The sequence below is a fragment of the Eulemur rufifrons genome, chromosome 7, assembly GCF_041146395.1.
Source record: "Eulemur rufifrons isolate Redbay chromosome 7, OSU_ERuf_1, whole genome shotgun sequence".
NCBI lineage: Eukaryota > Metazoa > Chordata > Mammalia > Primates > Lemuridae > Eulemur > Eulemur rufifrons.
Window position 1 is genome coordinate 111,492,106 of NC_090989.1, and position 144,179 is coordinate 111,636,284.

Genomic DNA, 144,179 nt, shown 5'->3' on the forward strand with positions numbered 1-144,179 from the left:
GTTCCCCATGCTGGGTCTAAGCTCACAGGATTAAATTGTTCTTTACCATAAGTTCTAGGAATAATTTCCTTGTCTGGAACTCAGGCAGCTTTAAAACAAGGTCACAAAATTATGTGACACTACTCCTATAGAGAAGTGGGGTCTTGTCCCCTACCCTTGAATACAGGCAGTCTTGTGACTGTGACTGTCTCAACCAGCTAAGTATGGTGGGAGTGACACTACGTGGCTTATGAAGCCAGGACATGAAGGGCAATGCGGTTTCCAGCTTGTTTCTGGAACACTCCTGCTTAAAGTCCTAAGTCATTTTGTGAAGTATGAATACTTTGAGGCTGCCATGTTGTGAATTCGCTGAAGTTCTATGCAGAGATTGTGTGTAGGCACTGAGCCCAAAAGTGAGAGTGACTGAAACTTCAGATGATTCTGGCTCTGTTGTGTTTCCCTCAGCCTTTGAATTTTCCCAGCTGAGACCCCAGATGTGGAGAAGCAGAGTCAAGCTGTTTGTACTGTGCCCTGTCTGAATTCCTGATGACAGAATCCACCGGATTAATAAAATATTTTTTGTAAGCTGTACTACCAAATTTTAGGGTAATTTGTTACACAGCGATAGCAACCAAAACAGGAAATTTGAACCTAACTTGAGCCAGACTTCTCACAAAGGGCTGGTCAGCTATATTTCTATGGCCCCGGAGCCAAATGCAACTATTCTGCCAGGCTGACATAATGCTTTTCTCAAATGTTCCATCAACTCAAGGAGCCTGAAGGAGAAACTCTTTCTCCTGTTACAGGGATGCTTAAGGAGGCCCTAGGAATAGAGACTTCTCTCAATAAGTCATAGCCTTCCCTTAATAAGTCATATGCTTCACCTACAAAACTTTTGGAATCTGGGATTAGAGGACTCATTTAATTTACTCTTCTAAATTCTAGACATTTTCCCACTTCCTAAAAAGCATGAATTAGCTTGTCTCCTGGTCCTCGAATTTAGATTTAGCTGAAGATTCTAACCTGAGAATTTTCTTTAGTCAGGACCTAAGGCCACATGTTCCTTGAATCTCAAATGCCAGAAGAGAAGACAAGGTGAAAGTAGAGAACATGAATATGAATTGAAAGCACAGGAGAAAATTAGAAGAACTAAAGGAAATGTAAAAAAGAATTATCACTCTTGGTCATTTCCTATGTGCCAGTATGTTACATGTATTATCTCATTTCAACATAACAGCAGTCCTGATCCTTTTGTAGTTCATAAGTGTGAGATTGGGTTTTCATGCGTATGTGTGAGATGTGGCTCCCCTCTCCCTCAAACCTGGTTATGACGTCAGCACATTACCCATCTGATGCGAAAAAAAAAGTCCTAATGATATAGGTATTTTTGTTATATCCATGGTAAATGAAGGCACATATTTTTCTCAAGGTGGGCAGAGCTCATAGTCATACAAACTAATCTGACACCATATTCTTCTCCCTTAATCTCTAGCCATATTGTCTAGAAATAATCAAAACTATTTTTATAACAATATTAAAGTATAATTTGCCTATTTTGCTCTCATTGTCTCACAAGTATGGGGTGGAATTTTCCACTGTATATTTGGAAGATCTGCACAACTCAGTAAGTCAATATATTCCAAACTTCCAATGTTACAAAATCATACATGGGTAAGAAAAAAGGTCCATTTAAAGTATAAGATATATTAATAGATTTGCATGTACCAAAGTACCAAACATTCATTGACATGGTTTCAGATTACACATCACAACTAAACTTTCAGAAACTACCCTTTTTCGAATTTTGGTGTGTCATCACAAAAGACTATCCACAATTATCTGAAAAAGCTATTAAAATAATCCTGTCCTGGCCGGGCGCGGTGGCTCACGCCTGTAATCCTAGCACTCTGGGAGGCCGAGGCGGGTGGATTGCTCGAGGTCAGGAGTTCGAGACCAGCCTGAGCAAGAGCGAGACCCCATCTCTACTAAAAATAGAAAGAAATTATATGGACAGCTAAAAAATATATATAGAAAAAATTAGCCGGGCATGGTGGCACATGCCTGTAGTCCCAGCTACTTGGGAGGCTGAGGCAGTAGGATCGCTTAAGCCCAGGAGTTTGAGGTTGCTGTGAGCTAGGCTGATGCCACGGCACTCACTCTAGCCCGGGCAACAAAGCGAGACTCTGTCTCAAAAAAAAAAAAAAAAAAAAAAAAAAATAATCCTGTCTTTTTCTGCTACATATTTTTATGAGGCTTGATATTTTTCATATACTTCAAAAACATCACAACAGATTAAATATAGAAGTATGAGTATAGCTGTGTTCTATTAAACCAAATATTAAGGGAATTTGTCATTCTTTTTACTAAAATTTTGTTATCAAAAATAGTTTTCATGTTATTTATGTTAACATGTTAACATTATCTTAAAATCAATGAATATTATTAAGTGTTTGTTTTAATTTTGAATATGGCAAATATCAATGACTATAATCTACACAAACAAAAGATCTTTGGGATCTTTAATAATTTTTAAGGATGTAAGGTGTTTGTAAAACCAAAAAGTTTGAGAATATCTGTCCTAGAAACTGGGTGGATGGATAGGTGGATATGTAAGGTCAAAGAAGTGGGACTTTTGCTTTTATTCTAACAGAAAATGTAATATTAAGTGATTAATATTCTTTTAATATTACATTAATATTACATTCTTAAGTGATTTTAAGAAAGCATAAGGAGGGAGAGGTGTGGAGGGTACGGCAGACAGAGCCACTGATAGGATAGGGATGTGTGAGGTTGCATGTGACTGGATCCAGAGCATGGGGTGGAGAGACCTTCCTGGAGAGTCACTGATGGCAACAAATGCAGGTGCATCTACGGTTGGACCAATGGGAATAGGGAGGGAAGTTAGCTCAAAGCTTTAATTTATATTGATGGCTTCCACTTTTTATATTAAGGACAAGAATTCTTTTGAGATTGAGATTATGGGTTGGATACTCAGGAAAGAGGTAAAGAAATGCACAAGCCATCACAGACACAAGAGAGAAAGCTTCCCAGGAGCATATAGGCCTATGTGGGCAAAGGTCAAAAATGAATTCTTGAATTCTTGAAATTTCCCATGAAAGAACTTAATAGTTTTTTGTTGTTATTGAATATTGTTCATTCAGATTGTACTTAGCTCATGTGAAGAGCAAAAAATGAGGAAAAGTTTGTCTTATAAAAATGATAATAATTACTTGGAGTTAGACATCTTAGGTAAATCTCATTAAACTGAACATAAAAATTAACGGGTACTTTTTTATTTAGGAAAAGTTACTATCTATATTCTTCTTCATGTCCATGGTTGATTAAAAGCAATGTGACTATCTCTAATGTAGGATATGGCTTAAAAGTATAGAGCAAGTTTTATGCTATTTGGAAGGTTGGAAACTCACACTTGATCAAAGATCTCTCTTTCAAACTAGCATCCAAAGTTCCCTAAAACAAAATTGCATTGATATATCTTTAAAAATAAGTGTTGGGGGCCGGGCGTGGTGGCTCACGCCTGTAATCCTAGCACTCTGGGAGGCCGAGGTGGGCGGATCGTTTGAGCTCAGGAGTTCGAGACCAGCCTGAGCAAGAGCGAGACCCCATCTCTACTAAAAATAGAAAGAAATTATATGGACAGCTAAAAATATATATAGAAAAAATTCGCCGGGCATGGTGGCTCATGCCTGTAGTCCCGGCTACTCGGGAGGCTGAGACAGGAGGATCGCTTGAGCCCAGGAGTTTGAGGTTGCTGTGAGCTAGGCTGACGCCACGGCACTCACTCTAGCCTGGGCAACAGAGTGAGACTCTGTCTCAAAAAAAAAAAAAAAAATAAGTGTTGGGCTCTATCTTGTTTCTGACTCAACCAAAGAAGTCATACTTCTCCCAAGAAATTCTATGAAAATATCAAATAATGCTATATAGACTTAATTCATAATTCAATTTGATTATAAACATTTTCATGGGGGCAGTTAGCTGGGAGTTGTTCCAACTATGAAGCAAGTGGAAGGCCTTGGTGTGGCTCTGGGCCTGCCACATGTCAGGGGCCCAGGAGGTGAGAAAAGGCACTTTCAGATGAGAACTCACTGGAGAAGCAGAAGATCTCCAGGAACAAAAGATGACCTGACACATCATTATGGAATCATCTTACTTTTCACATCAGCTACATCCCTCTAAAAGAGGCTAAATATTTTATTGCTGAAATGTGCAAAGCCATTATTGACACCATAAATGATCCCATATTGTATTAGCAGAGCCTTGTGATGACTCAGGGAAATGTTAAACCTCTGCCTCATGTTCCACAGCAACTTCTTCATGCTGTGAGAAGTGAGACTTCATTCGTGAGACCATACTCAAACTTTCTTCAAATGATGCAGCAAAAAGTCACATAATATTCCTTTTGTACATGGACATATGAAAGTCTCAGCAACCCCTGACAAGAAGTGTACACTATTGACTTAGACTGTCTTGATGGTGACTCTAGTGTACTGTGAGTACCTGGTTCTCAGTATCATGTTGCTCTGGTAGAACAGATCATCCACAGATTTATTTTACAATTGGAATATGTATGTTGGTTTCTTAATTAAATTTGGAAACTGGACATTTTAAATTTTTTGAAAGTATTTTCCCAAACTACTGCAAAGAGTAAATTAATGCAAATATTAAACAAAGGGGGGCACTTTGTGTGGACCTTTTCTCCTGCATAAGCATTTACAGTCTTCATAGAGAAAACACTGGATCGAGCTTAGACTAAGGAAAAACTGATTTCTGTTGGCTATAAAGATTATATGTTTTGAGAAATAGTTTTTGTTAAAACAGACACTGAATTTGAGCCACTATTGTCAAGGTTATGCCTTTCAGTTAAATTTCTTTGACTTAATACAAAACAAAATTTACACTTAGAATAATTTGAATACATTCCAAAGATTTCGGAATACACAGATGGAGTTACAAATCATGTGCTGCCTAGAAAAGCTGTTAGTCATATTATGTTTCATACTTGGATTTTAAGATATGGTGATGCCATTATATTAGCACTGCACATGTATATTTTATCATCCTACTCCATCTATCACAAGACTAACAAATGAACAGTGCCACTATGCACATTTCTATAGTTCTCACTGTCTGGAAATTCGTAATGCAAACTTACACATTCATAATAACCACATGGACTCCAATAGCCCTTAACATTAAACTGTGAGGATCGAAATAACCTGGGAGTTCCAGGCTTTTAATGAGAACTTTATGAGGAGTTTATAAAAGATTTAAATTATTTTATAATCAAGCTTTTAAATTTACACAAAATCTTAAATTTTAATCCTATTAGAAACACTCCTATCAAGGCTATCATCCAACTTAAAATCTTTCCCTTCCAGGTTTTTTGTGCATAAAATTTATTTGTACTGCAGCCACAAAATCTTCTGCTTCTAAATCTAAGAGAGTTTTCTGTAATGCATAGTGTTGCTTTATTGCTTACAAATCTTCTTGAAATTATGTGTGCAAACTATTTTAAATATAAATAGAAAATATTTTTATGCTATAAAACACTTTTTAGTACAGAAATTTTTGCACAATTAAATAAATAGAGGATGCTTTCCCATTTAAAAATTAAGAAATTGGTACCTCAACATTGAATGTAAACCTTACATTGGAAACAAATGCTACTTGGCAATGCTTTATTTGCTAAGTTGGATGCTTTACTGTATTATTCTTAATAGAATTAAGAATATTGCACATAAAATTTATTTACAATATTTATATCCATTTTAATTCTTGCTAATTATGATAACAGAAATCTCAGGAAAGTTATATAATTATACTTATGTAATTAAGTAGCTATTTCTGAATATATTTAGACAACATGTGTTGGATTACTGCCCACAATAGGGAGTCTAAAGCTGGTTCTGTTTCATTCTCTGTTCTAACTACGGGTCAAGCCTTTTTCCTGTGAGAGAGGGTTTTAGCAACTATTGAAAGAAAAATATCATTTCTTTAAAATATCTGCCATAATGAAAACAAACAGAATCTTATTTTAATTCCATTCACTTATGGAAAGAAAAAAAAAAAGAGATGAGTTTGTAGTGTCTTCAGATCATATTCAAAAGGTAGTGACCTCTCCAATCCATTCTCCACATGGCAATTGGGAAGATATTTTTCAACAGTAAATCTGATTATGTCTCTCTTGTATTTTAAACTCTTCAATGACTTCCAATTGACATTGGCATAAAGGCCAAATCTCCTCAGCCAACCACCCCTCCAACTCCACCCTGCTTCTTCAGTCCCATCTCCTCTCACATACCCCCTTGCTCACTACTGGTCAGGAATTTGTGTTTCCTCTCTGGTTTATGACCTTCAATTTCTGGAACACCCTCTCCCTAACTCTTCCTTTATCTACTGAATCTCATTCACATTTTGTTTAAACATTTTCTTATCACAGGACTGACTAGGCTGGCCCTCCAGCCACACCCACCCATATCCAAGTAGTTTGTGCTTCGTCCTTTCATCACATTTACCATGTTTGTTATTCCTTTTTTCATCATTGTATTCTGATAGATTGGAAGTTCCAGGAGGACTGGAAATGCTTCTGTTTAATCCAACACACTCAGTACTTAGGATATATGCAGTGTCCAGAGTTTTACAAATGAAGTAATACATTTAGTATTTAATGAAACATCAAAATGGTCTAATAAACGATATTCTTATCCAGTCCCTGAGAAAAACATCTATCAATTTAAAGTGCCCTTAACACATTTTATTTCTTCAAAAGGAAGCATGAAAAAAGCAGAGTAGTTTAGTTGGAACCATAAATATGTTTTTATTAACAGATAAAACAAACATAGGCTATCTACAAAGAACTCTTCTTTTTTCCCTAGATCACCTCATTTCCACAGATCAAGTTCAAATTTTGAGGTATAATTACATAGATACAGTAAAATAAACAGATCAGACATGTTATGGAATGTTGACACCACCAAACTCATTCTCTAGTGACTAAATTCATTTTGATGATACAGTTTTTAAAGAATATATGTTTAATATGTTGATTACTCAGATTGAGAATATACAGGTTTCAGAAACATGAATGCCTGCAGATGAGAATTCCAATGAGAAACAAAACATTTCTTGCTAGAAAAGGGCTAAGAATTTGGAGCTACCATATAACCTGGAATGTGAGGTTATTTGATAAGGCTATAAGCAAAAGAATTGGTTTAAAGTTTGTGTAGGAAGTCTTTAGGCCTCAGATCCCCTAGCCCACCTAGCATGACTGGAAAACTATCCCTCCTTTGACTCCACACCGCAGTAACATAGAGATTTATTTTCTGCAGAATATGAAACAGAAAGGTATAGACTCATGAACAGACATAAGATGCATATAATATAAGGTAACGTACTGAAAATATCACGGTTAAATGAACCTCTACATACTGAATAGTTAGAGCCACATGATTCTTCTGTTCCACCCTCTTCAGGAACCAGAATGTAACAGCCAGGCTTAAAAGTCATCTCTTTCCTACATTCAGGAGACTGGAGTTTTCTTCTGTAGAAAAGTTGCATCAAGAGAAAAGACAGATACTGACTGACATCTGGACCCCTCCCCAAACAAATCGGTCAGGTCTCCCCTCTTCCCATCACCTTAAAAAATGTCTACCAATTGACAAACCCCACCTTTGCACACAGAGCTCTCTGTCCTCTTTGGAGCACCTCACCCATATGTGAACAGAAAGCCAAGGACAATCAGGCCATTTGGGACAAACTTCCACACAAATAAAGTGGCCAAAACAAAGGAACTGGGAGAAAATGAGTGCAGGCATGAAATAGAAGAAAACTACAAGAAAAGAGAAAACACTATATTTGAAGAATTGAAAGAAAATGTATTCATAAGGAAAGAATGGAAAGATATTTAAAGATTAACATTCAGAAAATAAGAAAGTCTCCTAAAATTTAAATTATGACATCAAAAATTTGAAAGTGGTAGATAAATTTAAAGAATTTTCTAAGTAGAACAAAAAGGCAAAGAAATGAAAGATAAGAGAAGGTAAGAAAATTAGAGGATCAGTGGAGGAGAGAAAATAGAGAAAATTGAGGAGTAAATTTTTCAAAGACATTCTCCAATGAGTACACAGAGCAAGATTTACCTCAAGATGCGTCATTATATCACTGTGAATTTTAGAATACTAGGGACACAAAATATTTAAAAGGGGAAACAGGACAGGAGGAGGAAATAGGTAATAAACATAGGATTGATCAGAAGTCATTGTGACAACAGAGCAAATGATCCAAAATGCTGGAGAAAGGTAACATCCAATCTAACATTCTATATTCAATGAAATTAGCATTTAAAGTATGAGAATGCACTGAAAAGATTTTTAGGCATGCAAAGTTTCAAAACACTTACTTTTCATGAATCTTTTCTCAGGAAGTTACTGGAGGATGTGCTCTACCAAAACAATAGAAAAAACCAGGGAACTAGGTATTTCATAAAAGGGAAAAACCAATAAATTCCAAAGATTATGGTGAAAATAAATCCCACGGGAATAGGAGGCAACTCAGCCAGTTCAGGTAGGAGCAGGATAAAGGTTTGCTCTAGGAGAGTTATCTCTAAGAAAAAAGAAAAAATAAATTGCCTGTTGTGACAGATCACATTGGTTGAAGTTTTACAATTTATCTCAAAGAATAAAAATGTAGTGATGGCACAAAGAAAACTAAGCAACTGAATAAAGGATTTAACAATAGTTCATTACATACTAAAGGAATAAAAAAGGTAATTATTAATCCTAGGAAAAGCAGAAAGCATATAAGAAATAAAATTAAAACACACTAAATTACTTAGCTTAACAGAGAATATTATTTACACAACCATAATCATGCAAACATGAGATTTTAATCTAACTAAAATTGTAATGCACATTGGGAGAATTGGAGATGGAGTGTGCGTGTGTGTGTGTGTGTGTGTGTGTGATGTGTATGTGCATGGGAGATAAGAATACCGAATCTTCAACTTCCTTGATAGGTAGTCAACAAATAGGTAATGGACTATGTTGGTTATCTAATCATTTACACATTCTTCCTAATGGAACCTAAATTTTGTTTAAGTTTCCAAATCAAACTCTCTCACGTGTGATTCAGAGAAATCTGATCTCATATATAGCTCCAGTGATAGATCTTGACGTGGTGAACATGAGTGGCAACCACTTTCTCCTGGCCTGGTTGGTTTAGGAATGACCATATGACCTAATTCTGGCCAATGACACAGGGGAAGTTTTCTGGGTGGTTTCTGGGCAAAGACAGAAGTAAAGGCAGTTCCTTTTCTATTTCTGGATAACTTTCTGTCAACGTATGCCCAGAACTGTTGGAAATATGTCAAAGAACTGTAGCAGGGTAGAGCCAAGAGCATCAGAGAGAAATAGAGATAGAGATCTCTGCAATGTGCCTGGGGACTTCCCTACCTTTGGACAGACACTTCATTTATTCAATAATAAATTTTATTTAATTTCAGCCAAATCAAGAGGCTAAGAAACCAGCCCAGGGTTCACAGATATTAAATGGCAGAATCAGGACTGGAATCCAGGTTGGCCTGAGTCAAAGACCTGAGTTAAACATAATGTCATATTGTCATTGATGAGTAGTCTTTAGAGTATCCTTTGAAAAGGGAAATCAACTTTGTGATAGAGAAAGAAATTAGGGCATGCGAAAGTAAGGTCACATGCCCTATCAGTCAACAGTAAAGACGACCCAAAAAATCCTAATAACTTGCCTTTCATTGCTTTATTCTTGCACTAAAAAGTAGCATTTCTGGTAATTATTTTTTTAGGTAGTTGCAGTATCAAAATTATTTCCTTGATTATGGAGTAATTCCATAACTTTTATTATTTAATTATATACTAATGTCAAAAACACCTTATCATTGTGTACAACAAATGGCAACAAAACTCTATCTTGAAAAGATAATTCAAATTATTATTTTATCTTGGTCACTTAAATATATTCAAAATAATCTAGTATTAAAAATTCAGAGCTTTAATTTTCCTTAATACATTTTTATTTAGATATACTATAGACTAAAGGAACTCATAATATGATTTATTATTTAGCACAGTGATTTGCCTTTGCATGTAGGTATTCAAAAACAGAGCAGTGTCTAACTCATTTCAGAATCCTGAAGACAAAATAGTGTCTGGAATGTGGTGCCCGTACGATAACCATTTGTCAAATGAATGAATGAACTGCTGTTCATCTACTTTAAGGAAACCATTAGTAGAATAAAGAGAAAAGATTTTCCACTTTTGTGATTGATTTTGGGAAATCTTGCTGTGTGGCTATTAGATGTAACGTTTATTTGTTTTGATTTAGGCAATAAAATATTATTTAAAAAGTAAAAAATTCAAAGAAGGCATTAAAGTAAATTCAATAATATTTTACACTTTCAGATATTTAAAAATGTTTAAGGAAAAAACAATTTTTATTTAAAACTTGTTCTTTAAATAATTATTTGCCTTTTATAGTGTATACGTGAAAAAATTTGTTTTGGTAAATACTGATAATCCTTTTCACTTATATAGCATCTTCACTTTGTGATAAAACTGGTGTTAATCTCTAAATTGTAATTTTAAGGAAAATATTAACAGCTGAAAAAATAAGAGGGCCCACACACATTAACGAAATAACACTATAGCAGTAATTAAGAAAAACACTGTGATTGAAGTAAAAGATAAATTAGAGGGCAGTCATGAAATGGCTACCTTTCAATACCAAAGTGGTGTGATGTTAATGTCAAAGAACTTTACAAAATATGATGTCTGCAGAGAGTTCACTGAACATTTCACATATACCAGTAAACGGGCTACATGATCATTATGGCAAGCTTCAAAAAGGATGAAGGGGCTCCGAGCATTGTGATCTGTGCCTATAATACAGAAAATTATACCTGATGCAAACCATCCCTTTTGGAAACCTGTAATGAAAAATACACTAAAGAAGACAGCACTTAAAATTCTGAGGTGCTGTGTTCAGACTGGGCATGGCATGGCATGTTGGCCAATGCCATGCTTTTCTCTACTGGCACACCCTTTGAAGTAAATTCTCCTTCCTTTCATTTCTATTGAAAAAATATTTCCTTTAGTGTATGCCACAGAATACATTTCCCAGATTTTAGAAAAGACAGATTAAGAATAGTATTCACACTTCTTTGGCTTATTTCTGAATAATAACTACTTCCCTAAGACCAAAGATGCATAATTTTCTATTATTTTACCTTATCTTTTCTTTTTATAACATCTAGTATTAGTTATTTACATCTTTTTATAATATCTAATACAGTTATTGACATTTGTTTTTATTGCATAATAGACTTCTATATTTTCTCAGGCTATGTATCATTCAAGTCATCATCCTTAGAGATCTCACCAAGTGAGATCTCACTAAGTGAAAAGAAAAGCTAATAATTTACTAGATCTTTGGAGCTCAGGCTCTTTTTTCCTAAGATCTCCACAGGCAGTCTCTGAGAAATGCTTTCTTAGATTAAATAATTTTAATACAATTATTTAACTCAAAGTATTCTAGTTTAATCAAACACCAGAATCAATGTGCCATAACAAATTCTAAGGATGACCAGAGCCAGTAGACCATCAGCCACATGGCAGAGCACATACGGAAACACTCAAGAGCAAGTGGTAAGATAGCAGAGTCAAGAGGTCTTGAGGAAGTTCGGAGGTTTGGGGAAGCTACAAAACTCCATTCTCTGAAGGCTTATGAGAAGATAAGGAGAGAGGATGGAGAACCTGTGGCCTTAGAGCCATTATGTGGCCTTCTGGATCCTTGAGTGTGATCTTATGACTGAATCCAAATTTTACAGAACAATTGCCAAATGGCGTTGGTGGTATAGTGGTGAGCACAAGTGCCTTCCAAATTTTACAGAACAACTCCTTTGAATGAAGAGATTTGTTCTGTGAAGTTTGGATTTGGTTGAAGGGTCCACATGTGGCCTTGAGGCTGCAGTTTCCTCACCCACAATACCATTATTGAAAACTGAGGATAGCATACAACCAGAGCTGACTCAGGAAGGTCCAACTCCATACTCAGCTTATAGACTCCTTATATTCTCAATACTTATGGAAAAAAGTGGTTCTAGATTCCAGGGGTAGGACAAGAAACCAATCAAGATTTAATAGGGGTCTAAGGCATATACTAATTTAAAGATCTTTAAGAAAAAATTTGTAAGAGTTATAAACATAAGATAAGATAAAGAAGTATTTATTTATGATAAAAAAGAAAAGCTAATAATTTACTAGATCTTTGGAGCTCAGGCTCTTTTTTTCTAAGCTCTCCACAGGCAGTCTCTGAGAAATACTTTCTTAGTGATTGCTCCTGATTACAATCTGGCTTCTTTCCCAATCTAGTATATTGTACAACTCCCAGCCACTCCTAACCCCCACAGGGACTCTTGCAAGCGAGGGGCACTGACATTTAAACTTTATTAGTTCCAAGGCAAATCTATCTCCAGATTCCAGAACAGATTGGCAGAACAGATTCCAGAGAAAAGAGATGGTCTTGAGGATCATATTAACAGCATTCTCCTGAAGCAGAGAATGAGGGACTATAATAGCAGAGCTATAAAAAAAATTATTAAAAACTACTGTTGAACAAGAAAATGTTGTTGTATATTGTGGTTCATCATCATTAGTGTCATTCTGGCGTTACCTGTGCCAACAAATATGTCATAGCATGGAACTTTGGTCAAACACATTTGGAAGACTGAATGTGAATGCCACAAATGATCGCCGACCCTGTCGGGTGACTAATGGCCTAGACAGCTCTGTCCCAATCATTTCAACTAGTCACAAAACATCTGCCAGAATCATCCTCAAAATACTTGCGTATTCTCTGGCACTCTTTGCTATTCTTGCCTCCTCTTGTTACATTGAACTTGGCTGAATTTAGTTTTACATCTGACCTCATTTTGCTAAATACAAGGGTTTCACAACTCTTATCTACCCAGGGAAGATTCCATCTAAGCAGGCTAAGATGACTAAAACATATAATCAGGGTTAAAAAAAATGATACTTTGGCCGAAAGTATTGAATGAGAACTAGAATTTATAAATAAAGTGTCCTTATCCTTTCCTGAAGACAAATAAGAAACCAAAGGAGTAAAACACTTCAGAAGATAACTCATACTCATTTCCCCTGAGATAAATAACTGTTTTTGTTGGGTGAAGAAACCTATTTTACTTATCATGTGTTAAGCAGTTCACTCTATTTTCTCATGCTGGTTTTGTTTGAAAGAATGTCCAACCTTGAAAAAGTGACCTGCTAAATCATTCCCGTCAAATTGCAGCTTAAAGAATTTAAAAAGAAAACTGCTGAGGTACAGGGAGTATGCTATAAACCTCTCATATATGAAGCACAGTTTTAGTTTTATGGCAACTTAATTACCCTAAAATTAGAGAGGCCATCCCTGACATCTGTAGGAGGGACTCGATTTAGGCTGAAGCGTCACAGCATGATTGCTCTGCTGAATGGTGTCCTCTATGCACTCGGCTCCAGTTGATAGCTTATGTTCACTGTGGTTTCTGGTCTCATCTAAAGCTTTTATCTTAAACTTGTGTCCCCAGTGCTAAAATCAGTGACCTTCTCCCAGGTTTCCTCCTATTTCCCAAATCTCTTGCCTGTAGATATTTTCCCTGTTTGTGTGACTTTATCAGTCTCCTTTGCTGACTCCTTTTTCCTCCCTCCCCAAAAAGGTCTGCTTTCTCTGAGTTTCAGCTCTTGGTGGTTTTTCCTCCTCATCTTTTCATTAACTTCCCCTTCTGTCTCCACCCACAGTGTTATTACATGTGTTCTCAAACCTTTACTTCTTATTCACTCAACAAATATTCACTGAATAAATAGTCTCTGACTCCTTTTTCTCTCTTACACCCACATTCAAATGGTCAAATTTTGTTGACTTTACATTCAAAACCTATCTAGAAGTCAACTCTCATTTACTGCTACAAACTTGGTTAAAACCACCATCATCTCTCTCCTGGCCCACTGCATTAGCTGACAAATTGGTCCTCAGGCTTTGTGTTTCATTTTCTCCACCTCCTTCATTTAGTCTTCATCTAACCTGGCAGCCGGACTCTGGGATCCTTTTCAAACCCTACTTCAGATTGTGTCACTGCTCTGCTTATAATTATCCAAAGGACTTTTCAATTCATTCAGAGTCAAGGACAAAGTTGTTACCAGGCTTTACAATTATCACACTGTTTGCTTGCTGGCCTCTGCCGTACTTGTTACCTCTTAGGCTTCATCTCCTACTAGTATTACCCACAGTCACTGAATGCTTGTCACCCTCTTGCCTTCTTATGACACTCCAGATGTGTTACAGCCTTAGTCTTTGCACTTCCTGTTTCTTCTACCAAGACCACAATTCCCCCATACAGTATGGCCACCTCTTTCTCTCACCACTTTCACATCTTTGCTTAAACTATCTCTACTCAGTTAGGCTTTTCCAGGACCCCCTATTAAAGTTTTAGCATACCACCTCCTTTTTGGTCCTTCCTAGTTGCCATTCCTGATTTACTTTCTCTGTACCACTTATTACCATTATCTCTTTCTTCACCTGAAAGTAAAAGCTTCATAAAGATAGAGATTATTTTTTTTTTCTTCACTGATATATTTTTTTCTACCAACATCTGGAATAGCACCTGAGATATAGTAGCTTGGAATGTTTTTTGAATGAACAAATAAATGAATGAATACATGCTACTATGTTCTAGTTACTTAGTATCCAACAATGAAAAAGAATTGGATCCTGCACTCAATAAACAAATTGTCTAACAACAACAACAACAACAAAAACCTGTCACAAATGAGAAAGGTTTGCTTAAGGAGAGCATGGAACAGGGACACCTAACCCAGCCTGAGGTAGGGCAAGGTACTTCAGTACCTGTAGGAAGCGGCACCTGAGCAAGGTTGAAGTTAGCCCAATGAAGGAAGCAAGAGTTTTGTTATCCCTTTTTTTTTCAGATAGAGGGAAAACATGAACAAAGGCATTGTGGGTGAACCGATGCTGCTTCTCTTGTTTCTCCTCAGATTTCCTTACCATTTCTGAGCATGCTACCCTGACTTCTTATAGTCAAGATCTGTATCATCATTGGAGGATGCTATACCTTTGAACCTAGCAGGCTGGAATGCCTGGGAATTAATGAACATCCCTTAGCTCTTAAATCAATGACTGATGGGTGTTGGGGTTATATATTGCTCAGTTCTCATGCCACTTGGCCAGGATATTTCTTAGTGGTGTATTATACATCAATTCTGTGGGATTAAGCTCCAGTCACACGCTGTGGTAGCTTTTAAAATGCACCCATTACTGGCTGTCTTCCCTTTCCTTTGTCACTTTAGCCTCATCTACCTTGTTTTCTTAAAACTCCCAGCAAACTGCTGTTCATTGAATCTTGGCTCAGGGTTGGCCTCTGGAGAAACCCAAATGAAGATTGTGATTCCTACTTAAACTGTAGATAACAGAAGTGACAATGTATTTGATCTGCTTTGAGAGATAATAAAGCAAACCAGGTTGGTTTGGTATAAAGCACAGGGGAAGTGGTTTAGTGTGATACGAAGGAATTTGAATTATGGGTTAAGGAATTTGGATTTTTTCCAAGTTTGTTATAAAATCTGTAAGTTTAGGGATGAAATAATCAAAAGTATATCTGAGTATGATTAATCTATATCTGTGGTATATAGTGGCATTATATTGGGGGCAGGGAAATTCCACAGGAAGGGTGGCCAGTTAGGACATGGTTAAAACAGTACCATTAGGGTATATCCAGGAGTGCATTAGTTGGTGAGGTGGCAGTATGAATGCAAAGGGATTGATGGAGAGAAAATGTGAAGGGAAAAAATGACAGGATTTGGAGTCTAGCTCTGTGAGTTGGCAGGTAGGGGGGTGCAGGAAGAGGGAAGTAAAAAAATATCTGAGGCCATACGAGTTAGAGAGCAGTAGTAGTATCATTAACGGAGATGAGGAAGCTATGAGTGGGATCTGGATTTGCTGAGTTAAAGACATGTTGAGTTTGTGCCAGTGGAACATCCAAGTAGAAGTGTTTAGCAGACATCTGGAAATATAAGAAGCCAGGAAGGATTTGGTTTCAGAATTAGGGCTTTTTCAGACTGGCGATAGAAGTGTCTGGCTATTTTGAAGACCCTAAAGAAACACTTGCTTTATACAAGCCTTATAGTTCTGATGTCGTGACTCTAACAGAAAAGGAGGAATAACATAGTAATCTGCAATTATTGGCAGACCTTGCAGTTTAAACACACATCAAGGTGATGCGGAGAGGCCGTACCTGTGTATGGAGGCAAGAGAAGGCATGGGAGGGCAGAAAACCAGGTTCTAAACATGCCAGTTCTTGAAGATACTGGAGATCGAGGGATGCAAGTTCAAAAGTTTGGTAGAGACAGGTTTGGAAATTTGGAGTTTGATATTTAACCAAAAGACTAACCATTCCTAGCAGAGTCCTTGGGCTCTGTGGATTGATGCTGTTTGTTTTCTGCCTAGCGTTATGAAGCTGGGCTTGTCACACGTGGAAGGATGTTATTAAAGACTCCATCTCTTAGCTTTTTCTTCTTCAGACTAAATAAACCTTATTTCATTTTTCACACAGGTCATACTTTCCATTTAATTATTTGTTACTCTTCCCTGAACTTTCTCCAATTTTCCTCGTCTCTTAAAAAAACTGAGACAAAACCTTCAAAACACAGTAATAATTGGCTTAGTTTGGGACACAGGAAATGATTCTTTTTCTAAAATGTCACATCCTAGGCAATATTTCTTTGCAGGTTTTCCACCTGTTTTTAATGCTTCCATAGTACTCGTCTTATCTTAACATCATGGTAATTTTAGACAATATGTGATCATACTGGAACATATCTTTTCCAACAATTTTTTTTTTTTTTAATTTCAAAGGCTCAGAGTTAAAATGTGTGTTGGCTCGGATCTATTTCTTTTTTTCCATTTCATGAGGATGTTAGGTAAAAGATTCCAGAATGCTACCAGTCTGATTCTCTTTCTCCCATAAGACAGCTCATGGCATGAAATGTATGAGGTAAAATTGCCAAGTTTTCTACTCATTTGTGCTTCTGTCCCTGCTCATTCCAACAGATTAAATCCGGGGCCAGCTAAAATGTGAGAATATATTTTTTAAAAAAAGGAATTTGCTTAGACATTAGCAAAACTAGAAGCAGTGGGGGACCTGCCAAAGAACCAAGAGATTCCTCTGACTACATCTTCGGGAGTAATTTTCCATGTGGACTGGAGGAAGATCTTGTAAAGCACAGTCCCAGATTACACACTCTGGGCTCCGATTCCGCAGGATTTACAAGACTCATTACTGGAAAGAGTCTAAGGCTCTCCTGGCACAAGCGGTGGAGGAAGAAATGTTCACTGGACAATAAAAAACTTTCGATTTACAGAGTAAAACAAAAACATGTCCTTTCTTTTACAGGGTGATGAACCTGAATTAATGGAGGGCGATCCATTTCCACGGCTTAGAGGCTGGCGAGGTCCCTTCTAGCCAAGATTGCTGGGGAACTGCCGTCACTTCTGACTGGGGCGGGGGGGGGGTGTATCCAAGTCCGGAGAAGAACAAATTATCACCCTTCGAGGCTGCTGTGGAAGCTTCTGGTGCTGAAGCAGCAGAGAGGAACCGACAGGGCAGCACCGCCCTCCCGCCAGACTCCCGGCGGCTCCTCCTCCCTCTCCCAGGCCCACTCCCACACCTAAGTACACGCTTCCTTGTTCCAGCCAGAAGCGCTGCGTGAGTCTCTACACGTAGCCGCAGACAGCTCCTTAAATAGTGTCCGAGTTGAGCAAACAATCCAGACGTGGGGCCCGGGAGGCGAGCGGAGGCGACCGCACCGGCGCACGCAGCAGCGGCGGGTCAGACGGCGGCCAATAGCCAGGGCGCGGCCCGCCCCGTCGCCTCCCCCTCGGGAGCCTATAAGTTGCCCGCGGCGCCCGGGGCGTTTGCCGCTCCGCGCCTCCGCCGACTGCCTGACCCCGGCCGCTCTCCGCGCCTCCCGGGCTGCCGGCCACGGCGACCGCATCGCGCCCGTTCGCTCCAGCCGGTTATCGGCAGCCCCGGGCGGACCAGGGGATTCTGCGCTCTCGCGAGAAGTGCGCTGCTGCAGGGCAGTGGGGGCGCCGGAGCGGGCGCGGGCCCTCGACGGGCCGAAGATGGGGTGGTGCACGGTGATGCCTCTTTTGCTGCTCCTGGCGCTCGTCCTCCACCTCTGGAGTCCCTGCCTAGGAACGGACTCGGAGAAGCCCTCTAGCATCCCCACAGGTGAGCAGCCCCGCGGTCCGCCGCTGTTCCGCGAGGCTCGGCTGGGTGGGCAGTTCATTCATCCACCAGCCCTTCGCGCGGGGCTTGCCAGGTGAGTAGGTGGGGGCCGGTCCCTCCTCCCCAGAACGCCTGAGGTCTTCCCCAGAATTGCGGTCGGGTGGTGCTGGTCGGAGGGGAAGCGTGGGAGCACCCGCCCTCGTGGGCTCTTGGAGTTCTCCGTGTTCTGAGCGCCCCCGAAATTCCCTTCAGAACAAGTTGGGGTTTCCTTTTGGTCTTGTAGGTCATGGGGCACCTCCAACACCTTTCCTACAACTTTTCCTTTCTTTTTCTTTGTGGGAGTTGGCATGGATTTGTCCGTGATGGATGAGGCAGTACTCTGTCTGTGACCTAAACACGGGGCTCAGTGTACTTTTTGATTGATGGTGACACATTCCTTCCAGCACCCCAGGAAGCAGCCGGTAACACTTACCTCTTGCCAAAACCAACGCTCAAAAACCTTAGTTGTTTTCAGTAAGGCTGCCTGGCTACCTAATATCTCCAGGAGGCAGCTTTCCTCCTTTGAGATTTGGAGGGGAAGCTGTGGACACACACAGTTTCTCCCCTTAGTTACTCGTTTCTTAAGCCTGGTGCTGTTTCTTGTTTTCAGAAGCTGGAACTGCAGCAAATGGTCTAGTCAAATTCATGTAAAACAAAACTTTTTACATTTCGCCAGATTAAAGAGAGTCTCACCATGTTTGTCTAAGCATACTTTGCTACCATTTGACACACATGAGAAATCCTTGGAGTTTTCCACTTTTGTGCTCAACTCTGTGAAATTGGGTCTTGCATTTAAATAACCTTTCCTGATGTATCATTTTTTTTTTTTTTTTAAGATCATTTGGGTACCTTCCCCTCCCCCTTTGGTAAGTTAATAGGGTGGTTTTCTGCGTGAATTTAACTTAAGCCTAAAAACAGAAATTCCTATTTCAAGGTTATATTCAGAAGGTGACATTTGGTGTAGAGTCTAGATAATCCATGAAGCAATGGTTTTGTCTTCATTTTTAAGTGTGTCAGAAAACTTCAACTGTCTGCACTGCCCATCTTTCTACATTCTTGCCAAACAGAACAGTGCTTGCTTTGTTAGCTTGAGTAACTTTAGCATTCAGATGGATTTCTGTGTTACAGGATGCTTTTCTTTACGGCAGGTATTTGTGATGATTTAAAAGCAAATTTCTGAACCTGTGTGATTCCTCTAAATTTGAACTAAACTTTTTCGTAGTTTTAAAGTATTTCTTTTAGTGTAATATTTAGAAAATAGACAAGGAAACGCCTTCAGCAAACTTGAAAATGGAAACATAAAAAAAAAAACCAAACAACACAACAAACCTTCCCCAGAAAAATGTCTGTCTTTGTTGAAACACCCAAAGATACTTTTATTGGGAAATAAAATAACCTCTAAGGGGTTTGTTATATTTAGAGGGGCCTTTTTAGTCTTTGTATATTTTATTCAACTTCATTACCAACACCCCTTATTTTTCATGGAAGCCATCCCCTTTGTAGAGGCCTTCCTTTCTCACTCTGGCTTTTAAATTTCATAGAACTGGATGATAAACTTTTAATTGATTGTAACTTCAGAGAAAGGGAATTTCAGATATGAATGTTTTCATCAGGAAAAAAACACATAAAATTCACTGTTGAAAATGAGGACTGTCACTTTTGGTAAGTGGGCATGGAGAATTTAGTTGTGGCCCAAATGTGGGAAAATACTAATTTGTAGCAGGTGAAGCCAGCAGCAGCCAGTTTGATTACAAACTTCTGTATAGGTAGATGTTCTTATAGGTTATGCAATAAGCTAATAAATGTTGAAGGTACACTGCTTGATAATATGGCCAGAATTATGGACTGTGGTCTGTTTTATCCCTTAAATATTACTACTGAAAATTACTAAATGGAAATGTATTACTCTATATAAATATCAAACTCTTTTTAAGGAGTCTATGTTGTCTAGTTTAATATGAGGTCTTTAAGAAGAGTGCTTATCATCTCTAACCCTTTATATTTGCCATTATGTCTCAGCTAGCCAGGAAGAAGGGGATTAGATCAGAATTTTTTGGCCCTATTGACATTTTGAGCCAGACACTCTTTGCTGTTGGGGGCTATCCTGTGCATTGTAGGATGTTTAGCAGTATCCTTGGCCTGTGTGCACTAGACGCCAGTAATACTCCCTTCCTTATATAAGAACAAAAATGGCCAAATGTCCTCAGAGGGACAAAATTGCCCAGGGTTGAGAATCCACTGGATTAGACAAATCTATGTGTATCTGAGATAATGTGGCATTATGGTGTTACTGGAATGATAATAGCAAATCTTTCTTGAAAACAAATATTTATAGTGATTTTCCTTTTTTTCTCTGTAATAGAGAATGTGCTGTTTAAATCACATTCATTAAGTTTTGGAATATAGTTTTTCCTAGCTTTGGTGCTTTGTTGAACAGAGTTGAAAAAACTGCTTTTTGTTACATTTACTGAGAGTTCTGTGTTCTGTGTTGATTCCTTTTTGGTTTGCACTTTATTCTTAGCATGGAAAGAATCTAAATAAGATTTTGGTTAAAAATAACCGTTTTCTCATAGAATCGTTTATAGAAATGGTACCTGAAAATTATATCCTTATGGGACCTTTCACAGGTAAAATCCTCCTAATCAATGTCAAAAAATCATGTTCATACCCTGATTTATCTTTCCTGTACTTTCTGCATTCTAGATGGGAGAAGGAGGGGGATGTATTCCAGCCAACTCTTTGTAATTAAGTCTGCAGATCTGGACCAAAACTTGTGTGTTTTCTGAGGCACCTTGACTATTCTATGATCTAAATTGGGCAGAAACCAAGTTTTGGGCAAAAACAAAGGAAATGTTTCAGATGTTTCTGTCAAGACTGGTATTTTTCAACCATGTTCATTTATAAACTCTTTAATTTACTGTGGTACATTCAAGGAGGCAAGGAAAGGTTTGTTCCTATCTACTGATGCAAACTAGCAATTTACCGGGCAGAGAGGGAAAGAGCAAGGTCCTGGAGAAACCGCTGGAAGGAAGAGAGAGGGGCTTGTCTTCTGTGCACTTTCTGTGCTCTGGACTCCCACAGGGAACGATGTATCATCCTTAAACAGACTATGCCTTTTATATCATACTATGAAAAGAGACATGTGAAACAACTGAGAATGTGAGGTTAAGAAATGAAAATTACACTGAGCTACCCTATTCTGTCCATCACACAGGAGAAAGTAGTTTTAAAAATAAACTCTAATCATAGCAAATGTGAAGATGGGAACTCTCAAATTGTTTTTAGAAGCACAATGTGTTTAAAGAACAATTTAGTAATGTTTAGAAGAATTGAGAATTTATGTTATATTATACTATCCTAGATATGTATGTGAATAGTACTCTCAAATTTCTGTGTTTTCCTGTTTTTGTTTTTTTTTTAAATCCTATTCATTGTTTAAATCTAGCTCCTAGGAAATTCTTCCCTTTACTATCTTTTGTTTGGTTCTTTTTTCTTTTTAACTTCTTAATATAGTTTGTTTATATAAGTCATACCTGCTTTGTATTATAGGTATCTATGTTTAATAAATTATAAATTATTTAAAGTGAAAAACTGAGTTTTATTCATTTTTGTGCTTTTCATTGTCTACCCTGTTCTTTTGCCACAAAGAGATTCTCAGTTTTTGTTTGTTGCGTTTTTGGCTTACTCTGAGAATTATGAAAAATAGCATACAGTTAATGAGATTGTTTATTGCTCTGTTTCCCAAGATTTTAACTAAATCTGCTGAAGGTTCATTTCTCTAACTGGGGACTCATACACTACCTTGACCTAGCAACTTACGAGGAAACGTCAAGCAAGGCCTTGTTTATGAACTGCAGTTGGCAACTCAGGTTATACTTCCACCTCTACCTGCCTTACTCAATATAAAGTGGCACCTTCACTATTACTTTCAGGTCACTGGGTACCATAATCCTTATAAAAATATGTGGTGAAATGAAGTTTTGTACGTAACTTACAGAAGCTCACATAGCCGGAAAGCAGTAGAAGACAGGCTTATGCCCTTTCTTCAGGCTGTTTTCCTTGTCTTTCCTGACCTCATAATTATTCTTTTGGACTTTTGGGAACTATGGGAAGGAAACAGAGACCGGGTATAGTGACTTAGAGAAGCAAAAGAAATGCTTTGCTAAAGGGAGAAGCACATAATTTGTAGGTTTATGTAAATGGAGAGGAAAGGAATAGGCACAGGCTGAAGGAAAACTGGGTCCTAGGCCAGCGTGGCAAACTATGGCCCGTGGATGAAATACAGCAGGGCAGAAACAGTTACCTGTTTTTGTATGGTCTGTGAACTAGCAATGATTTTTACATTTTTAAATGGTTGAAAAATATCAAAAGAGATATATGTGATGTGAAAACTGTATGAAATTAAAGTTATATTGACTTATAGCCGCATTTTGTTTACATATTGTCTGTGGCTTGCTACAAGCAAGAGGTAAGTGGTTGCTACAGAGACTTATGTAAGGCCAGTGAAGTCTAAAATAGTTACTATTTGGCTCTGTACAGAAAATCTTTGCCTTAGGAGATGACACTCTCACTTAAGCTGTGGCTCATGCAGATCTGCTGCTCTGTTGGAAAGAGCTGGATTCTGGACAGTAGCAGCTGGCTCTGGGCATTTCAGAGACCTGTTTTTCATTTTAGACTTTGCCAGTGATTCCAATGGTGTTTTTAATACAAACATAGAGCTTCTCTGTTACATCTTTTTAAACATGGCATTTGAAGCTAACTAGACATGTTTTTTGGTGTAAATAGTGTTTTCATGTTTAAAAATGAATAAAGCACTCTGATGGCTAGTTGGAAAGGAGATACATATTTCATCTTTACAGCCTGAGTGTATTCTAGAAATTTGTTCTAAAAACTTGGTTATGAATATGTGGCTTAGTTACTGGGAGAAAATGATTAGCACATTTATCAATGAATATTTTTCTTTTTCTTTAATCATTGCTATAAATTAGACTAAACTGAGAAATGGGTAGCTTTTAAAGTGACAAATATTTTTTTTTTCATTTACTTTTTACTAGCTTGCATTCACTGTGGAGTTATTGCCTCACTAAACAAAACTGAACTAATTTTCAAAGCAATTGAGATTGTAGTTAGCCAAGAAATAATTATCCAGAGTGGTAGAATTATAGACATTCTGCTATTATTTTTTGTCATCATTTTGTTTACCACCTTAAGTCCTATATGTTGTAATCTAAAGATTGTGTAGCAATACAGAATTGATTACCACCCTACTAACTGTGTCACAAAGATGCTTCTTCAAAGATACTGTTTATAATTTAAAAATATAGTAACTTCAAATAAGTTTTTATGTTTCTCAGGATAACTTTACTTAAAAAAAGTTCAAAGAGCAGAGGTATGTTATTTTTATATACAAAGGAAAGATTTCCATTACATATTTCTTTTTTTATGTTAAAAGATGAAATCTAGTTATATAAATAATTTTAAGTTTTTTAAGATACAAATCTCCTTATTAAAAAAAGTAATTTAGGTTTATACATTTACATATTTAGTTACTGATTGTCTCTTGCATTTTTTTCAGGCCTAGATTGTTTCAGTAACACATTGTACATTTTTAGGAAAATAATAATTTTTTAAATTTCCATAGAAATATAGCTACATCCTTGCCTTAAATTTATTTCTTTAAGAAGATGCGATTACGTAAGAAAATGCTTAATTTCTTAGTGTGAAAATATACTTCATGTATACAATTTCCTTTTTGCTACAAGAAATTTGGTTTAAAGTTTAGTTTGTATAGGTTTATAATTAAATTCTATCATCTAACTTGAGAGAAATCCTTAAATAGCAAGTGGACGATCTTTGCTTTTCATTTCAAGAGCAATCAGCGCTTAAATGTTTTCTTTCACTGTTCTTTTTGAATGTTTCTCTTCTCAGGAGAGTATCAGGTTCTGTGCAAGTTTTGAGTAATGGGGACACTCCCCAGGCATTATCAGGACAGAGCGACAGGGTCTGCTACAATAGGGTATTTTTTTCTTCTTGGCTGAGGGTTCCTATTTCTGAAGAACAACTGTATTTATAATCAAACTCTTCACTCAAAATTAAAATATAACCCACATTTTAAATTTGAAATACAATTCAAAGAACATGATTATTACTGTAAATATACTCCAAAACATTTAATATAAATAAGAGTTTTGGTGAACATATTGCTTAAAATGAAGGCTAAATGAGGAGGATGGTCAAGAAAAATGTTTCTAACAAACATGGGTGAGTTTTTAAAATGGGCCATGGTTAAAATTAAATCTCATATGTTACACTGTTTATTGATTTTAGTATTGCCTGCATTATTTTGGATACATAAGACATCCTGGTGTTTATTACATTACAAATGGTTTGCTCATTTTCTTTAGGGTTATATTTTCAAAATTTTAAGAATTCCCGCATTTGTTTTCTAGTTACTTCTAACCTGTTTTAGGATGCCTTCCAAAGGGTAGGAGAGAGATAGAAAATTCCTTTGGTTTAAATGCTGTGGTTCTACCCTTGTGCTGTGGACAGGTAAAGATTCTGTATGGGACAAAGGAACTTTTAAGCACACACAATTTTATTGCTTGCAGCACTACCCCTGGTCAGTCTCAGACACTCCGGTGCACTAAGGAGATATTGAATATGCATGATGCTATACAGTTTGACCCTCTCACAGGCACAGCAGTAGGTAGAATGTGTAGTGGATCCTGGCAGTCTTAGATTGCTGATGCTGGGGCATTGTTCTGGCCTGGGAGAGGAAAAGCCCCAGAAGCTATACTTCTTTTTCCAGAGCCCCAACAGTGTCCCATTGGCAAGGCTCTGTTTATTTTAATTGGTCTATTTTAATTCGTTAATTAATAGACTATTTAATTAGTCTACTTTAATTGGTTGGTTTGAAGCCACATTTTTTATGAGGTCTTAGGGTGCTAATTATTCCTAGGTGCTGAGTACAGGGCTAAGAAGGGAGTAAGTAACTTTTAGATTTTTTTTTTTCTTTTTTCTTTTTTTTAGAGAAAGGGTCTCACTGTTGCCCAGACTGGAGTACAGTGGCGCTGTCATAGCTCACTGCACCCTCCAACTCCTGGGCTCAAGTGATCCTCCCACCTAAGCCTCTTGAGTCACTGGGATTACAGGCATGCACCACCATGTCCAGCTCTAAATGCATTTTCTAACAGTTTGTTTATACATTTAAACCTTTCCTTCCTGGTTCTAGCAGTGTACCAAACAGCAGTAGATATTTTATCTTTTTTAAAAAAAATCTGCAAATATAGAATTTAAGTTATTTTTTAAAAGAGAAGAAACTGGCTAACAGTTTGCAGGCAGACTAAAATGACCTCCCTAATTCAATCACCTGGGGAAGTCTTACAGAGCTGTTATGCTGAGGGCAAACTAGTTCATTGATGGTATTTTTCCAGTCTTGCCCAGGACAGTTCTAAGGCCCCTTGTCTTCAGAGGTCCTCTTCTCCTGCTCTGGCCATGCTGGTGCTTTTCTGGCCTCCAGCTGGCACCACAACCATGACCGGAATGCCCTGCTCGTCTAGGCCGTCTGAAATTCCTGTCGGCCACATCTAGAGAAGGACAATTCTCCTTTTCTTCTTAGTTTAGTTTAGATGAGGTTGGAATTTTATAAGCAGTGACTTTACTAGGTAACCAAGGGCAAAACAAAACCAAACCCCAAAGTGGAAAATCACCAAAGCAAAGAAATGAACAGACTTACAAAGTAGAAATTCAGAGTTTTTACTCTGTTCTGACTTTACTCATTTTGGAGATTCATCAGTTCTGTGTCCTTGCCCAGGTATTCTTTCTCCGCTCTGCTCTCACTCCTCGTGTCTTCCCACCACTTTTGTTTACACAGGACAGCTCTTCCCCACGGTTGGAGTCCATGAGGTCCATGGGTAGATAAGGGTTAATAGACAGACTGGGTATATTTGTAGTTTCATAGGGGCATATAAGCATGATCCTAGCCATTAGGCACTTTGTTTTCTTCAGTAAGTGGAAGTTTTTATGCATTTCACTTTTAGTTATTTTAACATATACGACTTACACCATAGTCATCCTGTTGTGCTGTCAAATATTAGATCTTGTTCCTTTTATATAACTATATTTTTGGACCCATTAACCATCCCCATTTTATCTCCCCCCCTCCTTCCCAGCCTCTGGTAACCACTATTCTTCTTTCTATCTCCATGAGATCAATTGTTTTAATTTTTAGCTTCCACGTATCAGTGAGAACATATGAAATTTATCTTTCTGCGTTTGGCTTATTTCATTTAATATAATGTCCATAACTATTTTTGTATTGCTTTAAACTTGGTTTTGAGTAGTAATTTGCATTTGCTTTTATGAACCTACATAATTTAATAAATCTACATTTATTTAATTAATTAAACTTTAAAAAATCTCCCATAATCCTTTTTTTTCTAAAGGTAACTAAAAGTATTGTCACCTCTTAAATGCAAAAATAATTCCCATTATATAATACTCTGAAATATAACAATTAATGTTTTAAAATTTAATTCCAATATTTATTTAATGGCTAGTCTGTATTCTATTGCCTTGTGTGGACGAAAAGTAGAAAAACAAAACAAGACAAACAAACAAAAAAATACCAGGCTCAGTTCCTGTTCCACATTGAAATTCTAAGATGCTTACAGGAAAAATAATGCATATGTAAAACTAAACAAATCAAGAAAGGACTTATGGTGAAGCAGCCTGGGCTGCAGGCAAGAGCACTGACATCTGGCATCAGGAAACCTGTCTCTAACTTTTAATCTTTCCTCTCACCAATCTTGAGCCAATACTGAGCCTCTCCAGACTTCATTTGTAATTCATTGTCTTTACAGCTCTGTTATTTGATGTTTGTTGAATTCTAAGTATCAGGAAGGTGGTAGAGACAGAGTGCTGCAGGAATCAGAAAAGAGGCCTCAAGGGAACTTACTATTAATATATTAGGCCAAAGGAGGCATAGAAACAAAGTTGTTTTGTCTTTTGAATTCTACTTTTGCTTCTAGTTATTATATCAGGAGTTGTACTTGGCCAAGACTTGATGTTGCTTTTTTCCTAATTAGCTTTTGATTTAGAGGTAAGGAAGTAAGGCCAGAAATAACTAGAATGAAATTTACATTTAAAAATATTCCAAGTGTTTTTATATGAGAGGAGAAAACAGTCTGGTGTTTATATGAAGCTGTTACTGTCTTCTGAGAGGAATCATGTATTCTTCAGTATATTTAAATATTGTAAGCTGTTAATAAATGAGTTTATATTCCTCTGTTTCAGTCCTGACTTTTCGAGTCAAACAGATTAGTAAAAATGATGCTGATAACTCTTGAGAAGTTAAAAAGAAACTTTTATGATATGTGCTATTTAAAAATTAGGGACCCTCCTCCAGATTGTTACAGAAATAATTATCAGATCACCTAGGTCCACCTTTTAGATTCATTAAATATCTTTTTGAATATGATTGCATTTAGTGAACTACAAACATGGTAAATCAAAAGGAAATCAGTTTATGGGACAAAAGTATTTGTGTGCATATGAGTGTGTGTTTGTACTTAACGTGTGTTCACTAGCCATGAAATTACTGTTAAGAATGGAATGGAAAGTATGAATGCCTTTTGATCTGGACTTTTCTTCTTTGATAGGTCGCTAGGTCATTGTCACAGTAGCATTTGTTCAGCATGTGTTTGTATATCTAGAATGGAACACATCTCATGAGTGGCACAATCTTAGACCTGATCCTTGGAAGAGATGCTGAAATCTCATGCTTTTTCTCCTTTTCTGGCTATTTTTCGTACTGTTTCCAGAATTATTTTATATAAATTAAAGGAAGCAGTTCAAATAGAACAATTGGAAGGAGAAAAAGGGTGGCTTACTTTTGAAAACATATACAGTTATTTTTCAAGTGTAAGACTACCAAAAATTACAGAAGCATTTAGCTTGGCTATTGTTTTTGGAAATTAACCATGATTTATTGAACAGGCAAATAAACATCAGCAGTTATTTCTCCTGTATAAAATAATAAGTTAAAGAAATATTTGTTTTTTTAAAATGATAATCTAACCTTTATATTACTCTGTAATATCATGTGCTTGATATTTTTATACTCCTTAAGCATAAGCATATTTTTTTCCATAGGGCATAACATCTTAAACATGCAAGCTTATTTTCTCCATGGCAAGTCATTGGATGCCTCTGTTATCATTACCAGCAGCTCCATGGTTAATGGCTGAGTGGATGAATGAGATTTTTCAGGTTGAGGTAAAAGATAAGCTAAGTCTACTTTAAACCATACACACAGACTTAAGAAATAACTATAATTTATAGTTCTATCTCCTTTTTATAACTAGATTTAAATTCTTTATAGATGTTAGGCATGCATTTTTCTTAATAATTCGCAGAATAGCCCACACTTGAATTAGTTTAAAAGTATATTTGGATTGTGGAAAATCCTTTTGGAAAAGTGTCCTGTTTAGTGAGGAGGTGATGGCAGATAGAGGATATGTGGAGGAGAGGAGGTGAAATTGCTTGCAAGTGTGGTAGAAAATTACAAAATATGTGATTTGAATGGGTTCAGACAATTAATTCAGAAAAATCTAAACTAAAAGCCACTGCTAAGTGAAGCGGAATTTTGCATATGTAAAATTGGACAACTGATTTGACGCTAAGCAGGAATATGGTTTGGGTAGTTTTGTCCCAGAGATTTATCTGTAGATGTAAGATGTAAGATGTAGATGTAAGATCTGTAAGATGAAGTGCTGAAACACAGTCCAAAACCGAATATTCATCAGAAAAAGCCAGTGGTATTTATGGTGATTATGCTAATTGATGTTGTAGCACTTCATAGTAACCATAACAAATGGAATACTCCAGCCATTCTTGCAATGCTCTGACTCCCAGCTTGTGGTCCAGTGTTCATGGACCCTGATGGGGCATATACAGTGAGGCAGTGTATAGTACTGTATTTGCTTTTTATGTGGTCACAGGAAGTCAGCTGGTTGCTTTGGTGATTAGCAGAGGTTCAGAAACATAGGTGCATGATTATGCTACAACCATGGATGTGTGTTCCATGTTGGATAAAGACTCTTCACATCCCCCTTGTATTTCTGTTAAATTGAGGTAGAAGTCTGTTGTGCTTTGAATTATTTGGAGAGCTGTGTTCTTTCCTCTTTCATTCTGATTAAGTATATTACAAAGAATTTGAGGGTGATGCTACTTTACTATTCAAATATTAGGGCAACTTCAGAAGCAATACAGAAGAAAGTGTTTGCTCTCTGGATATAGCCAGAGAGGGTTCATGATATAGGATGGGGACTAGAGACCTCTAATTGTGAATTAAAGGTATGCATGATCTTGCTTGACTTACTGGGATACATGATTTATTTTAGGCCAAATGCTTATAAACTGCTTGCATGCGCATTATGAAAGATGCCCTGTGGTCTTGAGAGAGTGCAGAGTAACAGTTAAGAGGGTATGGTTTTGAAATCAGACAACCTGAATTTAAATTGTAGTACTTATTTGCTGATTGCCCCTGGAACAAGTTACTTTCTCTCTATGAATTTTCATAGTTTCTTTATGTTAGCTTGTAAGTATAGAATGTTCGATTTCCTGAAGTGCAGAGTTTGACAGTTGGTGTCTCTGACATTTCACTTTGACATTTCTTGTGTTGTTTTTTTATTGTGAAGGTATATCCTCATTCTTTCAAATGCACATTTTGGCATGTGGTTATCTTTCAAATTTTTTTCTTTAGAGCAATTTTTGTGAAACCGTGGGTAAGTCAAAAATTTGTGTTATTTTTTAACATGAGTTCCGTCATGGAACCAATGCAGCACAGACAGCTCAAAATATCAACAAAATGTTTGGGAAGGATGTGGGTAATGAATGCATAGTATGTCTATGGGTTGAGAAGTTCCATTCTGGTGATTTTGATCTTGAAAATGAGCCTCAAGGGCGACCTGAGACCAAGGTGGATAATAATGAGCTGAAAGATGTAGTGGAAGCAAATGCATCTCAACCTATGCGTGAATTAGCAGCAAGGTTTGACGTTACTATTCCAACAATATTGGACCATTTGAAACAAATGGACAAGGTACAGAAGCTGGATAGATGAGTACCGTGTGAATTAAACGAGCATTAAAAGAGAAATTGTCTCGAAGTTTGCCTTTCTTTGCTGTCACAACATAAAGGTGAACCATTTCTATACCATATTGTTATGTGTGATGAAAATTGGATTCTTTTTGACAATCACAACCATTCAGCACAATGGTCAGATAAAGATGAAGTGCGAAACACAATCCAAAACTGAATATTCATCAGAAAAAGCCAGTGGTGTCTGTTTGGTGGTCCAGTGCTGGTATTATCCACTAAAGCTTCATGAAACTCAGTCAATAGATTATAGTGGATGTCTACTCCAAGCAATTGGATGAAATCATGAGGATGCTTGTGATTAAACAGCCAAAATTGGTCAATAGAGACAGCTCAATCCTCTTGCAAGAGCACATGTCTCAAAAAACAATGCTGCTCAAACTACAGAAGCTGTACTTGGAAGCTCACTGTCATCCACTGTATTCAGCAGCCCTTGTACCAACTGACTACCACTTCTTCCAGGCTTTGGACCACTTCTTGCAAGGAAAAATATTCCATTCTCAACAAGCTATGGAAAATGCTTTTTGAGATTTCATTGCCACTTGCTCTCCAGGCTTCTTTGCTACTGACATAAGCAAGCTACCATTAAGATGGCAAAACTGTGTCAATAGTTTCAGTGCATACTTTGATTAATTGTACTGCTTCTTGTGTGAGATATAATAAACTAAACTTTTGATTTGAAATTGGACATTTTGTATTTAATGACCTAATAATAATAATAATAATAATTGCCTCTTAGGCTTAATTTGAGGATTAAATGTGATAGTACCTGTAACAAGCCTGGCACAGTGTCTGTAAACAGAAATTGCTTAGTGAGTGCTACTACTATTGTTATTGTTTCAAAGGATATAATTTTAATTAGTATTATTCAAAGTGAAAACTAGAAGGTACAGAATTAATTCTTGTGCTCTGATAATGGAGAGAAAAATGTAGGCATTCAGTGACTTCTAGAAAGAAGTTTTAAGAACTTAAGATATAAAGACAACTTTTTTTCAGAGAAACCCAAAAGAAATAAAAAATTTAATGGTGTAGGTACTATCTCTTTAGTAATGCTACTGAATTACTCAAATTCAAAATTTTGAAGTCATTTTTTCTTATTCCTCTGATTTATTCTTGATATTCAGGGATATTGTTTCATCCATTATTTTCTCTTTCTCTGTTTTTTTTTTTTTTTTTTTTTTGGTTTCATCTATAAGGAAAAGTGTGTGTATATATAAATAAATCATTAAATATCTCAAACAGGTAAGGACTTTTTAAAAAACATGATCTTAATACTGTTATCACATTCAACAGTGATTCCTTAATGTCATACATATCCAAATTTACCTTTGCCCCCTTTTCTCAAAAATATCTTTTTACAGTTGGTTTGTTTGATTAGGATCCATTTATCTTCCTAAACACCTTTCCAAGCTGTCACAACCTATCTAGATGACAGGACTCTGGCAGCCTTAGGGTCAAATCCAACCTGCATATTGTTTTTCAGAATACTCAAATTAAGTTCTGTTTTTAAAATCAGGAAATTTTGCTTAAAAATCTAAAGTTTTCTTTTCTTGGAGGGAAAAAAAAGATTTGAAAACCCAGGATTTGCCTTCTTACATGGTAACAACAGCTGACTGACCCTAAGGAGTGCTCTCCATATAGGTGATGCTTGCACACTCCTGGCCTGTATTTAAATCTGTACTACTTTCTTGGCTTTTTGACTTTAGGTGAGGGCTACGCCCAGTCACTATCTCTTCTGCTTGGCCTCTTCCTTAATGTACGTTTGCAACTCTTGGTCTGGGCATACATCACCAAATGAGATAATTGCTTCTTAAATTATTTCCCTTGTCTCGTCTTTCTCTAGTCCAGTGACTCTTAAACAGGGGTGATTTTGCCCTCCAGGGAATATTTGGTAATATCTGGAGACATCTTGTCGTGAGTTGTGGGTACTACTGGCATCCTATGGGTAGAGGCCAGGGACACTGCTAAAACATCTTAAAATGCACAGCATATGCCCTCATCTCCCACTAGAAAGACTTATCTGGCCCCAATGTCAATAGTGCTGAGGTTGAGAAACTGCTCCAGTCTGATGGCACATTTCTAATATCACTGCCCTGCTTATAGTGCCTTCCCTATTTCCAAATGTATGTATCATTATTTGCCAGTTTGCACTCTGTATTCATACTGGACTCCTCACTGTCCAGCTGAGATGTCATGCGTTAATCCCCTTCCCCCTTTTTGGGTCCCTTGACTATGGAAAGCCTACTTTTCATTTTTAAGGCCTCTGTCTAGCCCATTCATGAAGCTATGTCTGGTGACACTTTATCACAATATTCTCCAAAAATAATCTTGTTTTAACTAGAAACTTTCTTAAAGATCTATTTTAATACTTTAATCCTTTATTATGATCCCTGCTTCTCTAATCCAAGGAACTGAATCTTAAGATATTAAGTCTTATATCCAAGGTTTTTCATAGTTCTTTGTTCTTCCCTCCATGGTGAAGGAGGGTTATTTGCTAATATATAAAATATGATTTAATTAGTATGTAGTATGTTATTCTCAGTCTTTTCACGTGAACTAAGTACTAAATATATTCTTGACTAGATTTTAATCTGTAAGAGGACAGAGATGGTATTTCATATTGTTGGGTACGTAGTCTTTGAATTTCTATGCCTCAGAACTCAACCTCTGGAAGCTTCTTTTTCTATAGGCCCTATGGGGCATAGTCAGATAATCCATGACTCATCCTAGTCACAACTAATGGGAGAAGTGGGCACCTATATTGGTCAGGGTTCCATTCAGGGAAAAGAAGCCATTGTAGATATCTTGAACAGAAGTAGATTCAACAAAAGTGATAATAAGCTTTTACAGTTATTGCAAAGGCTGGAAGAGTGGGCTTTAGGGTGGGCCTCCAGACGTAACTTGAAAGAGCTGACCAAACAAGGAAGCTCTGTCCCAGCTGGGGATGGGAAACCAGCAGGACGCCTTTAGAACTATGAAGTTCACAAAAGTGCCGCCATAAATGTAATCCAGGGATCAGGAAGCTGTCTCCACTGATGCCTTATGCCTGTGAGGCTGGTAACTAGCCTCTAGAATGCAGAATTCAGCCACTGCCTTTGTTGTTTATCTGTTTATTTATGTGTCTGTCTGCCTCTGTCTTACTTTCCCTCTTTCTCCCCATTCTCCTCCTCAACTCCCATAAACTGAGAGACTGATCCTGAGATACTGATGTAGGGTAACCCCTTATATTTCTGACCAAGCTTACCAATGGAAATGGCCAAAGTAGTAGGGTGAAGACCATCTGTCTTTCAAATCTCGTAGGAATACATCTGAGAGAAGCGATAAAACTTTCATCCAGATGCTTAGCTCCAAAAGAGCTGGGGCTGTGCACCTTAATATTTTATTTTTCTATGACTTTCTTGAGTAATTGTTCTTGAAATTTGGCAAATCATTCAATAATTTTAGAATTTCATGGATGTCTTTTTAACAGTAGAGATCCAAGTATGGGCTTAGAATTCCATGAAATACATGTTTTACTTATCAACATTGAGCTCTTTTATAAAGTTCTAAGAGTATTGAATGCTTTGCCAACTTTTAAGATGAATAATTACTGAAGAAAATCATGGGAAAAATTAAACTATGAAATAGAAACAACTAAGTAATAGGAATTTATGTCCCCTCATTCTCCTTTTTTTAGGCTAGTACATCATAACTTATGTGGAAGACAGCGTGGTGCAACTTATCCCTAATTATGATTTTATACTGTTTGTTTGACTTTCAGTGATTCATTCATTTTCTTATTTTCTAGTGCTTTCATCTTAGACAGCACCCTCTTATCTTTCAGTAAATACTTAGCTGACTAAGGTCACTTTTCTGATAGGAAACAAGTGGGGCTTACTCAAGGCTTCTTAGTTTTGAGAAGACCAAGAGATAACAGAAAAGTTCTGGTTCCTTTAGGAAGGAAGGATTTAATTTGACTCAGTATTTTAAGTATTTATGAAAGCAAAAGTACAAAAGAAACTTTGTGGACCACCATAACTGTACTTTGTAATTATAAGTTTATTTTTAATGATTTTTATTTGACAGTTTGGTTTTCATGTAACTGGTTTTTGCTTTTGTAGTTTCTTCACTCATAGCAGAAACTATAAATAAGCTTGGGGTGGAAACTCCTGCTGAACAAATCTACAGAGGAGTATGTTGCATTAAAATTATAATGTCTGTCTTTTTCACATTATTTGGAGTTGGGACATGCAAATGTATTTCATTTTACTTGACTTTTCTAGACTTCCTCTGTTGCACATGGTATTTATTTATTTTAAAATTTCATTTGTTTTGCTTATTGTTTGTGACAGTTTCAGGTGGTAGATAGATAGACTTCAGTGTTGAAATGAACAAACAAAACTAGACTGAGAATGGATGGGTTAGATTTATACATAGTTTAATATGCTGCCTTGGAAATTTTAGCTTTGTGGTTTTGTATGTGTATGTTTAAAATGATATATCTCAAAAATGTTTACTTTCATTTTTATGAAGATACAATAAATATTTGGGGGAATCTGGATTTATTTTGAGACATGCTCTCAGTACAATAACATATGCTTAGTATGCAATCAGTTTAGTCCTTTTTAATAATGTTTTTTATCTATAAATCATTCTGAAAGCTCTAGTAAGAAATGACAGACCTCTTTTAAGAAATGTTGAAGCACCAGTAGAAATCAGTAGGAACTAGGACATGACAGATTTAATGAAGATTAACTCCAGTGAGAATGGCCTTTATTAAAAAAACCCAAAACAACACATGTTGGCGTGGTTGTGGAGAGACAGGAACACTCATACACTGCTGGTGGGACTGCAAACTAGTGCAACCCCTGTGGAAAGCATTATGGAGGTATCTTAAACAGATTCAAGTAGACCTGCTATTCGATCCAGCAATCCCATTATTGGGCATATACCCAAAGGAAAAAAGGTCATTCTGTAACAAAGACACATGTACCCGAATGTTTATAGCAGCACAATTCACAATTGCAAAGATGTGGAAACAACCCAAATGCCCATCAATATATGATTGGATTAGTAAGCTGTGGTATATGTATACCATGGAATATTACTCAGCTATAAGAAATAATGAAAATACGACATCTCTATGGTTGTCCTAGAGAGAGCTGGAACCCATTATATTAAGTGAAGTATCCCAAGAATGGAAAAACATTTCCCTGATCATCACCTAAATACACATCTGGGAATGACACCAATCGGATATCAGACTGAGGTGGGGGGTGGGGGAGGGGATGGGTGTATGCCTACACAATGAGCGCATTGCGCACTGTTTGGGGAATGGTCACGCTTGAAGGTGCTGACTCGGGAAGGGCGGGGTGGGGAAGGGAAGGACATATACCTACATGATGGGTGCAACGCGCACTATCTGGGGAACAGACACGCCTGGAGCTCTGACTTGGGTGGACAGGCAGTACATGGGCAACGTATGTAACCTGAAATTCTGTATCCCCCATAACAATAAGATGAAATAAAAAATAAATAAATAAATAAAAATTATATTTTTGGTTAAAATGAAAATAAATGCTTATAGATGCACATAAAGATAGTTAAGAATAAATTAAATTTGTCAATGATTACACTGTCAACTCTCAAAACAATGTAAAACATGATAGTATTTTTTCATTCATATATCTTCATATGTTTTCTTTATAAAATTAAGATACATATATATATTGACATGCATAAACAGATAATTTTGTAGTCTGTCTTATTTGGAAAATACAATATTGTAAGCATTTCCCTTGGCATTGAATATTCTTCAAGTCTTGATTTTTAAGTAACATTTTGATATCTATGATGGGATTATTTTATAACTTTTATAACTATTACTTTATTATTGGAGATATAGTTTATTTGCTCTTTTACACTAACAAGTAATATTGTATGGATATTATTGAAAATAAGTTTTAGTTTCCATTTTTGCTTATTTTTATAGGAAAATTTCAAGAAATAAAATATTTAAATCAAAAGATGTGAACTCTTTCATGTCTCTTGTTACTTATCATTGAGTTGATTTCTAGAAGGTTGTATGGGTTGTCATCTCCACCAGCAATATACAAAATGGTGCGGGATTCTTGGCATTACTTTTTAAAAAATTTTCTTCTGTGCTTTATGGGTAAACAGTATCCTCCCTTTTTTTATTTCTTAAATTTATTATATAATTTTATATGTCTTTACTTACTAAAATAAAAACCTGTTGGTTTTTGCCACTGCTGTTCTGTGATTTTCATATTTATATCAATGGTGTGTACATTCTAGTAGAGTGAAAAGGACAATAAACAAATAGAAGGATATAAATTCTAAGAAGAAAAAATAAGATTCAGGGCAAGAGTGATGAAGTTGGGGAATGCCATTTTAGCTACTATTTTCAGGGGAGAATTTTAATATTTGGTTACATTTGAGTGGAGACTTGAAGGGAGGGGCTGCTTTGGGGACAGGAGGCTTATAGGCAGCGGGAACCACAGTGCAAAGCCTTGAGCCGAGGGTGTGTGTGTGCTTGATGTGTCTGCAAAGCAGCCAGGAGTCCAGTGTGCCTGCCGTGGGGGCAAGGAGGACATAGTGATCAAAGTGGAGACCAATTGACAGTCAGGACCAGATCTCTTAGGGACTTGGAGACTGTGGTAAGGAGTTTTATTTCATTGAGAACAAAAGGGAAACCACTGGAAAACTTTGAGGGGAAAAGAGATAAGATCTGTGTGTGAATTAGAATGTTACCTCCTGTGGACATATGGTTGGTGAGTGTAGGACAGGCTGGGATTCAGCCCCATTCTCCCCTTTGGTGCCTCTGCTGAATGGCTGTGTGCAGTACAGTTGCTAAGCTATATCCATTGTGGCCCTGAATTGATAAGAGTTGTAGCCATGTCTTCTTTACACTGGTGGTAGGCAGTGTGAAGAAGAGATTGACCAGGGCATGGGTAAATACAGGGAGAACCTTTAGGAGATGATTGGAGTAGTCCAGGGAGGAGATGATGGTGCCCAGATTTAGGCCAGTCACAGAAAAGGTGGTTAGTTGAGGCTAGATTCTGTAATGCTGATAGAATTTGTGGACAGTTCGTATGGGGAGTGTGAGGAAAAAGCAGGAGTTAAGGATTGTTGCTCATAAATTTTCGCATGTTAGAAGTTTAAATTTGCCTAAATCTACACCAATTAGGAATACAGTGTACCTGCCATTTTTTATATTCTGACTTATGTTTATGGAGATTGGAACTTCCTTGGGAAACTTTGGTGATTATTTTACTGTTGTTTTAATAATCACTGTTAGTAAATTTTACAGTCTTTTTTTGTGTCCATGATGTTATCTGAGTGTTTATTCAGTAGAGTGCCAGTGCTGAAAAACAGGCCCCTAACACAGAAATTTTGCAAAGGAAGTTGGAGTGTTAAACTCTAGGAAGAAGGCCAGAACAGCTGCTATGATTCACTGAGCGTGAGTTTGGGAGAGAGCAATCTGCAAAATGTTAGTTATAGTGTTGAAAAATTATGGAGCAGCTTGAAGCAGATTTTTAAGTTTACAGAAATTTTCATATAACCAAAGCAAGGAAATGGGGACAAATGGGTGGGGGGAGGAATCTGTGGATACATGACTCCAGGATCAGTGCTGCTGCAGAGAGTCCCTGAGTCAGCTGTGGTTTGTACCAAGGCATCAAGTGTATTTGGTTTGATAGGAGATTGGAATTTGCTGACAATGCCCCTCTCTTATAATCTGGTGCGGTACATTAACTGCAAAGCTTTGTTTTGAATTTAGCCTTTAGTATTTGTTATTTATTATACTTAAATTATGTTTAAAGGCAAACACTAAGATATTTGTGTGCTCATATTTTGTTTAAGGGAAAGCACTGGAGATTTATGTGCCTGAAAAATACCCTCTGACCCCTTGACTGCTTTCCATTTAGGTCAATGGGCAATTAATTCTGTAGTATGAGAGGGAGGTTTGGGTTTTGTGCTATTTGTACTCACCATCCTTTACATAAAAATGCAGCTACCATGTAGTTGGAAAAAGATCCCTGGTGATTTTACTATGTGCCACACTTAGTTTTCAGAAACAGACGAAGGAAGAAAAACTGGAAAAAGAGACTGAGAATGAATAGGTAGAGAGATGGAAAAAAATAGAAGACAGAAGCTCAGGAGAGGATAGATTAATACAGCTGAACAGTGAATTTGGCACAAAACTTTCTTGCTAACTGAATCAACAAAACTTGTTGGATTACATAATTTTCTATTTACTGAAAAAAAAAACTGTATTCATATTGATTTAGGCAATATTTTTCCTAATGACAAATATATAGAAAAAATTAGTTCCTTTTAACAAAGGACATTAAATATCAGCAGATAGTAGCTTCAGTTGTAGTTTATTTAAAGGTACTTTTAAAGGGATAAATATTTTCTTCATCTTTTGAAAGTAAGGAATTATATTCAACTATGACTTGGTAGTTGCTTTTCTAACAGGAACATTTAGTCAATAATATGGTAAAAGATGTTTTTACCAATCTTCTAACCCTCTAGGAACAGAAATGAAAAAATCTGGAATATATGGCAAAGACAGGAGCCCCTAAGATACCATTATTGCTGTTTTATATTGAATCCCATCTCCCTATAACACACACATTTCTTCACTTGAACTCATATTTTTCTTTAGATTTCAGTTTTAGTGTGAATTCTTCACAATTCTTTCAAAACCTTCCAATGTAAAACAGCTTCCTTTGTTAAAATCTCTCATCTCTTGTTTTTGAATTCTTTATTAGTATTTTCCGCAGTTTCCACTTGAACTTGTTTGTGCAATTATTTGCTTACTATCTGCCATCACCACTATATTATAAGATCCATGAAGATAAGGATTTATTGAATGCCTGCCTTCCTTCCAAAATATTTATGAAGTGCCTCTTATGTGTCAGCTAGGAGTTGGAGATATATTTAGGAGTTTGCATTCTCTTAAATTTTAGTATTTGCTTTGTCACCATTATATCTCCAACATGTAGCACAGCACCTGCTTGACAGTGAATGTCAATAACTATTTGTTGAAAGAATAAAGATGAAAGCCCAGTGAGGATTATTTGCAGGGCTCAGTTGTGGAGTGGAGTCGGGGTTAAATCTGTACTGGAGGAGCACAAACTTCTCCTGAGGCTGGGGACTTCTTTCCCTATCACACTCTGAAATTTCCAACTGTTTCCATTCCTGTGGTTTTCGTCTGACCACAGTGATCTTACTTTCTGAAAAGGGAAATAAGAATAGTCAGGAGATTCTGAATTATTAATTGATCTTGGGTAGGTCCAAAGCATCAGTATTTTTAAGAGCTCTTTAGTTGTCTGTATTATGCACAGAGTTTAAAATTACATCCTGAGGGAAGAAGAGTATGGATTTTATGTGTAGAGAGTTCTTTTCTCTTCAACTACTACTTGTTTTATTTTTGCAGAGGAATTTGTAGGTAGGGTTTGTACATATATGCATGTTTACATTTTTTTCCCCAGAAGGAGTTTTGAATTTTTTCCATGCCATTTGAATAATTATCAAAGCAACACAATTTTTGACCAAATGCGATGGAATCCTGAGATACTTTTCATTGCTTCAGCCTGGAAGTGTTTCATTTCAGCATACTTTTTCTTTCAATAAAAGCTAGAACCTCTTTAGTGTTCAGTCCATTTTATAAACTGCATCTGGGGAATGTATGCAGTTTAAGTAAGCTACAAGATAAATCTCCAAAGAGTTCATGTAGTAGTGATTATTTTTTTATTGGTACACATTTATGGGATATAGCAATTTTAATTTTAATATAGTTAACTTTGTACTTTCTTGGGCTATAATTACTCTAAACATCCAGCTATTTGTTTATGTTATTAACACTTATGATCAAAGATAGGAAAGCCATTTGCTGACTTAATTTAATACATGGTATGAACAACACATAATATACTATAAAACTTATTAGGGAGCAGTAAAAAAAGAAACATGCTGTGTTGTTGGTAGAAGCAGGTACGCTGACACTAAGACATTAACATGGAGACCAAGAAATTAAACATCAGAAGCAGCATGTGAAAAATATTCTGTCTGGGGCTACTTGTTATTGAGATACACAGCTCTGTAAAAAATCAGATGTGTTCTAGGGAGTTACAGTATTACTGGAAAGTACAGTAAGAAGTGATTATGAGACCTTAATAGGTTATGTTTGTTTGATATTCTTTGCTAATTATAGTATTTTACAGAACAATTTCTATTAAGAAGTATTTAGAGAAAGATCCAAGGCACCATGGTTTAATTGACTGGAATGCTTTATGGCCAATAATGTAGAGAGTAATTTGTGAATTTTCAGAAACTTTTCTATTCTTGCGTTAAAGCATATTGTATATTTCTGAAAATTATACATAACATAGTATAAGCCAGACTCTCTGAGCTATATACATTTTTAATTGTACGCTGGTTTATGAAATTACTGTGAATTTCCTTTTTCTTTGAGAAATTCTGGAATTAAGAACCAGTGATGAGCATTGGGAGGGGTCATAGATGCTGAGAAAACACCGAATGCTTATCCCTGCTTCTAGGTCGCAGTGAAATCAGACTTCACTGGAGAGCAATTATCTGATGAGTAAAGTCATGAACCCTTTCAGTAGTGGGAATGTCTCCTTGTTTGTCTCTGTAGTGTAGAGGCATCTTGAGGAGAGCTTGGACTTTTGAGGATTCCTCATAGGAACTGGCCCCGTGTGACACCAACTGAGCTTTCCAGCAAGAGGGTTCTCATTTCCTGCTACACAGGTTCCCTGAATGAAGTGCTGGCTCCTTCAGATACAACCTGATACAGTGCACTGGAGCATCTTGACTCTATATGCTTTTTACTGCTGAGATTAGATTGCATTCAAAAGAGAGCTATTTTATGAACATCTGTTTTAAATATGTGTCTTGTTTATGACTAATTAATGCCTTGCTATGCTTTTTGTGCAATATTCATAAGTCTTGAAGAACCAGTTTGTAAGCCATTCATTTCTAATGTGTTTCAGGTAGAAATTAATTGAATATGTTTATACAGGAGACAGGAAAGAGAAAGGGAGGAAAGCAGGGAGGGAGGCATAGACCGACTTTTTCACAGTGACCGTCTTCTAACAATGTTTTTTGCCGACAGTTTATACATTTTTTTCCCAGTTGTGTTTCAATATACACATTCTAAGCCTTGCAACAAATTTTTTGCTAATGACTTAAAGTGATGGCATTTATACAGGAATGTGTACTGTTGGCTTGCTTATTCTACAACTTCGTTAAAGGAGAAGAGAAAAACCTCTGCATATTGATTTCTTCTTAAATTCAGTGAAAATCTAAGTAAAATATTGTAAAGTGCAGAAAAACTTTACATTTTAGGATGAACTCAGTCATTATCCTGTTTTATGCATCAAAATAAAATTCTTAATACTGTATTTAGGTTGTCTGATAGTTGGTGTCCATAACTTTCCCAGGAGCAGGCAGCAACACAAGAGAAATTATAGGGACTGTGTCCCCTTCAGGATAGGGAATGTGGCATTTAGATTTCTTATTATCTAGAATGTCACAGTAAATACTTAAAATTTAAACATTTTCTTAGCATTTTATCTATGCAATAGATTCATCTTTTAAGATTAGCTTTCTTAAATAATTTGAAGTCCTTCCTCACTCTTGTTTCTCACAAATCTCATTTAACCTGTCAGCCAGTTTTTTAGTATACCTTTGAGATGTTTCCAAACTGATCACTTTTTATCTCCTTCACTGCTACTCCTTGGTCCATGTCACCATGGTCTCTAGCCTAGAATATTGTTATAAACACTCTTTTAACCAAGCTTCCTAACTTTGCCCTTAAAGTCTTTCAGTGATAGCAACCAGAGCAATCCTGTTAAACTTTAGTCAGATTATGAGATGTGGTATTGCATAGCAGTTAAAGGCACAGACTCTGGAGCCAGGCTCTCTGCATTCAAATCTGGGCCTTGCCACTCACAATATATTTAATTTTGAGCAACATATTTAAATGTAAAATTGGAAGAACAATAGTGCTTAGATTAATTGAGTTAATATGATAGTATCTATATGGTAGACATATTATTATTTTTGTTATTATTTTAGCAGCTATATGTCATACCTTTGCTTAGAATCCTCTAATAGCTTCCCATTGCTTGGAGTAAAAGCCAAAATCTTTACCATAACCTAGGAGGCCCTGCACAACATATTCACTCTGACTTCTGAACTGATCTCATCATGTTCTCTTATTCAATCCCTTCTGGCCATTTTGGTTATCTGTAGTGTCCTTGCCACCCTCTCCTGCCTGAACCAGGCTCAGTCAGACTCCTGGCTCAGTCAGATTCTTTGTACTTGTTGTTTCCTCTAACTGGAAAGCTTTCCCTCAGGTATGTGCATACCTCACTTCTTCTGCTTCAGGTCACTCTCTCAGTGAAATTTGGTTATAGGAACCAAGATTGCAACCCAGTCAAGACTCCCTGTGTCCCTTCTCTCTTTCTCATTAGCCCTGTAAGTTGGAGGAAAATATTTTGCTTGGTCATTATCTCCCCGTATTATAATATAAACTCCATGATGGCAGAGATTTATTTTTTGTCTCTTTCATTCACTCTTGAGCATTGTCAGGCACAAAGTAGGAACACAGTAAGTACTGAAGGAATGAGTGAAATTATGGCACCTTCAGAATGTTAATTCTCTGCTCAACCTTGGGTGGTAGCATCTTTCCTTTATTATGCCCAGTAGTTCTCTTAGCTGTGGCCTCCATGGTCGGCCCCATCTTGTCTTTCAACAGTTCTCTCTGAATTCTAAATGATTATTTGCAATAAACTGTTTCTGTCTTTTGTTTACTTGTTTGTTTCTTTTAATTTGAAAATAAGGGTGTACAAATGTTTTTGGTTAAATGTATTGATTTTGTTATGCTTTAGTCAGGTTTATAAGTGTACCCATCACCCAGCTAGTGTTCATTATACCTGTGAGGTAGGTTTTTGCCCATCCTGTCCCCGCTTCCTCCCCTGCTTGATTTCCACTGAGTTTTGCTTCCTTCTGTGCACATGTGTGGTGATCAGTTAGTTCCAATTTAAACATGAGTACGTGCAGTGTTTGTTTTTCTATTTTTTGGATACTTTACTGAGGATAATGGTCTCTAGTTCCACCCAAATTGTTGCAAAAGGCCTCAATTCATCCTTCTTCATGGCTGAGTAGTATTCCATAGTATACATATGTCACATTTTGTCAATCCACTCATGAATTGATAGGCACTTGGGTTGATTCCACATCTTGGAAATTATGAATTGTGATGCTGTAAACATTTGAGTGCATGTGTCTTTTTAATGAAATGACTTTCTCCTCTGGGTAAATACCCAGTAGTGGGATTGCTGGATCAAATAGTAGGTCTAACTTTAGTTCTTTGAGGTATCTCCGTACTGTTTTCCATATAGGTTGTACTAATTTGCACTCCCACCAACAGTGTATAAGCATTCCTTTTTCTTTGCAGCTATGCCAGCATCTATTGTTTTTGGATTTTTTAATAAAAGGTATTCTAACTGGGGTAAGGTGATACCTCATCGTGGCTTTAATTTGTATTTCTCTGATGATTAGTGATGTTGAGCATTTTTTCACACGTTCACTGGCCATTTGTCTATCTTTCTTGAAAAGCTTCTGTTCATGTCTTTTGCCCACTTTCGAATGGGGTAGTTTGTTTTTTTCTTGCTGATTTGCTCAAGATCTTTGTAGATTCTGGTTATTAGCTCTTTTCCAGATGTATAGTTTGCAAATATTTTCTCCCATTCTGTAGGTTGTCTGTTTGCTCTGTTGGTCATTTCCTTAGCTGTGCAAAAGCCCTTTAATCTAGTCCCATTTATTTATTTTTGTTGTTGCTATGATTGCCTTTGGGGTCTTCTTCATAAATTCTTTGCCTAGGCTGATATCTAGAAGAGATTTTCCAACATTTTCCTTTAGAATTCTTATGGTTTCATGCCTTACATTTAAGTCATTTATCCATCTTGAATTAATTTTTTGTGCATGGTGAGAGATATGGATCCTGTTTCATTCTTCTGCATGTAGCTATCCAGTTTTCCCAGCACCATTTATTGAATAGGACTTCTTTTCTCTAGTGTATATTATTGTCTGCTTTGTCAAAGATCAGTTGGCTGTATGTGCATGGTTTTATATCTGGGTTTTCTGTTTTGTTCTATTGGTCTATGTCTCTATTTTTGTGCCAATACCATGCTGTTCTAGTTACTGTAGCCTTGTGGTATAGTTTGAAGTCTGGTAACGTGATGCCTCAAGATTTTTTCCTTTTGATTAGGATTGCTTTGGCTATTCAGGCTTTTCTGGTTCGAAATGAAGTGTAAAATTCTTTTTTCTAGATTTGTGAAATGTGACATTGGGATTTTGATGGGGATTGCATTGAATCTGTAAATCACTTTGGGTAAAATGGACATTTTAACAATGTTTACTCTACTGATCCATGAGCATGATATGTTTTTCCATTTGTTTGTGTCATCTGTGATTTCTTTCCTCAGTGTTTCATAGTTCTCTTTGTAGAGATCTTTCACTGCCTTGGTTAAGTATATCCCTATGTATTTTATTTTCTTCGTAATTATTGTGAATGGTATTGAGTCTTTGATTTGATTCTCAGCTTGAATTTTATTGGTATATAGGAATGCTACTGATTTGTGTACATTGATTTTATAACCTGAGCTTTTACTGAATTTATTTGTCAATTCCAGGAGTCTCTTGGTGGAGTCTTTGGGATTTTCTAGATATAAGACCACATTGTCAGCAGAAAGTGATAGTTTGACCTCCTCTTTCCTGATTTGGATACCTTTTATTTCTTTCTCTTGCCTGATTTTTCTAGCTGGGACTTCCAGCACTATGTTGAATAGAAGCAGTGACAATGGGCACTCTTGTCCTATTCCAGTTCTAAGTGAGAGCGCTTTCAGCTTTTCTCCATTCAGTATGATGTTGGCCATGGGCTTCTCATATATGGCTTTTATAATCTTGAGTTATGTTCCTTCTATGCCTAGTTTTTTGAGGGTTTCTTATCATGAAAGGATGCTGAATTTTGTTCAATGCTTTTTCTGCATCTATGGAGATAATCACATGGTCTTTGTTTTTGCTTCTGTTTATATAGTGAATCACATTTGTTGATTTACCTATCTTGAACCATCCTTACATCCCTGGGATGAAGCCCACTTGGTCATGGTGGATTATTTTTTTGATGTTGGATTCAGTTTGCTAGTACTTTATTGAGTACTTTTGCATCTCTATTCATAAGGAATATTGGTCTGTAGTTTTCTTGTGTCCTTTCCTGGCTTTTGTATCAAGTTGATACTGGCTTTATAGAATGAGTTGGGATGGAGTCCTTTCTTCTTGGTGTTGTGGAATGGTTTCTGCAATATGGGTACCAGTTCTTTGTAGTTCTGATAAAATTTGGCTGTGAATCCATCTGATCTGGGCTTTTTTTTTGTTGGATTATTTTTAATTACTGCTTCAATCTCAGTGCTCATTCTTGGTCTGTTCAGGAGTTCTATTTTTTCCTGATTGAGTATTGAGAGGTCCTGTGTTTCCAGGAATTTGTCCATTTCCTCTACATTTTCTAGTTTATGTACATAGAAATTTTCAATAGTATTCACAGATGATATTATATTTTATATTTTTGTGGTATCAGTTGTAGTATCTCCTTTTTCATGTCTGATTGAGCTTATTTGGGTCCTTTGTCTTCTGTTCCTGATCAGTCTTGCATGAGGTCTATCAATTTTGTGTATCTTTTCAAAGATCCCAATTTTTGTTTCATTGATCCTTGGTATATTTTTTTTTCCATTTTGTTTAGTTCTACTCTGACCTTGGTTATTTATTTTCTTTTGATGACTTTAGGTTTGGTTTGCTCTTCCTTTGCTTGTTCCTGTCTTTTTGAATACTGAAAACACTATTATCCTCTTTCCATTTCTGACTGCTTAAGTCTTCTCTTATGTTTGAGACCTACCTAAAATGTTTTTTTGTGTGTGGCATTATCCCAACTACTCCTGATTTCTTGTTCCTTGAATTATTGGTGTACTTCATTGTTTAACCTCCTTATTAGGAGGCTATCTAGAATCAGAGATGATTAGTTATACATTCTCACTGGCATATGTTGGATAGTAGTTCTTAATGGGATCCCTGTTCAGGATCATCAGCATCTTCTGGTGCTGATGCCTAATGCTCAGAAACTTACCCCCTAGCACCTCCCATACATATTGAATCACAAACTCTGAGAGTGTGACCCAAAAATATATGTTTTAACAAGACTTTGAGTACTTCTAATGCATACTAATGTTTGAGAACCACTGGACAAGGACATTGGCAGAATGGAACAATGGAAATGTCTGATGTTAAGGGTCCAGTTAGATCTTTAGGGTTCAACAATCCCTAGGAATGGAAAGAAACTAAAATAGGAGTAGAAGGGCCAGAAGTACTATGTTTGAAGAATGAGGAAACAAAAACATTTCTCTGAAATGTATTAGAAACTGGAAAATATGTCTTCAAGATAAAGGACAGTCAGGGAAATGAAAATCTATTAGTTAATGCATAAGTCTATGATGCAGACTTTCTTCTTTTGAGTAAATTTTGGACATTAGGTGGTTAACAGAGATTTTGGAAACTGTAGGGTTAGGATTGGGCAAATCTTGAGAATGGTAAGCTGTTTAGAGATGAAGTCAGTGCATATGGTCTCTTCTGGGTGATGAGCATTTGGGGTACCAGCTCTAAGAGTGGAATTTGACAGCAGGAAATAAACATTGAAAAAGAGGGTACAAAACCCCAGAATCTGACCTCTGATGGGAGAAAGTAAGGGACAGGGAAACTTGTTATTAAGTTAAAAGCTATGTTTTTAAAAAATAGCTTGAAATTGGTAGAACCCAAGTGCTGAAATAGGGTTGGTGTGTGCTTCTTAACAAGGTTATGTGGCCTCAGGTGTGGTAATTCGAGGACTAGATGGGCAAGTTATCACATAAATCATTAAAGTCTACAAAGTGTCCTCTGTTTGCTACACACCAAATTATTAGGTCATTAAGCATGAAATGTCCAATTTCCTTGAGTACTAAGTTTGACAATTGCTTTCTCTGACATTTCACTCTGATATTTCTTGTTTTATTTTTATGGTGAGGGTACATCCTCATTTTTTCAAATGCATGGTTTGGCTTGTGATTGTCTTTCAAATATTTTTTTTAGAGCAATTTTTGTAAAGCCACGGATGAGTCAAAAATATTTTTGAATATGAGTTCTGTGGTGGAAACCATGCAACACAAACAGCTGGAAATATCAACAAAGTGTTTGGGAAGGATGTGGCTAATGAATGCACATTATGTCAATGGTTTGATAAGTTGCATTTTGGTGATTTTAATCTTGAAAATGAGCCTTGGAGGTGACCTGAGACCAGGGTTGATAATGATGAAGTGAAAGCTATGGTAGAAGCAATTCCTTCTTAATCTATGCATGAATTAGCAGCAAGGTTTGACATTACTATTTCAACAATATTGGACCATTTGAAACAAATGGGCAAATGCTGGATAGATGGGTTCTGCATAAATTAAACAAGCATCAGAAGAGAAATCGTCTCAAAGCTTGCTTTTCTTTGCTGTCACGACATAAAGACGAACCATTTCTACACCATATTGTTATGTGTGATGAAAAATGGAGTGTTTTTGACAATTACAAGTGTTTAGCACAATAGCTGGATAAAGATGAAATTCCAAAACACAATCCAAAACAGAATATTCATCCAAAAATCTAATGGTGTCTGTTTGGTGGTCCAGCGCTGGTATTATCCACTACAGCTTCATGAAACCTGGTCAGTTGATTACAGTGAATGTCTACTGCCTAGACTTCTTCATTAATGACTTGAGAGGTAGAATGGTCTATGTATGTCTTTTAATGTATGACCTAGTTCAGAATTCAAGGAAGTCACTATTGAAAATTGAGGGAAGAAATAAGAAGAGAGGAAAATCAGGCACTTAAACAATGGGGAACTAATTGAATCAGAGGTCATTACCTCTTAGGGAAGTTTTTGTGAGTATGGTAGATAGAATTTTTTCTTTAATCAAATCATACAAAAAACCCCAATTACTTAGAAAAAGCAAATTATGGAGCTATATTATCTTCCTGTTATATTTTGTGTTTTCAGAATTTGTATACTTTGATACATAAAAAATACCATTTGGTTAATTCTGTTTTTTAAAAAAATCACAGGTCATCTTGTAATCATGGTTGAATTAAATATTTCTCATTAAATTGTTAACAGGTCAATTCATCATATGTTTGGTAATTCAGAATGGAACCTAAGGACTTCATTTTTTGGCATACAGGTTGAGTATCCCTTGTCTAAAATGTGTGGAACCATAAGTGTTTCAGATTTCATATTTATATAGATTTTGGAGTAGTCATATGTTGCTTAATGGCAGAGATAGGTTCTGAGAAATGTATCGTTAGGTGAGTTTGCTGTTGCGCAAACATCATAGGGTATACTTACACAAACCTAGATGGAATAGCCTAAACATACCTCAGCTATATGGCATAGACTAATGTCCCTAAGCTACAAACCTATACAGCATATTACTGTACTGACACTGTAGGCAATTAACGCAGTGGTATTTGTGTATCTAAACCTATCTAAACCGAAAGAAAAGGTAATGTGTTACACTATGACCACTATGAAGTCACCAGGTGGTAGGAATTTTTCAGCTTCATAATAATATTATGAGACCACCGTCATAAACGTGAGTCATTTACTGAAACATCATGTGACGTATGGCTTTATTTACATATACGTAATAAGATTTCCTGGGTGAAACCCAAGTCTAAATACGAAATTCATTTTTGTTTCATATATACCTTATACACGTTCTTGAAGGCAATTTTATGCAGTATTTTTAATAATTTTATGCATAAAACAAAGTTTTGACTACATTTTGACTGCAGCCAATCACAGGTCAGGTGTAGAATTTTATTTTCCACTGTGACAATCATTCATCACTCAAAAAGTTTCAGATTTTGGAGTATTTCAGATCTCAGATTTTTGGATTAGGGATACTCAATCTGTAATATGAGTTAAACTGCTCAGCAGTTTCAGCATTTCATTTATTCAGCATTAATCATATGATAAAAGAGATCAGTGTAAAAAATGAAACTATAAAAGTACTAGAAGAAAATATGAAATAATTATTTTATAATTACAGCATATGGAAGGCCTTTGTAAAGTATGAGACACAAAACCCAGAAGATATAAGAATTAGTGGCTGATAAATAGAATTTCATAGAAAAAGAAAATTCTACCTGCCAAAAATCATATAGTCAAAACAAATTCAATAGACAAATGATAAATGGAAACAAAATGTTCAACCCAGAAATTCTATTTGGAATTAATATACAGATACAGTCTTACATGTAAGAAATTATTTATGAACATCATTATCAATCACAACTTTTATTTTTTTTTTTTTTTTTAGTACAGCAATGGATTAGAAATAGCTTGAATGTGTTACTAGCATGCCATTAATTAAATTATGGTTTATCCATTCAGTGAAATACTATGCAGCTATATTCCATTTGAAAATATTTCAGAGCTATATAAAATTAAAACAAGGATGCGGGGTATATAGTATGCTCGTGTATGGGATTATAATGTATTCACTTGTGTATGCATTGAAATAGGTCTTGGAGCATACATCAGAACCAGTATCACTGGTGTCCTCGTAAGGTGAAGTCAGCTAAATATCTGGTAAAGAATATCACTTTTTTACTTCACCTAATCCAAAAGTTAAATAACAAAGAAGGAAAATCAGCCACATATATACATATATTTTTAAAATGTCTAACTTGACACCATGAGTACTAGAATGTTTCTTATGTTTTCTGGGATATACTCCAAAAAATATAATACATCTCACATAAAGATGAGAGTTTATGACAGTTTGCAACACAAAGTGAATAATAAACTACTTTTTTGGAGTCTTGTAGTAATTCCATGGAAGATTATATCTATAGTTGATGTCATCAAGTTATCTACAATTAGTTTTATGTTCTGAAAATATCTAATTTGCTGATTCAGGGTTCTTATAACTTCTTATATGGCAACTTCAACTCATTGGACAACGTGGAGAGCTAGCAAGTTGTAGTGGGAAGATTCTGAGCTGCCAAAATAGATGCCATAAAACTTTAAAGACAATGTGAGGAAGGGTTGCTGCTCAGTTTAAATGTAGTCGTTTTATGTAAGATAGATGCAATGGAAAATGTCCTCTTTTAAAAAATATTATAATGTGTACTTGGCAATGTGGAGGGGAGGAAGCAAATGTTTCACTATCACTCAGAATGATAAATGGAAGTTTTTTCCTTTTGTTCCCATTTCAGCCACATCACACTTTATCAGGTCTGCTCTTCATTTTCCATCCCTGATTCATTTATTTTTATTCCTTTAGGTTACGCAGACTTGTACAAAAATATTTTTCTTTTTCCATTATAGAGAAGAGAATGTTCTCATGGTTCAGGCACCTCATGCTTACAACTTTCTTTTAGAGCATGACTTGCCTAAGCACAAGTCCAACTCAAAAGTTGTCTTTGCTCCAGGGAAACTTACTATTCACAGGCGAATTGGCAGGAATACATTATCTCAATCTCTGCTGGTTTGCCTTGGTTGATGCCATTTTCATATGAACATTGGAAATATTTTTAATGCTGGTGTAAAATACGGAATAAATGGTAACAGATCAAATGTGTTTCAACAGACTACATAAACTTGGTACCAGATTTTTGGCAGACAGTTTATAGTCTCTGATCAAGCATTTGGCCAGCAGATGGGTTGCTCCAGCCCACTCAAAGGAAGTTTTGGTACATCTTTCTTTTTTGGAGGTTGCTGAAACCTTGGAACCCTTGGAATTCAGGAGATTAAAGTTTACTCTGTCTTTAGGGAGTAGATTCTTTTCCCTTTGACATTAAAATTGTATCTAGTATATGAATTTCATAACATCAGAAGGGATCAAATGTGCTCTCCAAATCATAAATTCTGGAAAATGGTCCTATAATTTTTTATAATATATATAAAGATAGGAAACATGCTATTTTTCCAAGATAGTTTATTCATTTTGGATGCTTTTTATTGTACTTTGTATTGATATAAAATCTGGCCCCCGTTAATTCCCCTCCCCGCTATCACCCCAGCCAATTCCTTTGTCTAAAATAATATAGAGGAAATCTATTTTTTTTCTCTTCAAATATGATGAGTTGATAGGGTAGTGAATCTTTTTTTTTTTTTGATGTGGAGAAGTTCTCAATCCCTCAACTATTCAATATATGATATGATTGCCAGACCTCTCACCATGCTTGTCAAACTCAATGTGTGTCAAAATCCTCCTTAATGTAGCATTCCAGGTGTCTTGTAATTTTCCACACATGGGCTATACAGCTTACAGTGGAATTATGGCCTCTCTTGTTAAGATAGCTTTTGTTTTTGTTTGTTTGCATTGGGTAGCTGTCTCATGTATTGGCTCATTTTTGAGCTTGTATTCAAGTAAGACATATAGCACACTTTTTTTTCCTTCAGTTTTTAAAGTCAGGTTTTATGTACTTTGAATGAAGTCCCTCTTAGCATGGTAATTCTTCGGTGTTTGACTTTTACGTTTCCCTTCTGAACTCCGGAAAGAATTCTCTGGAACCTAAGTGTATAGATTTTGGCTACAAACCAGTCTTTGCATTTTATCCTCATGTTTCTGGGAGGGGATTGGCATGGATGTGGAGCAGTGGGTTTTCTTTATTTTTCTTCTTCTTGTTTCACATGTTTGGGTTGAGTTTGTAATGTTTAGGTCATGGATAATTGTTGAGAGGCAGAAGTAGGGATGTGTAGGGGTGGTCAGGGACAGTGGGATATTACTGAAGAGAGTTATTGCACAAGCAGATTCTGAATAGAGTGGTTTTTAAAAACAGATTGAATAAATTGTATGGTTCAGCTATATATATTAATGATTTTCTAAAGTATGTGAATACTGTTGAGATTAGGAGAATATAAATTTAGTTAAATGTGTTACTGTATTTACATCAAGGTTTTCTCATTATAATTTTCTTGATCAATGGTTGTGGTAATTAATATGGTTATAGAGCAGCCCACAATATTTTATATTAAAAATTATACTGCATACTAGGAAAAATTGTCTTTTAAAATTCCAATCTTTATATAATATTAATTCTAGTTTTGTTGACTACAAAAACACTAATTTTGATGTTTTTTGCAATATAATAATCAATTTGTATTTCTTAGAGGTTTTCCTTATCTAGCACTTGAGAGCAACTAGCTACTGGGATTCTTGAACACGATGTTAACATCCCTTTCAATTCTGTCTTGTAATTTGTCTTCCACTCAATATTACGTTACCCAAAAGACAAAACTAAACATGTGCATATATCACTGGAAAACATGGGTTCCAAAAGGAAAATAAGAAAACCTAAAAAAAATTTTAATTTTAGCATATGTACAATTTTTATTTGAAATTTTTATAAAAGTATATTATACATTGAAGTATTTATAAAAATGGAGATGGTTTCAGGGCACCTTGATATTTTAGATATCTATTACCTCTTGGAGTGTCAATCTGGATATCTATCTAGCGTTGACCATCTGGTTCTAGAAGAGTTTATTTTTAAATTAATGCCTCCTGCCCAGAACCATTTGTCATATAGCCTTCTATACATAACTGGCAATACTCGCCCCCTCCATCCCACTGCTTATCTGCTATGGTGACCAACACATCCCAGTTTGTCCAGGACTTTCCCAGGTTCAAAATTGAAAGCTCAATGTTCTGGGAACCTCCTCAGCCCTGGGAAGACTGGGATGGTGGGTCACCCTACATACTAACCCCCAACTCCCAGCATATCTCTTAGTTTGTTTGTCTGTGTATTGTCCAGAGTGAGCTGTGGGAGCCCAGGCATCCATCTGAAATGCTGACATGTGTGAAGATGCCCTGTGTGTTGCATTAGTGGTTGGAAGTTATTTTTTTTTTTAAGCATTCCATATTCTCCCCTTTTTCCTATGAAAGTGATAGGGAATCCTCTGATACCTCTTGACACATCGTTTTTTAGATTTTATTCCTTGTTCAAACTGTGATGTGAATTGCTCTTCAGGAATTTTTGCCTTGAATTTCTTTCAGCAATTCCACAAAACAGAATTTGTTCCCTTGCCACCTAGACTGTATGGCTTCAGTTTATTTGCCATAGTGTTTGGGTGACTCAGTACTTAACAAAGCAACAAAATTGTGCAGTAAGACTTAAGAAACCATATTTTTTAGTCATTACGTATCCTCAGTTCAGTCCTACATTGGTTACCACCTAGCTGTAAGATCCTGGACAAGTCTTGTTTTCTCTTTAGATTTTGATTTCCTCCTTTATAAAAGAAGTGGGTTTTGCTAGACTGACCCTGAAATTTCATAATTTGTATTAAAATGCAATGACTCTCAGTCAGTGGAAGATCAGGGCATGATTACCTTATGTATCAAATATTTCTTTTACAGATTTTTTTTTTGGAGTCATTTATGTATCTTTCTAGCCTGGCTCCTGATCTCAGAACCTATACCCAGCCCTATATCACAAACATAACCGATTAGCCCCATAGTGCCTCTTACCAATAAGACTTGCTGCCTATAGCTAGAAGCATAATATATCAGATATCCTCCAGACCACCCCCAAGTTCAGTTATTGACTAGGATCCAGCGTATGGTTGTACTCATGTCTATGATTTATTATAGTAAAAAGATACAAAGCAAAATCAGCAAAAGGAAAAGGCACTTGGATGAGATCTGAGGCAACCAGGCATGAGCTTTCAGCAGTCCTTTCTCATCAAGTCATAACGCAGGATGCACTTAATTCCCTCAGCAACTAACTAGTTGTGATAACTTGTGTGAAATGTTATCTGTCAGGAAAGCTTATTAGAGATTCAGTGCCCACAGTTTTTATTGGGGGCTGGTCTATATGAATATTTTAAACTCCCAGAAGGAAAGCAGGTATTCAGCATAAACCGCATTGTTTGTACAATTTAGGAGCAGTGAGCCAGTCTTATCTGGGAATTGTGGGGACCCTTCCCATTGGAAAACCATCTGGACACCATCAGGAATACAACTTTTCAGATGCCAATCAAGGACCAACCTTGCAAACAGGTCTTTCTAAGGATAGAAGTCACAAGTTGCTATCTCTTTTCTAAACACATAATACAACTCAAAATTTGTTTCTAGTCCCTTGACCTCTTGCCACCAAATGAGGTCACAGGAAATATTGGGGAAAAAATGAGCTTTGAAGAATAACTCTGAAGTTCCAGTCCTAGCTCTGCTAGTAACTTGTTAGATGACTTTGGCTAAGTTGTTTAACATATTTAAACCTTACTTTCTTCATCTGTGAATTTGAGATAGTAATGCTACGTACATAGGGTTTTTTTGAAAACAGAGTATTTTATACACACATACTAGACATATGGAATCACTAACATAGACTAACTCATTTAAGCCTCACAGAAATCCCATCAGGTAGGTGCTATTATTATATACACATTATAGATGAGAATCAGACAAGACACAGAGTTTAAGTAACTGACCAATTTGGAACTATTAAATGGTATAGCTGGGATTTGAATCCAAGTAGTTTATCTTCAGATCCATATGGCCAAACATAGTACCAAACTATGACCTTTAGGCCAAATCCAGTCCATATCTGTTTTCATATAGCCAACCAGAAAGACTAAAAAGAGTTGTTTTTTTAAAAAAAAAGGAAGAAAAGGAAAGGAAAAAAGGGAGAATTGTGACAAAGAGTGTATGTGGCCCACGAAGCCTGAAATATTTACTATTTGGCGTTTTACAGCAGAAGTTTGCCAACACCTCTACTATGTGAACCATTACTAAGAAAACATGTTTTTTCAATAGAAAATTAAGAACCACACTGATCCTTACTGATGAAGGACATGTCTGGTCATAAAACGGGTTAGTTGCAGAGTGAGAGCAGTAAACTCAGTGCTCCTTCTGTGGTAGAATAATTTTATTTTCCAAATTTAAAATAAGGACTATGTGTAAAATTACTTGGGAAGATAGAGATCAAAGACAGCTGGTCTAGTGCTGAGTTACTTAGTGTTATGCCCTCTGGACAATGGATTTCAGATGGACTTTATATGCTGTGATAGCATTTGGTGACAGGATGCATTGGCAAAAAAACTTCTGTAAAACCATGGATTTGTTTTAGAAAAGAAAAATTGGGCCACCACTTAATATTGATAAATTCTACTCAGATATCAAAAACTATGTGGAAAGAAAAATGGCTCTAACAATGCATTTTTTCCTCCAAGAACTTAAGTGCCTTAATAAGATAACACAGCATGTTTTGGCCTTTCTAAATAAACTAACATTTTTATTTCTGTACAGTTTCTGAAATTCATGTGAATTTACATAGAGAGCTAAATATTCAGCCATTTAACAAATATTTAATGAATCTTACTTGGGGGAGTATATAAAGATGATGGAGAAGATTTTTTTTTTCTTTTTTATTTTTTACTGTGAAGTATTTTTGTTTGGTAGGTGGTGGTTCAAATCTACTACGCTACATAGATGCATCACATGTTTATTATTCATGCAAACCATATTAATCTGTTTTCTAACAGAGTCAGAAGGTGGTAATAGAGGTTACATATGGTTATAGATGCACTTCCATTTGCCTGTTCTTCACCACCACAGTTCCACATTCTTGCTAAAACCCAGAAGATAGGAAAGCCTTCGCTATTATAGATTGGTGGTAATGGTTGGTGGGTGCCTATTATTGAAGCCTATCTCGTCATTCATCTCACTTTATCATTCATTCATTCTGCTTGCCAAGGGTGGGTTGGGTAAGGTATTAATTAGAGTTATTTAAATTATATTATTGTTTGATTAAAAAAACTTTCATTCCATATATTCATCTTTCCTTTAACTTAGATGATTCAGACTTTTAAAAGATTTTTTTCTATCTTTTTTATTGGTTTTGCATAAAGTTGATCTCTTTTTTTTTAACGATAGGAATTTTTAAACCTATATGAACATAATCCAGTTTCCACGGTCATCACATATGGCCCATCTTTTTTAGTCTTTAACTTCCTCCTTTGTTGCTTCCCATCTACCCCAAGTAACTTTCAAACAAATTGCAGACCCTATATCATTTCATTGGGTAAATACTTCATTATATTTCTATAAATTATAAGGACTTTTTAAAAAATGTAAATACTATTACCATGCTAAAAAATTAATAATTTCTCATTATCAACAAATATACAATTAGTGTTCAGATTTCCCTAATTTTCTCATAGATGCCTTTAGAGTTAGCTTTTTTCCCAAATCAGGACCCAACTAAGGTCTGTGATTTGCATTTGTTTGAAATGACTCTTAATTATGTCAATATATTATTGCCATTGATTGTATAGGATTTTTTTTTATCCCCTTTTGCCATTGATTGTGTAGGTCATTTGTCCTGTAGAAATTCTCATGTTCTGGATTTTATTGATATCTTTTTTCCATCACTTATAGTGTTCTTCTGTCTCTTTATTTCTGGTGAATTTATAGTATAAATTGTAGTGAAATATAAAATATGTATCAAATTTGGGTTAAAATTTCTGACAGTGATACTTCATAAATGGTGAGAACATTGGATTCTTGAATTGGGTGATAAAAGTGTGCAATACATGTCAGCACTTTCTTCTTGTACTTTGTCCAGTTGAGTAAGATGTATTTGTTATAGTAATGATACTGAATAGTAGGTTAGAGGAAACATTTATATGTAATATTATTAGACATACCTTCCTTTAACAAAATTTCATATTTATTTTTTGGTTTTGGTTTGTTATAATGAGAAGCAGTCCTGAAACAGTAGGAGTTCTAATTTGGCATAGGATTGCTAGACATGGTCAGACTACACATTTTTAAGCTTTGCTTTCTGAGTCATTGGATGTGGTAACATTTTTGTCTACCCAGAGGTCTGGCCAACTTTACTTTTCCTATTAAGGATGATGAAATCCTTGCTGTTAACTTTATACTGGAAATGTTAAGCATGAAAATTCATCCAGTCAAAATCTAAATTTGTGGTTAATTCTTATGACTTCTGTAGAACAACTTAAGAAAGTTATCTTTAAATAGACCAATTTTATTACAGAGAAAAGAGACTCTAAATAGTATATTTTTTACTCCTATAAAATAAAATCTGATACTCGCTATTTCAACCTTTATTATGAATGGTAATATGTGAAATTTTATTGGTCAGTCAAGCTCTGTTTGAAACTTTATAAATGAAATTTTATTTCTAAAAAATAATAGTTAATTTAAAAAGTATTCTTAAAATATATTTGCTAGAACCGTGACAACTTCAGTGAAAATGACCTTATATTTCCTGGAATATTTATTTCTTAGGTGAAAGTTACATAAGAAGTACCTCTTTCTTAAAAAAAATCTAAAAATGTTAATATTTATCTTTGTGGAAATGTTTTTCCTTTTTGGGGGGGGGTTGACTAATGAATGTGTGAATTTATTTATTTGTATTGTACTTATTTATATTGTTTTAATATTTTCAGAATTTGGTGGAGAATTACCTTGGTTCATATGATATTATTTTTAACTAATTCCTTTAATACATTAATGCTGTGTTCAATGATTGTTGTTTAAAGGACACTTAACAACTTCTGATTTTTTTCTTTTTAATAGAAGCCAGGTGAGGATCAAATGTTACTATTCAGTGACTAAAATGTTGAAAAGATGCTAGTCTTGCTTTTTTAGTCCATGGATCCTCTTAAATCTTCAAATTAAAAAAAAGTATATATCTTAGGCCCTTTAGCAATTGCTGATACACTTGTTTCTTTTGTACATTTTCCAATATGCCTTTTCCTGATAAGCATTATCCTCAGTAGCTTCTACAGGTATTTTGAAATAACTCCTTAAATCTACCTACTTCTGAGAAGTTGTGTTATCATTATAGAATGGGAGTTAAAAGCTGTATGTTTATTAGGGCAGTGGTGATTTTGATTCCACTTATTCTTTAAAGAAAAAATAAAACACTGCATAAATAAATAATGTAATTATTGTAGCTTTAAGGACTTTTCATATAAAAATCATGAATTGAAGGGAAAAAATAAGATTATGTTTCTAAATATTTTCTCCAATTTATCACAATTTATTTTAGAGAATTAGGATCAGACTTATGGTTGGCTCTTTTTTTTTTTTTTGCATACATCAAATGTTTAGAAAAATGTAATTTGCACACATTTTAACTATGTGTCATAAACCAGGGATGATTTATAGGTGACAGTGAAGCTGGTTGAGCAGATAATACCTAGGAGAGTCTTAATCTTTACAGATTTAACAAAATGTGCATTTTATGGAAGATTTTCTCTTAATGTTGAAATGAGAACATTCATTTCCTTAAGTGATAATGCACTTTTTTTTTAACCATTAAATTACTTTGTCATTTGATGGTTAATCATTTGGCAGTAATAAACCAATTTCAATTGCCTATTTTTTCAGCAGCATTTTTGTTTAGTCTTATGTAGATTAACAAACCAGAACATTTCCATGGGTTTAATGAGTTTTCTAATCACTATAGTGAGTTGTAAAGTGTTAGTATTTAACTTCTTGGTAAATCTTCTTATGTTATTTCCTTCTGTCTTTGCAGATAAATTATTAGTAATAACTGTAGCAACAAAAGAAACTGATGGATTCCAACGATTTATGCAGTCAGCCAAATACTTCAATTATACTGTGAAGGTATGGTATATCCTTTAATACATGTTAGAATGTGTGTCTAAAGTACATTTTTTATAATAGCAACACTACAATGAAGATAAAATTCAGTTACATAATTGCTATTAGTTTATATACAATTTTAAAGACACATTTAGATCTTAGTAATACTTTGTCAGGCAGACAATTATTTCTTAATTTCTGCTAATGCTTTATATAAACATGTTTTATCATATAATTCCACAGATAAATATATTAATATGTATTTGTATATGTGTATATATATATAATTTTTGGGGGGGTGGGTCATTGTACAAACACAATATAACTAAGATTTGACAGTAATTATTTTCACTGAATTTGAATAATTTTTTCTGTAATAGGTTTATCTGTCATTGTTTGTTTGTTTGTTCACAGAGAATTGGAAATGTGACTGTGAAGGGTTTGCCTTTCCTGTCCATTATTGAGAATTGCTTTTTTTGTTTTTTTGTTTGTTTTAGAGGAATTTTGGAGTATTATAAAAGTATAAAAGTATAAAAGGGTTTTAGAAAATTTATCTCCAGTGACCATCTTATTGATAAGTGATCAGAGGAAACTTGGGGAAGTTGATAGAACTATTAAACTGAGCTATGAGAGGCCTGCCTTTTTTTTTCATTTATTTGTTTTTTGCAATAATAGAAAGAAGGATCTGTTAGCAAGATCTCTTCTACAAATAAATTGAGAATGAGACAGTATCTATGTAGGAAATTAAAAAAAGAAACCTTAAGAAAAAGATGAAGATTATACTTGGGAAAAACTGAACTGTTTGAGTATGTATTATAATGTAGAAATAAGGTAGTATTCATTATATAACTACTGGAAAAGAGTAGGTACAGTTGCTAATATATAACAACTATTAAAGAGTCTAAACTTTTCTGGAGAAGAGATATAGTGATAACTAGATGTTTAATATAGCATAAATGAAAAAATGTTAGAAATAGGATAGATGATAAATATATTAATAGTAGAATATGCACTGATTGGAGACACTATGGAAGTAATAGAAAAAAATAGGATAAAATTATGCTGAAATCTAGTGGGAGGATCTCCCCAGTCTGATATAGAGTTCAGACTGGGGAGAGATTGGAATGTTTCGTACCTGCAAGGTACTTTGTCAGGAACTTAACACATGGTATTCTGTTAATTCATTATGTGAACCACATAAGGTAGATATTACTTTGTTTATGGGTGAGGAAAACTTGTAACATAGTCCATGGCTATAAAGTATCAAATCTTGGATCCCAGCCCCACTTGATGAACTCAGGAGTTTATGATCCTCCTGCTCTATCTTCCCTTACGTAATTCAGGCCTTCGGAAAGTATCGACTCCAGACCATCAACATTTGTATGAACTGGACGCTATTTAGAAAGAAAATTGCTCAGGCTCCACCTGAGACCAACTGAATCATAAATTCTGGGAGTGGTACCCAGTAGTGTGTGTTATAAAAAGCTCTTCACGTGATTCTGATGTACACTAAATTCTGACAACCAAGAACATAGAGAGCAGTGCTTAGCATAGTATACTGCACAAAGTAGGCTCTCAGATGTGGTTGGGCCTAGTATTATTAACACTTCAGGATTAGAGAATCCAGATGGATTGTGTAACAAATCTCAGGGGGCAAGAACTAATAATTCTACTACATTAGCCCCAGTTTGACTCTAGCTCCACAACAGCTTGAGTTTTCTTGGGAGGCATTTCCCCACCAACCGTCAATATAGGCAGTGATGAAGTTGTAAGAGATTTGAGACTGGGAGCTCCACAGGCTTTGTCAGCCAGATTTATATTTGGCTCAGTGTTAAGTACAGTTGCAACTAATAGTATTTATTTCCTAAATTTATTTTATTCTTTTCTTTTTGAATTTATTTTTAATTTCTTTCCCCCTTAATTTCCCAGATCTTCTAATAGATTATTATCTTGGCAACTTCAGATGAAACTAAGATAAAAGGTGTGTGTGAAGAGGGAGGGGCACATATTGTACTTCCTGATTCTTATGAACAAAATTTCTCTGAAAAGGAATTTGGTTTCAGGAAAGAGACCATTCCAGTGAATAGTTTACAAAACAAACTGGGGGTGGGGAGGGGGTGGGGAGAAGATGCCTTCTAGAGAATAATGGTAGGGTTCAGTCCCATTTATGCAAATGAAGAGTTCAGACTTGCTTAGTTCTGATTGGCCACCACCTCTTAGTTCTGATTGGTTGATACAGCTGAGTCCTGATTGGTTGATGGACTTGAGTTCTGAATAGTAAGTTCAGGTGAGCTCTTATTAGTTGGTTCAGATGAGTTCTCAAAGTTGGCATTCGGGGTGTGGGTTTTCACAGAACTCAGATTACCTATGTAACCTCTAGTTTGCAAATGGCCATTTGGTTCTACTTACAACTTAGGCTCAGTTAACCACTTAGGATTCATTTTGAAGAATTGACCCTTACAGGTTCACATTTGTTCACATCCCTCAGAGCCGAGTGTGTCAACAGTGTATTTCCAATTCAGAAGGCAGCTGCTGAGGCTAAGACAAAGTGTGAAGAGAGAGACTACAGGTTTAGCTCCAATTTATTGGGCTTAGGCAATTTCTTGCATTGATAAATTCTTACTAAGCTTTTTTTTGTGATAACCTTTTATTTATATAGAATTATAAATTACAAACTATTATTTTGCTCAAACCTTTTAACCACCACATAAGGCACACACGCTAGAGGGTATTAGCTCCATTTCACAGGCAAGAATGGAAATACTGTTCCCATAGTTATATAAGGCAGCTGGGATTTAAGCCCTGAGTTTCCATTCTCACAACAGCTTTTTTCTCATGACCTTGTGATACATCATTTTAAAGTAATCTGATTTCACAATGCTTTAAAACGTAAGAGTAACATCTATAACATCTATTGTTGGCGTAAGTTTAAAATTTAATACGGTAAAGAAAGTGACGTTTTACTTTATATGCTCTGCAATTTCGTGAACAATCCATTTTGGTTCAGTAGGAAAATTGCTTAAGGGCCCAATCCAGGAGTCAAGGGCTTTCAGTTTTGATCATACAGATTCCCTGCCAGATTGAAAAAAGTGATATGAAAGGTTTCTTCATTTTCTCTTTCATTTTGGTCTGACCAAATAGGAGTGAATAATAAAATATGAGAAATACTGTTTGAGTCCATCTCCTTGAATTAGCTTTTAGCTTTTGAAATGGCAAAATTGAAAATGGCATTTCCATTGAAGAATTATGACCTGATTTAGGCATCAAGTTTTTTTTTTTTTTTTTTTCTTCCTTCTAGCATCATGATTTAATGAAACATTTAAAGACTGGTTTGGTGCGATACTGTGCAAGTTGCTGGTGTCTTTCAGTTCTTCATTGTAGTATCATCATTTGAGTTTTGCTTAGGGATGAAATGTTGATTTCGTTTATAGGTCCTCGGTCAAGGAGAAGAATGGAGAGGTGGTTATGGAATTAATAGTATTGGAGGGGGCCAAAAAGTAAGATTAATGAAAGAAGTCATGGAACATTATGCCCATCAAGATGATCTGGTTGTCTTGTTTACTGAATGGTAAGAGAAATACTCTGTGGATTTTAAAATCTATATTAAATTATTTTTTAAGAGTCAAAATTTGTATTTGTAGATTATGTATTGAATTATTTTATTGACAAGGAATCATTTTAAAAAGTAGATATTACTCATAGTTATATAACCATGGTTTTACCTAATGATATGATCAAAGTTGATGAGTTACCATAAACATGGAAAAATGTCATAAGCTAACATTTTTGTGAAATTAATGTTTTAATGTTCAGTTAAAGATCATGCTGAGCTTTTCTATTGAGAAGGGTAACTTAATGGATTCTGGGCAACCAGGAGAAAATAGATCATGTAGAGTTATAAATACAAGTGAGACATAAGGAAGTCTATGTTATTAAGAAAGAAGAACCTTTCTAATATAATATAATATTTCACTCTTCTAATTTATTTGAAGTATCTACTGTCTTTCTTTACTATCTTCTTACAATTATGATTTTTATAATGTCAAGTTGTCATAAGTTAATAGTTGTTACATCTTTTCTTCAAATCCCCCTGAATTTTTCCCTATAATGTAGCAAAGTCTTTTTTAATATATTTTTTCTTAATTTGAAAATGCAAAGACGCAATTTTTTGTAGATGAAAATAAGAGTAATTTTTATGCAAGTATGTAAATAAGAAAGGCATAAATTTTGAAATGAAAATAGATACATAAAGTCTCAGTGCCATCAACACTTAAAAGTTTTGAAAGGATCCATAAAATTTGCATCTTTAGAATTTTCCTGAAAGCACCTAGACAAAAAAAAAAAAAATTAAATTCTACCTGTGGTTGCCTATTCTTGCAAGAAAAGTATGGTGTGGCAGGTGTTAGCTTGTGTACTGGGAATTTTTCTATGGCATCTATTATTATATATTTTTACCTTTAGAAAAAGAATAAGCTCATTATCATAGCTATTTAGATGAAATGTTGAGTATGTTTTGGTTTAAAATTACCATGGATTTCAAACAACCATATTAGTTAGGTTGAACTTGCCACATGTACATTTTGATTTTGGCTCTAAGGCAGATTCTCCTCGTAACAGTTACCAGATATGAGTCAACAATGATTCCAGTTTCCTAAGCCTCCTTTTGCATTTTAGGAAGAACTTTCCTCTACCCTTACCCTCCCATCTCCATCCTCCGCTCTCTCCCAATCTAAGCTTTGGCCTTGTGGGTAACTCGTACAGTGAGGGGCCTATTTGTTTCTAATGAGAATAGAGATACTGTGAGATATCTAAAGCCTGCTTGAGGTTGGGTTTGTTTATGTAGATGATTAAGACCCAACTTGACAAAAAAGACAATAAAATTTTAATAGAAGTCCTGTTGTCTTCCAGACACCATTAGTGTTTGGGATATATCAGTGAACCAAATAGTCAAAATTTCTGACAACTCCTCCTGTGAGAACAGCCAGCCAGGTGAAAACTTGGATGCCCAACCCAGCCAAGACATTGTCTCAGCAGAGTCATTAATATTTTCTCCATCCTCACCTACCGTGTCTGTCCTGTGGAAAAATGCAAGGATTGTGAGAAAATAACCAAAAGGGTAAAGAGGGGTGAAAAATTAGTGACAGGAATTATTTGGTGGTAGTTTTTGGCCTTATAAAAAAAGAATATTTCCTTTATGAAAATATCTACTCAAAGATTTTTGTATATAGAAACTCCCCCAGTTTATTGAGGTATTTATTTCAAGAGGATTGTGAGTTTGAGGTAAGATAAAATAATTGTCTATTGCCAACTAAAGATAGCAGGAAGGAAAACTAAATTAAAAAAAAACAAACAAAAAAACAACAACCCTAGAATGGTAGTCAATGGTATGCTACAAAAGTGGATATATATATATATATATATATATATCTCACATATATGGGTGTGTATGCATCTATATATGTGTGTGTGTGTATATATATAACTAAATTGAATATAAAGTGAAGTCATGGCCGGGCGCGGTGGCTCACGCCTGTAATCCTAGCACTCTGGGAGGCCGAGGCGGGTGGATCGCTCGAGGTCAGGAGTTCGAGACCAGCCTGAGCAAGAGCGAGACCCCGTCTCTACTAAAAATAGAAAGACATTATATGGACAACTAAAAATCTATACAGAAAAAATTAGCCGGGCATAGTGGCGCATGCCTGTAGTCCCAGCTACTCGGGAGGCTGAGGCAGTAGGATTGCTTAAGCCCAGGAGTTTGAGGTTGCTGTGAGCTAAGCTGACGCCACGGCACTCACTCTAGCCTGGGCAACAAAGTGAGACTCTGTCTCAACAAAAAAAAAAATAAAAAAAAAAATAAAGTGAAGTCATTATTTTAATAGTTTTGGTCTAGGAGGTTGATCCAAGATAAATAAATAAATGGGTATAAATGGAGGGGTAATCTCAGTCACACAAGTTCCTGCTAATCACCAGTGTGCTTTATCATTTTGATTGTATATGGCTAGCTTTTCTTCAGTTATCATGCTGAATTGTAATTGTTTGTGTATTCCACACGGTAAAACCAGGGGCCATACCTGATTTACATATTTCCAGGGTGCAATAGCAAGGAATCCGTAGATAGTAGGTAATGGTGAATTGCACTATAAGAAGAAACAGACCTTACAAGAAGAGAGAGAATTATGGTGGATGGCTTGAAACAATTTTTTTAGGTTGTTTCTCTTTGTTCATTTGGAGAAATAGGATGCCTTCTAAAGGCAGGAAAGCATTCAAATTTTCTAAGTATCAAAGGATTGAAATTATTAAAAAATTGAATTTTGATTAGAAAGTATAAATATCATGCTACTGCTTCTTATCTTTCACATGTCAACTAATGTTTGTTTCTTTTGGCTTCTGATTGAATGTCATTTTTCTGAAAAAGTGAGATCAGTGGGCAAATTTTTCACTCTGCATTCAGGATACATGTATTGAGGATAAAATGTGATCCAGCCATTGAACTTAACACTACAGAAAAAGAGATAAAAACAGATATCACCCTCAAGGAATTCTCATTTATATCATAATAATTCTGCAAACAAAACTGAACAAACCTAATGTGGAAGAAGAATATATGTTTTCAAAAAATGTTGACATAATCTCTTTAGAATTATTTACTTTTAGAAAATTGTGAAAGATTATATATTTTATTGGGTCATTTTGTTAATTATTTTAAAAGTATCATTTTTATGATTTTATTTTATTGTTGAAGAAGTATAATTTATTTTTGTTATTCTAAAGGTGACCAGATCCTATCCTATTTGTAGTCTAAGAAATAAACATTTTCTGCCTCTCATAATTCATATTAAATTCCTAGTATGTCTGCCTTTTATATTGTTTTGCATAATTTATACAGAAGACAGAATGAAAAGTTTCTGAAAGCAAAACTTTTGAAATAAAAAATCTATTTTAACTAACAATGGCAGATTTATCTGACTTCACCCCCAATCCCTGGCAATGATGACAATTTGTGTAGTCACAAAGAATCCAGTCATTAACAATGGACAACATTGTATTATATTAGTATGAATGAAAGCCAAAACACATTATGGATTCCAGTTTTTATACTGTTTTGTTCTTTCTTCTTCTTCAAATATATTGCGCTGCTTTCTGGCTCATTTAGAATATTGTAAAGTGTGTTTAGAAATTAGGTAGAAAATGAGTGATTTTTGTTTTTTTTCAATGTTGTTGCTAATATTTACTGAGAATTGACTGAGCATACTAGTGGTTATGTTGGAATAAGGAAACATCAGATGATTTACAAAAGAAGTGTTAGCTATTCATGTATGTTTAGATTGATTGTACCTGGAGTATTCTCATTTGTGATTATTTTTTCTGACTATTGTGAGTGTGTATGTGTTCCAAAACTACTCATCTATTTTTTGAATTTCACTCTTCTAGATGTATATTAAGTGTTTTTTATGTTCAAAATATGGTGCTAGTTGCTATGACTGGATATATAATATGTGGTACTAACTGCTGTGGTTAGGGGACTGACTGGGACAGAAATCCTGCACTCTGGATATATTTCTTTCTCAACAAATCTGTATGTGTTGTATTTGACATGTTGTCCTACGTCGTAATAGATGCTAGGGATTAAAAAAAAGATTTCTTTATTTCTTCATTGATTCAATGAACACTGTGCACTAAATTTACGTCAGATTTGGAAGTTCTAATATCATAGAGATAAACTTAACTATGATTTTTAAACTAGAGGGAAATTGTCATTTAATTTATTGTATTATTTCGCAAGTAAAGAGATTGACCCAGAAGCAAGTAGTGATGACTTACGGTCCGTAGATAGCAGCTTGACTAGCTTTCTGTCTTTGCCACCCTCCGCCCTTGGCTGCCCTTTATGTTAGGTGTTGTTGCAGCCTTGGGCCACTCTGGTAAAACAGTCTGGGGGAGGCAGCCCTCCAGTGAGGCAGTGTCCTCACTGACTCCCACCTCTGCCCTGCCTCAGTAAGGATTTCATATTCAGGAAGTGAAAGTGTATTCCATTTGGAGGAAAATCCCTCAAGTAATATTTAGCTTTTTATTGGTACATAATATTTGTACATATTGATGGGATACATCTGATATTTTCTTACATGCACAGAATGTGTAATGACCAAGTCAGGGTATTTATAATATCCATCACCTTGAGCATTTATTATGTCTGTGTGTTGGGAACATTTCAAGACCTCTCCTTTAGCTACTTTTAAATATGTAATGCATTGTTGTTAACTATAGTCACCCTGCCATGCTATAGAACATTAGAACTTACTCGTTTTATTTAATGTATGTTTTTGCACATTAACCAACCTCTTTTCATTCCCCCCAAACTCCGCCCCATATCCTTCCCAGCCTCTGGTAACTATCATTCTACCCTCTACCTATATGAGATCAACTTTATAGCTTCCACATATGAGTGAGAACATGTAATATTTGTCTTTCGTGCTTGGCTTATTTCATGTAATATGATGACCTCCAGTTCCATCCAAATTGCTGCAAATGACAGGATTTCATTCCTTTTTATGGTCAAATAGTATTCCATTGTGTATACATACCACACTTTATTTGTCACTTTATCTGTTCATGGGTACTTAGGTTGTTGCTGTATCTTTGCTATTGTGAATAGTGCTGCAGTAAACATGGGACATCCCTTTGATATGCTAATTTCCTTTCCAATAGCACATCAGAAACATAATACACCATTATTAAATGTGATATATCCCAAGGATGCAAGGACAGTTCAATATTTAGCTAATTCTAAATTACTACTAAATAGTAGTAATTACTTCTAAAATACTAGCTAATTCTCTTTCCTTCCCTTTAAAATTCCTAAGATAAATTTAAATATATCACTACAATTTTATTATAATTTATTATGCAAAGTCAAAACTGTGTAGGTGGGCATTTTCAACTGTGTGTGGGTGTGTGTTTGGGGGGAGTTAGAGTGGCTCCATAGGATTGGTTTGTGGTGTTAATTATCTCTGGAAATATAGACATGTATGTGGAGTGAAGATATGATGAAAGACAGAATTATCAGGTGTGGAGCTACTTCTGTACTTTAGTTTTATTAGACTTTATTTAAACTTATATACAGTAGCTGCTAATAGTTTGGTTGAATATGATTTTTTTGCTGAAATTTATTCTAGTGATGATGAAGAAAGTATTGGATTGGGGAAAAATAACAAATAAGGTTAGGGAACACTTCCATCGCTTTCTTTTTTGACTACCTGGGAGCTTTTGCTTCTTGTTGAGACTAGGGATGATTCATTCATTCATTCACTCATTTGTTCAACCAGTATTTATTGACTGTCTTCAAAATACAAGGCTAAGGGGATATACAGATGAATCAAGATGTGGATCTAGCATATGAAGGAGGGACAGTCAATCTAGTATAAGATAGACAGTCTTAGCACAAAGAGCAGAAAGCAAAATGTTCAATGAAAGGGAGAGGAAAAGAGCTGTGGGAGTTAAGAGAAGGAAAATGATCTTTCCAATTATGCTTATCAAGGAGGAGTTTATAAAGGAGGTGGCATATGGAATGGGCCTTGAAGGTAAATGGTTTGGACCCAGTTGAGAAAAGATGTCCTAAGCAGTGGTGCCATCATGAGTGAAGGCATAGATGACAGATCAAATAATTCAGTTTGGCTTTGGAATAAGTTATTTAATGGACTATTATTAAGGTGAGGCTGATTCATTTAAAAATCCTTCTATAGGCCAAAGGTCAGTAAACTATGGCCCATATTGCTGCCTGTTTTTGTAAAAAGTTTTATCGAAACATAGTTATGCTCATTTGTTTACATTACTGTCTATAGCTGCTTTTGCACCATAACAGCAGAGTATAGTCACTGCGACAGAGACCATATGGCCCTCAAAGCCTAAACTATTTTCTGTAAAAGGCTAGAGAGTAAATATTAATAATATTTGCTGATTCTTGCTTTAGGCCATAGTTGAAAACACTGATCCAGTCTGGCACAGAATGGTTTTTTAGGAGAGATTTTCAGACAGTCCTGATTATAAGAGGGGAAGAGATAAGTAATGTGGAAGCCTGTAGGGTTTTTGAACTAATCTAGGCCAGTGCCTTCTAGTAGGAGTTGGAGAGGATTTGAATGCAAAATAGATTAAGTAGATGGAATCAGTAGGATTAGGCAAAAGCTTTGAAGAGAGAGGCCATGGTAAGGGAGGAGTCAAAGCTGGATAAAAGAATTTCAACCTGAGTGATTGTGTGGTTGATGGTGCCACAGAAACAGGGAACATAGAAGGTCAGGCACAGTGGCTCACAGCCTGTCATCCCAGCACTTTGGGAGGCCGAGGTGAGAGAATCACTTGAAGCCAGGAGTTCAAGACCAGCCTGAGCAACCTAGCAAGACCCTCATCTCCATGAAAAAATAGAAAAAATCAGCCAGGCATGGTGGCACACACCTGTACCATCAGCCACTCGGGAGGCTTAGGTGGAGTGATAGCTTGAGCTCAGATGTTAGAGGTTGCGGTGAGCTATGATGACATCACTGCTCTCCTGCCGAGGCAGCAGAGCAAGACCTTGTCTCAAAAAATTAAAAAAGAAAAAAGAAAAGAAAAGAAACAAAAGGCAACCAGGAGCACAGAAGGACAAAAAGAAACACTTGTAAAAATCTCAGTGATCTAGTGGAGATCAAACACTGGCATGTCTAGTAGAGGACTCAATATGACTACGTAAGGTAGAATCTTAGTTTTTGCAGGCCCCAGGGGTATTTACCACAGTTAAATGTGGAAAGTTTTATTTTATTCTTCACCTTTAAATGGACTGAATTCCTATGAGAATTATTTTTATGACCTTTGTGTGTTCTTTTTAACAAAGAAATTGACAATTTGAGTTTTTATAGCCAAAATAATTTTAAGTAGAAAACATTTCTTGTCCTTTCAGAAGTTGTAAATAGGTTCAAAGAACTTTTCTAAAGTATTTAAACACAGACATAACAATGCTACTGGAATGAAATGGAAAAAGTTTCAGCAACCTTAAATTTTTATTCAGTCAAATTCTTTTTTTTAATGTCAGCTACTTTATTGTCCTAATTTCCAATGTTACAGAAAGGTACAAAAATATGAACACATCTAAGTTTATCCATTTTAATATTTACAAATATAAGCCTGAATTACTTGTATTTTACATAAATTTTATCCTGATTGAGATTTAAAAAATTTTAATTTTGGTGATATGTGATTATAGAAAAAATATTAAGTCTAGCACTAATAAAGCTGTCTTTAATTTGGACTTCATTTGGTAATGTAAGGTAAACACTAATAATTCAATGCAATCCATATAATTTAAGTTGAGGGAAAATTGGTATACTCTGTAAATAGTACAGGTATTACTATTGTGTTGGATTCTAAATTCTGACTTTTATTAGAGACCTTTCATGTTTTATGTGCCTAAATTCTGACATGTGTATTTTGAAACTTCTTTTTTCATCATTAAACAGCTTTGATGTCATATTTGCTGGTGGTCCAGAGGAAGTTCTAAAAAAGTTCCAAAAGATGAACCACAAAGTGGTCTTTGCAGCAGATGGAATTCTGTGGCCAGATAAAAGACTAGCAGACAAGTATCCCATTGTGCACATTGGGAAACGCTACCTGAATTCAGGAGGTGGGTAAGATATTCGCAGAAAAGTTTAATGCAAGTTAAAATATAAATATTGGTGAAACAACCTTTTAAAATATATGAGTTACTGTCGACATGAAATAACCATTATCTTATTGTTACTATAGAAAATAATAATTTAAAATCCATAGTGTATTTTATAGTTGATAAAGCGTTTTTCCATATATTATGTCATTTGATGCTTCTAACAATACTAGACAATGTAGATATTATTATTTCTACATTATAAATGAAGAAACTCATGTTACTACAACCTAAGTGACTTCTCCTAAAGACATTCTGTTGTTAAAAGAAAAACAACATGGATCCAAGTTTTCTAATTATGGTTCATTAAAAATTTTCTGGCTACAGGATAATAGGTTTAGTAAGTTTCCTTACTTGGGAAAAAGATTAGTCTTAGTCTCCAATCTTGTAGCTCTTAAAAATAAGCATTGCTTAATTATATTTCTGAACATTATTGGAGTAAATAATTGATTTGTCTTGAAATCAATAGTTGACAAGATTCAACATTGAGTGTCCAGGTGTACTTAAAGTGTTGGATTATCTATGCCACCACGCATTAAAAGAACAAATTACGATATCTCCCACCCCCTCTGCCCCTGAAAAAGTAAAATAAAATTTGACTTTTGACATTATTATGACTCCACAATTTGTTTTATTTAGATTGAGATTAATGTAAACATGTGGCCGGAAGACATAACCAAGGGGCATATTAGAAAAACAAACTGTTTGCCAATTGCAGGACACATTGGGAAAATGGATTTTTTTGGGCGATCCACATGTAGATACTATTCAGGCTAGTTAAAATAAGTGCTGCTTGAGGTAGTAGCACATCTGGGTTCTAGTCTTTGCTCAGCCACTTAAGGCAATGAAACCTTTAGCAAGTAATTTAATTTTTTTGTGATGCCTCAATTCCAGCTCTTTTCACCTGTGCTTTATTTTAGCAACCCATTCCCATAGTTGTACCTTGGACCTTTGTCAGCACACACAGATATTGTACTTCTGAAACCTTAACATTCCAATTTCCACTGCCTAGTTTCAGATTCTTTTTTCTCTTCATCTCAGTACTTCCGCAGTATATACTTTTTAGGATCTCTTGATTATTATATTTTCTCCCAATCTGTTTGCTACCTTTGGATTTCATTTCCATATTTAGTCAGAACCTAGGGTTTCTCAGGTTGGTCACTCTGCCCTCGTCGCCTTAGCAGTTTTTCCCTTTTGGATTTCTAGTTGGTGAATTGTCAAAGTCTCTCTCTGAGATGGGTGCCCACTCTCCTCTGCTTGAGCACTCGGCTTGTGACTTGGTGCCACTTCCATGGCATGGCCTCCAAACTGTCAAGTCCTTAGAAACACATGGCTCATCTTTCAACTTATTCTAAGTCCTACATAAACACCAGTTTGTAAAGGCAGTACTTAACTATGGAACTCTGGGATAGGCTTTATTTTACTTATTAAAATTTTCCCAAAGATGACATGCATAGTGAAATGTCATACATAAATTTATCTAGATAATGATATATCTACTTAGGTGGCTGAATTTCAAACAGACTCACCGTGTTGTGGAAACAGCAGAAAACTAACAAATAAATGCAGTTGTGAGCCAGTTTAATTAAGGAAAAGGTATTTATAAGTGGGAAAGTGATCATACATGGACATCAAAGCATCATCCTTGTGCTTTCTGTAGTCAAAATAATTACAGAGATGGTAGAAAATATAAATACATTCAATACAAGTTTGTGTAATTTCATTAATGATGTATTGAGGGTTATTTAAGGGATCAAGTTATGTTTGTGGCTATATCATTTAGTTTTGTTTTTTTTTTTTTTTTCCAATTTAATTTTACAGAATCAAAGAATCTAACAGTATGTCTTGTTAGATACAGTATGTCCTCATAATGTATACATTATTTCTTGTACAATGATATGAAATAATATGGGAAATATTCATGATAAATTATTAAGTGAACAGTGCAAGTTAAAAACAATAGTTTCATATTTTTTCCCCACCCCCCCTTTCCCGAGTCAGCACCTTCAAGTGTTACCACTCCCCAAACGGTGCGCAATGCACTCATTGTGTAGGCATACCCCCATCCCCTCCCCCACCCCCCACCTCAGTCTGATGTCCAATTGGTGTCGTTCCCAGATTTGTATTTAGGTGATGATCAGGGAAACCAATTTTCTGGTGAGTACATGTGATGCTTGTTTTTCCATTCTTGGGATACTTCACTTAATATAATGGGTTCCAACTCTCTCCAGGAGAACCATAGAGATGTCGTATCTTCATCATTCCTTATAGCTGAGTAATATTCCATGGTATACATATACCACAGTTTACTAATCCAATCATGTATTGATGGGCATTTGGGTTATTTCCACTTCTTTGCTATTGTGAATTGTGCTGCTATAAACATTTGGGTACACGTGCCTTTGTTACAGAATGACCTTTTTTCCTTTGGGTATATGCCCAGTAATGGGATTGCTGGGTCAAATGGCAGGTCTACTTGAATCTGTTTAAGATACCTCCATAATGCTTTCCACAGGGGTTGCACTAGTTTGCAGTCCCACCAGCAGTGTATTAGTGTTCCTGTCTCTCCACACCCACGCCAACATGTGTTGTTTTGGGTTTTTTTGATAAAGGCCATTCTCACTGGGGTTAAGTGATATCTCATTGTGGTTTTGATTTGCATTTCCCTGATGATTAGAGATGTTGAACACTTTTTCATATGTTTGTTAGCCATTCTTATATCTTCTTTTGAAAAATTTCTATTCATGTCCTTTGCCCACTTTTTGATAGGGTTGCTTGATTTTTTCTTGCTGATTTTCCTGAGTTCTAAATAGATTCTTGTTATCAGTCCTTTATCTGATGTGTAGTATGCAAAAATTTTTTCCCATTCTGTAGGTGGTCTGTTTATTCTCTGGACTGTTTCTTTGGCTGTGCAGAAGCTTTTTAATTTAATCATGTCCCATTCATTTATTTTTGTTGCTGCTGTGATTGCCTTGGGGGTCTTCTTCATAAATTCTTTGCCTAGGCCAATGTCTGTAAGAGTCTTTCCTACATTTTCTTCTAGAATTCTGATTGTATCACGCCTAAGGTTTAAGTCTGTTATCCACCGTGATTTGATTTTTGTGAGAGGTGAAAGCTGTGGGTCCTGTTTCAGTCTTCTACAAGTGGCTAACCAATTCTCCCAACACCATTTGTTGAATAGGGATTCTTGTCCCCAGAGTATATTTTTTCCCGCTTTGTCAAAAATTAGGTGACTATATGAGGATGGTTCTATATTTGGATTTTCTGTTGTGTTCCACTGGTCTGTGTCCCTGCACTTGTGCCAATACCAGGCTGTTTTAAGAACCACGGCCTTGTAGTATAGTTTGAGGTCTGGCAAATTAATACCTCCCATTTTGTTTTTGTTGCTTAAAATTGCTTTTGCTATACGGGGTCTTCTTTGATTCCATACAAAGTGTATAATTATTTTCTCTATGTCTGTAAAGAATGATGTTGGTAATTTAATAGGGATTGCATTGAATCTGTAGATCACTTTGGGTAGTATAGACATTTTAACAATGTTGATTCTTCCGATCCACGAGCATGGTATATTTTTCCATCTATTTGCAAGTTCTGCTATTTCTTTTCTCAGTGTTTCATAGTTTTCCTTATAGAGGTCCTTTACCTCTTTAGTTAGATATATACCTAGATATTTTATTTTCTTTGTTGCTATTTTGAAGGGTATTGAGTCTTTAATTTGGTTTTCCGATTGACTGTTATTGGCATATATAAATGCCTCTGATTTGTGTGTATTAATTTTGTAGCCTGAGACTTTGCTGTATTCGTTAATCAATTCCAGGAGTCTCTTGGTTGAATCCTGAGGGTTTTCCAGATATAACATCATATCATCAGCAAAAAGTGAGAGTTTGATCTCTTCCTTCCCTATTTGGACTCCCTTGATTCTGCTTTCTTGCCTGATAGCTCTCGCAAGGACTTCCAATACTATGTTGAAAAGTAATGGAGACAATGGGCAGCCCTGTCTGGTTCCAGTTCTAAGGGGGAGTGCTTTCAGTTTTTCCCCATTCAGTATGATGTTGGCTGTGGGTTTGTCATATATGGCTTGTATCATTTTTAGGTAGGTTCCATCAATGCCTATTTTGTTAAGCGTTTTTATCATAAAAGGGTGTTGAATTTTGTCAAATGCTTTTTCTGCATCTAATGAGAGTATCATATGGTTTTTGTTTTTGCTTCTATTTGTGTGGTGAATTACATTTATAGATTTACGTATGTTGAACCACCCCTGCATCTCGGGGATGAAGCCCACTTGGTCGTGGTGGATTACTTTTTTGATAAGTACTTGGATTCGATTTGCTAGTATTTTATTGAAAATTTTTGCATCTATATTCATGAGGGAAATTGGTCTGTAGTTCTCTATTTTTGTTGTATCCTTTCCAGGTTTTGGTATTAATGTTATATTGGCTTGGTAGAACGTGTTGGGGAGAACTCCATCCTTCTCAATATTGGAGAATAGTTTATGTAGGATGGGCACCAGTTCTTCTTTGTATGTATGGTAAAATTCAGGTGTGAACCCATCTGGACCAGGGCTTTTCTTTTTGGGAAGGTTTTTTATTGCTGTTTCGATTTCAGTTCTTGATATTGGTCTGTTCAGGTACTCTATTTCTTCCTGGTTGAGCCTGGGAAGACTGTGTGTTTCTAAAAATTTGTCCATTTCCTCCACGTTCTCCAGTTTGTGTGCATAAAGTATATCATTTAGTTTTTAAAAACAATTTTTGATAGATTTAATATAAAGCACATATATATTATATACTATGAAAACATAATTTCTTTTCATTTATTAAGGATACTTGGGATTTATAAAAAAGGATAAACATAATTTTTGAATAATGATAATATAAACTATCAGAAAATGTGTGTTACCACTTGGTATATTTTTCATCACAGAAGATTTGTTATAGGAGTTAAAAAATATATTATCTTTCAGTGTTCTAGGATTTTCTTTATTTGCAAGAGTAACGAAAAACAAGTAACCAGTTAGTAGTTTTTGTCCTGTTTTCGTTTTGTCTTGTTTTCTCTAGGTAACAGTAATTTTTCCTGGATCTATTTCTTTTAATTCTTGTATTCCTATGAGAAAATTTTAATCTTGAGGGTAAAAATTAGATTTTCTTTCAATTCACAGGAGTATCATTGGTCCTTTTTTAGAAGTATTATATGTCAATGAAACATAGCAGCTTGGCTGCATTTCCAAAATTCAGAGGAAGACTCAAACAGGAAAATGATCCTGTCTGTGTCTTTCATAGACAAAGGTTATTGGCGGATTTAATACTTATGCTCTAAGGCCAAGGGGAACAATCCAATTTTAGACTTCCTTTTTCCAGACTATGACACACAAAACCTAGCCAGAAAATGGTTTAGCAGGCACAGTAATGACTTGCCCAAGTAATGGAAAAATTCTCAAAATTCTAGATATAAAATTTCTTTGGGATGTTTGCAGTCAATGACAAATCCAACATTCCTTTGATTGCAGTCTCTGGCACTGATACTAAAACCACTGTAGTAGAGATTTTCTTCTTCCAGAAACAGTGAGTCCTCGGCAGAGGATCCAAGGAGAGCTTTTTAGAAGGTCAGAGAGAAAATTCTTATGTATTACTCTATTCTTTTCCTAGTAACCTTTTCCCCTTAGGAGCCTTGGAAAACATTAGTTCTCCCTCTTATGTCAAAATTTGGGTAATGTATTTATTTAAGGAGAGTGTTTGATTATTTTCTGTTTTGCGGTTGGGAGTAATGCTCATTCTATTGTAGTTTATTTGTAAAACAAAAGGCACTTAATAACTCATATTTCTTTTATGGTGAGCTATGAAATTCCAACCTAAGGATTAAGCCTCATGTCTTCACAACTCTGCAACTGAACTGGTCAATGAAATTAACATAGACATGAGTTTTGGTCTTTGGATCCTAAATTCTCTCATTCTTTCTCTGCTGTGTTGCAGGATTTATTGGCTATGCTCCCTACATCAATCGTATAGTTCAACAATGGAATCTACAGGATAATGATGATGATCAGCTCTTTTACACTAAAATTTACATTGATCCACTGAAAAGGGTATGTGACAGTCTGCATTTTCCTTTTGTTTTCTTTTTCTTACTTTGTTATATTGATAATGTGGAGTGGTCACAAACAAGGAAGTGTGGCAGCTGGAAAACTGAATTTCAAAATGTTCTTGTTGATAACATTTTAAATAATATGAGTCAGTGAAACAAATGCTAATAAGTGAGATTAGTTTCTCTCACTTAGCTGGGTGTCAGCACTAGCTTAATGTGTCTTTATGGCCCCCTTTTGGTGGCCAAGACAGCAACCTTGCCAGACTTGGGTGGATCAGGCAGAAGGAGAGGAGGAAAGATGCAAGGCCCTGCTCCTTCTTCATAGCTATATGGAAACACAGTGAAATGACTTGATACTAAAATGAAGTGGCAGCTCTCACACCAGTGTTATGGCCCCACCTCCACTGCATACTCACTTCCAAGGCTGCCTCATAATAGCACCATGAGTTATATCATTAAAACTTTTCAGCTTCAAGATTTAGAGAGACAATAATGAAGTCCCAAAGACTCTAGAGAATGACTTCTATCAAATTCTTGAACAAAGAGCTGTCATTTAATAAGACACAAAACATTGGAAATATGTGTTCTTTTAGTCACTCTATCTTGCAGCTATGGTGCTTTCTCACAAAAGTTACTCCAGCGCTATTTGATACCAATATACTTTTGTCGTTTAATAAAACAATGTATTCAAAATCCATTGTACCTCCTCTGTGAGCTTCTATGATCCTAAATAGATGAGAGGCCAGCATCTATATCAATCTATATGGAGAGAATGAGGCCAAGTAGTCAGTGACACAGCAGGAATTGAATCCTGGGTTCCCTGAATCAGGATTTCCTTCTATTAATATTTCATAGGATGGTGACATTGAATTCATGTGTTTACTTAGCTACATTTTTAAAATAATATATTTTTTGGATATTTTTGAAATGGCCTGTGAATAAGGCCTCTTAATAGATGGTTTTTAATTGTAAACTTACCTGTGACCCCACTGAGGATAGGGACTTTCCTATGATATTTGGAGCCTAGAGATCAAGGGTACTGGGGAAACATTGAGGTTAAAAGCTCTGATCTGTGTCCAAATATTCAGTGGCCCAGAGTGAATAGAGCCTGTGGGTGTAGCTGTTCAAGTATAATCCTTTAATGGAATCCTATGGGACTCGATAGCCAATTCGTGGATTTAGAACATTTGCGAATTTGAAGCCTGGGGATTTAAAGAAATAATAATAATGTCCCAAAGAGGTTAGAGCCTGAGGATCCATGGGACTATGATATAGACACAACCTTATGCCTTTTATTGATAGGAATACTGCAATTGTCACAAATAGAGCAACTCAAAATAGCAGTGGCTTAAATAAGATAGATTTTTCAAAATATATTATTCCCCTTTATCACATTTAAAAAAATTAAAAGGCAGGGAGCACAAGGCTGTTTTAGTGGCTTTATGGTATCTACCATTCATTCATTCATTCATTCATGGTTCGACCATTAGCCTAGAGCTCTCTCAATGTAGTATCTTAGTCCTAAACGGCAACTTGAGTTCTAGACATTGCATTCATGTTCTGGGCAGCTAAAAGGCAGAATAGTAAAAAAATGGGCCATCTTAGTTGCATCAACTCTCTTTTAGTACCCTGTCTAGAAGTCTTACAGAATATTTTCTCATACCTTTATTTGACCAGAACATAGTTATGTGGCCACACATAATATATAAAAGGAATTTTGTTTTTTATTTCAAGCTCATGTGTCCTACTGAAAATTTGAGTTCTGGGGGCTGGAGGGATGTTGGGGACAATAAGCAGTCTGCAGTAGACCCCAGAGAGAACATTCCCAAAATTGAATTAAGTGAAACTTTGGACTAAAGTTTCCTAATTTGAGAATATTTTTATTATCTTTACCTAATAAAAGCTAATATTTCATAAATTCATAATATATAATAAATATAGCTATAAAACTTCCTGAATCGTGTATTTGTTAGTGCTGTCATTAGAAACATAAGATTTTCTTGCAGTGTATTTTACAGTGAGTTGCAACTAATAGCTGTTTCTGTGTTTTAGGTAAATACTTCAGTTATCTAAATATATTCATTACACACTTAACACATAGGAATTTTAAACTTTAAATTCCTCCCCCAAAACAAACCATATTAACATGATAGTGGTGTTTGCTGTTTTTGTTATAATTTTCAATATTATTTCTATTCATATTTTTTAGGAAGCTATTAACATCACATTGGATCACAAATGCAAAATTTTCCAGACCTTAAATGGAGCCGTAGGTATGCTTCCTAAATACTGGATTGTTCATGTATGCAAATGAATGCTTGTTGTTTTCAGCTATCTTTCTTTTATTATGTCAATTTGGGGGCTGTGACTAAGATTTACAGTGTAGATACTGCATTCTTTAAAAAATGTTGGACTTGAGTTTAGGTCGATATAGTTTAGTACATTATGTTAAAATCATGTCCTAAGACTGATGTGTAAAAGATAAGCTTCTGGCCTTAGGTAACTTAAAATTTAGTGTCTCACTATCTGGGAACTTTATTGTAGTAGTGGGATCATTGCTTACTGAAGCCTCAAATTCCTGAACTCAAGCGATCCTCCTCCCTCAGCCTCCTGAGTAGCTAGGACTATAGGCGTGTGCTGCCACGCCTGGCTAATTTTTTTTTGTAGAGACAGCGTCTTGCTGTGTGTTGCTCCAGCTGGTCTCAAACTCCTAGACTCAAACAATCCTCCACTTCAGCTTCCAAAAGTGCTGGGATTATAGATGTCAGCCACCAGGCCTGACCCATCTGAGGACTTTAGATATATTTATGAATTAACTATACTTTATTATTATACATTTTTCAGTGTGAGTTCTTTGTATTGTGAATTACTTAGGAATGTTAGAGTAGATCCTTTTGACCTAGCTGAAAAGCAACTGGAGACTGCTAGATAGGTAGACTGTGGAAGAGTGTATAAGTATATATGTGTGTGTTTGTGCTCATGTGCATTTGCTTCTGTGCATATGCATGTGTGCCTGTGTGTGTTTTCCTAGGGACATATAGATCTAGATAAAAAATATATTACTATATTAAAATTAATACATAAAATAAAAATACCTTAATTCACTAGTACATTACTTTAAAAATTAAAAATACATTGCAATTCAATACAGTTCTTTAGTTCATACAGTAAAAAGATTCTCAGACTAGAAAGCAGTTAGTTTGAAGTACTCAGAAAATGTGAGGAAAGGAACCTGAAAATAGAAAACTGCTTCTGCTCGCCTCTGACTTGTATTGTTACTGGATGATTGTATGCTTTATTTTTAAGAACTAGAAATACTATCAGTGGTGGCCAATTGTAGAAACCTTGCTTATGCCAGGCGGTATACTATTCATCATTCATATATTGTTATTATCTTCATCATAACCCTATAAGGCAAGCATGGATCCCATTTTACATATGAATAAATTGAGAAAATATTTTAACTCAGCTAGGATCACATTACTATCAAGAAGCTGAGGCAGGATTGCCTAGATGCTTTGCTTCTGCCAGACAGCCCAGTGGATTAGTATCTCAGGCCTTTTGCTAGTGCCAGCTTGGAGTGAGTGAGTAAGGCACACTTGAACCTATATCTGTGTTAGCGTCATCCTTCATTTTGGGTGTCTGCTGACTTAGAATAGGCAACGTTTCTAAAAGTGGAGTAGCACATAGAATTTGTATCCATGAGAAATTTTGTAATAATCACACACACACACACACACACATACACACACACTCTTTAAATTACTAAAACCTGTTTTCTCTTTTTAACCCAGATGAAGTTGTTTTAAAATTTGAAAATGGCAAAGCCAGAGCTAAGAATACATTTTATGAAACATTACCAGTGGCCATTAATGGAAATGGACCCACCAAGGTGAGTCACAGTGACTTTTACCTGGCTCCCTATTTCTTGGAGATAGACTAAGGAATGATATGTGGAATGTCATATTTAAAAAAAATTATTTAAAAAGCTTTATTTTGGTGCCAGCATTTTTCTGTCTTTATATTTTACATAGTATATTATCTGTTTTCATGTTAATTAATCAAACTGACGATTTTTCCTCAGCAGAGGGATAGCTTTTCTTTTTATTTATAGAATATTTCACTTCAGTGTTTTATTTAATAACAACAGCTAACTTGAGAGTGAGCCATATTTCCCTCCTGCAGGGTATCCTCTCTGAATAGGAATTGTTCGGGTCATCAAGGAATCATTTGTTTCACCTGACTTGCCGTTTTCTCTGTTAAGGCTGTTAAGATTGGAGTGTAACTGTATGGCCAGAAAGCTTCCTCTTGCTCTTATTTTTACCAAAGTTAATGACAGGGATGTAATTTGACTAATGACATTTTGTATACTTTTATTCCAAATATATATAATTGAGCTTGATGAGAATTTTATTGACTGTAAAATTTATAGATGGAAAATTTATATTGCTTGTGTCCCATTAAAGCAAAAGATATATTGCATTGAAAAAATATATATATAGTAATATTGTGCTTAAAACAATGTTCTGACGTGCTGAGATGCCTCATTTAAGTACCTACAAAAGAGAGTAACAGGTAGATTTATAGTGTGGGAAGAGAGGATGAGAGCACGTAACCTGCTGTTTCAGAGGAGTGAGTAATCTGAATTCCAATAAAAGATGTATACATGGAAGGAAATTCAAGGGAAAGCTCACATTGGCAGTTTATCCTCCATCAAAATGGAAGAAGTAGATTGCCTTTCTTTTCTAGCTAATCTTTCCCCCTTGCTTTTCATCCCATTTCAGCCTTCCTACAAAGTAATCTTCCCCATGTGCTCTCCTTTCTCTATCTTGTGATCAGTTTCCCCAGCTCTGTTCTCTCCTCATCAACACTTTAAAGACCCTATCAAGTCTTTCCTGTCCTATAAATAAAAAAACTAAGCCAACACAAAGGAAAATATCTTCCTCAGTCTACATTGCCTTCCAACCTGCACCTCCCTTTCTCTTCCCCTTCACAGCCAAACTTTGTTAAAGCATAGACAACTCGCTACACCACTACTCCCCTTCCCACCACACCAGCAAACACTCCTGTCAAGGTCTGTTGTCACGTCCTTGTTAAGTAGTGGACACTCTTCAGACCTCATTTTTATTTCACTCAAAGGCAGCATTTGACAGTATGCTGATCTCATTTGGTCCTATTTCAAATGCTCTTTCTCTTTGCTTCTGTGATGCTCTGCTGCTTTGTCTATTAATTTTCTGGTCTTTCCTCTTTAATATTTCTTTCTTTTTTCTTTGTTGATATGCATTTTTAAAATTTTACAGCTCAATGTTTCTGGTGACCCTGTGCTTGTATTATCGTAGTAAATGCTCATAGGTGTCTGTCTGAGGCCTCTTCCTTTTCAGTTCTGTGCACATTCTTGAGTAACTTGCTTCATTCCCTTGTCCGCAAATCCTTACCCTAGCTCCTGTGTTTCTCCTTAGCTTCAGGTCTGAATACTCATTTGGCAGATTTGTTTTTTGTGTCGTGTATACCCAGAGCTCAAGACCTTCAGCTCTGCCTTCTCTTCTGTCCTAGTTGTTAACCAGAACTTGGGTTTGGTCTTGGCTCTAGACACTTCCCACTCCCACTCCAAGCACTCTGTGTTCCAGCTCCCGTGAATTGGGGTTTTATTTAATTTTCTCAGTGCCCATAGCAACTTCCTTAATTCAGGCCACCTGCAAATTACTAGTAGCAGCCGCACCCCCAGCAGCCTGAAATTAGAGTATTCTGCCAAAGAAGAAACCGTATCACTCTACTGACCTCTGTGATGCCTTTCTATGGACTTAGATATGAAGTTCCAACTTCTCATCTTGTCTTACAAGGCTCTTTGTTTTCCTTCTGCTTTTGTGGCCACCAATCTACCACCCCGTTCAATCTCCCACTTCCAGCTCTACACATCCACATACTCCTCAGACTTACTCTCTCCTTTCTTTCCCTTAGCGCCTGCCATACTAAGTTACTTTCAGCTTTGCAAAAGTTTCATCTTTCCTCTATCTGCAAGTCTTCTGTATATGCTTTTCACTCGTTCTGAAATCCTCTCCCCTAATTCCCACCTGTTAAGTTATCTTTAAGTGTCAGCATATTCCTTACTCCTCGGGTCTCCTGTGTGTTTTTGTTAATATCTGGAACTCATTCCATTACAATACGTAGCACATTCTGGAGAGGGGTGGTATTTACCTGTTTTCCTGTGTCTCTAATCTGGCCTGTAGCTTAGGAATTATAGAAATCATATCTGTCATATTCACTTTTGTTTCCCCAGGGTCCACCACATGTACAGTATATATTAGGCTTTCAATAAATCTTAATGCTAGAGTCTATAAACAATCTAATGACGTAGGATTATTCTTGGGAGGGAGATTTGTTTTTTTCTGGCAGGCAAACAATTATAAAATGACTGTGGGTCACAGTAAATTTCCCTAGGCAAATTTGATAAATGGACATACTTTGTCTATGAAGTCCTTTACCATGTGTGTAGTTTCTGTTTTAGCTCTTTGTCTGTGATACTGTCAGTGCCAGTTAGGCAAGGGCTGGTGCAACCCAGTATCTCCCATAACTAAATGGTATGCTGTTCCTCCTTGGTAATGTAATTTTTAATTTTTATTTTTATTTCAGCTTATTATGGGGGTACAAAAGTTTAGGTTATGTTTATTGCCCATGCCCCCCAACCCCCCGAGTCAGAGCTTCAAGCGTGTCCATTCCCCAGACAGTGCACATCGCACTCATGTGGGTATACACTCATCCCCTCTCCACCACATCTATTTTAATCAAACTTAAATGTCTTTAAAGAGTGAGCTTGTCCTGAGAATTGAGCCATTGTGGTTAAGGTCTGATGTTCAGTGATTTCAATGTGATCACCACTTCCTTCCAAATTTCTAGGATGATGCTGACTAGAGCATTAAAAAGTGACCAAAGGATTTATCACAAGAAAAGGGAACACTAATCCTTAATAATTTAGAAAGACCTATGTGTACTAAGAAATTTTAACTCTTCTTGAAAACATATTCAATTTGGGCTATCACAGTTTTTGTCATTTCAGGCTGTGTGAGGATCCTATTATCTTTTGTCTGACATGATCTTATCTAGTTCATTTTCTTATGATTCTGTTTAACAACAAAAATGGAATAAGTTTTATTATAAAAATTATATTTGGGATAATATAAAAGCTTGAGGGAAATTGCATATATAAGCATTCATCTAATGCTAATACTTTATTTCATGTATTATGTTATAGTTAAATGCATTCACATGAGTATGTCATATTGCCCTTGTCCAAGCTGGTGGGGAAAGAAAGCAGATTATTAATACAAACTTCTTTTAAACGTTTATAAGGGGTAAAAAGATTTTTTTTGCATCGGTCTTTGTCCATTGCTTTCAGCTATTACCTTGTTTAGTGAGGGCTGATTATGTCAGTGGTTTTGAACCATAATATTGAACTCAATGATAGCATTTAAACCATTTTTTTCATTTAAAAATACATACATAATCTGTAAATGACAAATTAGTGTATTGGTAGTAACAAAGTACATAAAATGAGTTTATTTCTTAGTTACTTTCTCTAAATCTCATGCTATCAGAAAGAATAATTTTAAAGTTATAAGTAATTTTAAAAATCACTTATAATCTACCACCCTCCCATATGGTTTTTATTCATAGCTTCTTTAAGTTTTTATGTCTTCTCAGTATATATCTGTAAGAATTCATATTTTTTATTTCTTTTCATAATGGTGTATAAACAGTTTTGTGTTTCTTCATTAACATTTTATTCAAAACATGTTTCTGTATTCTAAATAATTATTTTCATACTTGTCTAGATATTAATATAATGTAAATAAATTTTTGGATAGACCTTATAATTTCAGGTTTGAAGCTTTCCTTTTTATTCTTGAAGCTCATTTACTGTTAGTAATATAAGATGCTTACTTTAATGCCCAGCCTTTTCTTTTAAATATTAGATAATATTTATATCTTAAGGAAATCATTATGAAATTGGTGATATTTTTATACAAAGAGAAGTTAAATAGGGGAAGATCAAATTATCTGATGTATACATTAAAATAAGTCATTTCTGAAACTAATTCGATTTGTAATAAAAATGGGGACTTTAATTTTCTGTATAAAAACCACAGTGCTTGGTTCACGGTGACCTTGAATAATTAGATAAATTTTTTAAAAAAAGAAAGAAGGAAAGGATTTGGTTGGAAAAGTTTCTCTGCCAATGAAAATGACATCATACTTGAAAACATTTTGATATTGTGAAAGAAGAATCAGGAAAATACCACCACCTATTAGCCCGGGAGTGCCCAGAACAGCCTAACTACATAAACAGTCTTCTGCACCTTCTATAGTTGCCAGCAGAAATATCTGCAGTTTTTATGAAGAAAACAAATGTAAGTGGGGGTGGCAGTGGTGAATGACCTCTGCCTGTGCGGTGAGAGATCCAAAAGAGGGAAGTTTCCAGTCAAAAGGGAAATAACTCAGAAACAGAATGTCACATACCACATGTTCTCACTTATAAGTAAGAGCTAAATAATGTGTACACGTGAACAAAGAGTGGAATAATAGACATTGGATAGGGAAGGGTGGGAGAGTGAGAGCAGGGCGAGGGATGAGAAATTACTTAATGGGTACTATGTACACTATTTGGGTAATGGTTACACACTAAAAGCCGAGACTTCACCACTGCACAATATTTTCATGTATCAAAACCCCCTAAATTTGTACAAATTATAAGAAATGTAATGTTTCTAAAATAATTATCTATGAACCAAGTTAAGGTAAAAAGCAGAAAGTAGAAAAGTTACAAATTAAAGTTTTAATTTTGAAAACTAAAAGTAATGCTTTTTTATATTCTAACATTTTAAAACTATTTATCATTTTCATACTCGTATAGGGATTCAGTTAGATTGATCAATAATTCATGCATGCTATATATAATAAATATTTTATGATATTTCTAAGATGGGGAATATACCAGTATTTATATATATATAAAAGTTTAGATGTGGCCAAAATATTTGGAGGATTTTTTTCCTTTCTTTTAAGCAAATTCTTTCCCAGGATATTTTAAACAAAACTGTACATGTCACACTTGCATAATTTTCATCTTTCAAAAATAATGCTTACTAGAGGATTGATTTTCACATAAATCTCTTTATTTTTTCCTTCAAATCCTTCTATTATTTTGTAGAACATGAGTGATTAATGTTTGCATTTGTCATTTGACAATTAACAAAATTTTTATTTCTGTTTTTATTATGAAGATACATAAAAATAACCACATTGACTCTTTTTTTTTTTTTTTTTTTTGAGACAGAGTCTTTTCTGTCTCCCAGGCTAGAGTGCAATGGTGTCATTATAGTTTACTGCAACCTTAAACTTCTGGGCTCAAGCAATCTTCCTGCCTCAGCCTCCCAAGTAGCTGGGACTACAGGCATGCGCCACCATACCCAGCTCATTTTTTCTATTTTTAGTAGAGACAGGGTCTCACTCTTGCTCAACGTGGTCTCGAACTCCTGAGCTCAAAGAATCCTCCTGCCTCAGCCTTCCAGAGTGCTAGGATTACAGACATGAGCCACACTGTGCCCAGCCCACATTGCCTCTTAAAATGTCATTAATTAACATCATGACTACATATTTCCTGCCTTATAATTTGTTTCTTGAATTATCATGTAGTCCAAAATATATGTGAATGAGTTGCTTGTCTATGTCTTCTGATTTTGCTGTAGAGATTAAATGTAGCCGTATCTGCAATGTCTCTATAACACAAAGATATTCCCATTTTTAATTAATAGTGTTCTTGTTTCAGCAGCATTGTTTCAAAGTTTCAGTATAATAAAAATATTTGAACAGAATCCCAGATCTTTTGGAGGAATGTGGTAAAATGGTACTCGACTAAGTACCTCATCTATTCTAACTTTAACATCTCCTTTTGGGCCATAGGAAGCTAGAAAAATCTAGTTGGCAATTGTCTATATTTTTTGACCCCCATCTTTAAGACATAGACATTTTTCTTTTTATTTCACCTCACCTGTCCAAAAGAAAAATTATTGATTGCAAAAGCATAATGAGGATTTTAGGTGCTATTAAGAGTATGAGGCAAAATTATAGTTTTTAGAAAGAAAGAATAAGAAAAACTACAAATGCTCTTATTACTACTAGGTATTAAAATCATAGAAAATGTAATTTTATTTATTATTTATCAGCAAGATTTTCCCTGAAATGTTAAAACTTTAGAGATATTCAAGTCATTTTTGAGGATTTAGAGCAAATCTTACTGTGTTTACCTTTGTCCCCATCCATCTTTGCTTACTCCTCCCACAAACACACACACACAGAGACACACACTCAAGATCACAGATTTTACAATACAATGAATGTCAACAGCTGCTTAAGGCAAGAGTAATCACAGCGGAGATGCTCTGAGAGATCTGAAAGAAGGTGGGTGGGGAAGCAATATCATACTTTGGCTTATTGTTGATAGGATTTGTGGGGTAATGGTACTAGATCTTTTTAAAATGCAAGCTGTCTTTTTCTGATAAGTGCCCCTGAGTCACTGCCCAGATGCCTAATTTATAGTAGCATTCCCCAAAAGAGCTTAGTGCCTTTTGGTGATGAAGCTTACTCAATATTTGTTTTGTGTGGTGATGTGTTGGTCAGAGGTCACATGACTACTGCCCCAGTTACTGTAGGTGTCTGTTCTGGGCCTTTGAACGTATGTGTCTTATTACTAAATTACTCTGTGGGTGACTTTGAGTTTCTGCTAATAGGTCTCGGCCCATTTAACATTGTTTCATTGTTTGACGTATGTCTTTTTAATTGTCTTCTCCAGTGTTATTCCTTATATAGTATAAAATTAAGTGACTTTTATGATTTATAACACGTTTTTGGCATTTCTGATACAGTTTGTCCTATTTTATGATTTATAGTCTGGAGCAAACTGTGCAGCGTGCAATCACTAAGGGAATGTACCTAATGCAGAAAACGTGCCTTGAAGTTAAATAATCATAGAATGAAAGCACATTGATGGGAGAGGCCTACTTTTGTTAATACCATTTTCCTTCATTTTAGATTCTCCTGAATTATTTTGGAAACTATGTACCTAATTCGTGGACACAGGATAATGGCTGCACTCTTTGTGAATCCGATACAATTGACTTGTCTGCGGTAGATGTAAGTGGAATTGACTATATGGGAATGTAGTAATAAAAAACACTTTGTCATAAACTGCTGTGATTTATAGGAAAAAAATGGTAAACTGTTTTATAGTTTTGATTGTATGGTAGATAATGGACTTATAATGTTAAAACACAGTGACTCAGAAAACTACTGGATTTGTGTTTCTGAACTATTTTAAAAGCAAAACCAGTTAATAACTGAACCCAATGGAAGGGACCTGGTGGTTCATATTTAATAGCTTACTATGATTGGATGCTCTTGTGTTATTTTAGTCTGTTTGGTCAAAGCATTGAGAAAAAATAAAAAATCATTACAATACTTCAACGTTTTCATTGACTAATTTTATCTGTGCTTGATTTTCAAATTTAATGATTTAAAAAATAATATATAATTACATAACTAAGGTTTGTTCTAACTACATGTAATAACTCATTTAAACCTCACAAAGCCTCCAAAGTAGGTAATGCTAATGACGCAGTTTTACAAATGAGAAATATGAGGTACATAAAGTAAGTAACTTGCCTGGGGCACACAGTTTTTAAGTGTTGGAGTGGGGATTTGAATTTAGGTAATCTGGCTCCAGATCGTATGTTCTTGGCCACTGGGAAATTTTATCTGTATGTCGTGTACTTACTATATGGCAGGCATGATGCTACATGTATGTATTTCACATAGAACTATATTTTATCATTTGTACTTTGAGGGTGAACAACGGTTAGAGATATTTATTATTAATCTATAAAACATTTTTATGGTTCTTTGTTCTATCATCGGCAAGAACAGTTTTAGGATATCCTGTAGTAACATTATTCTTCCAAAAAATTGCTCTAGTAACTTAGAAGAATATTATGTGTATGAACAGTTGGATTCTAGGGAGCTATTTTGTTATTATGACTGGTTCTTCCCTTTATTCACCATAAGTTTATTGAGTGCCTACAGCATGCCAGATAAATATTAATAGAAGCAATGAAGGCAGAAATGAAATTCCCAGGAATATAGTTCTGGTAATTCCTGAACCCATGCAAATACAAAATACTTTCACTGTAATATACTCAAGCTCCAGAATTAAATTATTGCCACTGTTTGAAAGGAGGATAAAGAGTAACTTGTGTACACTTGGGAGTTTATGAATATAACTCTATTTTACTTGAAAATAAGTTTTTTGGCTAATCTCTCAGATAACAAACAGATTGTTTCCTATCTGGAAAGAATGCCAGAATATTTCTGAATGAAGCTGCATCATGAAGTTGTTTAAAAATTCTTTTGCTGAAAGTAGTGTTGTACTTTGGAGGATGAGTTAATACTTTTTATCTGTTTTGTTTCATTTCACATAAACTTTCTGGTGCAAAGATAGATAAATATTTTTATTAAATTTTTTTCTTTTTGCATGTAGGAGTCTCTTACTTAATTCTTAAGCTATTTTGTCTTACTTCCTGTTAAAATATGCTAGAAAGGAAAACTGCTCATTCCATTATGCAAAATGAATTATGTGCTTTCTATGTGTAGTTATTATGGAATACAATTATAAAAATTAAGTGTGGATAGTTAAATCCTAGGCCTACCATATTTTTAGATGTTGGCCAAAGGCAAGTTTCTTTACATGTAAAAATAATAATGAGCATCTCAGAGGGTTGGTAGGAAGGTTAAATGAAACTTTACATGCACACATATGACAAATGTATATGATAAATATATAAAATATTATATATGTATAAATTAATATATATGAAGTGTTCAGCCTTCAATAAATGTTAACTGTTACATTATCATTATTATATAAAAGTAAACTTATAATTATATTAATAATGGAGATGTAGTATGTTGAAGCCTAGTTTTTTAACTACTAGTTTATGTGTTCTGGGTCACTTAGCTTCTTTAAATCACATTTTCTTCATTGCATATTTGGAATAATAAATAGCTTCTAAGGCTATTATGAAATTTAAATGAAATACATCATCTCATTTGGTAAGGGAGAGTTGTGATCTACTTTTTTTTTCTGTTAAATAGAGAACTGTTTCCTGTTTTCCTGTAACTTATTTTTCCTGTTAAATAGAGGACTTTTATAGAGAAGATATTTTGTTTTATTTCTTTGTATTTGTTTATTCATTTAATAATATTTGGGTGAGTCAATTGATAGACTAAAGAAGTATGACAGCATATAAAGTGTACTTTTGCAAACACAGATTAAGTTATAATACATATGGTAGAGGAATACGTAAGGTACCATGTGTAAAAAGATGAGAGGAAGCAACTAATTCTGCGTTTAAAATATATGATATTTTTGTAATCTATAATCGTTAAGACTAGATTTAAAACATGGTTTTAATAAAACATTATAAAGTCTTCTGTATAGTTCTGATAATAACACTGTTACAGGGTAGTTATGTTTCTGTCTTTCCCATCCAGTTGTAAGTTTCTGAAGCTAGGAACTTTCATTCCTTTTGCTAAATGTTGCTCATTACAAGGACTGACATGTCTAATGGATGTTTCAGATGTTTTTATACAATGAATGAAAGATAAACTACGCATTAAACCCTCGCTAAAAGATTTGACAAAATATATAAAATAGATATACTACACTAAGATAAAGTATATTAATGAAAGAAAATAGCTTTTCTTAAAGTATATTAATGAAGAAAAGTAAAAGACAATCAGTAAAATGAGATTAAAGGATGTCTGAGGATAAAAATAAAGTCTCAAGTCCTCCATGATCTCTTTATTTGAGCTACAAATTAAGCCCTGAACTTTAAGCCATGAAAAAAAAATGGAAACACAATTAGCATTTTGGTTTCTTAGATGAAGCTTTCAAAAAAACATTCAGCTCTGAAGAAGCTTCTTAAAGAGCTATTATAAAGGAAGCATTGACTAGCAGAGAATGAAGTATCCTTAACTACATTCATATAATTAATATGACAGTGAATTTCCTCTTTGAACCTAACTCATAATCAAGATGTGGCTCAGTAAAATCACTTTAATGGGGTCCACAAAAATTTATTTCCAATGTTAGAGAACCACCACAGAGCAATTAAAATTTAGCAAATTATGTTGAACTGAGATTCTATTTTTTTATGTTTTACTGGTTAAGATTTGAGTAGAATGTAAAATAAAACCATACTAATGATAATGTGTTTTTGTGTTTGGTATAAAACAAAGGTCCACCCAAATGTAACAATAGGTGTTTTTATTGAGCAACCAACTCCGTTCCTACCTCGATTTTTGGACCTACTTTTGACACTGGATTACCCAAAAGAAGCACTTAAACTTTTTATTCATAACAAAGTAAGTATTTGAGAAATGAATGTTTTATGTGAAAGCTATTTTTGACTTTTTGGGGAGCTATTTGTTATTTATGTCTAAAAAATTCATTGGGCTAAATTCAATGGAGGATTTTTAGAGTAATTACAGTTCTGCCTTTTTAGGACCTCAGGATTTTAAAATCTGGAAACTAGCATCATTATACTGGGATGAGCCAAATGAAAATGCCAATTTTTGTAGAACAAAATGGCTGAATATTATTAGCCATTTTCACATGACTCAACCTAATATATAGCGAAGGAGATGTCAAAGGGTTTAGATTCCTTTGCCTTTGGGTTGGTTCTGGTACTTTCTTTTATAGAACTGGTCATTAAATTATTTGCAATTTAAGATAATATCATAACATCAGAACTTGAAACAGCTTCCAGATAAAGTATTCTTTTGATTAATCACACGACATGCTTTCCCCATAGGATTTTGATATTGTCATTTCCTTCAAAAATATTCACAGCCTCCCAAATACCTCCCACATATAATCTAAACTTAAAGATATTTTCCCTCAATATATTATTTATTTATTTATTTCCTATTAAAATAGTTGCTATTTAACATCATCTGGAAAAGCTCCATAGTTGTGAAATATGTCATTTTCTACTTTCTGTCCCAATACTCTTTGTTTTGCATTGTTCTTTATCCTTATGTACAAGTCAGCTTTTCCACAGAACATTTCAAATTCATAGAAAACCAGCTTCACTGGGTTTAAAAGAGTGAAGAATTTAGTATTTCCTTTGTAAAATATGTTGTAATATATGTACTTAATACTAAATTGTTTTTATGTATTATATCTTTTATTTATATTTTTCCTGCTTTCATAGCACCTTAAACTCCTTGATGGCAGGAGTTTTTATCTTCTCTCCTTTTATTTAACATAAACTCTGTGCGACTTTTATATGATAAGTGATTTTTAACAAGCTGTGAAAAGTATCAAATGTTCAGAAAGCTTTGAGACTTGAAACAAGAAAAACTCTGAAATGCTCTAATGATGGAAACAATAGTCTTATTGGAATTTTAGCACAGTTGAATTGAATTGCACAAAATTGATAATGTTTATGTTGATGGTTTTCCCATTTATCTGTCTATAAAATTTTGTTAAACTTCCTCTTTTTTTTTCTAATCACAAAAGTTTATATATAACCATTAATTTTTCTTTCTGGTTTTAAAGAATATTATGCAACACTTTATTTTGTGAAATGTGATTATTTATATTTACAGCTCAGATAAGTATGTTTAATAGACATTTTTTTCCTGAATATTTTATGACATATATCTAAGGTGCTCAGTCTATAAGCCACTTTTCCCTCTCTAGTTAGAAATATTTTGTATTAATAGTATTCAGGATTTAAGTATTTATGCAAGTAGCTGTGAAGGGTTTAAGTATTTATGCAAGGACCTGTCTAGCAGTAGATGTTGAAAGAATTTTCAGGTATCTTCTTTTTTAAGAATATTGATATGTATGTATTTTAGATTTTCCATGTGCCATTTAAGTGATATTTACATACAACATGCACAATATGGTTATTATTTTATCTGTAACTGAATGAATATATGAATTGTGGAATTCACAACTTTGAATTTGATGGATTCCATACATATGAATGCTTCAGTCTTCTTATTGTCTTAATTTCTTTCTAATTTTTGATTTTTAAAATATGTTACAGGAAGTTTATCATGAAAAGGACATCAAGGTATTTTTTGATAAAGCGAAACATGAAATCAGTACTATAAAAATAGTAGGACCAGAAGAAAATCTAAGTCAAGCGGAAGCCAGAAACATGGGAATGTATGTTTTAATAACTTTAAGCTAAATTTATTAAATTATTCTACTAAAGAAACTTTAATAAAATAAACTTTTCCCAAATTAATATGCTAAACTTGGGTGTCTCAACTATTTGTGTGTGTGCGTACACACACAGCAGCAAGATTCTACTGTTAGACTTTGTCTGTGTTTGTACTTATTTACATGGAAAAGGCCATGGAAGTTACTTACATTTTTCTCTTAATGGCTAGGAGTCGATGTGTTTAATCGAAGTAAGAATTGAACTAGGGACCAAGATTTAAAAAAATGCAGATAAATGAATAGTATGACTGCTATAACAGTGACTTACAATTATGTTTACTATCTGCGGGTTGTATCTGGTAAAACTGTGTTTTTGACTCTGGGTAAAAAGGGGTATTCCTACTTTCCAGTTACCTACTGATCTAGATAATATTGTAATCCCTAGAAGAGGTATTTTAGGCTCTTTGTTTAGAGCCTTTAATATTTCAGACTACTAATAAAACTATGGTAATAGTAATAACAATCATTTATTCAATGAATGTTAACTGAATATGCCAGGCTGTGTGTTAAGAGCTGCTGATAAAAAGGTGAAGACACAGTGCTTTCTTATCAGACAACACCCTTATCTACTCCTAACCTTAATACTTTGAGCCGCGAAAGTTCAAGGACCAAAGTGATAGATTCTACAGGGCTGGGGTTTGGAATAGGCAGAAAGCAGGCCTCTGAAAAATCCAAACTGATATTATTACTAATGGTTCTATAATTTATTCATTGGAGAATCCGTTGAGCCCACATTCAGAACTTATTTTCTTTAATTTTTTTGCACAATTGTAACAAGTTTTTCTATCTGGTATCCTGTTTGGCACTTGCTTAGAAATATGTGGGGATACACACTGACAACAGCAAAAAGTGATAACTGGGACCAGCGGTGTGGGAGGGGATCTCAGAACTGGGAAAGAGATAACCCCAAATGTAGAAGCCATTATATGTAGAGGTATTTCATATGTCATCACATATCAGGTAGTGTTCATTCCTTGGTATTCCTGATGATAATGTTACAGACTCTGCCAGGAAAAGCAGACATAGTCAGCTTACCTCTGGCAAGAAGACAGGAGAATAACTATCTTAGAAATAATTCTACGCAAATTAAGTTTAAAAATATTAATACCTTAAGAGTCATATACTTATATTTCCAAGATTCACTTAAATCTGAGTTGTTGAATATACAAGATGCAATTGTACGCATATGCATGTGTGTATGCAAAAAAATTTTGATTTGTGAAAAAAGTTGATAAATACATTGAGGTGGATTATTTTGACCTTTCAGAGAGGATTAGATACTAAATTAGAAGTTGCCATTCTGACTAGATGTTTTATACCTTAACGATTTAGTGGCTTAAAAATATATTTTACCTGGCCTAAAATTTTAGTGTTGATCACCTATGAATATCTTTGTTGATAAGTTGAACATTTTGAAAATTAAGACAATATATATCCTTTTGGATATTGTCTCACTCTTCAGATTAATACTTTATCTTACATATAAGAAGCTTTATGTTAACATTTTTCAACCAGCAGTTATTTGTTTTATCTAATTTTTATTTCGTTTTCTTTTTCAATGTCAGGGATTTTTGCCGTCAGGATGAGAAGTGTGATTACTACTTTAGTGTGGATGCAGACGTTGTTTTGACAAACCCAAGGACTTTAAAAATTTTGATCGAACAAAACAGGTACTATTTAAGATTAAATATCAATTTATTAAATGATAATTTTCCACATTGATGTGGATACCCTCTAATTAATTACTTATCTGTGTTTAGTAATTGTGGGAACTTACATTCAGTTATTTTCTATACCTTACAAACTTTCTGTTCTAATTAATTACATTTCTTTTAAAGGAGTCATAGAAAACAACCTGATGACAGCTAGAAGTATTTAGTTGTAATCACAGCTATGATTACATTTGGTCTGTTTTTCTATTTAAGTCTAGGTAAAATTATATCTGATACTAATAAAATTTAGAATTGTTTTGTTCTCTATAGATATTTTTAAATAGAATTTCATAAAACTTATGACCTAAAAAGTTATTGCATATAGTTTTAGTTCTTAGAATCTAAAATACATTTCGAGGTACAAATCATTCCACAGCCAGTTTTTTAGTTTTATTTACGCTTGAAGTAATTATCATTGAGCAGTGCCTGTTTTAATTGAATTGGGAAAAAGACACTATGTTTATTAGTTTATAATGATATTAATCTTCATTTGTTAATAGTACTGATACTACTAATAATACCATTATTACTACACCTACTAATAGCCTACCTTTAATGAGCACTTATTAAGTACCAAATGTTGTTCTAAGTATGTTTACATACATTAACACAATTATTTCTCCTAATAAATAGAATGTTTAGCTGATGAAATGTTAGAATGACTTTTTGTTTTGCTAAGCAAAATATATGGGGTATCTATTATGCTTTATTAACCCACCCTCTATGTAAAGGATATGGCACTAGTATTTGTCAATTTGAAGATTCAGTTTTTTCTTTAAAATCTAAGACCTCTCTGAAGCAATCTGTATATACAGCCACACTGTATAACTATCTATAAAAATGTGTCTAAGCTGTCTACAAATTGCAGGTATTTTCCCAAAGCATATGAATAAAGTTTTGATCATTTGATCATTTGATAAGGAAAAGCAGGTGAATTACCACAAAGGTATTGAATAGAATATAATTTGTAACTCTTAACACCTAGTCCAATTCAGGAATATTTTCTTTAATTTGCATTGTTAATTCTCTCTTAATTTGATTGAAATGCAATAGTGTATAGTGAACATACACTTCTAATAATATTTAGATGTTTTTATTTTATGACATTTTGGTAGATAATTATTAATTATTCTCTTAGTGAGCTATATAATGAATCCATACTATGTGTTTAACATATATCCCCCTTAGAAAGCAAAAATTTCCCTCATGAGGAACTCAACTGCCATCTGGGGCCCTTGTCCCTTAAAGAGTCAGTAAAACTAGGTTGTGTCTCCAGTTCCATGGATTTCTGTTAATTACCAAAGGTTTAGGTTCATGTGATACCTATAGTTTTTCCTTCTGTGTCCAAGTATGTGGTTTCCATAATAAATTTACATGTACCAAGAATGTTGTGAGCGTTAGCTTATTTGACTGAAGACTAGAGGGACAGAGAATGGGACACATCTTGGGCATGTGGCTTTCCAGCATCTCATCAGCTCTCTTTTCCGTCTCCTCTTCCTTCCTCTGCTATTTATTGCCTTGTTCCAAATTTTACTCCTTCAATTGTCTAATGCAATTCATCGTTCCTCAGCTGCTCCCCCTACATTTCTATTCTCAGAAACATTGAGGCACACAGCAGGTGGATTTTGGTTTTTCAGACTTCTTGGTTCAACCCTTTTTAGGAGGCAGCTGGGATTATAAATTACAAGGTTGGTTTTTCTATTAAATATTTGATATTGTCAGTTGTTGACATTGGATTATTATTCCCTAAAGTAGTATCTATAAAGATTCAAATTTATGTTATTTCCAATATTGCAGGTATTCTAAACAAAACAAAATATGTGTTTCTGGTTAATAATTTATTTTAATGGGAATCAGGAAAAATAAAATTATTATTTTGCATGATATGCATTTATTTTATTTTACTTTTGTGCATGTAAAAGAAAGAGCTCAGCTGATCTTCACAAGATTGGGATATTGTAAAAGAGGTTTTTTATGGAGAATGATTGGTCCATAAACTTCCTCTTGGAAGAGTTGTTAGATCTTTTCTTAAAAATTGTGTGGCACTACTGCCTTTTAGAAATAATTTTAGGATAACTTCAGATTTTGTTATCTCATTTGGAAAATGCTGACATTACAAATTAGATTTCCCTGAGGGAAAATCTGGCAAGTTTTAAATTTGTATCATATGTTTGTCTCAAATGGACCACTTTCCTCCTAGGTAGTGAGACAGAACATTATGGCAGTTATCCTCCATTTCCTCTATTTTGTTTTCTAAAATAGTTAAAGGACCAAAAAAAAAGTTTAATTTTGCCAGGGCTAGCATACTATAACTATAACCCATTTTTAAAAGTCATAAAATAATGGAAACATACTTTAAAGTAATTTGAGACTTAATATGAAAAACAACTGGCCTATTCATGAATGTCTTAGCCTGTCTTCATTTATTTTTTTTCAATCAACAAATATTTATTGGATACCTTAATGTACATGGGACTATTGTCTGCCCAATGAAAATGAAAATATTTTATTTCATTTATTTCATTTTGAAATACTTGAATTAAATTTAAATACAATTAGGGTAGTTTCAGTCTCTTGGCTGTAAAGTACATTTAAAAGTCATTTTTATGTCTCAATTAGCATTTTCAATGACTTTTTTCCTTTTTTGTTACTCTTTTTAAGAAATATGGTTGAAAATTAGCAGTGTGTACTCATTTAAGAAAAGATGCTGGGAAGAAATTCCTTTTTCATTTTATTTTTATTTTTTTTTGGATTAACTGCATGTGTGTTAAATGAACTTTATTGTGTTATGTGTCATGCTAAGCCCAAAACTTCTGTGGTGATTTAAAAATAAATAATTATGCGAATCTCTCTCTCTCTCTCTTTCTCTGTCTTTAGAAAGATCATTGCTCCTCTTGTAACTCGTCATGGAAAGCTATGGTCCAACTTCTGGGGAGCATTGAGTCCTGATGGATACTATGCCCGATCTGAAGATTATGTGGATATTGTTCAAGGAAATAGAGTGTAAGTTGCTTGATTTAATCTTTTAATGTAAAATACTATAATCTAAGGATGTAGTCTTTTTAATATTACTTGAAAGTTTTTGGTATTTATCTCTTTTCCTTATATTTAATGGAAATTTGAGAATTTGGAAAATACTTGGAATCCTGAAATACTAGTGTAAAACAAATATTTTAAGAAAATTGTTTTTAAGGTTCTCAATCTTCAATGGAACAAACTCGTAGGAAATACTGAGAGACACTAACTATATGGTTGTCATGGATATCCCATGTTATGGTTGGTGGAAGAGTAATACTATTCATTTAAAAGTTTAGAAAGAGAATTTAGTTTAGCTAATTTATTTAATGGCACGATTAAGTATTGTTTGGATAGTTTTTAAAATTTATAAATAAGTAAGCAATAATACCAACACCAAAACTTTCCAGTATTCCTATTTTGTGCATTTTCTCTGTGAAATAGCTAATTGTCTGCTTAAAGATAGGTTTTTTTCAACAATATCTAATTTCTGTTTCTAGAGATTGTAAAGAATATACATGGTACAAAATGTGTGCACGATTGATAATTATTTCAGAGACAGCAGTTGCTATTTCAGAGACAACAGTTGATATTTTTAAAACTAAAAAAATAATCACAATCGAAATAGTTTTGCTAAGGAAATACTGGGGAGAGAACATAATTCGTTTTTTCATACAGATGGTAGACCAGAGTGACTGAGTCATTAAATGCCTGGCCTCAGTGCTGAAATAGGTCAGCCTGATTAAAAGGAGAAATAGGCTCTCAGGACTAAATTAAAAAAAAATCATGTGTTTGTCTTTGAATAGTTGTATGGTAATAAGATGTTTTGCTTGTGAAAATGGTAATCGGTGTCGAAAGCTTAAATTTTGATGATGTAAATATGGTAAAGGCTTTTGTTAGCTGCAATAAAAAGCATGATGGCTGAGAAAACACTAGTAAGATCATATTCTATGGTTTCAAAGTACTTTTATTGACCCTGAGATGATTTGGATAGATCATATGCTTGAAATTATCTGAGGGTACAACAGAAATGAGGTTTCACAAAAATAGAACGGAGAATTCATGTTTTCAGGTTGCTTTAGGCACTGTTGATTTTTCTATTTTTCTCCTGTCGTTGTTGTCTAAAGTGTAAGTAAAAGAATATGGTAAAGGCTTTTGATCTAGTTAATATATTAATAAGAATACCCTGCATGTCCAAAAACTTCAGTAATGAATGACATCTTACAATATATAAGTGTGTGTGTGTAATTTTTTCTTCAAAATTGAAAAAAATGCATATTACACCAGCAATTAATTTCTGAATTCACCAACACATTGTATGCAGTAGTCCCCTCTTACCTGCAGTTTTGCTTTTCATAGTTGCAATTACCCATGGTCAACTGTGGTCTGAAAATATTAAGATATTTTGAAAGAGAGGGAAGGGAAGATTATATTTATAAAACTTTTATTATAGTATAATAGTTTTATTTTACTATTTTTATAAATTAAACTTTATTATAATAAAGCATGTATGTATAGGAAAAACATAGTACTGTATATATAGGATTGAGTCCGATCCATGGTTTCAGGCATCCCTTGGAGGATCTTGGAACAGATCCCCCACAGGTAAGAGGGAGCTACTGTACTTCTTAAGGCTGTTTAGGCAGTTTTCTTTGAGGCTGATCTAATAAAACAAAATGATGTCATATTTTTATTCATATCTAACTACATTTCCTTGGGCAAGATCTTTCCTTGCTGTTCACTAAAAGCAACAGGCACAACCCTTCTGGCAAAAATGTTCTTGTGCTGTTCTTAGGAAATGAGTCATGTTCAGAGTGAGGATATAGTTGTGAGAAGGAATGCAAGTCAAGAGAATCTCCCAGCAGTCATGCACTTCCAGCTGTATTTCATCATATTTTTCTTTTTTCTACAAAAGATTTGAGATGGCTTAATGAATTTCAAGAGAATATAATGTAGGAGAATTTTAGGCTATTTTCAGTGGCTCTTAGAGGTAGGGGTTGCCCTGATATATGTTTGACATTTCCTGTGGTTTAAATATTTCCACTATGGCTAATTTTAAGTTTCCAATGTGAAATCACTGAACATGAACTTGGCACTAAAAGTCAGTCCTAGGGTGCCAGTATGAACTGGCTTTAGCACACCACTGGTTGTATGTTATTATTTTTACTATCAAACTCTTTAATCTTCAGTGGAAACACATTCTGTAAAACAGAATATTATGCTCTAACTGCAACAACTAAGAGATAATAGGCAAAAATGACAGATACCAACCCTAAATTGAAGTTTATCCAGAAAGACAGTGGTTTGTCTCCTGAATTTCCTAAAAATATAGTGTATACCAAGTAATCTCATATATATATATGTCAAATGTCATTAAATGTATTTGTGTGTGGATTCAATAATTTATATACACAAAATTTAAAGACATACAAAATATTTATTTTAAAAATATAAAAATAAAACTTAAAATTATATTTGTGACATTTTGGAATGTCTTTACTTTTAGAGGTGTTTGGAATGTCCCCTACATGGCTAATGTGTACTTAATTAAAGGAAAGACACTCCGATCAGAGATGAATGAAAGAAACTATTTTGTTCGCGATAAATTGGATCCTGATATGGCTCTTTGCCGAAGTGCTAGAGAAATGGTAAGATGTACAATGATGGCTTGCTTGAAGGTTGTATAAGATGGCTTGCTTTATCACTTGGTGTGTCAATGTGTTTTGATGCCCTTTTTCTTTCTAATTTATAAGTACTAGCCAATTTTTTTGGTTCTGTGTTGAAAATTTGGGAGCAGTTTTGGAGAACAATTTGTAAACATTTATCTGTAGAGACGGTTTGAAAAATATTAGGTTTGGTGCTCAGGCTAACTCACAAGCAACACAGTAGGATTTCAGTAATAAAGATGGAATTGTTACAAATTAGCTTCGCTCTTTTCAAAATATATCTTTACTTCTATTTGAAATTCTGTAGTGAAGACTTGACCTAATTAAAATTAATTAGGTAAATCCTGGGTAAGATGATCCTGGGTAAAATGTTACACATTTAAGAAGAACACATTTTTGTTATGAAATCAATGTCCATATTTTCTCTAACTAGGTATAATTTATATCATTATTAACATTACATTGTTAAAAAGCAGGTTCCTTACCACTAAACTGGGAGAAGGGTTGAGATATACATATTTAATCTATGTGAAAAACTAATGATACATTGCTGTTCTATAAATATACTTTTGGTATAAAACTTAAATGACTTAAGAAAGTAATTTGCTTTTGAAAATGAATAAATATGTTTTATAACATATTTATATGATTTTCTGTTTTAGAAATGATTGGGTTATTTTATTTCTAAATTTATATAAGCAATTGTGATTTTGGGAAAAATCAGAAAAGTTGGCAAGTATTTTTTTTTTTCTTAGTTTAACAAGGCATGTGTTGTTTGAGTATGTTTGTTTTTCGTTCAAACCTATGTGCATTGTTATTATTGAATATTCTCAATACCTGTGATTGTATTTTGTGCTCATGTTTGGCTGATTTGACTCAACAGCGCATCCTGGAATGGCCTCTCTTACTCATTTTTTCCTTTGTCTTCTTTATGTGTGTCTAATGTAAGTTCTAAGGAATGAGCTTGGATTTATGTTTTGACCAAAAAAAAAAAAAAAAAAAAAAGGAAACAAAGGGCTGAAAAGGCTGGAGATGTTTCTTTGTGTGCGCTATAAGCTTTGCTTGTTCTGCATGTTGTCTATGAAGGACATTTCAGAATGTCAGCTTCTGATCAAGAGCTGCTATTTTTATTTACCAAAGAATACCTGAGAGAATGAGTGTGCAGGTCAACTTACCCAATGCTTCTCTTCATTTTAGACTTTACAAAGGGAAAAAGACTCCCCTACTCCGGAAACATTCCAAATGCTCAGCCCCCCAAAGGTGTTATTTTTATTTATTTTTATTTATTTTTGTTTATTTAATTAATATTTGATACGGTATATTGCCTAGCATTAAAGTTTCTGTAAGAGCCTTCTTTGCATTTAGCTTGGTAAAATGTTGGTGTTCATTGGTTAGTAATTTGTATATGTGTGTGTTTGTTTTTTGTGATATAGGGGTGTGCATTGTGTGATAGCTCTTGGTTCTTTGGGCTGATTTACATTTTATGGTTGACAAGTGAGAAAGTTAAAGTTAATGAAGTTCCTTTCATTCATTTTTTTCTAGTTTTTTTTTCTTTGTTTTTAAAGGGGAAGAGGAGGTAAGAGTAGGTATAAAGTATATCTTGATTAAAATGAGGTTTGGGTACTCTTCCGTGATTTATTCTGTTCATCACTAACCATTTACCATTAAAACAGGTACAAAAAGAAACAACCTTACCTCAGTGGTGTTTGCCACATTTATTTCGTTTGGAACAAGGATATAAGATGATTGGTTTCCTTTAGTTGCCTTTATAATGCATGACTCGTTGCTATGTTCAGTCTTTAAACATTAGAAAAATAAAAGAATGAAATAGACTGATGAAATATTCCTGACACTTTGAATTCTTGCTTAAAAATGTGACTTTGTCTTCTTTGAAAGGGAACGAAGCCAAAAGAGGTATAATTTATTGCACTTTGGTGTCTCAAAAATATTTCTACTTTCAAACAGGAATTTTTTTCCCGATGTCTACATCTAGGATCAATGAGAAAGGGACAAAAACAGTCCATTCTTTTTTCCAGTTGAGTGTCAGTGCTATCTACTAGTTTTGTGTGGTGTCTGAATTCATTAATCAATTTTATTTTTTTATTTTAAATCATGAACATTTTAGATGAAACGTAAAAATGCATGTTCATAAAGAAAATATAAAAATTGAAATTAATATCTTCTATATATTTTTCCTATGGTTAAATTTATTTTTTGTACCTATGTTTAAGGTTAATACTGTTATTTTTTGGCATATAGGGTGTATTTATGTACATTTCTAATAGACATGAATTTGGAAGGCTATTATCAACTGCTAATTACAACACTTCCCATTATCACAATGACCTCTGGCAGATTTTTGAAAATCCTGTGGTATGTATTTCATATTCAACTTCATTTATTATTTTCTTAAATTCTTAATGGATGTAAATCGTTTGGGTAATGACATGAAAATAGGGTAAGAAGCTTTTAAAAAAATGATATAATATAGTTCATGACCCATAGAGTAGATCTAACCTTGATCAAAAATTTTTTATTAAGACATATATTAGGTTTGATGGATGGAATTATCAGTTTCTTTGCTTTCATTGTTTTTGTTTTATGTATTCAAAAGCACCATCACAATTTCAGAGAAATGTTTACAAATAGCTCACATATGATGATATTTTGATTTTTCAGGAAAAACATTCAAGAATTTAGTTTGGGAAAATACATGTCATATTATCATTTTGTTAATTTTTTTAAGCCATTTTGTGAATGTACACCAAAGACACCAAAGATAGCCAGAAAAAATTGTAGAGTAAGCTGATTCAGCATATAACAAAGTCTTAAATTGGGGAAACTATTTCCTTTAAAGTGAATTTTTTTTCATTTTTTAAAAATTTGAATCATACAGTAATTAGCTCCTTTTTTGTTTTACAGGAATCTCCTTTCTTTAGTCAAGTTGGCACATTTATTCCAGGGAAAATACTGTCTTGAACAATCATCCCCATAACACTACAACCTATGATTTCCCCCCTGCCAATAGTAAAACTTTTAAATTACAAAGACTCAATCCACCTGATGAGAATTTTCTTTTATTTTATAGGAGCAATTGAGATCTGGGAATAGGAAATTTAATAGTGTCTGAATATTCTGTTGAATAGAAAAAGAATATCTTTTGATATTTTGTTATTTTAAAAATGTTTCTTTCATTTTAGCCACATATCTTCATCTTTCATGGGAGTAGAGTTGAAAAGAGACTTTCTAGTGCTGAGACTGGAATTCCACATTTCACTTTGGCACTGAATCTCTTTGTATCTTGAGGGATAAAATTATTTCATTTCTTGGGTAATACTAACTTCCTTGTAAGATATCCTAAATTGTAGACATTTGTGTAAGAATTCAAGTCTTTGGAGAGTATGCAATGAAAATACCAGAATAGGGTAGGAATTGCTTTTCTTTGCATGGCATACTTTGTTTTGTTTTTTATTAATTAATTAATTTTTTAAATATTAAGAGGGTACAGATGTTTTTGGTACATGGCTTGAGGCAGGGCTGTAAATGTGTCCATCACCCAAATAGTGTTCACTGTACCCATTAGGTAGGTTTTTGTCTCCCCCTTCTCCCCCCTCCCCCGCTTGATTTCCTGTGACTTTTACTTCCCTCCGTGCATTTGTGTGCATGTCAGTTAGTTCCAATTTATTACAGAGTACATGTGGTGTTTTTTTTCCATTCTTGAGATAACTTCACCTAGAACACTAGTCTCCAGTTCCTCCTAAATTGCTGCAAAAGGCATTAATTCATCCTTTCTCATGGCTGAGTAGTACTCCATGGTATGCATATACCACATTTTGTTTATCCACTCATGAAAGTCTATTCGGTAATGTCTCATGAGGGATAACCCATAGCAGAATACTTAGCAATTGTCCCATTATGAGAATTTCTAACAAATTAGTAAAATCCTAGTTTGCTCAATGCTTTGAAAGGTGGTCTAAAATTAAAACTATCAATGTCCTAATGTAAAATCTTAGGGTTTTTTTCTTTGAATTTCAGAAAAATCAATATTGATACATAGGAAATAATGCCATAGATAAAGATTATTAAATTTTATGGATGATTATTTACTTCTAATTTTTTCCCATATTTTGGAATCAGAAAACTGATAAATATTAGAGGGATTAAATATTATAATATATAACATTAAATTATATTAAATATCATAATATAGAAATCTTATTTTTATAATTATATACTAAGTGTAATAAAATTTATTAAGGAATTTGAAGATAGCTTTGTTTCCTCCACATCCAAAATATCTGAGCTACATATAAACTGATATGTAAAACTAAGAATGATACAAATTATCCTGATATAAATTATCAGCCCTTCTGATATCAAGAACAAAAGATATATTTCAGACAACTATTTTTTTGAAACATATTTTTATTGAGACTGTTTTGAGTCCATGCCTCAATTTTTCCCTGCTGGCTTTCTAAATTTGTACTTTGTAAGGAGATAATTAAGAATTTTATTAAAGATTCTAAATAAATTTAATATGAGATTTTTTTTAGATATTTAAATCACTCAATATTTTAATATATCCAAATTTTAATAAATATTTATATTTAAATAAAGCACATGAGCCAGGAAAAGGATTCATTAGCTTATGTTGAAAAAAATTGGGATAACTTTGCATGTGATTTTTGTGCCAGAGATTGGTCAAAGAGAAGAATTAAATTCACGAATTAGAATGAAGAGGAACTATTTTTTAATATATGGCCCATACTTTAATTTTAGTAAGTAAAAGAAATTAAAGTATTAGTAACCCTATAATCATTCTTTTATAAATATTAAAAACTGAAATGAAGGCAAGAAGAAATTTCAAATTCATTTAAAAAATTAAAAAATTTTTAGGGTAGTTTATGATAGAAGTATAAGGCAGACTCAAGTTAATTAATTTACTACTTAATTTTTACTAATATTTTCTGGTGGGATTTTGTTCCTTTTCATTTACTTTTAAACACACACATATTTACCTACCCCTGTAACATACATAAAATACTGACAGTCAACAACTTATGATAGTTTGGCCAAAGATTTTTTTGACCTTATGATGGATTTATCAGATTATTAAATGCATTTGCAATTTATAGCGAATTTATTGGGATATAATCCTATTGTGAGTCAAGGAGCATCTGTAAAGCATGCAAATCTAGTCAACATATGATTGCTCAAGTTTTAAAATCCTGAAGCATAAAACTTTATAAATAAAAATTTTGTGTTTCATAGAACAATGTAAGCATACACAGAATCAAAGATTAGAACACATACTGTGGTTTCTGAAAATTCCTATTTTGTCCACTATACATAATCATTTATAAATTGTTTAATTTCTAAAATGTATGTACTTTGTGTTTTCCAATATTTACAAAAAAATATTTATTTTAATATGTACGGTTTTTTTTTTTTTTTTTTGGTAGGACTGGAAGGAAAAGTATATAAACCGTGATTATTCAAAGATTTTCACTGAAAATATAGTTGAGCAGGTTTGTATTAATAATAATTATGATGTATGGAGCATTTTTGCTTTGTTTTCCAGAAAGCAATATTTAATAATTCAATACCACTTAAATGGAAGATGTTGTGAAAACAAAAAAAACTATCCTTTAGGTAAAATTTATATGGCTTAATTGCCACTTATACAGCCTTAAGGATCATGTATTTGTAAAAATGTTACATGTTAACCATGGAGATTAACATTAATTTTAAGATCATGCCTTTTTTATGATGTATGCTCCTAAGTGCCATATCTTCCTAAAACCACTAAAAATAAGGAACCATTGACAGATCTTTGGTGTAGGCTTCTTTCAGTGAAATTTTATCTTTGAAATAAATTGGCCTCTTTCTGAAAGAAGAGTCTTTTCTCCGGTATTTTAAAAAATTAATTTAGAGTAACATTCAAAACTGTTGCTAATACCTTATTTTTCAGATGCACCATTATTTTATGTACCATGAAAAAGAATACAAATACTATTAGACTATGACAGTCTTCTCTAGTCATTTAGAATTTTTAATTTTATACATATAGAAAGAACTGTTTTAGACTATTAAGACACAGATGTTATTATGTCTTCTAATGGTGATGCCATGTTTTATAGCCTTGTCCAGATGTCTTTTGGTTCCCCATATTTTCTGAAAAAGCCTGTGATGAATTGGTAGAAGAAATGGAGCATTATGGCCAGTGGTCGGGGGGAAAACATCATGTAAGTTGTAATTTTACACAAAGAACTAAAACGTATCAGGGGGAGTAGGGAGTTCAAAGAATTCAGACGTCTACATATATCTCTGAGTTCTAGACCTAAATGAACTGGCTAGCCAAAATTATCAGGGGAACTATGTTTGCGATCTAATTCTGCTACAACCTAATTGTTTTAACAGTTAAGAAGTCATTTAATCTTTCTGGACCCCGGTTTCTTGTTTATACCTGTAATTACACAGGATGGTCCCTAAGAGTCAGTGTGTCAGAGCTGGGTATTGTTAGGTAATACTTTACTGAGTGATATTACTCAATTCTAAGGCCACTTTTTATTCCCGAATTTGCACAGTTAAACTGTAGTGAGAATACTAGGACAAACATTTGATTGACTGTTAAAACTTTTTTTGGTATGTAAACGTAGGAAGGAGAGGTCTATTTGAGTGCCTTTGGTGTCATTGAGTTTTGCATTCACATTCGGTGTTAAAGTCTTGGTTGGAAGTATTACTGAGGGTTCCATTTGTTTCTTATTCTCTGAGAACCCACAGATGCCATCTCCTTAACAATACCAAGGAATTCTAGTGGGATACTCTGGAATATTACTGCCTCTGCTCACTTATTTACCCCAGGTAGTTAGCTGATCAGGGAGAGGGAAGTTCAAAGTATAAGGAAGAACTTGAAGTCAGTAGGTTTTAGAATAATGAAAAGCAATCATTGAAAGACTTTGGGTGTTACAAAATAGAAGTAATGAACCAACACGGAAAGTTTGTTTTCAGTGGCTGGTGATCCAAAGAGCAGATATGTGTAATCTGTGATGATTAAGCAGCTAAGACTGCCTGAAGGGTCTCTGAAAAATACTGATTTTTCACAGGGGCAGGTTGGGGGCTTGGGCAGTAAATATTTTATAATTAAACCTCACATATGCATTTAATAAATCAGAAAGGAGTCTACTGACTTTGCAATACTTTGCTTCATCATTGATACATTTGTAAAGACATTATCAAAGTTATTTTGATAGTTTTACAGTTATAGCAGATGGTACACCATAATTAAACAACTGTTTTTATTGTCTATTATGATCCGTGTTTGAAAAAAATACCATAATATAAATGTGAATTGCACATGGACTACCCTTTATGATTTTTTAATTATAAATTAAAACATTTATTATGTTTCTAGGATAGCCGTATATCTGGTGGTTATGAAAATGTCCCAACTGATGATATCCACATGAAGCAAATTGATCTGGAGAATGTATGGCTTCATTTTATCCGGGAGTTTATTGCACCAGTTACACTGAAGGTCTTTGCAGGCTATTATACAAAGGTAGTCTTCCCCTCAGCCCTCCTGCCTACTTCCTACTAATTTTTACACAATTGTGCATGTTTATGTTTCTATTGATAAGCAAGTCCACTGGCTTCTTTTGCTTTTTCAGGGATTTGCACTACTAAATTTTGTAGTAAAATACTCCCCTGACAGACAACGTTCACTTCGCCCTCATCATGATGCTTCTACCTTTACCATCAACATTGCACTCAATAACGTGGGGGAAGATTTTCAGGTAATGATTATTATTATTTTTTGATTTTTCAAAAGAAATATGTCATTATGAAAATGACTTTTTACTTTAGTTTCTTTTTTAGGTTTCGCTCAGATGTCATAGTTTAAATTTTGCCTCTGATTAAAATTAAAAATAATAAACTGATACGTTTATTCATCTTAACTTTTTAGGGAGGTGGATGCAAATTTCTAAGGTACAATTGTTCTATTGAATCACCACGAAAAGGCTGGAGCTTCATGCATCCTGGGAGACTCACACATTTGCATGAAGGACTTCCTGTTAAAAATGGAACAAGATACATTGCAGTGTCATTTATAGATCCCTAAGTTATTTACTTTTCATTGAATTGAATTTTCTTTTGAATGGATGACTGGCATGAACATGTCTTTGAAGTTGTGCTTGAGAAGATAAGAAGAATATTTAAATAACTTCAACAGAACGACTTCACTTTGGGCAAAACCTTTGAAAAACTTTCTATAAAAAATTGTTTGATATTTCTTCATGTCTGCTCTGAGCCTTAAAACACAGGTTGAAGAAGAAAAGAAAGAAAAAGTAAAAGAAAATATTTATTTCTATGCTTTCTTGTCTCTGAGAATAATGACAATTTTATGAATTTATGTTTCAAGTTGATAAAATATTCAGGTACAAATATACAAGCGACAAATAACACTAATAATATTTTCTTATTTAAGAAAGCCTGGGAAGAGTTTTGTTTATCAACACGTAGAGGAAATGTAGACACAATGGACATAAATGAAAATTGCAAGTCTCAAAAGCTTGGAAATCTGATTCTAACTGAATTTGTGTGCTGTTGTTTAAGTACTTTTTTGAGCACCTATGCAGGTGTCATTTACAGTAGTTACTAAGGGAACACAAAATATTATACAATGTTTTTCCTCAAGAAAATTAGTACAGAAACACAACCAAGGAGCACATCCAGTTGAAAATATTTTTGTTTAGACTGTTAGATTATTTTACATTTGCATTAGAAAATATATTTTCTTCAGATGAATCTTCCAATGTGGATTATATTAAGTAGATATTATTAGATTTAGGAAAGCCTTTCCATTTCTTAAAGTATACCAAGCATTGACTTATGATCAGCAAGTGTCCTTAAGTCAAAACAGGTTTTTTTTTTTTTGGTTTGGTTCCTTTTTAAAAAAAAAAATATTGAAAATAGTGAAAAAAAGAAAAATTTTGTTGCAGTTAGTAGTATATTTGATGATTTTTTAAAAACACTTTTTAAGTACTTGAATTTTATATCAGGACTATAAAGTTATTGAGCCTTGCTTCTTCCCTTCTGCCCTTTGTCTCTCTCCTTATTCTTTTTTTGGAGAAGGGTTATTCACTTTTTTCTCATCCTGGCATGATCTCCATTTTATCCTTCTTAGTATCTTTATTACCTTTCATTTATGCTTTTAAAAAATTCCCCAACAAAAAAATGTGTTGACTTGATTTTTCACCATTTCTCTGAGTAAGGTTTAAATATCCTTATTGTAGCTACTGTTTTTAATTTAAAGGTTAAACTTGAAAAGATGTTCTTAATCATGGTGCCAAAATTCATTTTCTAACACCATGTGTTAGAAAATTATGAAAAATAAAATAATTTAAAATAAGTTTTTGTTGTTCTCTTTATTATTGGTGATTTGTCTTCAGCAAATGTGTGATGAAATAGTCTAAAAGAATATCTGGATATAAAAGCTATGATTTTTTTTAAATTTTCTTAGTCAATTTAATGATATAACTTATCAAAACTATTAAATTATAATATCATCAGTCTTAGTGACTAGGGTATTTGATTTACCTAATTTTACAAGTGAGGAAATAGAGGCCAAATATTTATTCAATATATGTTTGTTTTGTCAGTGGTGTTTTTTGATTCTCTGCTATGGGCCAGGCACTGCTCGAGGCACTGAGGATATAGTGATGAAGAAGACATTATTATTAGTAGAACTTAGTCCATTGACTTAGGAAATAAGGAAGTGGGTTCTACCTCTGTTCTCTTCTTTGGTGGCACTTAATATCCAAAGTAAATTCCTACTATCCATCAACTAGTATAGTATTTTACTATACTTCAGGGATGGTTTTCAAAATATGTAACACCTGGTATGATGTATACACCAACCAGTCAGAACAGACTCTAGTTATCAAAACAGATAAGACTTCTACTAGTGTAAGCCAGCTTATTGTGGTACCGTTAGAGGAATGACATCTACCAGATACTAGTTCTTTTCAGTTTTGCTACATGGGTAGTCAGCCATTGTACCTATTTTAATCTTATGCCATGTTTCCAGAAATTGACCAAGGCAGTCAACTGAGGACATTTTTCTGTCTTCCCTCTTATCCCAGATGCCATGAAATACTATAAAGTGTACCTTTAAAAATAATGAGTAATGGCCGGGCAAGGTGGCTCACGCTTGTAATCCTAGCACTCTGGGAGGCCGAGGCGGGTGGATTGCTCGAGGTCAGGAGTTCGAGACCAGCCTGAGCAAGAGCGAGGCTCTGTCTCTACTAAAAATAGAAAGAAATTATCTGGCCAACTAAAACTATATATAGAAAAAATTAGCCGGGCATGGTGGCGCATACCTGTAGTCCCAGCTACTCAAAAGGCTGAGGCAAGAGGATTGCTTAAGCCCAGGAGTTTGAGGTTGCTGTGAGCTAGGCTGACACCATGGCACTCACTCTAGCCTGGGCAACAGAGCGAGACTCTGTCTCCCCCCCCCCAAAAAAAACAAAAAAAAAAACAGTGAGTCATAATTAGGGAAAATGAGAAAAATTCCCCTAAGTAGATCAGAAAATTTGAAAAACATAAAATAGGTGAGATTGGATGGATGGAGAAAACTACAGCCTGAAATACACTCAGAAGAAGACTGTTCCAGGAACCACTTCTATTGTGTGATTCATATAAAGTCTTTCAACAGAGTAAGATACATATTTATATATGAATATATATATATATAAATATAAACATATCTCTACAGTTGGCCTTTTGAACAATGTGGGAAACTGACCCCCTGCAGTTGAAAATCCATGTACAACTTTTGACTTCTCAAAAACTTAACTATTAATACTGTTAGCTCCATGTTGACCAGAAGCCTTACCCGTAACAGTTAACACATATTTCATATGTTATATGTATTATATACTGTATTCTTACAATGAAGTAAGCTAGAGAAAAAAAATGTTATTAAGAAAATCATTAAAGAAGACTAAATATATTTACTATTCATTAAGTGGATCATCATAAAGTTCTTCATCCTCATTGCCTTCACATGGAGTAGGCTGAGGGGGAGGAGGCGGAGGGATTGGTCTTGCTGTCTCAGGGGTGGCAGAGGCAGAAGAAAAACCCAGGTGTAAATGGACCTGTGCTGTTCAAATCTGTGTTGTTCCAGGGTCAATTGTGCATCTCTAACAATCACTTATCTCAGAGAGGAACCTGACAAAAAGTCATACTATTTAGAGTATAATGCCATTGTGTTTTTTAAAAAAAACTTTGTTTAAATTAGCAGAAAATTTTCTAGAAGGGAACATACTGTGGGTAGAAGTGTGGGATTATGGAAGAGTAAATGGGATTTGTGCCTTTTACATTTTATACTTCTGTGTTCTTTAAGTCTTTTACTATGAAAATATAGTTGTGTATTAATTATTTAAAGAAAAAATAATAGAAAACAGGAGTTACTCCCACAATTAATTTAATTTGAACAAGTGGAAGTATGTTGATGTCAGTAACTCTGTGTGTGTGTGTGTGTGTGTGTGTGCGCGCGCACATGTGTGTGTGTATACATTACCAAAGGGCTTTACTGGATCATTACAGTGGCATTTTAAAAAATTTTTAATGTGCATAGGAATCAATATAAATTGTATTCCCTAATATAAATTCTTCAATAGTGGTCCAATCTATTAATCTTCTCCATTTTGCTTCATTTTTTAAAACACTAGTAATTTACCTGTATTGATAACTTACTTAACAGGTCAAAGACCTTGCTATGGAATAAAAATACGAAAACAATAAACATATGAGTTGAGTGGTCCATCCTAGTTACAGAATGTCTTTATGTATTCCCTCACTTCTATTTTCCCATCATATGTGCATCTTATTTCCCTGCTGGCTAAGTCCTAAAGCCCTTCCTATATGACATTTTTGGAACTTGTCATTCATTTGGATTATGGAGTGGTTTATTCAACACACCTCTTCAAGTTGCAGATGAGCCCAATAGAATTTTTAGTTACAGTTCAGAGTCAGTCTGTGTAAATAACTCTCTCTGACTAGATGTTGACTGTTTTGGAAAATTAAAGTCTTTAAGACTGCATGAAAGCAGCTTTGTCAAACAGCAGTGATTTTTGTGCTCTCTTTAGAATAGCAAGCTACAGGTTTCTTTTAGAATAACTCTACTAAGAAAAAGCCATTGGGGAGAAAAATAGGGAAACTATATAAATTCTTTATTGAAAACAATGAATTTTGGATTAAAATTGAAGAGAAGTACACTAAGGAATAATGAAGGGAGTGGAAAACTAGACATGTAGACATGCCTTAAAAATTCAAAGTAGTATATAACTAAATGATTTTGATACAAGGAGTTAGAAAAATGGAGAAGGTGAGTATATGTACTAGGCATTTTGTGAACTTTATAAATCTTATATCTAACAGCATTTTTAAAAATTTTGAAAATTATATTTTTGTTTCATTCTTAATATATTAAAATAGATTAGAAAACATTTATTTGGAAAACTGGTTTAATTTCTGACATGTCATTGAGGAGGTGGAAATGTTTATTTGATAAATTTAGTAACAACAATTAGTTTTGCATCCTATTCTGTCTTCATTAAAAAATGGTTGACTAAAAATAGGAATATTTATTATACTCCTTTGAAAATTGGAAAGAAATCTCTGCCTGTGTCACCATACAAAGCACAAGTAATCAACTTTAAGAATAATTTTACCAGATGAAATGGAAAAGATGATGCATGCCATAATTAAAGATAATACAGTCCCTTTCAAAGCATCTTCACCTTAAAGGCAATATTAGATTACAAAGAAAAAAATAGAATTAAGGGATGGAGAAGGAGGAAAAATATTTCATGTAGATTCATAATGGTTAATGAAATTACTCTGTACTAAAATAATTTCAAAAGACATTATTTTTAACACTGGTTTAAACTCAGTACCTTCCTTTAGGGATGTGATGTGAAATGGTAGAAAACATCCCTGAGGAAACTACATGGTGATACACAATTCAACTTTATATTTCACAAAGCTCAATAACTTCTAAGTGAGAGCTGGACAAATTAAAGGATAGTTTTCTGCTGAGCATATCATAATGGCTAGATAATTTAAAATAGTGCATATCTGTAAAATGATATCCTTTTAAACGTTTTATTACAGTATTTTCATCTTATGTTTACATAGTTTATATATTTTATAAATCTTGCCAAATTGTGACATCACAGCCCCACCTTGTGGTGAAAATAAATAGCTAATAGAGTCTAAATTTCAAGCAAAATGCAAGAGATTTAAATGTTTTTTTTTTTTAAAAAATCATGCTTTCAAAATTTTTCTTAAAGGCCAGTACAAATAAACTGATAAATAGTGAATGATTTTTTTCAGGAATTCCTTTTGAATTTTTGTAGTATGACACAATGCAATACTTTAAAAGGAAGAATTGTGATACCTTATTCTGAAATAAGGGGTAGCTAGCTTATTTGTAGTTAATACTGATGAAATGATTTGTTTTCTATTCTTACCTACTTTGAAAACTGCTAATCTATGTTTAACAGGGAACATGTGCCTGGATTAATAAATAAACATAAAAGTAGTCAGACTCAATTACAATTGATAAAATAGTTGGTTTGAAGTAGACAAAACTATTTAATTTATAGAATATTACAGGAATGGTTCTATGGGGTCCTATTGTGAAAACAGAAAGTTTTTAATTGCTGAGTGTCAGGGAAAGGTAAACCATAATTTTTCTTTATTACCAGCACAGAGCTGGTAAGTGCAACAGTGAGGACAACATTCTTGTGGAACAAAAATTTGGGTAATTCAGACACTGTGGAAATTATAATCTCTGTTTTGCGATTTTGAAGATTAATGAAATTTGTTCTTGCTGAAGTTGTTGACAAGAGGTGCACTAAAGTAGTTCTCATTTATGCCAGCCTCTGCATATTCGAATGTTGACCATGCATCCTTCCTGATCACTCTTTCCCTCCTTTGAGTTATCTTGTGCCCTGGCTGTTTGACTGAATCAAGGGGCTCCTCAGCTAACTCTAGAGTAGCATCGTTGATTTTCACATTATCCCAAGACAGCTTTCCCATTGATTTTCTACGAGCCAAGAGGAGAGGGAATTTAAAAATACATATTATTGAAATTATTGGTGCTTGTGAGTACAAATCTCCAAAGATAGTCCTCAATGAACTATGCCTCCCAAGATGCGTGCCCTTGCATAGTTCCCCTCCCACACTGAACCCAGGTGGGCCCTCTGTAACCAACAGAATGCAGTAGCAGTGCCTCTATATAACTCCCAAATTGAATTATTAGAAACCCTGTGGCTTTGATCTTCACTCTTAGGGTACTTTCTCTAGAATCCAGGTGCCATGCTGTGCAAAGGCTATGCCACATGGAAAGGCCACATGCAGGCACTCTAGCCAACAGCTAAATCTGAACTCCCACATCCACTGGCACTATGTGAATGAATTATTTCAACATCAAGCCCAATCAAACCATCAGATTAATATAGTCCCTCTCAACATCTGCCTGCAACCACTTGAGACCCCAATCCCCACTGCCCTGCAAGAAACACCCAACTGAGCTATGAGAGATGACAATTTATTGTTATGTCACTGAATTTCCACATGGTTTATTACACAGCAATAGAGAACTGAAAACACGATTAATTGCCTGTACTGCATGTTTAATAGGTTCTCCTGCTCGGAGCAGTTCACATACGGGCTTGTTTATTTCTCTTTCATTCTCCTCCATGAGGCTGTGAGCTCCTTGAGGGCAAAGACTGGGCCTTATTCTGTCTTTTAGTTCTAGACCCTCACCTACAGTCTGGCATACACTAGGTATTTGTGTGTGAATGAGTAATTGGGAGTTGGTTTTATATCTGACATTTTATTGTATTTGAATCAAAATTATCCCTGATGGGGAATCAGAGTTTTGAATTTAATGGGTAGATTAAAAATAAATCTCTGCGTACTTTAGTTATAATATATAAAGACTTGAGAAAGGTTGTACAGTTCGTTCCTGAATAAATGTAAGTGGCCCCGCCCTAACTTGGTTGGAGTAATGTACTAAGACATTATAAAAAGAAACTGCTATCACTGTTACCCTCAACATTCTGGGCCAAAGGACTGAGATAGGGTGTGGTCAGTTTATGAGTAACTTGCTTAGTATATGTACATGCATTAAACTTTTAATAAGTATTTTGAATCTAATGAATTTGGTTTTATAAATCTTAAAACAATTTTTTTTAAAAAATGCTTTAAAAAGTGTTGTGTCTATGTGCTAAGTAAGAACTTTATATTTTATCCTCTAACTTTAAACAGGAAAATATTTCTAGAATAGAAACGTATGAAGACGGTGGATTTTCAAATGCCAAGGAGAGTGTAGCCTTGATGTGTATTGATACTGGAACTACTGCTGTCACCCTGGCTACAGATTCCATTGCTCCTTGTGTGTGGCCTGCTGATTTTGACCAAATATCATTTTAACATCTACTTAGTATGTTTTACAAATGTGATAAATGATAGAATTAGAACTTTATAATTTCAAAATTATGGACCTGTATAACTGTGTTAAAAAAATCAATTATTTAGGAGAGTTATACATGGGGTGATGTCAGAAAAAAACAGAACTTAGAAACTTTCTTGACTGCATGTAAATAATAGTTTGAATAAGACAGACTTGGGAAGTAATATATTTGCATAAATAAAGAGTAGACATTTTTAACTTCTTAAAATTGGTAAATGATCAGTCTGAGACATATAAAAAGTAACAAACTGAATTTAAATGTGTAAAGTCATAAAGAAATCTTGAGAGAACAATGAGATTCATGAGTTATAATCAATCTAATTATATTTCAAAGTATGTGAAGAATGAATGTGCATAAACCCACATCTAACTTGGAATTGATTAGAGGGGTTTCATCTACTAATTTGGGACATTTGTTTTGGCATTAAGATTTCAGATTATTTTATTAATTTTGGACAGCATATTGTCTGCACTGTATTTCAGACAGTTTCATCATTCAACATACTTTCTTGCAAATATTTAATCAAACATTACACTGCTTTTTAAAGTCTAAAATGAGGACAGAGTAAGAATTGCAGAATATGCACTTGTCTGTGTGACATAGTTTACGTCCACCCTCAGATGCTTGTCTCCTGGAATCTTAATCTTCAATGATAGTTTACTTTCGTGAGTTACATGTACTGCTCACTGAATATACATGTGCTTCCCAGATTTCTTACCCACTCATAGTTAGGTGGGGCCAAGGGACTGCTTTTGGCAAGTGGCCAAAGAGCAAAAGTGATACGGACAGCTCCCAAACCCAAACATCTAGGAGCCCATTTTAGAGACCCTTGAAGCATATATACTGAGATGCCTAGATCCCTGAATCACTATTTGGAAGGGAGTTGCCTTTAAGAGCTGCTGGGCCCACACCAGATTTGTGTGAGAGAGAAATAAAGTTTTATATATTAACTCACTGAGGTTTCAAAACTTGCAAGTCAGTTTATTTTAACCAGACTAAAACAATCACACGCATGAGAAAAAGATATATACATTATTTGGGGAAGATTGCCATAGTATGCATTGATTTTCAAATAATAAAAACCTAGAGTTATCTTAGGGCTCAGTGATTTAATTTGTGTCATCTAACAATAGAATTTGAGGGTTAGAAGTATTGTCAAAAGCTAAGTAGTTGAAGCTCGCTCCTACCTTCACCCTAAAGGAATCCTCTTTCAAGCTTCCCTGGCTGTTGATCAACCAGACTCAAAAACTTCATTCAGTGAGTGTTTCTTGGGTGTATGTTGTAAGCTTATCAATGTACCTGAAGTTATACCCATGACATAGACATCATCCCTGCATTACAACCTAGTGATGGGCAATTTACTGCATCCTGACACAGAAACAACAAATCTATTTCATAACTGCTAAAATCTGTCTTTTGTAACTTCTTAAATATATAAACTTAACGTTTATATTTGTACATTTGGGAATGATATGAAAAAATAATGCCTTTTAATATGGGCTTATTAAATATTTAGTAGCAGTAATCACAACCATTCCCTCCCTCCTTGCCGTCCCCCTATGCCTTACTCCATTATCTTTGCCACACTTAAAAATATCAGATCCTTCACTAGTCCTTGCGTGGCCACCTTTAGAGGCTGCTCCCAGCTGTGTGTGGCTTGCTGATTTTACAAAGTGTTAATATCAGTTCAGGCACTTTCCTTTACAATTCAAATGATTTCCCAACATGGCCATGGACCTGTGGTGGCCAGATCTGAATTTAACATGCTAGATGTAAGTGGCATAGAAACAAAGAGAAGAATTAATCATATTTTGTGTTTTTATCAATACAAATTTAGTATCAATTACTTTTGGTGAGGGATGGGCAACTGTATTGTACTGCTGATAATTTGTAGTCAGGTAAAACTTTAGTTTTCTTCACATTTTAAGCTGTTAAGCCATGAATTCACTTTATAGTATGCTCATGTTTTTGTTGAACCAATTATACAATGCTATTAAATTAAGTTTCATTTTATGGGTTTTAAATTATAGTTTTAGCCTGTTGCAATCTTTGTGAAAGCTGATTCTTTCATTCAACATAATTTTGTCATTTTTCTGCTGGCTCATGTCACCCAAAATGATGAGCAATCTTTCAATAACTACATCTTGGTAATTTACAAAACTGCTCAAAAAGACCAAGCCAAATTTGGAACGGTTTACTATGTTCTGTAAAACTTTCTAGTCAGAGTACTGATTATGGCTGCAATTTTTCAACTTTTTTTTTTTCCAATGAACGATATGCTTATTTGCAGTTAAATGAAAATAAACATTGGATCCTGAGGTTTTAGAGCAGTGCCTTAGAGATTAAGTAGTTCAGTGGTTCTCAGCCTTGGCTTCCTATTGGAATCACCCGGGAACTTTTAAAAGCATTTAATGCTGTGACCTGACCTAGACCTATTAAATTCCATTCTCTGAGGGTGAGGGCAGGCCATCAGTTATTTTAAAAGCTCTCTAAGTGCTTCTAAAATGCAGTAAAGGTTGGGAGGATCTGATCTAGCTCAATCCTTAGTAAGTGATTATTTCTTTTACTACATAACACTTCTATGCTGAGTTTACTGCATGAGAATTTTCAGCTAATTAATGGAAACATGTTAAATGGAAAATGTCTGATCAATCATTAAACAGCAACTTAAGTGAAATCTGCAACTAAAATTCCCATTTTGAAAGACAAAAATGAAAACTAATTTCTCTCAGAGAGTATGCAACATCCAGAAACTTGGCCAGGGATAAGAAGAGCATGTTAGTCCTAGTGAGAGCACACAAAGAAAAACCAGCCCCTGCTTATAGATGGCGACTTTGGTTTCATCCAATAGTCTGAGTCCTCTCAGTCATGTGCTTCTTCTGCTTTAGCCCACAAACCACTGAGACAGTTTGAGAAGTTTCATGAAGCTGCAAGATGTTCTTTCAGGCTATTTGGACAATGAGAAAGAAAATATCATGTAGTCCAAACTCTCACATCCATGAAAGATCTCTTGGCCTTTGCTTGAATATTTGCAGATTGTCCATTTGTGGTTGAAAAGCTCTTGTTATCAGAATGCTCTTCCTCATATTCAGCTGATATGCAGTTGCCCTCCTGACTTACTCCCCTTGGCTCTAGTTCAGCCTCGTGGAGGAACACAGACTAAGTTAACTGCCTTTTCCCTATGTTAGAAATGCAAATGGACTGTAATTTTCCTAAGTCTGGTCTTCAAAATAAACATTTAAGGTTTTCACAACCATATTATTATCCTGTCCCCTGTTACTCTGCTTTTCTCAACTTTGTCAACATCACACTTCACAGTGTGTCACCCAGAAGAGGAGATAGAACCACCTGGCTATGGCAGTGGTATGATTGCCTCCTTTTATCTGGCCACTCTGCTTCTAGAAATAAAGCCTAAGACTTCATCATCTTTGATAGGTGTCATACCTAAAAAATCAATAGATTGAACTAAAAGATCAATAGATTTCAAACCAGGCTGCACATTAAAATCACCTGGGGAAGCTTCTAGCCTTCACCAATTAAACCATAATCTCTGTGGGTAGAACCCAGGTATAGATATTTTTAAAAGTTTTCCAGTGATTCTAATGTGTATCCAAATGAGTTCTGCTCTTAAATGAGTTTTCTCTCAAACTGTATGTAAATACAATTCTCTTTTTTTCCTTTTATTTTTTTTTAATGAGACAGGGGTCTCGCTCTTGCTTAGACTGGTCTCGAACTCCTGACCTCGAGCCTTCCACCCACCTCAGCCTCCCAGAGTGCCAGGATTACAGGCATTAGCCACCGCCCTTGGCCCTACAATTTTCTTATTGGTGTTCAAATATGAATAATAGGCTTTTGCTCTGTTCCAGTTTAATTATCGCTGGTAATAGTAGTCCCACTATTCCCAAATGTACTTTTTTAAGTTCAATCTTCAACAAAGTGAGAACACTTAAAGTTATTATTTATGTCCATAAAATGTTTAGATAAGTTTGGAAAAGCTTTTGAAAAAGTATAAGATTAAATAATTTAATTTTAATATTTCTTATATTGTTGGGTTTTGGCATATTATAATTTGCCTAATATGTACCATAAATAAAAGTATCTTAAGATCACACTATGAACTTGGATGATCATTGATAGCAAATGACATAGCCCAGTAAGAATGGGATCCAAAAATGGTTTTCCTAATTTAAGGCCTTTCCAAGTAAAATAAGTTTTAATGCTATGCCAGTTGGTTCTCCTTTTATTTAAACCACTGGGTTTTAAGGCCTAACCAAAATAAACAACTTTTTATTCCTTTAACTTTTGATATCTTTTAGCTATTAAAAGGAGTGTTTCAGAAAGCTTGGCAGAAAACTTTCAATATTTCACATCTGAAATTAATCACAGCATTGAATAAGAGTTAATATGAAGTGCAGTGATTTAAAATTTGTGTCCTTGGGTCATTTGGCAAAAGCATTTTTTTCCAAAGTCGTTAAGACTGCCTGAATATTGTAGCACAGTGAATAGAATTCCATAAAAATCAATGTTATTAACTCTTCATCTAAAAGGCAAGGAGCAGTCCTCATGTGGTATCTACTATTATTCTTGGAATATTGAGTACAGTGTTGATGATAAAGTACAATTTGAAGGCACTAGTTCATAGGCTAAAGTATGGTACATCTATATTCATAATATCTGTCACATCTACTTAAAATGAATTAGAGATAGTCCAAAGGAATAATGTTGATATCATTAAAATGAAGATGAGAAAGGTCAGAAAACATTTAGTGAAAGTGGTGACAAGCTTATTGTAACTGATACAAAACTTATCATTAAGCTCTCTTGATAGCCAACTCAAAAGAAACACAATGAATTATCTATATAGAGGTCTTTTCATATTGCCACAGAGGTATTCCTCTCTCCCCAGCTAACTATCATTTTTTTTTTTTGTATCTATTGGACCTTCACCTAGAGATTCAGTATTGCTTTCTACTCTGAGTTCTAATCCTCCCTGTGTTTAAAGTCTCCACGTTTGTCAAGTAACAAGTTAACACTGATGCCTGTTTTGCTTTGGCTTTTTCCTTTCAGATCTGTAATCCAAGGTCTGTGTGGAGCTTATTGACAAGCCATACACTCTACTTACTAGAACTGGGTTTGTCTTGTTCTTTTTGTCTGAATATCTTTCTAGATATCTTGAATCTCATGGCTGTGACCCTAAAACCCTCTAGTCTTGTTAGCGACTAGAGGTCAGTTTGTGCTTTAGAAAGATACCAGTTAGATTTTGCCACACAAAAGATTATATTAACAAATCACCCTCAAAACACAGTGCCTTAAAATTCCAGTAATTTAATCTCATGGATCTGTGGGTCTTCTTAGTTTAGTGGGATTTTCTCAGCCAGGTCTCTCCTCTCCCTCCCAGGCCTACTGGGCTCACCCCAGCAATGTTTTCCTCATGGCAATACCAGAAGTATGAGGGCAAGTGGCAACATACGAGGCATTTAGGCTTAGAACTGGTACATGGTCACTTCACCTTATTCTTTTGCCAAAGCATGGCATATAGCAGAACCCAAATTGAGGGATAGAGAAACAAACTTGGAACCTTTACTAGGAGAAATAGCAAAGTCACGTGGCAGCAAATGGTAAAGCTGGGAATGCTGTTGAAAGGTATAAAGTGTTATTTAAACACATTAAAAATTATTGCAATTAAAAAATTAATTGTGTTAATGCCTTACCAAATTACTATTATAATACTCATCAGTAGGCTGTTGTTTCATTTATCAATTCATTTCTTTCAACAAATGTTCTAGAGCCCAGTGAGAAAAGCATTTGCCTTCTCTTCTAACTCATCACATAAGTCACATAATCTTAGGCAACTCACTTAAAATTTTTTTTTTTTAACTTTCTTTTGGGTGTATAGCTCTGTAAGTTTTAACATATATGTAGATTTTTGTAACAACCTCCATAATAAGAATGTAGAACAGCCACATTACACCAACCAAATTCCTTTTTATTTCTCCTTTATAGTTAAAGCTGCCCCCTACTCCTATCTGCTAACATCATCTAATCTGTTCTCCTTCCATATTGTTTTGCTTTTTCTAGATTGGCATATAAATGGAATCATACAGTATGTAATCTTTTGAGAATGCTTCTTTCACTCAGCATAATATCTTTGGGAACTCATCCATGCTGTTGCATGTATAAATTGTTTCTCTTTTTTTGTTGGTAGTAATCCATTGTATGGCTGAATCAGTTTTTAATCCATTTACTAATTAAAGGACACTTGGGTTGCTTCCAATTTTGAGTGACTACAAATGAAACTTCTATAAACATTCACACACATGTTTAGTGCAACATTTTCATTACTCTAAAGTAAATAGCTAAGAGTGGGATTGCTGTATCAAATGGTAAGAAGCTTCTGTTTTTCATTCCACTGTATTTGTCTTTTTTAAGATTATTCAAATGTTTTAAGTATTTGTTTTAATTTATCTAATAGTTTTTGAGTATTTTTTTGTATATTTCTCCAGTGGCTTCTCTAGAGATTACAATATGCATTCTTAACTTTTCACATTATACTTAGAATTAATATTTTACTGTTTCTAGTCAAACGTAAAACTGTACCACCATATCTCCTGTTATGTTTGTAATATTCATTAATTCTCTATAAATTGAATAACCCACCAATGTTATAACTTTTGCTTTCAACAATTTTACATATTTTTAGAAACTTAGGAGAAAAAGTCTATTATATTTATGTAGAGGTTTACCATTTGTGTTGTTCTTCCTTTATTCCTGAAGTTCTAAGTTGTCCTCTGGTATTTTTTTCCCTTCCACCTAAAAAACTTCTTTTTGCATTTCCTTCATAGCAGATTTTCAGGTGATGAATTCTCTTAGTTTTCATTCATCTGAGACCATTTTTGTTTTACCTTCATTTGTGAGTGTAGATTATTTTTACTGGATAAGAATTCTAGGTTGACGGTTCCTTTCTTTCAATATAGTAAAATTTTTACTCCACTGCCTTCTTTCTGATAAAAAATTCACAATCATTGAAAGAGTTATTCTCCTATATGTAATACATTACTTTTTTCTGGCTCCTTTCAATACTTTTTCTATATCTTTTGTTTTTATCAGTTTGATTTTGATGTGTATGGGCATGGATTTCAGTTTTTTCTGTTTGAAATTTGCTGAACTTCTTGAATTAGTACATTTGTGTTTTTATACAAATTTGGAAAGTTTATGGGCAATGATTTCTTCAAAAACTTTTTCTCTACCACAATCTTTCTCTTTTCTTTCTGGAATTCCAATGACACAAATGTTAGAACTTTTGATATTGTCTTCAGGTTCCTAAGACTGTTCATTTTTTTCTTTCAATTTTCTTTTATTGTTCAAATTGGATAATTTCTACTGATTTATCTACAAGTTCATTAACTCTTTCCTCTATTGTTTCCATTCTGCTATTGAACCGATCCAGTGCTTTATAAAAACAAATTAGAAAATTTAAAATATTTTATCAGATTTTAAATAAAAATTAATGGTTGTGTTTTTCGGTTCCAAAATTTCCATTTGGTTCTCCTTAATAACATCTATTTCTCTGCGGAGACTATCTTTTCATTTGTTTTAAGAATCTTGTTACTTATTTGAGCATTTTATAATAGCTTCTTTGGGTTCATATTGGGTTGGTGTCTGTTGGTTTTCTTTTGGTAATTTTTCAAATTTTTCTGATGCTTTTATATGTTGAAAAATTTTATTTGGGAGGTTGGATATTTTGAATATTAAGTTATAGTGGTCTGGGTTTGTATTGAATCCTATGGAGAATGTTTTGTTGTTGTTTTGTTTTGTTTTAGTAGGGAATTTTTCCTGTGTGGTGCTGGCTGCAGTTTCTGCATGTTCATGTGGACTGTGGTTCAAGTGTCAGTATATTTTTCAAAGCCTTTACAACGCTGTTCAGCTCTCTCCTGCGTGAGTGCCACCCATGGGCCAGTCTGAGGCCTGGGTCATAGTCTAACTCATGCTTTAGTTCTCAAAGCTGTGTAGGGTCAGATCCACTACTCAGGTCAGGAGTGAGCCCAAGAGTTCATAGAACACTTCTTGGGATCCCGTTTGAGCTCCCTTATCTCCGCAATTTCCCCCAGACTGTCTCACTCCCAGGATCCTTCTCTCTTGGTTTTCTTCTTCACCCTACCGTGCACATCCTGAATCTCACTCCACCTCCAGACCCAAGTGGAAGGACAAAGAGAGGGGAAAAAATGAGAATTTTCTTCCATGGTTTTTGAACCACATGGTTTTTCTTGTTAGAAGGATTCTCCTCCCTCAGAGCTTTAGTTGCCTGCCTGGCTGTTGCTGCCACTACCACATGGAGTTGCAAGTTCAGGAGCGGAGCTTGCAGTAGGTAAAGCTGGAGCTTATAGCAGGCAAAGCTGAGACAGAAACGAGAAAATGTTTCCCCCAACTCCTTTTGTCACATAGAGACTCCACTTCCTAGTCCCGAGACCAAATAAATAAATAAATAAATAAAATACAGACAAAGAAAAGGAAAGAAAAAGAAAAGAAAAAAAGAGGAGTTTCTTTTGGAGCTCTTTCTGTCCATGTCTGGTACACTGTTCTGGGATTTCTGCTGACTCTAAGGCAAGATTATATGAATGGAAAAAAAGGAACACAGGGAAACTCCCCGCTAGATTGCTTGTACTTCAGGTTCTGTATTTCTTCCCAGACCACCCGCTGTCATTTACTTGTCAGAGTTCTCAAGTAGCTGCTTCTTGCATTCTGTGAAGGACTCTTGACTGTTCCCTTCAGTTAGAGAGAGAGAGTAGAGTTGTTTACTTCATCTTCACTGGATCTGGAACGCTCACTTAAGTTTTGTACACATGTGTTACTTCATCTTCAAAATCAATGTGAGTGATTCTTGCCCTTTCTAACTCACAAGATGTATATAGAGGTAAAACAAAACGGCATATTTGAAAGTGTTTTGTGAACTGTAAACTATTATGATTGTGTGGTGGTGGTGAGATAGTCACCTTTTAATATATGTACACAGTTGGAAACAATTTTTTTCATTTCAACTTTATCATTCTTGGAAATTCCCCAAATTAGTAGGCACTGCCATACTAATAAGTATTACAATGTCTGAAAAGTTTGGAAACTCTGTGTTAAAGCTGAACGGGTTGCCTTAAGCCTCTGATTGAATTCCTAGAAGATGACTGGACAGTTAGGAATTTACCTGTCAGCTGTTTTATTTTCTGTTGGTCTTTTAAAAAGAAATAAGTGTAGAATTATTTTATAAGCATTCTAGAAAACTATTCTCTAACATGAATAAGATAGTTGTAAGCTTTGGTAGAACTTTTCACTCCCTCTTTAAATCACTTTTCAAGACTTGCTAACAGGTAGGCATATAGCTAGAGAAAGAAAAGATATTTTTAGGGGAACATGGGGCTTTAAATAAACACAACGATACAAAACAAAATATTGTCTATTAGGATATCCTTTCTCATGTTTCATTTAAGAAAGTGCTCTGTGGCTTCAGTTTTCAAAATATTGTCTATTAGTGTGAAAATAATAAACAGACGTTCTTAAAATCAGATGACAATGAGAATCCAGGCTGCATACTCGTACTAAAATGTGTTTCTTATACTGGAGATAAAGCTTATGTCTTTAGGAAAGTTTTCTCTAAATCCTGATATATTTACACTTCCTGCTTCTTTCAGTTAAAAAATAATTTTTAGAATTTAGGAACATAACACAGTAAATTTCATGTATGTAAGCTCAGTTTCCTGTTGACCTCTTAATTATTTCCCATCTATAATGGTTAAAATTAGAAATAATTCAAAATAGTTTATCTCTTCTACTTGAGACTTTTGTGTATTAACAAAAAATATATGCAGAATCTAAACTGCTTAAAAAAGAAATGAATATTTTCACCCATTTTGTATGCCTGTTTGCTCTCATGATAGTTTTCTTGGCTGTGCAGAAACTTTTTAATTTGACCAGGTCCCATTTATTTATTTTTGTTGTTGCTGTGTTTGCTGGGTCTTCTTCATAAATTATTTCCCTAGGCCAATGTCTGTAAGAGTTTTTCCAACATTTTCTTCTAGAATCCTTATAGTTTCATGCCTTAGATTTAAGTCTGTTATCCACCATGAGTTGATTTTTGTGAGAGGTGAGAGGTGAGTGATGCGAATCCTGTTTCAGTCTTCTACATGCGGCTATCCAATTTTCCCATCACAATTTATTAAATAAGGATTCTTTTCCCCAGTGTATGTTTTTGTTTGTTTTTATCAAAGATTAGATGGCTATATGAGGATGGTTTTATATCTGTGCATGCTACACATCCAATAGAGGGCTGATAACTAGAATCTATATAGAACTCAGGAAAATCAGCAAGGAAAAAATCAAGCAACCCCATTAAAAACCAGGCAAAGGACATGAACAGAAACTTTTCAAAGGAAGCAGACTAATGGCCAACAAACATATGAAAAGATGCTCAACATCTCTTATCATCAGGGAAATGCAAATCAAAACCACAATGAGATATCACTTAACTCCAGTGAGAATGGCTTTTATCAAAAAATCCCAAAACAATAAATGTTGGCATGTATGCAGAGAGATAGGGACACTCACATGCTGCTGGTGGGACTGCAAACTAATACAATCTCTGTGGAAAGTAATATGGAGATACCTCAAAGAGCTACAAGTAGAACTACCATTTGATCCAGCAATCCCATTACTGGGCATCTACCCAAAAGAACAAAAGACATTCTATAAAAAAGACATCTATAGTAGAATGTTTATAGCAGCACAATTCACAATTGCAAAGATGTGGAAACAACCCAAGTGCCCATCAATACATGAGTGGATTAATAAAATGTGTATATGTATACTATGGAGTTCTTCTCAGCCACAAAAACAATGGTGATCTAGCACCTCTTGTGTTATCCTGGATAGAGCTGGAGCCCATTCTACTAAGTGAAGTATCCCAAGGATGGAAAAACAAGCACCACATGTACACATCATAAAATTGGTATTAACTGATCAACATTTATGTGCACATATAGTAGTAACATTCATCAAGTGTCAGGCAAGTGGGAGGGGGAGGAGGAGATGGGTATATTCACACCTAATAGGTGCGGTGTGCACCGTCTAGGGGATAGACAAGCTTGAATCTCTGACTCAGGTGGGGCAAAGGCAATATATGTAACCTAAACATTTGTACCCCCGTAATATGCTGAAATAAAAAAGTAAATAAATTAATATATATATTGCTAGAAAAAAATAAAAAGAAAAAAGAAACAAAGACAACATAACTTTAGACAAAAAGAATTTAACATCATGAATGTAAAGTACGGACATTAACTTATAAATCAGTTTAGAATTTCAAATTCACCAAAAAAGGAAATAATTCTAGAAGAGTCACTGGATTGTCAACATATTGACATGTATGTATGCTGTAAAAGGTAGTAAGCAAGTAGGGGAATTTACATTCATGAAAGTCCTGAACTTGGACCAAGTATCAACTTTTAACAAAATAAGCATTATGCATTTAATCATATTATACTCTAGTTCTAACTGTGGCCCTGTTTCACCACTATCTCTCCCTGGAGTAACCTATCAGCCCCCATATGTTTGTAGGTTATGCCACGCAGACAGTCCTGGGGTTTTACATACAAGCAGTTTTGAAACATAGACTACCATTGCTTGCAAATTTACAAGCCTTGGTTAAATAAAGCATAGAGAGCAGTAATTCAAGCTCAACCACAGTAACAGGAAAGTCACTTTTGGGGTCAAGTCTGGATATTTCCAGCATCTGACCAACATCTGTTCTGTATTATTGAGAGATCAACTCTACTTTCTGAAGAACAACATTTTATGGATTCTATCTTAAGGCATGCTGCAAACACTCCAGGTTTTTTTCTATTTAAACAATTTACATAGTTCAACTGTTTTTTTGTTTTGTTTTGTTTTGTTTTTAGCAGGTAAAAAAATTTTGTGAATGGTTGCATTATAACAAGCTAATATTCTCTATATTTGTGCAGAAGAATTTCATCTAGATAGTAAATTTTGGTTCCTTATTTGTCTCCTTATCAAGTCATCCAAATGTCAAAGCTTGTGGTCAGATGTGGGCTTTGGCTACCTACAAGCCATTCAAATTTCTCATCTCTTTCCACTATTGAGGTTGAAAAGTGGAAATATTCCATTTCCAATCCTCCCTTTGCAAAACATCATATCAGCTCTCAATGAAAAATCTATATTTTGGAAAAATGTATTTTTAAAAGATTGTGGAGATGCCCTGGATTCTATACCTCTGTGTATTATATAATAAATAAATAAATAGGGTGTTTTAGATTCTCAGGATTAAAGCAAACAAAAAAGTTTGTATTCTCTTCGACTAGCCAATATAGCAATTTTTTTTTTTTACTATAAAACCACTTTATGTCTGTTTTAAAAATATTATTCAGTTTTAGTTTGAAACTGTTTTTCAAAATGTGATCATCTGTGATAAGGGACACAAGCTGTTTTGGGAAGTGCCTGCATCAGAAAGCAAGTTGTTAAGAGTTGCAGGTTGTTAAATTCACTTTTCAGGTCAGTAGATGAAAGGTGCTGTTGCACTTCAAATTTAGTTTATTTCGGAAGCTTCCTAAGGAATTGGAGATCTGAGGCTAGCGGTAGCCCATGCCTTCTTAAGAAAACAGCAAAATCTCAAGGAAATCTCTAACTGGGGAAAGTTTACTTTGTGTGTTTTTTACACAGAGGGTCACTGAATGAACCTAATCTCTTCTGTCAGTTTCTGCCAATCAGGAAGGGAAGGAGTGAGAGTTGAGGATTAGAAATACAAATGCGAGGAAGAAGTTCTGATGTTTAGCAGAAGTATGTGACATCACTTGATCCTTGGGGCCTCTTTGAACACTTGTACAGCTGCTATAACCTGGACCTGTAGGAGTCTGATTTTCTTACACAGCTAAGATGTACAAAGTATAAGCTCTTTAAAACAATATAATAGCTTAATTGAAATTCTCTAAGAAGTTTATTAAAATAAATTGATAACTGAGACAGTGATAAAAAGGAGTAAGAGTACATTATTTTCTTTAAAAATTTGCTAACTGGATATTCATGTTTAATTTGGTGCTTGGTAGAACTAATTGCATTTAGCTATTTTAAAAGTATATTTTTGGCAATAAAACTAATTTTAGTAGAGGTATAACCAACATGCAATGAAATGCATAGATTTTAAATGCAAAATTTATAGTTTGAATATTTGCATATGCCCATATAATCTATACCCTATCAAGATATAAAGCATTTTCAGCATCCTAGAAACTCTTTCTAGTTAATCCTTGCTACCACCTCTACCTCAAAGCAACCACTCTTATATTTGACCACTGCTTAGTTCTCTTTCTCTAGAACTTGTTATATGTAAAATTATACAACATATACTCCTTTGTGGACAACTTCTTTCACTCAACATAATATTTATAAGATCCTTCCATGCTGTTAGTGGGTATCAGTAGGGTTTTTTCCTACTAAATACTATTTCATTGAATAAAGCACAATGTTTAAATCCATTTAGTTAATAAACATTTGATTATTTTTAGTTTTTGGCTACTATAACTAAGACTGCTATGAACATTTTTGCACACATTTTTTGTAGACATGTATTTTTCATTTCTCTGTGATAGGTACCTAGGGATGGAATTTGTGGGTCATAGAGTAGAAAGATATTCAATTTTATAAGAAATTGACAGACCAATTTTCAAACTAATTTGACCAATTTATACTCCAGCAATGTATAAGAGTTTCAGTTGTTCCACATCTTTGCCAATATTTGGCATTGTCAGTCTTTTTGATTTTAGCTTCTCTAGTGGGTATGTAATGGTATCTCACTGTGACTTTAATTTGCATTTCCCTGATAACTAAAGGTGTTGAACATCTACATGTGTTCATTGGTCATTTATATTTCTTCCCTAGTGAAGTGCCTGTATAAAGCTTTTGCTCATTTTTAAATTGAGTATTTTTCTTCCTATTATTAAGTTGATGGAATTGCTTATATGTACAGTTGTCCCTTGGTATTTTTCGGGGAATGGGTCCAGGACTTCTCATAGAGACCAAAATCAATGGATAGTTAAGTCCCTGATATAAAATGGTGTAGTATTTGCATATAAGCGATGAACATCCTCCCATAAACTTTACATCATCTCTACATCACTTATAATACCTAATACAACATAAATTCTATATAGATAATTGTTATACTGTACTGATTAGGGAATAATGACAAGGAAAAAAGTCTGTACTTATTCAGTACAGATGTAACTTTAAAAAAAATATTTTTGATCCATGCTTCGTTGAATCCATAGGTGTAGATGCCATGGATACAGAGCTGAGTGTATAGTAAATATTTCCCCCAGTTCATGGGTTACCTATTCAATTTCTCAGTAGTATCTTTTAATGAGCAGAAGTGTTAAATTTTCATAAAGTCCATGATATCAATTTTTTTTTAAAGACAGGGTCTCACTCTGTTGCCCCAGCTAGAGTGTAGTGGCATGATCATAGATCACTGCAACCTCAAACTCGTGGACTCAAGTGATCCTCCTGCCTCAGCCTCCAGAATAGCTGGGACTATAGACATGTACCACCATGCCCAGCTAATTTTTTTTCTTTGCTTTTTGTGGAGACAGGGTGGCACTATGTTGCTCAGATTGGTCTTGAACTCCTGGCCTCCAACAATCCTCCTTCCTTGGCCTCCCAAAGTGCTGGAATTATAAGTGTTAGCCACTCTGCCCAGCCTATTGTATCAATTTGTAAAAGTTTAATAGTTGATAGTTAAACATAGTTAATTTTTCAATAATTTAGAATTTTTAATTCTAGATCCTGTCTTAGAAATCTTTGCCTACCCCAACTTTATGAAGATATTTTGTTATGCTTTCTTCTAGCAACTCAACAGTTTTATTTTTTACATTTAGGTCTATGGCCTATCTCAATTTTTCTGTCTGGTATGAGGTATGGATTGAGGCCTATATTTTTCCTTATATATTCCTGGGTTTTTTTAAGGTGCTGATATTTATAAGAAAAAGGAATTTCTGGGTTTTTTACAAATTTTGCCTAATATATACTAAGTAGATCACTTCATGATGGTGGTAGGAAAGTACACAGCCACCCTACAGGCACAGCGGCCACTCAGTCCTAGCCAACTACGGCCATACCTGAAGACTGGCCCAGTGTTACTCAATATTACATTTTTTGTTATTTTTAAGGAAGCAGAAATATAAATATAAGTAAAATTATTTTGTTATTTATTTGCTGACAGTTAATTTTCTTTTACCACTCTGCAGGCCAACACTGAATATATTCAGATCTAGATTGTGAGAGAATTTGACAAACTGCTGCCGAGACTTTTCAGTGACTTCTGCCTAGTGCAATTGTCTCTATTTCATTACAGTCACAAAGAGGGAATGATTAGGCCCATCATAAAAGTGGACTCTGGGAAGGAAGCCTATTAAGTGTCTATTGGATAAAAAGTCATACACACGTAGACCTTGACTGGAAACAAAATTTATCAAACTACACAATTACACAAATAGTTCATCCAGTAGAAAATAATTGTTTTTGATTTGCTGCTGTTACAGAGGGCACTTTGCCAGAGTGAAAATTCCTCAAATGTCCTATTCATTCTTATTTAAAAAGATAAAATTATAGGATCATTGGTGATGGCTCAGAAATCATCAAAATATCAAAATCATCAAAAATACCTCAGGAGTTCTTCAAATCATGAAACTAGAAATTCATTTATACATTCATTCATCAAATAACAATTACTTATTGTATACTTGTTCTGTGCCAGGCACATGCTAGGCATAGAAATTTAACAGTTAAAATAAAAAAGAGTGCCTGTGTTCACATAGTTTTATTTCAAGGTGTGATTAAGAGAGCACACTTAATATGAAGTCCCATTCATATACCCAACTGATACTCTATGTTTCAATTTGTATCTTTAATGGGCATCTCAAACTTACCATATCCAAAACTGAATTCTTAATATCCTGTTCCTAAATCTGGCTCTGCCATAGTCTTCCTTGTCTCATTATACAGTCCCTGATGAACTGAGGTCTGAAACTATTAAAAGGAAAATGTCAAATAAATAATTCATAAGTTTATGAGTAGGGTGATGAAATCTTACACTATCTCACTCCATGAAGCCTGGGACACAAATCATCCTTTTGTCCAGCATGTTCACCTGCCATTAGTCACTTAGTACCTTGCCCATTGACTATTGTAATATTGCATTGATTATGTTCAAGCAACCCTTATTTAACTTAATAATGGCCCAAAAGTGCAAGAGTAGCAATGCTGCAATTTTGATATGCCAGACAGAAACTGCAAAATGCTTCCTTTAAGTGAAGAGGTGAAAGTTCATGACTTTAGGAAAGCAAAAAAATCATATGCTGAGGTTATTAATACATACACACACACACATATACACATCTACAGTAAGAATGAATCTTCTATCCATGAAATTGGGAAGAAGGAAAAAGAAATTTGTGTCAATTTTGCCATCATACCTCAATTAGTTTTGTTGTTGAACAAATTACAGCCACAGTGCATGATGGGTACTTAGTTAAGATGGAAAAGGTGTTAAATTTGTGGGTGGAAGACATGAACAAAAAAGAAACCATGTCCAGATTGGTGGCAGCATGTTTCACCAGGAAGCATTGAGACTGTATGAAGACTTCAGCAAGAGATCCCCTGAAACTAGTGACATCAAGCCATTTACTGCAAGTAAGGGAAGGTTATACAGATTCAGGAATAGGTTTGGACTGAAAAATATAAAAATTACTGACAAGGCTGCATCTGCCAATGAAGAAGCTTGCTGTCACATTTCCAGAAGAATTGAAGAAGTTAATTAAGGAGAAAGGATACCATCCAAAGCAAGTCTTTTAATGTCTATGAAACTGAGCTCTTCTGGAAGAAGATGCCCAATAGAACACACATTTATAAAAGTGCAAAAACGTCACCAAGACATAGAACATGACAGGACCGATTAACTCTGGTACTATGTGGCAGTGCTGCAGGGCATATGACAAAGCTGGGAGCAGTGTACAAAGTTAAGAATCCACATGCTCTCAAAAACAAAAACAAAAATTATCTGCCATGTCTGGCAACATAATCAGAAAGCATAGGTGATAGCCAACTTGTTTATGGAATGGTTCCACCAATTCTTCATCCCAGAAGTGAAAAGATACTTGGAAGATGAGGATTGAAATTTAAAATCCTATTAATAATAGACAATTCACCTAACCATCCTGAATCTGTTTTCTATGAAAATGAAACTTTTTTAGGTTGTATTTTTTCCTCCAAATACTACCTCATTGCTTTAGCCCCTGATGAAGGCATCATTGGTTTGTCAAGGCCACACATGCCTGCCTGGTATTTGATCACATTCCATCAGCAATTGATGGAGACCCAAGTCTGGACATAATGCATGCTGGAAATCATTCATTGTTGCTGACACAATAACATTAATCAAACTGCAATCAATAAATCAAAACCAGAAACTGTAAATGCCTGCTGGAAGAGCTTATGGAATGAAATTATGAATGAACTTTAAAGGCATCCTAGGGATTGATGGAGAAGTTAGGAAAATCATTCACATAGCAAGACGAATTGGTGGATAAGGATTTGCCAAAAAGTGGAAGAACATATTGAAGGCCATCAAGAAGTGTTAAATAAGGTGTTGGAAGATCTTGACTCATCTACAGAGGAAGAGGAAGATGAAAAATGAGACACTGCAGCAGAATGAGCAATGTGTACATTACCACAACTTGCTGAAGTGTTTCGAATTGCACAGACATTGAAGAACAAATCATGGAATATGGTCCTCCTATGGAACACCGAGTTAAATTCACCTGTGTGATCACTGAAGTATTACAACTCCTGCAGCAACACTTTGAGGAAGATTCCTAACCACCCCTGTCTGCTCCTGATATCTGACCATTGACATCCTCATGGCTCAATGATTCAAAATCACTGAAGGCAGATGGTCCTCCTTCTGATGTGTTGTCAGAAGCTCCATAGTAGTCTCTCATTTTGTCAGAATACCTGTCATTTACCTCACTTCATTTCATCATGTACATAAGCATTGTGTCATCTCACATCATCACAAAAAGAAGAGTGAGTACAGTAAAATAAGGTATTTTGAGAAAGAGAGAGGAAGTGAACGAGTGAGAGACCACATTTACATAACTTTTATTACAGTATATTGTTATAATTGTTCTATTTTATTATTATTTGTTGTTGTTAATCTATTACTGTGCCTAATTTATAAAATGAACTCCATTATAGGTACGTATGCATTCACAGGGGGACTTGGAACATAACATGGCCTGTGGATAAGGGTTACTGTAATGCTAGCTCTGCTAGTTGCTCAGACAAAAATTGTGGTGTGATCCTTGACTCTCTTCTTTCTCTCATATCTTACGTCCACCCCATGTGCACTTTACTTTTAAAATATGTTCCCAAAACACCCACTTCCTGCTGACTCCACCACTGCACAGAAGTCCCAGCCACTGTCCTCTCTTGCCAGGACCCCTTACAGTAATCATCTTCTAAATGGTCTCTCCCTTCCCAGCTTTGTTTCTTATAGTCTTTTCTTCACAATAGTCAGAGTATGTTCATATCACAACTCTTTCAAAGCTCTCCATGGCTTCCATTCCAGGCAAAATCAAACCCAAAGTCTACATCAGAACCTCAGTGCCCTACATGATTGTGCCATTCTGCCTCTCACTCCCACCACGCGGCCTTTATCCTGTCAATTCCCCTCCTTGCTGCTCCTTTCCTTGTCCTGGATTCAGCCAAGATTGTTTCTATTGTAGTGTATTCGTGTGTGTTGTTCTACTGCTTGGAATCCTCTTTCTCAGAAACCAACACAACTTGCTCCCCCCCTTCCATGTCTCAGCTACCCTGCTGGCTTATCAGAGAAGACTTCTCTTATTCCCCTGAACTAAACGTTTCTTCTTTCCCCAGTCACACTCTATCCTCTCACTCCCCTCCATGCTGCTTTATGGCACTCATCACTCTCCAACATGTATTTGTGTGTTAATTTAATAACCTCCATTGAAATATAAGCCCATGAGACTGGAAACTTGTCTTTTTTGTTTACTGCTGTACTTCCAGCATCTAGAATAACATTTGACATATAATGGACACTCAATAAATCTCTGTTGAATTCAGAAATGTGTAATTGCATTATAGTACTCTAAGTGCCAAGAGAGGAAAAACACATTATGCCTGTGAAGTACATAGGGAATGTCAGGGGAAGCTTTCAAGGGAAGTTATATTTCAGCTGAGTTATGATGAATAAGTTAGACAATTAAGGTTGGAAGAAATGGATCAGAATGGGGAAAAGTAGTCCAGGGGAAGCTAAAGGCAGTTACATTGACCAGGTAAGCCATGTAGGGCTTCAACTTTACCTTAAGAGCAATGGGGAACTATTCAAGTGCTTTACCAGCTGAGCATTACAGTTTTTAAAGGCCAATCAGCCTACAGAAATCAATTAATTGTAGAAGATTTAAAACAATGGAGAATCTATCCTAGTTACAAAGAGATGGCAATAATTTAGGAAACATATCATGTCCTCCAATGAGAGTATGAAGAAAATTTGGCAAATTTTAGGCAAATGAGATTGCTGAATAAAAATCAAATGCATAATTCATTGGTTATAGGGAGAAGAGGGAGAATGAGAGAGAGGAGCCAACATTTACAATCAGATTTCTGTCTTGGGCAACTGGGTGAATGGTAGTTCTACTACTGTGATAAAAGCATGTTTGTGTTCAGGGGATGATGATAAACTCCTTCGGGTATGGTGAATTTTAGGTGTCTTTGTGGCAGTTAGATGTATGAGCCTTAAATTCAGAAAAGGGACTTTACCTAAAAAGAGGTATATGTGGGAATCTTTGGTGTCAATGTTGTATTTACCACCATGGGAGTAGAGGAAACATGCCCCTCTCCCAGGTATATTTTTAGATCATGAGATGAAGCAGTCTCCACGAGTTCATCTGGGGAATCACAGAAGCTGAGGAACTGTGGGATGGAGAAACAAGTTTCTCAATGATGGATCTGCTGAGGGGAGGGTCCCATGTTTATTAGTCATCTTAGAAGGCTCTGTGCCTTCTACATAGGCTGAGCCTTAGGCAACCTCAGTTGGAAAGCAAGGCAAAAGGAAAGGACTTCTATAGAGTGATATGATAAACAGTATTCTGAATTTTGAAACATATTTATGTATTATTTCCTTTATGTTAATAAAATTTCTTGAAATGAATTTGATTATTGAAAAGCAGAATCTTTATTAATAGTAGCAGAGAAAAATAATTCAAACTCTATATGCTTGTTACTTGAATCTTTCTTTTTCTCCCACAATTTTAATAGTGAATACCACACATATGCTTTTCCCTTCCCAAAGCTTTTGTGTCTTGTCGACTGAAGCTGTCAATAGCAGCAGACAACTCTGAAGATTTGGTTAAAAAATACACAACATAGGAATCATATTTAATTAAATTCTGTTGGTTGAAAGCACATGAAAGAATTTTCTATTTATGCATAGCTCCTTATTGCTTTTATCAAAATGTCTAAGCCTTTGAAAGAGATTGCTGATGACAATAACCACATCAGCTCCCAAGAAGAAAATAGTGCTCTGGGCTTCCAGGGATCACCAATTCTTTTCTAGTATTATCAAATATATCCCACCCAACTCTCTCATGTATTTAAATAGTAAACATCCTTGGTACAAAAGAAGACATATTATAAATATTTATCATTCATATCCATCGTGATTCATAAAATAATCACAAATATAGGAGATTTCTCTAACAATTCAGCAAGCCAAGTCCTGTGTAGGAGCCATTTTTAGGGTACAAAACAGACATATATATGATGCTGGGTGACTGGGAGTTTTGACACTGAAGGAGTTACAAGCTGTAGATGCTTTTCCATTTATTTTACAAAATTACTTTTCAAATACTATCTTTAAACTTCTTTTTCCTTTGTATGATTTAAGGTGTTTTGAGGGATCTCTTTACTACAATATACCTTTTAAACCATATTTATGGTACAGTCACACATCGCTTTGCAATAGGGATGCATTCTGAGGAGTGCATCCTTAGGCCATTTTGTTGTGTGAAGATCATAAAGTGTATTTATATAAACCTAGATGGTATAGCCTACTGCATACTAGGCTATATGATAGAGCCCATTGCTTCTAGGCTACAAACCTGTACAGCATGTTACTGTACTGAATACTGCAGGCAATTATAAAACAATGGTATTTGTGTATCTAAATATATTTAAACATAAAAAAGACACAGAAAAATACAGTATAAAATATAAAAATGATATACCTGCATAGTGTACGTACCACCAATGGAGTTTGCAGGACTAGAAGTTGCTCTGGGTGACTCAGTGAGTCAGTGGTGGGTGAATGTGAAGGTCTAGGGCATTACTGTACACCACTGTGGACTTTATGAACACTGTACACTTAGGTTACACTACATTTGTAAAGATTGTTTTTCTTTCTTCAATAATAAATTGCCTTAGCTTAGTGTAACTTTTTAGTAAACTTCTTAATTTTTTAAACTTTTTTATTCTTTTGTAATAACACTTAGCTTAAAACACACGTTGTACAGTGGTACAAAAATATTTTCTTTCTTTATATCCTTATTTTATAAGCTTTTTATTATTTTTAAAATTTTTATTTGAAAATATTTATTTTCTCCTTTTTAAGCTTTTTTGCTTAAAACTAAGACACAGGCCAGGCATTGTGTCTTATGCCTGTAATTCTAGTACTTTGGGAGCCTGAGGCAGGATGACTGCTTGAGGTCAGGAATTTGAGGACAGCCTGGACAATAGTGAGACCCCATCTCTACAAGAAATACAAAAATTAGCCCAGTGTGGTGGTATGTGCCTATAGTCCCAGCTACTCAGGAGGCTGAGACAGGAAGATTGCTTGAGTCCAGGAGTTTGAGGTTGCAGTGAGCTATGGTCACACCACTGCACTCTAGCCTGGGTGACAGGGCGAGACCCTGTCTCAAAAAAAAAAAAAAAAAAACAACAAAACACAAACACACACATTAGCCTACACGGGGTCATGATCATTAATACCATTGTCTTCCACCTCCACATCTTGTCTCACTGGAGGGTCTTCAGGGGCAATAACATGTGTGGAGCTGTCAACTCCTATGATAACAATGCCTTCTTCCAGAATACTTTCTAAAGGATTTGCCTGAGGCTGTTTTACATTTAGCTTTCTTTTTAGAAGGCACACTCTAAAATAATGGTTAAGTATATATAGTACAGTAATTACATAGACCAGTAACATAGTCATTTATTGTCATTATCAAATACTATATGTACTATCCATAATTGTATGTGCTATATTTTTATACCACTGGCGGTGTGGAAAGTTTGTTTGCACCTGCATCACCCCATATAAGTGAGGAATGTGTTGAGCTATGACATCACCAGGACTTTAGGAATTTTTCAGCTCTATTGTAATCCTATGGGACCACCCTGTATAAGTAGTTCATCATTGACCAAAATGTCTTTAAGGGGTGCATGCCTGCATAATATAATAATATGATTCCTTAATAGTGTTAAATAGTGCCATAGTGGGCATATGATTCTTTACTCTTTACCTCTCATCACCTTTCTGTTCCTTTGACCTTTTATAATCCTCATTTTATGCAGCTTCTTTATGCTTCTGACTACATAGAACTGTGCTTCTTTCAGAGCATCTTTGACTCTACATTTTACCCTCACAAGTTAAGTCAGACTATTTAAAAAAAAGAAAACTAAGATCTTTGTTAAATCTTTGTGTTTTTGGAGCTGCTTTTATATCCAGCTCAGCACCAACACTTTAGAAATGTTGAATGGAAAGAAAAGACATAGATTTCAAAACATTAGGCCCAGTGTGGAGTGAAGATTTCAGTTGCACTGACTCCAACTCCTAGAACCTCCATGGAACATTAAAGTGTTTAACCCTCTTTTCCAACTTGCTTCCCAGATCAAGAAAAGATTTACTTAGTGGACCACAGCAACATTGGCTGTGGAGCTGGGGTTTATCTGGATACTATTCAACCACGCTGCTAAGGAAAGGGAATCACACAAGCAAAGCCACTGCCAAGCTCTGGAGAAAAGTAAGAATTTCAGTGTGAGTTTGGGAGCATATCAGAATCTGCACAAACCGGGCAGGAACGGAGCTGAGAATAAGGAAACCTGCCTCCTGACATGTTCTTGGCTCTGCCACTAACTGGCTGTGTGACCTTGGCAAAGCCCATTCCTTTTCCTGGGCCCGGCTCCTCACCTCTCAAATGTATGGAATAAGAGCTCAGGTAGCCAGTAGATGTGATTTATTTGATTCATTTAAAACTTGCCTGCCCTTCCCTCCCTCCCTTCCTCCCTCCACCTACCTTCCTTCCTTCCTTCCTTCCTACCTTCTTTCCTTCCTTCTTTGTTTTTAATCAAATTATCATGAAAATTTAAAAGCTACATTAGTACACAGATAATCAGTCTCCAACCTCTCATGAGAAATTAGGTCTGGGTGCTCACATGGCAAAAGCAACTGTCCCTTTTACAAGCAGTGTAAACTCTTCTGATTGACACAGTACCCACTGGGCCCACTTCAGCATTCATGTCCCTGACCTCAGTAACCACTTAGGTTTGTGACCTATGGGATTTTAGCCTTATGATCTCCCGGCTGCTTTCCTTTCATCTCAATACGTCTGTAATTCTCAATGGGCAAACCAATAATTACATCTTACTTATATTGCCATTTCCACAGTCTGGCAAATAAGCTGGAAAACCTTAGAACAAGACCACACTTAACTAACCTAACCAGACCTTTTTTCTTCTCCAGATTTTTCTTGTGGGTGGCAGACTTCCTATACCATGTCTCTTTCCACATCTTTCTTTGAAGGTGCTGGCTTTCCCTTTTAGCCACCATATCCTCATAACCAGATGATGCACTTAAAAATGTTGGCCTCCTGCCCTCCTTTAGAATTGGTTGTTCTTTTGAACTGACAAAGTATGCAACTTTATAACTCACAATGCTGTTGCTTGAAAATTTAACTAACTCCAACTCAAGTAAGTCCTAAAATGATCTCCTAATCCTTTAGGGAAAAAATAAGGAGAATTCATAGGCTTTTTCGTTACTCCTTCTCCATTTCTCACTTATTCCTCTACCTTCCTCCTTCCCCAATTTTCATTCAAATGCATTTTCTTTTCTTATTCCTGTTCTTCATCATCCTCCTGCTTTTCCCTGTTACCCTCACTCTTTTTCATGTCTCTTCTCCCCCCTGTGGCCTCTCCCCTGTTCATTTTACCTTCTCATCTGCCTAAGTGACAGGGACGACAAAAAGGAAACAGCAAGGCAGTTACATGGAGCCTGCTTCCGAATAGTTTTCCATGTTATTATGTTCAAGGCCACAGGAATATTTAACTTGTTTTAAAACATTTTTCATCTGAAAGGTGCACCCTGAAATATTACAGATCTAATTGAAATTAAAGTATAAGGAACATTATCGAAGGTGAGAAAGTTTTCTGTTAACATTTTTCAAATTTTCTTTAGGGAAGGAATCTGCAAGACTATGCTATAAAGCTTGTCCTTGGAGGCAGGATTAGTATTTAGGGCCATAAAACTTGTGGGAGCTTCTAGTTTGTTAATTGTTCTGAGACTCATATCTTCTCATTGACTAAATGGTACTTCTTTGAAGCATTATAAAAATCAACTATTTCCCCTTCTGAGATAAATTCCTATTTTCAGTGTTTCTCTTTATTAATGTATAGGACTTATGCATTAGGAAGAGTTGCCCATTTTCTGCCAAGGAAAAGAAGTCTATTTGGGTGTTACAAAGAAGAAAGCACCATTAATTCTGATCTTCTCATTGTTTCCACCTTGATCTTAGCATCGGTTAATTTTAGGGTGCTGGCATTTTTTCCCTTGGAGTGGGTGTCAATTTCTACAGTGCTGAGAGTGGCTCTCTCTTGCCATGGCTCAGTGGGAAAGGGTTACCTTTTCATGTCTCAGAGACAGCAGAATAGATTTGGGTCTCTAGGCATCATTTAACCATGGATGATGGAATTCCATCTATAGCAACTCTGGTGTACGACGTGGGATCAGGCCTTCCATATTGCTCTCATACAGATTCTACCCATCAGACAAAACGAAAACAAAACCAAAAAACTTTTACAAACCTTTCTCCCTCAAGCAGAAGAAGACAATATTTTTCACTGGCTCATTTCCTAATAAGATCTAATTATATTGGCTTATAGCTTTACCTTATAGAGGGGGATAAGTTTAGTAAATTTTACTTTGTACTCCCAGCCAGTACAAAGATCTTTAATTTGTGGTGGATTTTAAGAGAAAAATGCATGAATATGTTTAATAATCTAGAAAGGGACTATCATGAAGTAGTAATCTGGAACCAAACACCTTTGATTTGAATATTGGCTTCATCTTTTGTTTGAATAAGTTTCACTCACTTATTAAATGTGTAATCTTAAGTAAGGAAACTATGGGCCTTGGTTTCCTAACTTATAAATTGTGGATAACTATACATTCATATTTCTTAAGTTTGCTGTGATGATTAAATGTGTTAATTCATGTGAAGGACTTAGAATAGTGCCTTATCATACTCTAAAAATTGCTTTTCATTATTTTGAACCCCCTTATAGTTTGGCTTCATTCTCCTTTTGTCTTCTGGATAGTGTATTTTAAGATGGTTAATACTACTCATCAACATTTTGAATTTATCTATGGTGAATGCTGTAGGTAATATGCTGCATTTCTCTTTGCCTCAGAAGGCTTGTTCATGTACGTCCTGTGATCAGAGCATAATCAAATAATTGGAATCTTTACCTTCCCTACCCTTGCTTGCAGTTGGTGTTTGACTTACTTAAATATGCTGGATGTTGAAGAAGATACACATGTCATAAACAATATCTTTGGGACCAAGATGGATGATGCCTGGTAAACCCAGGGCAAGAAAGACCTGGAGCTATATATCCTAACACACTAAGAACCCACAAGGAGAAGATAAAATTTCCAGAAAACACATATAAGATCAAACACTTTCACCTGGAAATGAAGGTCTTGAATTCATTTCTCCAGGTTGTCTTATAAATGGCTCCCATCACCTTTTCATAATGATTTTTTTGGTTAATAGAAAGTACTAAAGTGGGAGACAATTGAAATTATGTTCAATTATGGATGTGGATTTTTATCATAAAATCATGGTGAACGATTCTGCTCTTGTGAGTTGGTCTTGAGATGATGAATTATTTTTTCCTACTCTCATTAAGTTCCTTAGGATTTTCCAAGCAAGATTGGTCTCCCTCTTCTCTGCTATGAAGATTCCAGGGAAGTCATGCTACTGAGAAGTGATCTCAATAATGGTACTGTAGTTAATAAAATGAAATTAAATAATATATGCAAAAGGACGTGGCAAACTCTAAAATCTAAGACGATAATTATGGCTTGTATTTAATAATCAGCCATCCTTTATAAAGCTTCCTTTCTGTATCAAGATATGCTAAATGAGAAACTTTGGCCACGTTATTTCTTATCCATATGCTCAAACTTTCAAAATAGGAATAATAACACTGAGACTCACGGAGGTTAAAATAACTTATCCCAGACTTACTTGCATTTTATTTTATAATGATTAAGGAATTTTTTATGCATATTGTGTGAAAGTGACTGCTGTTGGGCCACTTATTATTTCTCAACACCATCTGCAAACACACAATGCATCTCCTTAATAGTGTCATTTCAAAAAAGGACAGTAAAATTCTAAAATGGCTTTTTTCAAAAAATAAATTTCCTAAGCCCTTACCATTTTCTTTTTGCTTAATTGGTATCCTCCTAAGACTGAGTGGTTATTTCTGCCCTACCCAACTACTTGACTTTGACTTACACAAGCTCTGTCCAGAGGTCCAGTTGAATTCCTTACAGAATTTGGCTTATGTCTGTCTGGCAGTCTCAGCTATAAAACTGTCACATGCTTTTATTCTTCTTTCTATGAATTAATAGAAGTTTCCCCTATTTCCAAGCTCACCATAACTCCCCAAAATCTACAAGGTTTTGTAAAATTTTAACTTACATAATATCCAATGTCAAGTAAGCAAAAATCACCTTGAAATGTCCTTTTAAGTATTGGCCAGACTCAGGGAAATAACTACTGTCCCATCCTGATGTTGCTCATTTTTCCACATTGATTGCCCTCTCACAAGACCACAGGGTAGTCTAAAGTTGGGAACTCTCTTCAGGGCAGAATGGATCCATGGAAGGAGGAATTTAAATAAGATACAGTCATGCTAGGGATGCTGGGGACAGTCGTGTGTGCTGCTATTCAGGATTCTGAGAGCTAATTGCATCTTTTAAAGCCTGTGTCATAGGAGTATAGTTTTCTTATTTCTTTTTTAAAGATCAGAAATACTATATTATGGCTTTTAATCCATAGGAGGGCAATGTTGAGCTGCAGGAAAATCCTTCCAGGTTTTTGCAAAAGAACATATAGAACTGATTAATTTAAAAATTAATGAATTGAAGGAAATTAACTAATTTAAATATATTACAAGATGTCAGTTATTCAATAATATCCCATGTCTTATACCAACTGGCTTTATGTTTGTCATACTGGTAGTTAATTTATAAACTGATATAAATTATCCTTGTCACTCAAAGCCAAACCACTGCTGTCCCTTTTGAGAAGGTTGCATTCTATTTTGTGAAACTTTATTTAGATGTTGGAGGAGCTTAAATTCTTTACAAATAGTATAATATCCTTTTATATTTTTATGCGTGGTCTGTTTGTGATGGCTGTGCTTAAAGAGATAATATAATTTTTACAG

The 144,179-nt window shown here is 34.9% G+C and overlaps 1 protein-coding gene and 1 pseudogene across 2 annotated transcripts; both read left to right on the top strand.

Annotated features, from left to right (window-relative positions):
- The first annotated feature begins 1,224 nt into the window (after positions 1–1,224).
- On the top strand, positions 1,225–1,334 carry LOC138388615 (small nucleolar RNA U13; annotated as a pseudogene).
- Positions 1,335–18,011: 16,677 nt separating this feature from the next.
- Positions 18,012–110,175, top strand: PLOD2 (procollagen-lysine,2-oxoglutarate 5-dioxygenase 2). 2 transcript variants are annotated; one of them, XM_069473132.1, is made up of 20 exons: positions 18,012–18,328; positions 59,201–59,292; positions 62,703–62,839; positions 70,752–70,915; positions 76,921–77,033; positions 79,242–79,305; positions 80,827–80,924; positions 88,118–88,219; positions 91,379–91,504; positions 93,199–93,320; positions 94,943–95,047; positions 97,967–98,092; positions 100,611–100,752; positions 101,968–102,030; positions 103,030–103,143; positions 106,233–106,298; positions 106,911–107,015; positions 108,185–108,331; positions 108,441–108,566; positions 108,737–110,175. In XM_069473132.1, exons 1-20 carry the CDS (start codon positions 18,220–18,222, stop codon positions 108,890–108,892), a joined length of 2,277 nt encoding a protein of 758 aa, XP_069329233.1. In that variant the 5' UTR covers positions 18,012–18,219; the 3' UTR covers positions 108,893–110,175. The 2 variants fall into 2 exon arrangements, with proteins under 2 accessions (XP_069329233.1, XP_069329234.1); XM_069473133.1 differs by lacking the exon at positions 101,968–102,030.
- Positions 110,176–144,179: the final 34,004 nt, after the last annotated feature.

Coding starts and splice junctions, on each gene's coding strand:
- PLOD2 (XM_069473132.1), top strand. CDS start 18,220: ATGGGGTGGTGCACGGTGATGCCTCTTTTGCTGCTCCTGGCGCTCGTC. Junction 62,840..70,751: donor GTTGTCTTGTTTACTGAATG/GTAAGAGAAATA, acceptor ATCATTAAACAG/CTTTGATGTCATATTTGCTG. Junction 98,093..100,610: donor ATTGTTCAAGGAAATAGAGT/GTAAGTTGCTTG, acceptor CTTTACTTTTAG/AGGTGTTTGGAATGTCCCCT.